Below are 137,235 nucleotides of genomic sequence, written 5' to 3'. Positions count from 1 at the left end.
ACTAAGTTAAAGACAGTTGTTAGAATGGACATACGGATGCTGGGAACTTGGGTTTTTTGTTTTTGTTTTTGTTTTTTTTGTTCTGTTTTTGTTTTTGTTTTTCGAGACAGGGTTTCTCTGTAGCTTGGAGGCTGTCCTGGAACTCGCTCTGTAGACCAGGCTGGTCTCGAACTCACAGAGATCCTCCTGCCTCTGCTTCCTGAGTCTTGGGTGCACAGGCTTTATCTCCAAGGCGGACGAAGTTGGAACTGAGCTGTGGAATTAGAGGACACCCAGCAGGTGCTGCTGAAGACCCACTTGCCGCGTGGGACAATCCTGTCACACCCGGAGTCACTGAGGTCTGCACTGCGAGTGCGGACAGGGCATATCTGTGTCTTCTGGTATCTACTGGGGGACCAGGGACACACAAAGGAGAGAGGGCTGGGTGTGTGACGCAGTGCACCAAGCCCTGGGCACCTCCGCAGCACCACGTCACCCAGGCCTGACGGCACATGTCATCACCAGCAGCCAGTGAGCCGCAGGCCAGCCACGACTGCACAGCGAGCTCCGTGTCCAAACAAAGACGGCATCTGTGTCCGCCTCGCTCTGTTGTGTCTGGCCCCTCTCCTTAACCTGGATTGTCTAAACTCTTTCTGAATTGTGCTTGGCAGGCCCTCTCCTGTCTTGTGGTTTGCGGGGTATTGATTTACATTCGCTGTGGGCGGACGCTGGTTTGGTTCATTTCAGCCCGTGAAAACTAAGACAGCAGTGAAGTCCTGCAATCTTTTTTTTTTCCTTTAAGACAGGGTTTCTCCATGTACCTCTGGCTGTTCTGGAACTCGCTCTGTAGACCAGGCTGGCCTCAAGCTCATAGAGATCCGCCTGCCTCTGCCTCCCTGAGTGTTGGAATTAAAGGTGTGCGCCACCATTGCCCTGCTGCATCCTAGAATCTTGATATGCACGTATGCACACTCTCGTGAGATCACAACTGCTGGTCGCCACACTCAGCTTTGCCAGCCAGCAGCTCCATCCCTCACTCACAGGCGTCAGAGGAGGAGGAGGAGGAGCAGGAGGAAGAGGAGGAGCAGGAGGAGGAGGAGGAGGAGGAGGAGCAGGAGGAGGAGGAGGAGCAGGAGGAGGAGGAGGAGCAGGAGGAGGAGGAGGAATAGGAGGAGCAGGAGGAGGAGGAGCAGAAGGGGGAGCAGGAGGAGGAGAAGAAGCAGGAGGAGGAGCAGGAGGAGGAGGAGGAGCAGGAGGAGGAGAAGAAGCAGGAGGAGGAGCAGGAGGAGGAGGAGGAGCAGGAGGAGGAGGAGGAGGAGGAGATCACACGTACCTTTTCATTGGCGATAAAGGACATTTGTTTGTTTTGACATCTGGAGCATGTGTAATAGTTTCAATTTGTGTCTTCCGGGCGATTAAGGAGGCCAGTCACCTTTTCATGTGTCTACTGAAATTGTCACACCAAATTTACAGGTGGCTGCTGACTGAGACCCGCCTCCTTCACCAGAACCAAAAAAGTCAAACCAACATTACGTCCCCTGTGCCGAAACATGAAATCAGCAAAGAGAAGGCCGGCCTTGCCAGATAGGCCAGACTGTGTGGGCACAGAGGACACCTTCTCCCTTACACTCTCTCTCTCTCTCTCTCTCTCTCTCACACACACACACACACACGCGCGCGCGCATGCGCGCGCTCGCGCACACACAGTTTTTCATTGTGTATGTGAGAGTTGTGAGTGTGCATGCATGTGTGTATATAAGTGTGTGAGGGAATGTGTGTATGTGTGAGTGTAAGTGCTCCTCATGAGTGTGCATGCATGTGTGTATATATAAGTGTGTGTGAGAATGTGTGAGTATTTGTGTATGTGAGTGTGGGGGGGGTGTATGTGTGTATATAAGTGTGTGTGAGAGACAATGTGTGTATGTATCTGTGTGTATGTGAGTGTGTGTGTGTGTGTGTGCGTGTGCATGTGCATATGAATGAGTGCCCACAGAGGCGGGGAGAGGGCATTAGACTCCCTGGAGACAGAGTAATATGTGCTTGTGAGCTGCCTGGCAGGGATGGGTTCTGGAGTCCTGGTTGTCTTAACTACTGAGCTGTTTAACCCGTCCTGTTTTTATTTTTTTTTTATTTTTATTTTTTTTTTTTTGGTTTTTTTTCGAGACAGGGTTTCTCTATATTGTTTTGGAGGCTGTCCTGGAACTCTCTCTGTAGACCAGCCCGGCCTCAAACTCACAGAGATCCGCCTGCCTCTGCCTCCCGAGTGCTGGGATTAAAGGCGAGCGCCACCACCGCCCGGCCCTGTTTTTATTTTTATATGTAAAGTAACTGTGAATTTGAACCCATTAATCTTTTTTGTCTGTGTCACACACACTCCCAAACAGGGTTTCTCTGTAAACCTGGCTGTCCTGGAACTCACTCTGTAGACCGGGCTGGCCTCGAACTCAGAGATCCGCCTGCCTCTGCCTCACCAGTGCTGGGACTAAAGGCGTGCGCCACCACCGCCCACCTCCCATCAATCTTTTTTTTACTAATTGCTATTATATTTTAAAATAATTTCTATTGTGTTTATTTACTCTTTAGGGTGTGGGTGTAGAGGGGTGTTATATGTATGGGTACACTTATGTCACCGCATACTGTGGAGGTCATAGGACAACTTTTTACCATGTGAGCCCCAAGGGGAGCCCAGGGATCATGAGGTCCTCGGGCTTGGCCGAAAGGTAGCCATCTTGCAGGCCTCAGATCTTCCTTTAGTTGTATTTTTCCTCAGCCTTTTCATGCCTATAAAGCCAGCCTCCCCAGCTCAGCCCGCGAGAACACGCACCCTGCCCAGCGCTACAACTTCCAGTTAAAGCCAGTGCGATGGGAAACGCTGTTTCCGTTGTTTGCATAGCAAAGCTGGAGCCAAGGGACTCCAGGAACCTGACCCTACCGGAATAAGGGTCACTAAGGCAAGATGTGGAGGGGGCGGGTCAGGGATGAGAAACCAACCGACGAGACAGAAAGCAGGGGCCCGAGGTCTGCCTGCACTGATGGCTCAACCAGCAAGTTTGCTAAGCAGTGCGGCACCTTATACTGTTGCCAGGGGAGAATTGTCCAGAGTCAGCAGAAAGCTATCACACAGTGGGAAGAAGTCAGCCGGAAGCTAATCGAGCAACGTTGCACAACAGGACCCAGGATGTCTCAAGTCATCGCAGACCAATCACACAGCGTCTCTGGGACTGATAATCACAGCCCAACAGGGGAAGAGTTGGGTTCCCAGGATTCAAAATTGCAGCTCCCCTAAGGGCCTGGCATCAGGCCATTCCTGGCCTTGCTACACGCGCTCCTGGTTCCCTTCTCCATACATCAGAGCCTCAGGAAAAACCTTGGATCAGCCTGGCTCTCACCACTCCAGCAGTCCCCAGCCCCTCACTGGGGAATTCTAGGCAGGGGCTCTACCACTGAGCCACACCCCAGCCCCTCACTAGGGGATTCTAGGCAGGGGCTCTACCACTGAGCCACACCCCAGCCCCTCACTGGGGAATTCTAGGCAGGGGCTCTACCACTGAGCCACACCCCAACCCCTCACTGGGGAATTCTAGGCAGGTTATATCCCCAGTCCTTAAGGCTAAATTTGCTGTAATTTTATCTTTCTACATCATGTGTGGTCTGTTTTATTTATTCTATTTTTTAAGATATTTTTAATTGCGTGTCTAGCTCTCTGTGTGTAACTACATGCATGTAAGTACAGTTGCTTTCAGAGGCCAGAAGATGACATCAGATCCCATGGAACTCGAGTTCCAGGAAGTTGTGAGCCACCTTATTATGAAGCCCAGACCAACTTCAAACACTCCATTTCCCTGCCTCCACTTCCAAGTAAGTGCCTGGATTAACGGGCAGGAACCATGAGATATATTTTGGTATTTTTATCTATTTTTACCAATGCCCTGCTGGCTTACCTTTATTTTTTATGTGTATGAGAGGTTTGTCTGCATGCATAAATGAGCTCATGTGCATGCCTGGTGCCTATGGAAGCCAGAAGAGGGCATCAGATCCCCTGGAACTGGAGTTACAGACAGCTGTGAGCCACCATGTGGGTGCCGGGAATTGAACCCTGGTCCTCTGGAAGAGCGGTCAGTGAACTTGACCACTGAGCCCTAAACATTGGGTTAAACATGCCACTTTCTCCCAAAATGCTTCCATATACACTTCTAAGAAGAGTCTCTCTTTTTAGAAACAATCACAAACCCACTGTCACGCCTGAGGAATTAGCGGTGTCTTGTAGTCTATAGAGTTACTTTTCAGTGGGTCCACCGTGAGTCAGCTCCGCCGAGCGGTCCCCCAGCCTGGCCTGTGGATGCTGTCTGGTGCTCTGTCTGGGACATTCCAAGTGGACCAGAGTCCTTTGGGCTGTGGAGAGGAGGGTTCCTTTGGGAGGAGCCTCCTACTGCCCTTGCTTCTTTTTTTAAGATTTACTTATTGTGTATATAGTGTTCTGCTTCTACACCAGACAGTTGAGAGCCTCCATGTGGGTGCTGGGAATTGAACTCAGGACCTCTGGAAGAGCAGCCAGGGCTCTTAACCTCTGAGCAATCTCTCCAACTCTGCCCTTGCTTCTTGGATGCCCCCAGTCCTCATTTCAAAAGGCACCCTGGGTGGCCCCTACTATTACTGTTGTCGTTGTTGTTGATACTGCAGTCCTGAGTGGAAACCTACCTTCAGCACACCAGGCGCACGCTCCACCTCTGAGGGGTCCCTTCAGCCCCGGCCAGCATTTTTATCTTTACAGTTTGTCTTGGGCCATGAGGCTGGTTCAGCATGGACAGACACTTGCTAACAAATCTGATGCGACCCGAGTTCCTTCCCTGGGGCCCCTAACATGGTGGAAGGAGAAAAACGAGTCCCCAAAACTGTCCTCTGACCTCCACACACACAACATAGTTCTCGAGCATTCTTGCCCACATGCACACACACACACACACATGCACACACACTCACACACATGCACACACTCACACACACATACACACACACCACACACATGCACACATTCACACACAACACACACTCACACACTCACATGCACACACTCACACACATACACACTCACACCACACACATGCACACTCACACACTCACCACACACACATACTCACACACCACACACACTCACACATAAGACACACTCACACACTCACATATACACACTCACACATACACACTCACACATGCACACACTCACATGCACACATTCACACACACACACATACACAAATTAAATGTAACTTAAAAATCAATAAGCTGGGCTGTGGCCACACACGCCTTTCATCCCAGCACTGGGGAGACAGAAGATCTCTGAGTTTGAGACCAGCCTAGTCTACATAGTCAGTTCCAGGCCAGCCAGAGCTACATAGTTAGTGAATCTCTTTCTCAAAAAACCTAAAATAATAAACAAACAAACAAACAAATAATAAAGCCAATCGTAGTTGTTTTAAGATGGGGGGTGTTGCTATGTAGCCCAGGCTAACCTCCAATTCTTCATGGTCCTGAGGGCTAGAATTGAGGTTCCTGCCCCATTCTATAAAATAGGGTCTGCGCCTGGAGAAGCGGCTCAGTGGTTATGGGAACTAACTCACTGCTCCTGCAGAGGACCTGGGTTTGTTTCCCAGAACCCACGTGGTTATGTCACAACTGCCTGCAGCTCCAAGGGAACCGTCGCCCTCTTCTGGCCACTGCCGGTACTGCATGCACAGGGTAAGCAAAAACACAGGAAAAGGACTCATATACAGAAATACACCTTTAAAGACGGACTCTTATGCAGTCCTGGAATGACTCTAACTCCCTAAGTAGTCAAAATTGTCCTAACATCTGATCCTTATCCCTCCACTTCTAAAATGTGATGGTGGGCCTCTTCCCTCTCTCTCTCCCTCTCTCCCTCCCTCTCTGTCTCTCTCTCTCTCTCTCCCCTCTCTCCCTCTCTGTCTCTCTCTCTCCCTCTCTCTCTTTCCCTCCCTCCCTCTCTCTCTCCCTCTCTCCCGCTCTCTCTCTCTCTCTCTCTCTCTCTCTCTCTCTCTCTCTCTCTCTCTCTCTCCCCCCACGCACGCGCGCACCAGCTGACTGCAGGATGTGCAGTGTTCTCCAGCACCTTCCCATCCTCTGTGAGCTGTCACTCATGCTGGGGTGGGCTTTGATGACGCAGCTGTCTTTGAGTCATTTCTGCTCCTGCCAATAACCCCAATAAAACTCACTGATTCACCAAGTCGGGCTTGGTTGGTCTCTTGTTTTGGTTTGTCATCGGTTCCCTGTCTGGGGTGAGTAGATGTTTGTCCCTGCCTCCCCAGGAACAGTGTTGTAACAGGCCCCCACGTCTGACTCCGTGAAGGAAATAGCATTCAGGCTGTAAAACTCAGCGCATTGACAGCACCGCCTGCCGAAACTAAGACACGGGTCTTATCCTGAGAAAGGCTCAAGGCTACACCGGAATCCTGGACATCCAGTGTAGTCGCCGGATGGCAAATAAACTTTCTGTTGGCTTAAACGCAGAGCCGAGCAGTCTTCTCTGGCGGAGACCCACAACAGTGTCACACAGCGGTGACAGCTCTAACCCTCCACTTCTTGATAAACCCTACTTTACTTCATTTTGGTACCCTTTGAAATTCTTTTCTGGCCGGGCGTTGGTGGCGCACACCTTTAATCCCAGCACTCGGGAGGCAGAGGCAGGAGGATCTCTGTGAGTTCGAGGCCAGCCTGGTCTACAGAGCGTGTTCCAGGACAGGCTCCAAAGCCACAGAGAAACCCTGTCTCGAAAAACCAAAAAAAAAAAAAAAAAAAAAAAAAAAGAAATTCTTTTCTGCGGCACCACCAAGAACCCCAGCCGCACTGGAGTAGAGTTCTTAAGCAATTCACACCGAGGCTGGCACAGCCCTTTCACGACACCTGCAAGGGCCCTCCCTCTGGACACGCTTCCCGGGGAAAACCTTTTCTGAGTCTCTGAGTCAAAGGATCTATTCGTCTGTTTTCTGTTACTATAACAGAATACACAAGGCTAGACGTTTTATAAAGAAAATATTTACGGGCCGGGCTGTGGTGACACACTCCTTTAGTCCCAGCACTCAGGAGGCAGAGGCAGGTGGATCTCAAGACCAGCCTGGTCTACAAGAGCTAGTTCCAGGGCAGGCTCCAAAGCTGCACAGAGAAACCCTGTCTCGAAAAAGAAAAAGAAAATATTTATGGTCTTGAGAGACGTCTCAGCGGTTAAGAGCACTGGCTGCTCTTCTAGAGGACCCGGGTTCAACTCCCAGCACCCACATGTATTTCACAAAGCTAGTTCCAGGACAGCTTCCAAAGCCACAGAGAAACCCTGTCGTGAAAAAAATAAATTTTTAGTTTAAAATATTTTCAACAATCTATTTGTCTTCTATGTGCACTGATGTTTTGCCTGCATGTATGTCTGTGTGAGCGTGGCTGATCCCCCAGAATTAGACGTGCAGACAGAGGTGACCTATCAGAAGCATTTTTTGTTTGCTTGTTTGGGTTTTTTGTTTGTGTTTTATGAAGTGGAGTTTCTCTGTGTAGCCTTGGCTGTCCTGGAACTCAGTCTGTAGACCAGGCTGACCTTGAACTCACAGAGATCTGCCTGCCTCTGCCTCCCGAGTGCTGGGATTAAAGGTGTGTACTGTCACCGCAGGCCAGAGACAAGCTTTAACCCAGGAACCAGACTGGAAAATCATACTAAGCTACTCCTCACGTGAAGGCCCGGGAAAGTCAAATCACTACCATTCGGGAGTTCCTGTCCCTAGAGCCCCAAAGCAGTCTTGAGATTCTCTCAGCCAGTTCAGTGACTTATGGGAGAGTCCTAAAGCTGTCCCACTATCGTGACCAAGAACATGAAAGCAGTCTTTCATCCAAACTCTCGACACATAGGCAAATTCCAGAACTGAACCTTTGAAATTGAGACTTACTAAAAGAGCCGACAATCCTAGGATTCATTCAGAACAAACAATTAGCAGTGTGCTGGGCTGCTTGTGATGTGTGTGTGCACAGATGAAGAACACGTGTGTTCTCACAGTGTAGACTATAAAATGCTTCTTCGGGGACAGCGGCTGGAGGGACAGCTACACAGTTAAGAGCACTGGCTGCTCTTGCAGAGGCTGCTAACTCCAGCTCCAAGGATCTGATGCCCTCTTCTGGCCGCCAAGAGCACTACATGCATGTGGTGCACATACACATACCGGCAAAACACTAGGACACCACTGACAACATAGGTTCTTATTAGTGTTTTAAGAAAGGAGTTTTGAGAGCTGGGCTTGGTGGCGCACGCCTTTAATCCCAGCACTGGGGAGGCAGATGCAGGTGGATCTCTCAGCCACCCCTCACCCCCCAACCCCCCCACCCCCGCGCACACACACACACACAACTGTTCTGGCAGGAATAAAAACATCCTAACCAGCCCCTTGTCTCCCTCCGTCTAACAGAGGACTGAAACCCTGGGCCAGAGCAATGAGCATCTCCTCCGGAATCCCCGCGGGAAGAACAGAAAGCCGCAGACAGAGGGGAGCTTTGTCTCCATGGAGGAGATTCCCCTCAGCTCTGACGCCTTGTCAGTCCACCACACGGGACGAGCCTGAAGCACGGGCAAAGGCGTGTTTGCAGTGGGCTGGACCACACTGTGACACGGACTGCTTGAATGTGAGCCCCCCTGACCTCTACTTAAATTTTAATCTCAGGACCCCAAAGGCAGACTCGGGATCTCCCCAACATGGTGGCATTGAATAAATCCCCCTTTTCTGCTTTCCACTAATAAAAAGAAAAACGGTGAAACGCTATCAGCTGGGGACTGAGGGACAGGGTCCCCAGGACCTGTTGTGGGGTATCTCCCAAGAAGACTGCTCAGACATGGGTCAAGCCAATAGAAAGTCTTTGTTAGCCGGCCAGCAAATACTCTGGGTGTTCAGGAGTCTGGTGTGGCCCCAAGCCTTTCCCAAGGTGAGCTTGTAAGCACAAAAACCATATCCCATGGTTCTGGGAAAGTCTCTAAATGTACTAACTTTGCTTTTTGGCTTCTGTAGTTTTTCTTCTGGAGGGAAAAGGGAGAGGATATAGTCACTATTTAACCCTGACTGGCCTGAAACTCACTATGTAGATCAGGCTGCCCCTGCCTCTATTTCTCAAGTGCTGGGATTATTTAATAATAAGAAAATATAATTAAATTTTGTTATTAAAAATACATTTTAAAGTGTACTTTAAAAGTTGAAAATAAAAAGTCATCACTGAAATTAACCAGACCCCAACATTTTTCAAGACAGACAGGGTTTTTCTGTGTAACAGCCCCAGCTGTCCTAGAGCTAGCTCTGTAGACCAGGTTGGCCTTCAACTCCTGCCTGCCTCTGCCTCCCAAATGTTGGGATTAAACGTGTGTGCTACCAAGCCCGTCTTGGGCTCAAATCTTTAAAGAAGTTTTCATTTTAACAAACATTGAGAAAATACTATGTCAGCTGTCAGTGATACAAACCTATCAATCATATTATAACTTCTATTTTGCCTAAACTCTTTCCTGATCTTGTTTTGTTTTTTGAGACAGGGTTTCTTCTGCAGCCTTGTCCTGCCTGAAATTCACTGGGTCTCAATCGTCCTGCTTTGCCTCCCTAGCTAGACACAAACATCTGCAGCCATACTCAGCTTGTTTCAGGGTGTGGAACCCCTCCACACCTGCCGACCATGGGCTGATACCACCGTGGTGGAGAGTTTAAAATGTGGCAAGTCCACCGGGCGGTGGTGGCGCACTCCTTTAATCCCAGCACTCGGGAGGCAGAGGCAGGAGGATCTCTGTGAGTTCAAAACCAGGCTGGTCCGACAGCCTCCAAAACAATACAGAGAAACCCTGTCTCGTAAAACCAAAAAAAAAAAAATGTGTCAAGTCCAGAGTCCAGTTATCTTGAGCCCATCTTAACCTCCACAGCCATTTATGGCCACCAAGTGTGTGTGACTAATGTCTGTGTGACTCTTGGTAAATATTTTGGAACGTGAAGTAGGGCACTAACTTCCACCAGCCCTAAGGCTGAGATCCATAGCTGACATTCTTACTTTCAGGGACTCAGCATGTCTATCAAGGTGTCTTGATTTATGATTTCTTTTATTCTCTCTCTCTCTCTCTCTCTCTCTCTCTCTCTCTCTCTCTCTCTCTCTCTCTCTCTCTCTCTCTCTCTCGTTTTTCCGAGACAGGATTTCTCTGTGTAGCCCTGGTTATCCTGGAACTGGCTCTGTAAACCGGGCTGGCCTTGAACTCACAAAGAATCAGCCTGCCTCTGCCTCCAGAATGCTGGCATTAAAGGTGTGTGCACCACCATCACCTGGCTTCTTTCTTCCCCCTCTTTTTATAAAACTTCATGGAAGATCCTGGGGTGGTGGTGCACACCTTTATCCCAGCATTGGGGAAGCAGAGGCAGGCAAATCTCTGAGTTCCAGGCCAGCCTGGTCTACAGGGCAAATTCCAGGAGAGCCTGGGCTACACTGAGAAACCCTATCTTGGAAAAAGAAAAAGAAAAAAAAACCAACAACCAACCAATCAACAAACAAAAATTTCATGAAACTGTCACAGCATCAGAACACAGCATTTATGAAAACTGGATCTGAATCTGTGTTCCCCCGGCCCCCCAGCTGTGCACACTCGTGTTTAGCTCCAGAATGAACTACCTTCTGTTCAGGTGAGAATTGTGTTTTTGTATTGACTAGATCTTTTTCTGGTTTGTTTTGTTTTTGAGACAGGGTCTCCCTGTCATCCAAGCTGACCTAGAACTCCCTCCACAGGCAAGGATAGTCTTGAACCTGGGATTCCATTACCCCGACCTTCCCAGAGCTGCGATTACAGGCACACACCACCATGCCCAGGGGTGCTGGAGAATAATCCCAGGTGTTCTCACATGCTAGGCAAGTACTCTACCATTCCCAGAACCCACATGACAGTTCACAACAGTCTAGATAAGCTCCCTGGTGGTCTAGTGGCTATGATTCGGCCCTCTCCTTGCCGCAGCCGGGGTTCAATTCCCGGTCAGGGAAGCACCCTCTTAGCTGGGCAGCGGTGGTGGTGCACGCCTTTAATCCCAGCACTCGGGAGGCAGAGGCAGGCGGATCTCTGTGAGTTCAAGGTCAGCCTGAGTCTACAGAGCGAGCTCCAGGACAGCCTCCAAAACAATACAGAGAAACCCTGTCTCAAAAAATACAAATAACAAACAACAAAAAAGTCTAGAACTCCAGTGTAAGGGGATCCAACACCTTCTTTAGACATCTGCGGATGCCTGGTATGCATACAGAGCACAGAGGTACATGCAGGCAAAACACTAAACACAGAATAAAAATAAATCCTAGCCCTCGGAGGCAGAGGCAGGGGATCTCTGAGTTAGAGGACAGCCTGGTCTACAAAGCCAGTTCCAGGACAGCTCCAAAGCCACACACACACACACACACACACACACACACACACACACACACACACAGAACCAAAACCTAGCTGCTGTGTCAGCTTTCTAGACGGGGTTCCTCCGGTGCATGGAAGGATAGAATAATCAATAAACCTTGTGCAGTTGCATCGGTGATTTGTCTCCCTGGTCTCTTTGGGGATCCTTGTGACTTGGGCACAACATTTGGGGGCTTGTCCCGGATCCCCAGAGACCCTCTGGACCCCAGACCCCCAGAGGTTTTCATCACCCAGCTGGATAAGTTAGATTGTTCTCTGTTAATTTTCCTTTTTCTTTCACTGGCATCTCTGATTCAAACTCTGTGCAGGTCACAAGTACCTAGGCGGACGTGCTATTAGGTAGACGTGGAGGAACCAGGAGATGTCCCTCTTCCTGGTCTGGACAGGGGCCCATCTGGGGCCATCCCGTCAGGATCCCTGGATCCCAACTGTTTTTCTGAAAGTTCTGAGGAGGATGAGCCCCTGGTGGGCCTTCGGCCAACTCGAACGGTTTTTGCCCTGCTAGAGCCTGACCAAAACCGACCCTCTGAATTCCGTGGGACTCTGGTACTCTGTCTTGGAACTCTGATGATCTGTCTCGGAACTCTGGTACTCTGACTCGGAACTCTGATGATCTGACTAGGACCCTTCTGTCTGACTGCTGTGTTTGTCTCTTTTCTGTTTGTTTTTCTGTTGATGGTTTCACCATCAGGACTAAAAGTGGGTGCAGCTCCATCCTCATCCCTTGACTTCACTTTGGCGACATTACAGCAACTACCTATAACAACAACGTTAACGTCAAAAAGGACACGTGGGTCACTTTCCGTTCCTCTTAGTGGCCTACGTTTAATGTCAGATGGCCATCTGGAGGGTCTTTTAATTTAGATCTCATTTTCAGGGTCAAAGAGATTGTTTTCGGGCCTCGAGCAGGATACACTGATCAAATCCCCTACATCGTCACTTGGGGACTCATTGATCGAACTGATGGGCCCCTCCCCTGGGTTAAGCCGTTTCTTCCCCATCTTTTCCCTCTGCCCCCCCCCAGCCTCACAGGCTTTCCCCATATGAGGGGGAATCTTGGGAGCTGTCCAAACACCCAAACAACCCACTCAAACTGCGCCTTCGCAACAAAGCAGCTCTCTCTCATGACATGCCTGATCCTGCTCACAGCGACTCCAATCCTCACCCCACGGAACCTGACCTGGCAACTCTACGATGTCTCAACGGAAAAGACTCTCAACCAGACCTCTATGATAACCCCACCCGGAACTTGGTACCCAGTATCTCTTTTGACCTCTGCCAGCTGCTCAAAGACCACTGTTGCCCTGGTCGTGTAGAAAACAGCCCAGAGTTATTCAGCTGGAGCCATTTCTATACGCCTCAGGAATCTACGGCCCATTTCTGCGTTTGCCTGGGGCACCTCTCAAACGTGGGGGCCTGTGGAGGGGCCCCTTACTACCATTGCAAAAGCTGGTCTTGTGTGTCCACCGGGCACACCTGGTGGACCCCTGCCCTGGCAGACGACCTTATCCAGGTCAGTGGAGGCTCAACCCTCCCCTCTTGCTCTAGTAGCAGAGCCACCTTGTACGGATGCCGCGTAACTAAGTGCAACCCCTTGGTGTTACACTACACCCCAGGGGGTAAACCAACACCGATGGGTGGGAGGCAGGTCGCCCCTGGGGATTAAGGCTATCTACCAAAGGCAGGATATTCAGCCGCCCAGATGATGGAGCCCTATTTGGGTTACGACTCAGAATCCAACAGCCAAACAACCAGGCTGAACCCATTGGCCCAAATCAGGTCTTAATAGACAAGCCCAGATCTGGCTCCGTTAGTTCCAGCCAGCGCACTCTCCACTGGAGAAACTTTAGAAACAGTACTCCAACAATCTACTTCTCAACGGTACTAACCCCGGTGTTACTAAACCCTGCTGGCTCTGCTATGATATAGCTCCATACTATGAGGGGGTAGCAGTCCCAGGAAGCTATTCATTTGAGAAAAAGTCTGACCAATGCCGCTGGTACTCAAAGCCCCTTTAACTTTACAGCCAGTGTCTGGACTAGAAACCTGTATAGGTTCCATCCTACCTACTCATTCTCACCTCGGTAACCAAACACACCCCACCATTAACTCGGAGGGATACTTGATTCCCCACAATGATACTTGGTGGATATGCTCCACAGGTCCTGATCCCTGCGCACACACAAAGATAATCAAAGAGATTAAGGGCTTCTGCATGCTAATCCGTTTGCTCCCCAGACTCGTCTATCATACGGAGAAGCAGCTGTCAGACCTCATAGAAAACCACAAAGCTAAAAGAGAGCCCGTAACTACAATCACCCTCAGCCTCTTAGTAGGCTCGGCCATAGCTACAGGTGTAGGCACAGGAACCACGGCTCTCATACAGCAGAAAGAACATTTATTCTACTTTAAGAACAAGTCTAGACAATGACCTTAAAAGAACAGAAGATTCCATCACTCACCTAGAAGACTCCCTTTCCTCCCTGGCTGAGGTAGCCTTATAAAACCGTAGGGTTTAGATTTACTCTTCCTCCAACAGAGTGGATTCTGTGCAGCCCTAAGGGAGGAAATCTGCTTTTACAGAGACCATTCGGGTCGTGTAAAAGACAACATGGCTAAAATCAGAGAAGGGCTAGAAAGACGGAAGAAAAGACACAAAGCTCAACAAACACGGTTTGAATCTTGTTTTAATAAAACTCACCCTGGCTCACCACGTTCATGTCCACGATGACAGGGCCCTGGTTGTCCTCTTGTTTTAATAACTCACCCTGGGGACTGAGGAAACTGGAGAACAGAACTGGGGACTGTTTGATCACAAAAGAAACTCCCCTGTAATCTCCAGGAAATTCAGTTCTGAAAAATATTAGTACAGTAGACCACCTGCAAGCCATAGAAACCACAGAATGTTCCCTCCCAGTACCAACCTATGAGAAAAATGGGTACACAGGTATTACAAGTCAAAAGCATGACTTTGAAAAATCTCTTGATTGTTCCCCAAATGTCAACCAATCAGAAACCAACAAGTACCTACTGATGTAATCCTGTAACTTTCATCTTTAGAACCTAGCAGTAGACAGGGAACTTCACTCCCTCTGCAGGCTGCTGGGTCAGCTTGCTAGACGGGGTCCCTCCCGAGCGGAAGGATAGAATAATCAATAAACCTTGTGTATTTATTTGCATCAGTGGTCTGTCTCCCTGGTCTCTTTGGGGATCCTTGTGACTTGGGCACACACACACACACACACACACACACACACACACACGCTGCTCTCTGAGCTCTGTAGTAGACTCTATGCACAAACCAAACGGGGGTCACTCAGGCTAAGGTTCTATGACACCAAGTTGCAAGCCACCTTCCTTAAGTCTGTTGAGGAACAACCGTTCAGCCATCTGGAGTGCAAAGAGAGCTTCAGGTCAACTTGGTCTCCAACCGTGTCTTTAAAAAGATGAAAAGAAACAAGAGCTAAAACAATGGCTTCCCTGGAAATGACCTACGCAGACCTGTTCTGTTCTCCAGTTTCCTCAATCCCTCTGCTCAGCCCCTTGGAACACCCTCCTGGTTGTCGACTGAGGTGCTCCTGGGCCCTAGAATTAGAAATAAAAGTCTGCCAGATGTGTCAGGATGGCGTCTCTTGTGGGAGTGAGAGAAACGGGGTGGGATGCTTAGCCAGGACCTTTTGTGTACGTGGGACTTCCCAAACTACACTCTCCCACCAAGTCCCCAAGGTCCCCAAATGGCCCTAGGCTGCTGCTGCTGTTTTCCACTCTCTGTTTTGAAATTCTCCTGCCTCATCCTCTGAATTTCTGAGATTACAGGTGTAAGCCACCATACCAGGCTCGACTCATTATATTCTGAAGTCTGTATGGATATTTCTTTTTTCCCAGAATATAGCCAAGGGTATAATTCCAGGGACTGACAAGGATTGTTTCTGGGAAGAGAACTGGGGAATTAAAAGGGGGAACTGATGAGTGTTTACGCTTTGTTTTATTTTATATAAAAAATTTAATATTTTCGCTGGGCGGTGGTGGCGCACGCCTTTAACCCCAGCACTTGGGAGGCAGAGGCAGGCGGATCTCTGTGAGTTCGAGGCCGGGCTGGACCGATAGCCTCCAAAACAATACAGAGAAACCCTGTCTCGTAAAAAAAAAAAAAAAAAAAAAAAAAAAAAAGATTTAGTTTGTTTTCCATTATGTGTACAGGTGCACGTGGGTGCAGTGCCAGAAGAGGCCAGAAGAGGGCGTCAGATCCTCACAGGTAGTTCTCTGCCCCTAGCGGTAGCTGAACTGCAGTCCTCTGTACACGTTCTCAGTCACCTAGCCAGCCCCATCCTCCTAATCTTTTAAGATGGGGTTTCATGGAGCCTGAGCTGGCCTTGAATTCATATGTGTAGCAGTGGATGAACTTGAACTTTTTTTTACTTGCTTTTATTGAGCTACACATTTTCCTCACTCCCCTCCCTCTCCTCCCCTCTCCCATTCCACCCTCCCCCTCCCCCCACACTCCCAGTTTACTCAGGAGATCTTGTCTTTCACCCCCTTCCTGGGCAGATCCATGTATCTCGGTCCTCTTTGTTGCCTAGGCTCCCTGGGGTTGTGGGCTGTGGGCTGGTTCTGATCCTCCCGCTTCGGCCTCCAAAGTGCTGAGATTTCGGAAGTACACCGCCACACTGAGTAATGACGTCACCTTCCCTTGTACGTGGCATTACAAGTACTGAATTGTTATGGACAGAAAAGTCTATGCCGGGGGCTGGAGAGGTGGCTCAGAGGTTAAGTGCACTGACTGCTCTTTCAGAGGTCCTGAGTTCAATTCCCAGCAACCACATGGTGGCTCACAAGCATCTACAGGTCAATCTGGCGCCCCCCTTCGGGACGAACATTGTATATATAATAAATAAATCTTTGAAAAAAAGAAAAGTCTATGCCTGGCCTTTGTCTCAAAACAACCCAGTGGGAAAGGAGAGAAAAAAAGAGCCTAGCAGGAGGTTAGCTCTTCAAACTGGTCTGTGCACTGACCTTCTAAACGCTCAAATGCGTCTCACTGGGAAAGCGTTTCCCGCCGGCGTGTGCACTGGTGGGTAAGGCGGCCTGCCGCCACGCCTAGTGGCCTGAGCACAAACCCAGGTCCCACACAACCATGGATGGAAAGAATCGGCTCGCACCAGCCGTCCTCTGGCCTCCGCCAGCTCGTGGTTGTAAGCGGGGGAGGGGGGTGGGAGGGGTGGGGGTGGGGCACAGTGAAGCCGGCAGACTAGACCACCCCATGGATGGAAAGAAAGGTTTACTGGAGTTCAGATTGCCAAGACTACCCCAATCCAGGGTGGGAAGAAGGAGCAAAATGATGTCACACAGCAGGGCGGGGTTTTTGAGGTGACACTGGCTGTTTGGGATGGTTAAAGGGGTCTCCTGGTAAACGGAAACCCACCGTTAGACACCTGTGTACCCAATACAAATCCTGTTTAGCCATTGCTATCAGCATTTTGGGACAGCACTGCCACTTTGGACCTAACAGTGTTGCCTTGATGAAAACACGCGCGCACACACAAGCGCGTGCACACACACACACACACACACACAGAAGATGCTTATTGTGTCTACTTATTTTGCTGGTCACGCGTCTCCCTCTATGAAACAAGGTCAGTGTGCACAAGAACCCTGCTCCAGTTTTATTTGTTAACGTATAATAGCCTACGATGCATTCATTTGCATTGGACAGAGCTGATACACTGGTTAAAATGAATGATTCTGTAAACAGGGAGGGTGACACTTGCCTGTAATCAGTACTCCAGAGGTAAAACTTCAGTGTCGAGACATAAATGCAGGCAAAACGCCCATACAGTAAAAATTGAAAAGCAATTTTTAAAAAGCTGGGCATAGCGGTGCGTGCCGTTAGTGCCCGCACTCCCGAAGCAGCAGGACTCTGTGAGTTTGCCTATGCGGTGAGTCCCAGGCCTGCAAAGGGAGACCCTGTCTCAAGGGAAAATAAAAAGTCTGGATCTAGACCTACCTGCATCCACTAGTTGTTCAGCCCCTTGGTGAGGTCACCGGGCCTCAGGTTTCTATCCTGTGATGCGGGGGCGGAGATGTCCTAACTTGGCAAAGTGAAACCGCGAACTTTAGCTGACTTTCGGTCAGGGGGATATTCCTGTGCTCTAGAGCCTGTCCTTTCCTGTAAATCACGGGTGACTGTGTCTGGCATTAAAGGCGACTGGTTCAAGGCGTTCAGGGGTGGAGCCTTCCGCCCGGATGCCCAGCCAAAGCAATAGTGGTTGCGGATGCCGGGCGTCTGCTGCGGATTTAGGGTCTTCCAAGTGTCGGATTGTTGCTGAATCGCTAGGACTGTCCCAGAGCCTGGCCTCGACTGTGTCCTCGGGTGGATTCTCACCGTGTCCTCAGCCGGAAGGAGGTGGGGTCTGGGACCAAAGGGTTGGGACGTTAGGAAAGGAGAGGCCGACCGACGAGTCTCAGAGGTCTCACCTGACAGCTCGGGCGTCAGGCAGGGTTAGAGCCCTGCGGAGGGGGAGCTGGCAGGGGTGCTGGTGAGCGCCAGCGGGTTCGGGTGGGGTGGCGGCCGCGCGGGGGAAGGGGAAGGGGTGAGGCTTGGGGACAGCGCGGCGGCGAGGGACGTGGGAGGCGGCTCTGGGGCCAACAGTCTTGGGGTGCGCGTTTGCAAAGCAGGCAACGGAGGCTGCGCGTCGCGGAGGCTTCCGGTCAGCGACATCCGACCCCTCCCCTCCCGCAGTCCCAACCAGACGGGGCGCGGGGACCATGGGGGCCTGGACCTCCAGGGCCCGGGTCCCCAAGCCGGAGCTCGGCCCGCAGGAGACGCTGGACCTGAGCCGCCTGCCCCCGGAGCTGCTGCTGCTGGTGCTGAGCCACGTGCCCCCGCGCTCGCTGCTGTCGCACTGCCGCCGGGTGTGCCGCGCCTGGCGCGCCGCGGTGGACGGCCAGGCCCTGTGGCTGCTGGTGCTGGCCCGGGACGGCAGCGCCGCGGGCCGCGCCTTGCTGACGCTGGCCCGCCGCTGCCTGCCCCCGGCCCGCGAGGGCGTGCCCTGCCCGCTGGGCCAGTTCTGTGCGCGGAGACCGATAGGACGCAACCTCATCAGCAACCCCTGCGGCCAAGGTGAGGCTGCGTCCCGGGAGCGCGGCGAGCGCGGGGCCGCGGGAGGACCGTTGCGCAAGGGGAAGGGCGGGGCCGCAAGCGAGGCGATGGGCGGGGCCGCGAGAGACGGGGCCGGAGGGGTGAAGGGCGGGGTCGCAGGGTAATCGATGAGGGTGGGCGGGGCCACGAGAAAAAGAACCTATGAGAGGAATGAGAGGCGGGGTCACGGGATAATTATTGACGCATAGGGTTGAGGCGTGGTCATGAGGGAGCCAATGGGAAGGGATGGGGGCGGGATCGCAATGGAGCTGGGCGAGCATGCGGCGGGGAAGGGCCCCCAGAAAACCTGTAGAAGGTGCTGAGGTCAGGCGCCACAAGGGCACCAGTGAGAAGGGACTGGGCGAAAGTCACGAGCTGTGTAATAGGCGGGGCCCAAGGGACAAGTCGATTGAGAAGCCTGCAGATGAAGCGGAGGGAGGGGCTACAAGTGGGATCCTGCTTGACCCAGTTAGAGTGACTGGAAGGACCTGACCAACCACCAGGGAGCTTGGGAGGGGATCGAACTCCATTCGTTCTACCTGAGAGACAGGGTGCTCTGAGAGCCACCCATGAGCAATTAAACTTGGTGCATAAGCATTTTGTGTTTGAGTAGCTTTTAAATATATATATGGTTTCTCTGGGTAGCTTTGTAGACCAGGCTGGCCTCGAACTCACAGAGATCCGCCTGCCTCCCCAGTGCTGGGATTAAAGGCATGTGCCACCACCGCCCGGCTTAAAATATATTTTTAATAATGTGTATGTGTGCTTGTTGGAGGTCAAAAGGACAGCCCCCCTGGAATTGCAGTCCCAGGAGACTGCGTGTCTCCTGGCTCCGGAGCTGGGCACTGAACTCAGGTCCTGGAAGGGCAGCTCCTAGCTTTTCAATTTTTTTAGTAGCTTTTTTAAAATTATTATTATTTGCAGATTAGGAAGGATCTGAATTCCGTTCCTAACACTCACATGGAGGCTCACAGCCATCTGTAACTCCAGTCCCGGGGAGTTCCACCTTCTCTTGTAGCCTCTGTTTGGCCTCCAGCATACACAGTGCACAGATACACACTTCTAACGTATTGTGTTTGCAAAAGGACTCTAGGGTCATGGCCCGGGTGGGGGGTGGTCATAGGCCAACTTTGTACGGTGGGTTCTCTCCTTTTATTTTTTACATGAATTCTTGATGCTTTTTCAGACTGTGACTAATGTGGGGGGGCACTTGACTTTGACAGAAATCCTAATGCCTCAGTTTCCCTGGTGCTGCGCGTACCCCCACGTGAGCCTTGTCTTTACTTCGCAGAAGGCCTGCGCAAGTGGATGGTGCAGCATGGTGGGGATGGCTGGGTGGTGGAGAAGAACATGAAAGCCGTGCCTGGCGCCCCCTCGCAGACCTGCTTCGTGACTTCCTTCAGGTGAGAGCCCCGCCCCCAACGGCCAGAGCCCCTGCCGAGGACGGCCTGCCTGTTCTCACCACGCCTCTCCCACCTTGTAGCTGGTGTCGCAAGAAGCAGGTCGTGGACCTGGAGGAGAAGGGTCTGTGGCCAGAGCTGCTGGACAGCGGTGGCGTGGAGATCGCAGTCTCTGACTGGTGAGTGTGTGGCCAGGAACGGTCACTGGCTGAACACTGGGGCCGAGGCACACTCCTGTAATCCCAGCAGTTGGGAGCCTGTGGCAAAATGATCGTGGTGAATCCCAGGATGGCATAGGTGAGCTTAAGACCTGCGTTGGCTGTATCTTATCCTAAAACAAAGAAACTGAAATAAAATGAGCTCACGTGAAACACAGCTAGGACTTTGTAAGTGCGGAAGTGTGGGCACATTTTTGGAACCTTGATCACATGCCTCCCTCCCGAGTCAAGTGTTACCAGCCTGATAGTAGTGTGTACCAGGATGTCTGGAACAGTACCAGCTCCCTGGAAGGTTTTTATTGGGGCTCCGTGGAATGCCTGACCGATTGGCTGCTTGCCCAGGTGGTTAGCCACAGCCTCCAGGTGAACTGGCGTTAACTCGCAGCCCTCAGTTGCATTAAGGATCTTTCTGAAGTGCCCAGCTCCCGTCTGAGCCTCTCTGTGGGCGTGGCCAGCCCTGTTCTCAGTCTATTTGGTATGACTGGCGGCTCCAACAAAGGCAGTGTCCTGGCAGACATGGCTCCCCAAAGGCCCGGAGATCATCTTCCCAAGATCATTGCGTTGGGGCAGAGACAGGAACAGAAGTGGGCTCAAACCCAGGGTCTCATGCATGCCAGGAAAAGCCTCCAAGGCTAAGCCACACGTGCCAGGTCTCTCTTTAGTTTTATTTTTATTTTATTCTTTTTATTTTTTGGTTTTTACGAGACAGGGTTTCTCTGTATTGTTTTGGAGGCTATCGGTCCAATCCGGCCTCGAACTCACAGAGATCTACCTGCCTCTGCCTCCCGAGTGCTGGGATTAAAGGTGTGCGCTACCACCGCCCAGCCCTCTCTTTAGTTTTATTTTGAGGTAGAATCTCACCAAGTTGCCCAGGCTGGCCTTGTCCTTGAGACATTCCCATGCCAGCCTCTGTAACAACTGGAGTTACTTGCCTGAGCTAGCAGGCCCATCTCATAAGATCTGGGGATGGGGCCGGTTCAGTGTGTGTGCCTGAGGTGCAGGGTTCAGTGTGTGTGCCTGTGGTGGTTCAGTGTGTGTGCCTGGTGGAGGGTTCAGTGTGTGCCTGTGGTGGACGAGGGTTCAGTGTGTGTGTCTGAGGTGGAGGGTTCAGTGTGTGTGCCTGTGGTGGTTCAGTGTGTGTCCTGTGGTGGACGAGGGTTCAGTGTGTGTGCCTGTGGTGGACGAGGGTTCAGTGTGTGTGCCTGTGGTGGTTCAGTGTGTGTCCTGTGGTGGACAAGGGTTCAGTGTGTGTCCTGTGGTGGACGAGGGTTCAGTGTGTGCCTGTGGTGGACGAGGGTTCAGTGTGTGTGTCTGAGGTGGAGGGTTCAGTGTGTGTGTCTGAGGTGGTTCAGTGTGTGTGTCTGAGGTGGAGGGTTAAGTGTGTGTGCCTGTGGTGGTTCAGTGTGTGTCCTGTGGTGGACGAGGGTTCAGTGTGTGTGCCTGTGGTGGTTCAGTGTGTGTCCTGTGGTGGACGAGGGTTCAGTGTGTGTGCCTGTGGTGGTTCAGTGTGTGCCTGTGGTGGACAACGGTTCAGTGTGTGCCTGAGGTGGACGGAGGGGAGAGGTCAGCCTGCTGTCTCCCTCAGGAAGAGTTCACTTGTCTTTGTCCTCCCAGTGATGGGGTTGTAAGCATGCATCACTCTCCCTGACTATAGGTGGAATTTTGTTTTTTTTTAAATCAGGACTGCCAGCCAGCTCCCAAATAACCACACAGAAACTTAATACTAATTGTAAATGCTCAGTCAATAGCTTAGGCTTGTTACTAACTAGCTCTTACAACCTAAATTAACCCATATTTCTGATCTAAGTTCTACCACGTGGCTCGTGGCTTGTTACCTCATTTTCTACACATCCTGCTTCCTCTGCATCTGGCGAGGACACCTGAGACTCCGCCCTTCCTCTCCCCAGTGTTCTCTCTGTCCCCACAATCCTGCCTAGCCATGGGCCAGTCAGTTCTTCATTAACCAATGAGAGTAATACATATTGAAAGACCCCAATAGGGATACTTTCACGGAAGTGAGACCCGTACCCAAGGAACAGCGAGACCACGAACTTGGATGCAACAGCAAGAGGCTTTATTGGTGACATACGGGTACCCGGGCGTCTCAGTCTCGGGGAACTGAGCGCGCCGAGCTGGGGACTCAGGGGTTCTTTTATAGCAAAAAGCGCAGTACAGAAGCGAGAAGCCTAGTAACAGGACCCTGATTGGGCAATTGAGGTTTTTCTTGGAACTCAAGTCTTGGCTTTGGCCCTATCTGAGGAACAATTAGTCTCTGTGTTTGCTCAATCCTGCTGAGCTGGCCGTCCGGCCACCTGCAGATACCCGGCAGCCTGTGTCCTTGGGACTGAGCTCCCTTCTGATAGGCAATGACTATGCAGCTGTGGGGGAACGGAATTCTCCATAAGCCTCAGCTGCCTGTTTAAACTGGGCCAGGGTCTTTCAATATTACAGTGAACAACAGGATTATTCCCCAGCACCTGGCTTTTCCGCTTTATTTTCTTCTGAGACTGTGTGTCCCTGACTGACATGGAACTCTCTGTAGGCCAGTCTGGCCTCAAACTCACAGAGATCCGCTTGCCTCTGCCTCCAGGGAGTTTAAAGGCGTGCGCCTGCACATCCGTCAAAACCTAGCTTTTTGTGGGGAGGGGATTCGAGACAGAGTTTCTCTGTGTAACCCTGGCTGTCCTAGAATTTGCTCTGCAGACCAGGCTGGCCTTGAACTTGGAGATCCACCTGCCTCTGCCTCCCAAGTGCTGAGATTGAGGGTGTATACCATTAACGCCTGGTTTAACACCCAGCTCTTACATGAGACCTGGGGTTCAAATCCAGGTCCTCATCCTCGTGTGGCAAGCACTTTACCGACTTAGCCGTCTTGCCAGCCCCAAAAGGCCCCTTTGAGCAACTCAATTAGTCCCCACAGGGAGGCCAGACACCCACAAAGGCAGGTGACACATTCAGACCTCCCCTTCCCGCAGGTGGGGAGCTCGGCACGACAGTGGCTGTAAGTACCGTCTCCTTGTCAAGCTTCTTGATGCTCACCAGAACGTCCTCGATAAGTTCTCAGCTGTGCCAGACCCCATTGAGCAGTGGAACAACAATATCTACCTGCAGGTGGGCCTCAGACCGAAGACTGTGCGTGTGTGTGCGTGGTGTGTGTGTGTGTGTGTGTGTGTGTGTGTGTGTGTGTGTGTGCCCCCGAGCGTGTGCATGGGGGGGGCTGTGCCTGTCCGTGTTTACATGGAAGGCGGAGTGATGGGTGTCACATGTTTTCTCTCACCCTCCACCTTGGTTTTTGAGACAGTATCTCTCACTGAACGAGGAGCTCATTGATTGGCCAGAGTGACGACCACGACCATGAGTTAGAAATGTGCCATCATGGCCAGCTTGTATTTGGGCGCTGGGGAACTGAACCTCACACTTGTATGCCAGGCCCTCTGTCAACTCGGCCACTTCCCTCACCTGCCCTGTGGCGCCTCCTGAGGCAGAACGTGGGGACGATGGGCTGGGCAGTGGCTGCAATCTCTCCTGCTCCATCAATAGCTCCCAGACAGCGGCACCAGCTGAAGGTAGTGGCGGGTGACCATGACAACTGGCAGTCTGCAGGCCCTGGGCTGACCACGAGGTGAAGAATCACTGTTGGTTTGTTTCAGATCTCCTCCATGAGGTCTCTGGGCCAATCTACACTGAAATCAATCACATGGTGGCCGCCCCAGGGCGGGCAGATTCTTCCGTAGCGGTGAGAGTGCCAGGAGACGTATAAGCTTCCGGTGTTCGGCCTGCTCTCACCTAGCTTGGGAAGTCTCTCCATAAGACTACTCAGGCTCACTTCTGGTCTCATTTAGCCCAGGCTGGTCTCAAGCTCACTAAATAGCTGAGGCTAACCTTGAGCTTCTTCCATCTCCCAAATGCTGGGAATAATTGCAGATGTATGCACAGCCACACCCAGAATTTCTGCCACATTCTTGCTGATAAAACCTCTTTTATTTGATTGGAGTTTTTATGTTTGTTTTTATCCTTTTGTGTGTGTGTGTGATAGTCCCAACTGTCCTGGACCCCACAGCCTGGGCTGTCCTCTAACTTTCCATCCTCCTGCCTGAGTCACCCAACCCCGTGATGACAGAGGCTTGTCACCACACCTGGCCTTAGATTCCACCCGTTAGTGACAACACGGCAAGATTTCAGAAGAAGACGGGGACTAGGCAGAGTGTCGTGGCTGCCGTCTGGGTGAGCTCTGCCTGCCAGGAAGGCTGTGACACGGACTGTCTCCTTCTACCTCCAGGTCACCCATGTGTTCTCCAGCATCAGGAGGGGCGTCCGTTTCGTGTCTTTTGAACACTGGGGCCAGGACACCCAGTTCTGGGCTGGCCATTATGGGGCCAGAGTGACCAACTCCAGCGTGATCGTGCAAATCTGTCAGTCCTAGTCAAACGCCACCACCTTTTGTCGGGATAGCCTGACTGTGCCTTCCAGGGGCTGGGGCTGCTGACTGGAATCCTTCACAAATCAAGCGCTCAGACCTTCCTGGCACGTGTAACTCTAGGATCCGGTGGAGGGTCCTGCTTGGCCTCGTTCAGGAGGCCTCCATCAGATCTGCCCGTTTCTGCTCCTTGGGTAGAGCGAGGGTGGGGGGCTGTCCAGGTGCCCAAGTGCATGCTCATCACAGGGAGGTCATAAGCTGCCTGTTTCATTTAGTCTCTCACGCCCTTTCCTCAGCATTGGCCCCACCCTTTTTTGAGACAGGCTCTCGAGTATCCCAGCTGGCTGAAAACTAAGGATAACTGTCGCTTCCTGCCTTTGCCTCTCAAGTGCTAGGATCACAGGCATGCGCCACCGACACCCAGGTCTGTGCGATGCTGGGGAGGAGCCCAGGGCTTGGTGCAAGCCAGGCATGCTCACCAGCTAAGCTGCATCCCCAGGACTGCCTTCTTGTCACCTCGGTTCTGCCTCAGGGACTCCCTTTGTCCCTCCACTCGTGTGAACTTACCGCTAGCAAAATTCCAACTCCCATGTGAACCCACACTCACACCGTTACACCCAGGGCTCCTCATTGAAGGGTATTATCTGCCCACAGATAGTCTCCAAACAATGAGGAAGTGCCTCGAGCCCCGGCCCTGATCCTCAGGGACCTCTATAATTGTGTAATATTTAAAGTTATTTATCATTTTCTCAAACAGTGAGAGAATAATAGTATACCGGCAATATCTGTCTGCCAATTGCACTGTAATAAATTGATTATTTTGCCTAAACTGGTTCATATCTTTTTCTGTGATTGTCTTGGTCATTTTTGTGCTTTGTTTATTGTCATTGCTGTTTTGTGACAGGATCTCACTATGTAGCCCTGGCTAACCTGGAACGCACTGTGTGCATCAGCCTGGCCTCAGCCGCCTCTCCCTGCCTCTGCTACATGTACCACCACAGCCAGCCGTGTGTGTGTGTGTGTGTGTGTGTGTGTGTGTGTGTGTGTGTGTGTGTGTGTACATGCATGAGTGGCACACACATTTTCTGTGTTTGGCGGAGGTACAGAGGTGCATATTTGCCACAGCAAGCATGTAGAGACCAGAAGACAGCTTGAAGGAATCAGTTCTTCCCACTGTGGAGACTCCAGGGGTCCAACTCGGACTGTCTGGCTTGGCGGCAAACACCTTCACCCACACGGAGCCATCTTGGCAGCCGGCATTTTGATCTTTTTATCACACAGGGCCTTGCTATGTTGTGGCTTGCCTGGAACTCATGACCATCCTCCATTCCGTGTTTCCCAAACTGTAGTATTACAGACAACACATGTCTAGCTTGCTTCAGGTCTTGGTTTAGTTTTTGAGGCAAGATCTTGTGTAGCCTAGACTGACCTCAAACCTCTGTCTGGCCAAGCATGACCTTGAAGTTCTGATCCTGCTACCTCCACCTCCCAAGTGCTAGGAACTGAATCCAAGTCCTCTGTAAGGACAACACTCCGTTTTAACCACTGAACCATCTCTGCTGCCACTAAAATTTCTTTCTGGGTGGGAGAATTTTTTTTGTTGGTTTTGAACCACTGCCTCCAGAGTGCTGGGATTAAAGGCATGTGCCACCACCTTACCAGAGAGATTTATTAATTTATAAATAATTATTTGCTTTTATTGTTTGTTTTTCAAGACAGGGTTTCCCTGTGTAGCTTTGAGGCCTGTCCTGGAACTCACTCTATAGACCAGGCTGGCCTCGAACTCAGAAATCCGCCTGCCTCTGCCTCCTAAGTGCTGGGATTAAAGGAGTGTGCCACCAACGCCTGGCTTGCATCACTTTTAATTGTATGTAAATGTGTACATGCTTGCATGCATGTGTGCGTGCATGTGTGTGTGTGTGTGTTTAGACCGCATGCATGTGGGTGCCCTTGGGGGCCAAAAGAGGGCATCTCCTGGAGCTGGGTACAGGCAGTTGTGAGCCACCTGGTGTGGGTGCTGGGAACTGAACCAGAGACCTTTGGAAGAGCAGTCAGTGCTCTTAACTGCTGCGCCATCTCTCCAGCCCCCATCTAATTGCCTTTTAATGTTGAAAGAATCCAGCATTTAGAAAGTGTGACAAATGCGTCCAGCATAAATTGTGTCATTGAATAATTCGTTGCTTTAGACCTGAAATTTTTCACTGGACTACGGGGCATGAAGGAGGGCTTCCATGCGAGTCTGCGGTACCGGAATGTTAAAGATCACACTGTGTTTACTCTATTACAAGCGCTAAGTGTTGGGGCTGGCCGTCCGTCTATTGAGCTGCTGAAGAAAATCGAACGGTTTAAATTTGTAAAAGCAGAATATTTAGAGAATTTAATTAACTTCCATTCTAAGCGGGCCATGAAGTTGTTGAAATTGGATTTGGCAGAACATTAATCAAACAAGCCTAGAAAGTGGTTGCTTCAATTTCCTAGGTTTATAGATAGAATTAATGTTTGTAAGTAGAAACCGGGTAACTAATTAAGACAGTGTTCCTTTTTCTTTCTTTAAGCTCTTGGGCTCTCCTGCCTCTGAGGACACCTGTATCCAAGTTTGCAGACCCACACACATATATTCATAAAATTTTAAAATTATTTTAGGTTTATTTTGTGTATGGGTATTTTGCCTAAATGTGTGTATGTGCACCTTGAGCATGTAGAACCCACTGTGCCCAGAAGAGGGTGTCAGATCTCTGGAACTGTACTTACAGGTAAGATTTTGGCAGCTGTGTGGATGCTGGGAATGGATTTTCTAGAAGAGCAACCAGTGCCATTAACTGTGGACCCATCTCTCCAGCCCCAGCATACACATACATTTAAGATTTAAAAAAAGGAAAAGCAGTAATCCACTTTTATTTTCTCAATACAAAGCCATGCATGGCTTTCCCCAGCCCCCAAAACAACCATAGGGGAATGAATAAAATTAAACAGAAAGCAAACACAAATTGCGTCTCATAATAGCATCTTTCTAATGCATTGTTTGTAGAAGAGAAGGGTTACTTAGAGAGCTGCAAACATGGCCTTTATCTGGGGCAGTACACCCAAGTTACAAGACCCTTCGCCAGTCACTTGTGGGATCCTGAAGATGAGTCAGTAATAAAACAAGGCTTGGCTCATCCAGAGGTGTCTGGGCTAGCATCTTCCTGACCCCTAGGGACAAGCTGGGAGTCTGATTGACTCGGAATCCACTGGCTGAAGGAAAGAACCAGCTTGTGAAAGTTGTCCTCTTATCTTCACAGGTACAGTGACTAAAGATGGAGGTCTGTCCCGCCTGATCCTGCAAGCCAACGAGCCCCAAATAAGCACACAGAGACTTATAATAATTTATAAACTGTTGGCCTATGGCTAGGGCTTCTTGCTGGCCAGCTCTGTCTTAATTATTAACCCATTTCTATTAATCTATGTATTGCCATGGGGCTGTGGCTTCCCTGTAACCCAGCAGGTCACTCCTTCAGCAGAGTGGCGTCTCTTGGCGGCCTCTCTCTGCCCCCTCTCCCTAGCCTTCTCTTGGTCTCGTAACCCCACCTATGCTTTCTGCCTGGCTACTGGCCAATTAGTGTTTTGTTCATCAACTGATAAGAGAAACATATACACAGATGGACTTTCCCCATCATCTCCTCTTGAAAGACCCCTACCCAGGACCCCCTAGGAAAAGAAAAGCAAGGCCAGGCCGTTGCCTAATGAAAAAACCCAGACCAGGTGCCTCGCCCAGCTGGCAGGATGTCAAACAGGATCTGTGGTCACCAGAGCAGTCATGGGACCCGGATAATAATTGCTGAAGCGTGCCGGGGTCTTTCATAAAGTAATACCAGGAAACTTAGTCCGTGGGAACTACCCCTGCCCCCAAGATGAGCCAATGAAATGCCTGTCACTTATGTAACCATTAAAACTCTATAAATATTGTGCTCCCTACAAGCCCGGTATGCTCTGCACCCGAGTTGCAGTAGCATCCGCAGGCGCCTGTGTACTCAATAAATCACCTCTTGCATTTGCAGCCAGTGGTCTGGCCCCGGTTCTTGGGCAAACGGTTCGGTTCAGTGCCCGGCGCTTTGATGCCGAGGTCTTTCACTCCTTTCTGACTAAATAAAAAGAAAGGTTTTGCCGGGCGTTGGTGGTGCACACCTTTAATCCCAGCACTCAGGAGGCGAAGCAGGCGGATCTCTGTGAGTTCGGGGCCAGCCTGGTATACCAAAGGAGTTCTAGGACAGCCTCCAAAACAATACAGAGAAACCCTGTCTCAAAAAGAACAACAAAAAAAAAAGGTTTAACTTTAACATAGTAGATATATATATATACATATGTATATGTATATATATAAAACAAAACAGCTATCAAGCAAGAACTATAGTTAACAATATTTAGTCTATTAACATTTGGCAAAATTTAAAGAAAATATTCTGTCATCTATCTTATCTTTGTGAGTCTAAAGTGTTATATGTAACTTATCTTTTATCATGACTAAGGAAAACCATAATCATAACTGCCTTCAACTCCATCAAAGACCTCAGAAGGATAGTATATAAACTCTAGAATTCATAGAGTCAACTCTCTGCCTATGTATGTATGCTTCTACATACACTTAAGATATTTGTGTAGTGATACAATTTGGGATATTTTTAAATGATTTATTTAACTTTATTTTATGTGCATTGGTGTGAAAGTATCAGATCTCTTGGAACTGGACTTGCAGACAGTTGTGAGCTGTCGTGTGGGTGCTGGGAATTGAACCCAGGTCCTCTTGAAGAGCAGCCAATGCTCTCAACCATTGAGCCATCTCTCCAGCCCCCAATTTGGGATATTTTATTCATGTTGCACTGTACAGTTCTACCACTGGTCAAGACATTTCTGTTCTACCTGTTTTAGAGATTTACATATATATGTATATAGTCACAAATTTAAGGTCATTGTCCTTATACTACACATCAGTTTTAAGATTGTTTAAATTATATTTGGGGAGCTTCAGTCACTGAGCAAACTATGTTTCTGAGAATTACAGATTACAGTTACCCATGCTTCTTATACCTAATGGTGTTAGTCAGGTTCTCTATGTGCTCAGAGATGTACCCAACATAGATGTTTACCTTCAAACAAGTGACACACGCACGTGCTTGTACTCACTCATACACAATAAATAAACGTACAAAATAAATAGGTGAGTAAACAGGCGGAAAGTATGCAGAAAAACACCCGAAAAGGCCGGAGAGGTGGCTCGGTGGTTAAGAGCACTGGCTGCTCTTACACAGGACCTGGATGATAGCTCAGGCCATCTCTAACTCCAGGGTTCGAGGCCCCCCCTTGCCGCCTCCGTGGGCACTGCATGCACGAAGCCACATGCACACAGAGAGGCAAACACTCATACGCATAAATAAAAATAAACAATAAATCCAAAGTAATAATAATAGCCGAGGGGTAATTGTGTCTGCCTTGGAGTCTATCACCCAAGGGGCAGAGGCAGGTGGATCTCTGTGAGTCCCAGGACAGCCTGATCTACACAGCGAGTTCCAGGACAGCCACGGACACCTAACGAGATGATGATGATGACGACGACGACAAATATATGCGTAATGGACTCGTGGTCACACAGCGCATCCAGGACGGCCGGGAGGATGCTGATCTTCACGGAGGGCAGTGGTTCGCTAGAGCTGAAGAGGAGACTGGAGGCGGCGGAGCCCTGGTGTTGGACGGTTCTGCTAAGGAGGGAGCGGGCTTCTGAGAACCGGGCTTTCATCCTCGGGTTTCAAATCTGGCAGAGGTCAGAGCCACAGCTGAGCCGTTTCCTAGCTGTTTCCTCCCTCCCTTCCTTTCTTTTGAGACCGGGTTTCTGTGTAGCTCTGGCTGTCCTGGAACTCACTCTGTAGATCAAGCTGCCCTTGAACTCACAGATCCACCTGGTTTTGCCTCCTGAGTACCAATATTTTATATTTTAAAATAGCATATGCCGGGCAGTGGTGGCACAAGCCTTTGATCCCAGCATTTGGAAGGCAGAGGCAAGCAGATTTCTGTGAGTTTGAAGTCAGCCTGGTTGGTGTACAGAGTGATTTCCAGGACAGCCAGGGCTGTTACACAGAGAAACCCTGTCTTGGGGAGAAAAATAAAAAATATATAAACAGGCAGAAAAGAGGAAGAAGCATACAAAGTAACAGGTTTCATTTCCCAAGTCTCACACATACTTCGTTTTTACAGAAATGGGTCTCCTGGCCAAAGTTTGGCTAAGCAGGTAAAAGTGCCTGGCACCAAGCCTAATGGTGACCCTCAAGACTTAGAGTTGAAAAGGAGAGAACCGAGTCCCACCTGTCCTGTGACCTCCACACCCCAACACACATACACATGAAACACACAGCCATAACACCTCATTTTTTATTTAAAAGAAATAAGAAACATCTCCCAACACCCATTCTTGCAGCTCTACCCATGCCATCCAGAAATATCCAGGGGGGGGCAGAATCCTGCCCAGCCCAGACCAGCAGTGCTCTCACAGCAGCCCCTGGAGGTGTCTGCATTATCCTGGCTGGCAGCTCCTCTGCAGAATTTGTGCTTCAGTCTCAACACTGTTTCTGGACTTAGCGACACGGTGCATTTCAGCTGTGGCGAGTCCTCCCGATTTAAAATGTGTTCCTTTGCGTTACTTTTGCAATGGTCAGGTTTTTTTGTTTCCCATTATTCAACTCTCTATACTGAAAAGCAAAAATACCACAAATCTGACTTTAAACACTGATTTTGTACTTGTTAGTTTTATGTCAAATTGACACAGGCTAAAGTCAACTGGGAAAAAGGGACCACAACTGAAAAAATGCCCCCACCACGCTGGGTGGTGGTGGCGCACACCTTTAGTCCCAGCGCTCAGGAGGCAGAGGCAGGAGAATCTCCATGAGTTCCAGAACAGCCTGGTCTACAGACTGAGTGCCAGGACAGGCTCCAAAGCCACACAAAGAAATCCTGTCTTGGAAAAACAAAAATGCCTTCACCAGTTTGGCTGGCAGTGCATTTTCTGAGTTAGTGATTAATGTTGGTTGTGCCTTGCCTAGGCTGCTGGTCCTGGGTTCTATAAGAAAGCAGGCTGAGCAAGCCCGTGGGCATAAGCCAGAAGCAGCACCCCTCCCTGGCCTCTGCATCAGCTCCTGCCTGCGGGTTCCTGCCCTGGATGAAGGACTATAAACCACAAGGTAAAAATAAGCCCTTTCCTCCCCAAATTGCTTTTGCTCATAGTGCTTCATTCCAGCTATAGAAATCCTGACTAAGATAAATTGTCCAAATATCCAGAGAGAACAAGCAATAAATAAACCAGTTGGACGGACAGAGTTGGTATGAAGACAAAGGGTTCTTCAAGGGAGCACCCACCTCCTAGGCAGCCAATTACAATTTCAATTAAGTTATTTTTAAAATATGGCTAAATGTCGGGCTTTGGTGGCATACGCCTTTAATCCCAGCACTCGGGAGGCAGAGGCAGGCGGATCTCTGTGAGTTCGAGACCAATCTTGTCTACAAAAACTAGTTCCAAAGCCACAGAGTTCTGTCTCAAAAAAAAAACAGAAAAAAAAAGATGGCTAATCGGTGCATCTGGGGAGGTGTCTGAATCCATAAAGCATTTGCCTAGCAAACCAAAGAACCTGAATTGATTCGGATCCCCAGCAGCCACAGAAAAAGTCAGAGCAAGCTGAGCATGCGTGTAATCCCCGCGCTGGGAAGGCTGGAAAAGGAGGGTCTCTGTCCCTTACCAACACTGCAGCCTGGTGGGATCCGAGACCTCCAAAACAAAAGTGGAGAGCACGATGAAGGAAGGTGCCTCACCTGGACTTCCGGACCCCCTCCCCCAATGCGTTGGGTTCTCCTTCCTTCCTTCCTTTGAGACAGGATTTCTCTGTGTAGCCCTGGCTGTCCCGGAACTCACTCTGTAGACCAGGCTGGCTTCAAACTCACAGAGACCCACCTGCCTCTGCCTCCCGAGTGCTGGGATTAAAGGCGTGTGCCACCGACGCCCAGCGCACAATGCATTTTAATAGGGAAAAAAGCAAGATTAAATATGAAACAACATGGAATGGGTCCAGTGGCAGAGACTTTGGAGACCCGAGCACCAGGTTTTGCATCCGAGCTGTTGACATAAAGAGAGACCTCTACTTAAAGTGCAGCCATGCATAAGCCGCCGAAAACAGGGGACGCTGCTAAATGACACATTCCTGAAACAGGTCCACCCGTCAGCATTAAAGTCCTCTCTCACCGGTGGTGGCACACAGTTTAATCCCGGCACTCAGGAGGCAGAGGCAGGCAGATCTCTGTGGGTTTGAGGACGGCCTGGTCTACAGAGCGAGCTCCAGGACAGCCAGGGCTACACAGTGAAAAACCCCATCTAGAAAAGCAAAAGAGAAAAGAAAAAAAGTCCTTTATTTCCTGCAGAAGGAAACCAGATGAAACTGGATTTTTTCCTTGTCAGCTTTTCTCCCCAATTTTATTTCTGATGGCTTCTTATGAAGCCTACCAAATACACACTATCTTGGTTTTAGAATCTGCCATCGAAACCCATCAGATCTGAGACCAGGTATGGTGGTGCATGCCTGTGATTTTAGCACTCTGGAGGTTAGGGAGGAGGGGTCACGAGTTCAAGGTCAGTCAGAGCTACACAGTAAGATCTCAAAATGAAAACAGAGCCCAGCTTGGTGGCAGGCACACGGTTTCAGTTGAAGCGCTCTGGAGACAGAGGCGCTCTGGAGGTAGAGACGCATGGATCTGTTGGAGGCCAGCCTGCTCTACATAGTGAGTTCCAGCGTGGCTCAGACTCATGACTCAGAGAGATGCTGTCTCCAAATAAACAAGAGTGAGAGAGCAAACCATCCATTCTATCTTGAGATTCCTGTGATTTGTGCTCCACCCTCCCGCTGCAGGTTACTTGCCTGAGGGAACCTGAGGATAGCTTCTACCTTCCTGAGCCTCAGTTTCCCTTGGTGGAAAACAGCATCTCCCTCTTGGGGGTGTCAGGCTCTGTGTGAGTTTCCAAATTCTTCCCAGGCACCTAGAGTTCGGCAGGAGCCATTAGCATTTGGTAAAGGATGGTCGCTGTGTTCTCTGGACATGGTGCTGCCCTGCGTGAGGACGTGTGTGTGTGTGTGTGTGTGTGTGTGTGTGTGTGTGTGTGTGTGTGTGTGTGACCATGTGCAATCATGTGTGCATGTGTGTGTGAAACATGGCTCCTCTTAATGAGGAAATATTTTTTTCTAAATTTATTTTTATTTTATGTGCATTGGTATTTTGCTTGCATTTGTGTCTGTGTGAGGGTGTAGGATCCCCTGGAGCTGGAGTTGCAGACAGGTATGAGACACCGTGTAGGTGCTGGAGATCGAACCCAGGTCCTCTGGAAGAGCAGCCAGTGACCTTAACCCTTAGCTACCTCTCTAGCCCCTAGGAAATTTTCCTAACTACTACAGCCTTTTCAGCTGTGAAGACTGTTAACTGTTCTTGGGCCCTGTGTGAGCTCTCTCTCTGTCTCTCTCTCTCTGTCTCTCTGTCTCTCTCTCTCTGTCTCTCTCTCTCTGTCTCTCTCTCTCTCTCTCTCTCTCTCTCTGGCCACAGGTAACGCATGGGAGGCAAACACTATTACGCTCCAGGCCAGCGACCCCCCCTTGTTTTCTAAATACAGCCTTGGTGTTGCCCACATTTGCTTTTAGCCAAGGATGACTTTGAACTTCTGACTCTCCTAACTCTGAGCGCTATGGTTACAGATGCGTACAGCCATATCTGCTTTAGGCAGTGCTGGGGATCGATCCCAGAGCTTTGAATGCTAGGTGAGCACTGTCAACCCTGCAGCTTCCCCTCCCTCCCTCCCTTCCTCCCTCCCTCCCTCCCTCCTTCCCTCCCTCTCTCCCTCCCTCCCTCCCTCCCTCTCTCCCTCCTTCCCTCCCTCCCTCCTTCCCTCCCTCCCTCTCTCCCTCTCTCCCTCCTTCCCTCCTTCCCTCCCTCCCTCCCTCCCTTCCTCTCTCCCTCCCTCCATCCCTCTCTTTCTTTTTTTTCCAGACACAGTCTCACTTGGTGGTCACTTGATAACCTAGATGTCTTTTTGAACTGAGCCTTCTCTGAATTCAGCCTGAAACTCAGTGGGGCCCGAAGACCTGCCCTGTGCCAGCTCTGTCCCGCACGCTGGTCCCCACCCACCCACGTTCCTCTTGTCCCGCATCAGGGCTGCCATATGGAGCCCACATTCTGGCCACAATCACAGTGAGACCCTAACAGCCGCCGCGAGCCATTTGTCAAGGGCTCCCCGAGTGCCTTTGCTTTCTCCACAGCTGCTAGGGTCGGCGACTATTAGACACCCACAGTCTGCAACACACACTCCTGGAGCCGGATGCTTTGGGAGTGCAGGCGTTTCTTTATTTTTAAAGTTTGCTCATTTTATGAGGCAGGCTGGCCTCTAGCTGTGTTACAAGGGTGACCTTGAATGCACGCCCCTCTTCCTTTCCGCTAGACTGTTGGCTGGCATTGCAAGTGTGAGCCGCCATGTCCCGCCCTAGTTTTATCTCTTGAATTAAATGTCTAGGTAAGAAATTGTGAGTGGGAACTAACAATGAGATGGCAGTCTAAAGACGTTCCTGTTTTACATTTTATTTATTTACTTGTTGTGGAGATGCACCATGACTAAGAGCAACTGAAGAGAAAAGGGAGTATTTTAGTTCAGGGTGCCAGAGGGAGAGATGTGTCGTGATGGGAGTGGGGTGGGGGGGTGGCATGGTGGCAGAGCAGGAAGCTGGCTGATGACATTTCATCCACACACAGGAAGCAGAGAGAACAGGGAGTGAGAGATGCTATGAAACCTCAAAGCCCACCCACAGTGAGGGACTTCCTCCCGCAAAGCTATACCTTCTAAAGGTTCCTTGGGGCTGGAGAAACTGCTTAGAGCACTGGCTGCTCTTCTAGAGGATCTGGGTTCAACTTCCAGCACCTACATAGTGGCTCACAACCGGCTATAACTCCAGTCTGGGGATACAGTGCCCTCTTGTGGTCTCCAAGGGCACTGCATGCAGTGATGCACAGATACACATGCAAAGACACCCATATACATAAAATTTTTTAAAACTTTAAAAATGTTATTTCCTGACACACGCCTTTAATCCCAGCACTGAGGAGGCAGCAGCAGGAGCATCTCTGAGGTGGAGGCCAGCCCGGTCCAGAGAGTGAGCTCCAGGACAGCCAGAGTCACACAAACAAGCCCTATCTTGAACCCACTCCCCTGCCAAAAAAGAATGCTGAAAAGAGCCAGAAAGGTAGGCCAGCAGGTAAAGGCTTGAGTTAGACCCCCAGAAGCCACGTGCTGCAAGGAGAGAACCAGCTCCCGCAGGTTGTCATACAGCCTCATCTCCTGCACCACAGCATGCACACTCACACGATAAACAATAAACAGTCTTCAATGCAGAATACTTTCCTGATGATTTGGCTTGCAGCTGTTAACTGATTAAATTTCCATACCTCTCCTCCCCTTCATTTCCTGGTCCTTGCAGATAAATTTACAGCCATCTTACTCTTCCCTTTATTACTAACAGCTTTAATCTCTTATTTATTTATTTATTATTTATCTATTTCCTTCTGGTGCTGTTCATGAATGCATGCTGTGGGTATGCTGGGCTAGTACTCTACCACTGAGCCACACCCCCAGCCCCTCACTGGGGGATTCCAGGCAGGGGCTCTACCACTGAGCCACACCCCCAGCCCCTCACTGGGGGATTCTAGGCAGGGGCTCTACCACTGAGCCACACCTCCAGTCTGCCACTGGTAGGCACACACACACACACACACACACACACACACAGACAGTTTATTTATTTATTTGGTTTTTTGAGACAGGATTTTTCTGAGTAGCCCTAGCTGTTCTGGAAATTGCTTTGTAGACCAGGCTGTGCTCAAACTCACAGAGATCTGCCTGCCTCTACCTCCTGAGTGCTGAGATTAAAGGCGTAAGCTACCATACCTGGCTCAGAGTTTAAGTTTTGTTTTTTTTTAATATTTTATTTATTATGTATACAATCTTCTGCCTGCATGCCTGGAGAGGGCACCAGATCTCATTCAAGATGGTTGTGAGCCACCATGTGTTTGCTGGGAATTGAACCTGTGAGTCATCTTTCCAGCCTGCTTATTTAAATTTAATTCATGTTAATTTTAAGTGTATGGATATTTAGCTTCATGGATGTACATGCATCACATGAGTATAGTACTTGTATAGGCCAGGAAAGGGTGTCAGATCCCCTGGAACTGGAGTTACAGACAGTTGTGAGCTACCATGTGGGTGCTGGGAATTGAACCCAGGTCCTCTGGGAGAGCAGCCGGTGCTCTTAACCACCGAGTCATCTCTCCAGGCCCCCCCCCTTTTTTTTTTTTTTTTGGTTTTACGAGACAGGGTTTCTCTGTATTGTTTTGGAGGCTATCAGTCCAGCCCGGCCTCGAACTCACAGAGATCCGCCTGCCTCTGTCTCCCGAGTGCTGGGATTAAAGGCGTGTGCCACCACCGCCCGGCTCTCTCCAGGCCCCTTTTGCACTGAATTGTACAAGGAAATGTGTATTTACCCTATGACCCAATAATCCCATTCCTAGGTATTTACTCAAGAGAAATGCAACCTATGTCCACACAGACCTTCATATATGAACACTCATAGCAACTTCATTCATGACAGCTACAAGTGGGAAACAACTTGGGCATCCATCATGGTACGTGGGTGAGCAGACTGCAGTTTACTTGGTAACTGGCATATTATTCAGCAATGAAAAAGGAATGAGGTACAGACGACGCATCCAGCCGTGTGGATGAGTCACATGGGAGCCGCTCTGAAGGAGGAAGTCAGGTCAGGAGGAAGTCAGGTCAGGGGAATATGCGTCAATCAGAGACTAAGCAGGAGCCTGGAACCTCGTAGTTACTGGAGACACAAACGTTGGTGACTCAGCTATTAAGTGTAACAGGGGCCAGGCGGTGGTGGCTCGCACATGAGCTGTGGCACAAGTCCATACACACACATACACACACGCACGCGCGCACGCACACGCACACACACGCATGCACGCACGCACGCACGCACTAAATAAACATTAAAAAATAAAACTTTCTGAGACGAATTTCTCTGTAGCTTTGGAGCCTATCCTGGAACTCGCTTTGTAGACCAAAGCCTTGAATCCGCCGAGATCAAGGATGAAAGCAATGGAAAGACAGCCGCCCCAGGCTGGGATGACATTTGCCAGAACTGCATGTCCTGTAGGATGCCAGACAGACCGCATACAGGGAAGTGTCGGGGTGAGGTGGTGCCGTCGGCCACATGTGGCAGGAGCCAGGTGCTGGAGAACCCTGGCGATGCCAGAGACCCTGCAGCCTGCAGGCACATGCCATGGAAAAGCCTGGAAGCTGCGAGGCCAACCCTGCCGCCTGCCACGCTCCTTCAGCGCCCCCTAGTGGACGCCCGTAGCATTGTGGCAGCCGGCAAAGGGAAAAGATTATTAAAGGGCCCACCTTCTATTCAGCGAATGGGTAATTGACGGGTTCTACAATAGTTTGCTGCTATAATCACAGCAAGGCTGAGGCGGGAGGCCCACCGCATATTTGAAGCCAGCTTGCACTACAGTGAGCCCCTGTATAACAACACCAACAAAAACAAGAACTACCGCCGAAATTCTAGAAAACTTGAGGGCCGGTGAGAAGACTCAGTGGATAATATGCATGACGACCTGAGTTCAGTCCCCCGAGATCCACATGGTGGAAGAAGAGAGCTGACCACAAAGTGTCTTCTGACCTGCGTGCGCAGCGGCGGAACACGCACACGTACACGCATGCACATATGCACACACGCATACGCACACCGCACACACAATCACACAGACACACATGCACACACACCACACAGACACACCACACACACACCACACACAACCACAGACACACATGTACACACACCACACAGACACACACACACAAACACTAATGTAATTTATTTTTTTAAAAAAATTTTGCCAGACTGTGGTAGCGCACACCTTTAATCCCAGCACTCGGGAGGCAGAGGCAGGCGGATCTCTGTGAGTTCGAGGCCAGCCTGGTCTAAGAGCGAGTTCCAGGACAGCCTCCAAACTACACAGAGAAACCCTGTCTCGAAAAAAAAACGAGAAAAAAGTTTAAAAAGTCATGCGTGGGGGACTGCAAGGATGCCTCAGCGGTTAAGAGGACTGGCAGCTCTTCCAGAGGACCCAGGTTCAATTCCCAGCACCCACATGGCAGCTCACAACTATTTGTAACTCCATTTTCAGGGTATCTGATGCTTTTACACCAATGCACATAAAATAAAGTTAAATAATAAATAAAAAAGCCAAGTGTGGTTGCGCACACCTTTGACCCCAGAACTCCCAAGGCTGCAACAGGCAGATCTCCGAGTTCAAGCAAAGCCTGGCTTATTTAGCAAGTACTAGTTCAGCCACGGTTATACAATGAGACACACACACCTGAGAGAGAGAGAGAGAGAGAGAGAGAGAGAGAGAGAGAGAGAGAGAGAGAGAGAGAGAGAGAGAGAGAATCCTTCGATTTAGAGTGGGAGAATGTGGTTGCCTGGTCTCAGAAGAGTGAGGATGGATGGTTGCATAAATGATTTTGCTTTTTTTCAGTGCTCTGGGAACTAACCGGGCTCGGCCAACTGGCTCACACTCAGGGGTCTCATGTCCCTGCTATCAGATGGAAGAGGAGGCCGGCTCACCGCCGGGCTTCTTCACCGGCGCCTACATTGGGAACACTAAGACAGCTGGGCTGGAACAGCTGGCCTGTCCAGTCCACGCCCCCCTGTGGTCTCTCCAGCCCACTGTCCTCCAAGCATCTGCCCTGTCAGCAGCTGACTCAGGCAGGGGTGTGGTAGAAGCGGCTTGCACCGGCTCTTCCCGATCTCACAGTTTGGGGACAGCACGTGGGCAGGGGAGACGTGTGTGATTCCCATCCCAGGCGGCAACCAAGGCTGTAAGCCTCAGTCTGCTCATTGCTAACCACTTAGGAACACTCTCAGGACTCCAGAGAAGGAATCCGGCAGCGACAGTTTTAGAATACCACCTGGAAAATCCCTCCGCAATGTCTCTTCTCCGGTAGCAGAGGCCTTATGACTAGCAGAATTATGGAGTCACTGTGGAATACCATTGCAGTCCTTTTTGGAATGTAGAGTCAGTCATTAAGTCCTTGCGGATGGAATGTTAGCAGCATTCCCGGTTACCATGCCAACGAGTGACAACCTCCCCGCAAACACACGATTCAGCCTCGCTCCCCAGTGACCAAGCAGCAGGCAGGCAGTATCTGATTTATCCACCCAAACTGGTCTCAGCCAGTGACTGACATGTAGCCTCTAGACTGTGGGAGAGGTCTCAAGTACGGTCCCAAAGAGAGGCTTGGGGTTCCCACATGTGGCAGGCAGGTTGCAAGCATTGTTTGACTTAACCTTGCCTTTTCTTCTCCATTTTCTTCCTTTCCATCCCTCCTTTTCCTGAGGCTCCAACCCAGGGCATCATGCAAACAAGGGAAAAGCATTATCACCAAGGCTCACTCACTCAGTCCCCCAGTCCAAGAGGTGACTTCGACCTTCATTTTCATTTTTATCTACTTGTTCTTTGCAGGGGTGAGGGGTGGGGGTGTTTTGAAACAGGGTTTCTCTATGTAACCCTAGCTGTCCTAGAACTCGATCTTGTAGACCAGGCTGGCCTTGAACTCACAGAGATCTGCCTGCCTCGGCCTCCCGAGTGCTGGATTAAAGGGGTGCCTGTACTTTTTTTTTTAACATCTTATTGTAGGGGTGCTCTGCCAGTGTGTATGCTTGTGTGCACCTGCACGCCTGGAGCCCTCAGAAGCTGGGAGAGGGCATCAGATCTCCTGAAACTGGAGTTACAGCCGTTGGGAGCTGCCACATGGGTGCCAGGGAACCCGACCGGTCCTCTGCAAGAGCAGCAAGTGCCCTTGGCCACTGGTCCATTGGTCCAGTCCTATTTGTCTGTCTTTCCTTCCTCTTCCTCCTCCTCTTCTTGAGACCAGATGTCTCTGTGTAGCCCTGGCTGGCCTGAAACTCACTATGTAGACCACGCTAGCTCAAACTCATGGAGATCTGTCTGCACTGAGGACTAAAGGCGTGCACCACCACACTTGGAAAAAAAATAAAATTTTGTTTTGATTTGCTTTTTGTTTTGTTTTTGGAGATAGGGTTTCTCTGTGTTGTTTTGGAGGCTGTCCTGGAACTCTCTGTAGACCAGGCTGGCCTCAAACTCACAGCGATCTGCCTGCCTCTGCCTCCCTAGTGCTGGGATTAAAGGCGTGCGCCACCAACGCCCGGCGAAAAATAAAATTTTTAAAGAGAAGAGTTTAAGTAAAGGGGTAGGGGGTTAGGTTTGGAGATGAGGCCCTAAAATTATAATGAAGGCAGACATGTGTGGTGACTTTTGAGCAAAGATCTGAAAAACGTAAGCATCAGGCTCCCAGTAGAGGGGACAGCCAGACCAAAGGCCTGAGGTGTTGGAGCCTGTGTAGCTGAAGCAGAGAGAGATGAGAACAGAAAACATGGGCAGACGGGGTGGGACCTTGTGGCAGCCGGGGAGGATTCTGACTTCAGCTGGAAAACACGGAGTTGTTGAGTGTTCTGACTGCGCGGGACGAGACCTGACCCAGGTGCTTCCCCTACCGACTGCGTTCCAGGAAGAGGGCACAGAGCCAGCAGCTGGGGCTGAGAGCCCCTGAGAATTTAGGTTCAAAGGTTGTCTCTGACAAGCTACCAGAGCAGCCAAGGGGGCTAACAAGGAACCCAGGTAGAAGCCTAGAATGGGTGAAGGTTCCTAGAAGCTAGGTGACAATAGGGAAATGGTGCCGACAGGGCTGGCAGAGTAGTAACTACCACAGCAGTCATTGATGACCTTGGCATTCCAGGGTGCTTAGAAAAAGTTCACCAGCTGGGCACGGTGACAAACACCTCTAATGCCAGCATGTGGGAGGTGAAGGCTGGAGGGTTAGGAGTTCAAGGTCAGCCTTGGCTACATAGCAAGTTGGAGACTAGCCTGGGCTACATGAAACCCTGTCTCAAAAAAAAGCAAAAGGAAAGAAGGATAGAGAAAGATTCAAGAGATACTGAGGGTAGAAACTCCCGAAGTAGTGCATACGGGTCTTTTGTTCATAGCCCTTGGCTTTTTGAGATTTTCACTACACAGTTCAGGCTGATCTAGAACTTAGAATGTCCTGCTCTCCCCTAGATGCTAAGTTCTGGGATCCCGGGCACGCACCTCTGTGCACAGCTAACTGTGGCTAAGGCGCGATTTTTACCATACAGAGGACCCAGGCATCGCCTGGCTCAATTGTAGCGTTGCTACCTAGGATTCACCAGTGGGGATCCCAGGTGCAGCTCAGTGACTGATCGAGTGATTGACTAGTGTACACGAGGCCTGGAATTACACCTTGGGCACGGGGAGTCGGGGGTGGGAAGAGAGGCAGGGAAAGGACCAAGGAAGAGGAGCAGTAAGAAGTAGTCTCAGAGAAAGAGGGAACCCAGCAGGTTTTCCCTTCGGCCTGCAGTCCGCCATAGCGATGGCTAACCCGTGAGAGTCAGTTAAAAATAGCCAGGTGATGCAAAAAAATTATCTCATGGGCAGCCATCAGGAGCGGAGTGGGTGTCAGTGGGGCAGCGAAGTCAAGGATCTAGAAAAACAGCCAGGCACAGTGGCACACAACTTCAATCCCAGCAGAGGCAGGTGGATCTCTGTGAGTTCAAGGCCAGTCTGGTCTACATGGGGAGTTCCAGGCCAGCCAGGGCTGGATAGTGAGAACCTGGCACAAAAAAAAAACAAAAACAAAAATAAAACAAAGCAAAACAAAAAAAAACACACACACACACAAAACACAAACAAGCAGAATTAGGGAAATAAGTCATTCTTGTTCTAGGGGTCATATTACTTCAGTTTGGGGAACAGCCATTGTTTAACCAAGATGGAGGGGCTATACAAAAACAGCATGGCCATCACTAACACTTGGGAGGTGGAGAAGGGTCCTGGGTTAAAGGACAACAGTCAGGGGCTCTGCGGGGAAGGGAAGAGGAAGGAGGAAGGAAGAGAGATGAATATGAGGATCTAATTCCCAGGCGGCGCTGGAAGAGTGAGGGGAGTCAGCCTCACGGAGAAGGGAGGCTGCCAAGTAAGATTGTATTGTTCCTATGGGTGCAGGGGACCCACTGGAGTTCAGACACTAGGGGTGAGAAGCCAAAGAGTGCATCTAAGACCTTCAGTGATCAGCCACAGAACTGAAGCTGGGTAAGGGAAGAGTGAGGAGCAGGAGGAGCAGGATGGGAGACCACGGTGGAACTCCACGACACTGACACTGGAGGTTGAGGGGGAATGGGGACGCTGGACCTGCTGCCCTGTGACTGCAGATGGGGACGACTTCAGGAGGGCCGTGCTCCAAGGAGCATGGACACCACTGGTTTGGGAAGAGCGTAAGAGGAGAACTGGATTCTAGACAAGACGTTCAGAAGAAAGTGGCTTTGCAGGAAATATACAGGGAATTCCAAAGCCCGAGCCGATGGCAACAAGGTGGTGTCTGGTTTCCCCCCATTGAGTTTGTTTGTTTTTCGAGACAGGGTTCCTTTGTGTAGCCTTGGCTGTCCTGGAACTAGTAGACCAGGCTGGCATAGAACTCACAGATCTGCCTGCCTCTGTCTCCTGAGTGCTAGCATTGATTAAAGGCGTGCACCACCACTGCCCAGCTGCTTTGTTTTTTCCTTGGTTTTTTTTTTTTCTTTCGGTTTTTCGAGACAGGGTTTCTCTGTATTGCTTTAGAGCCTCTCTTGGCATTCACTCTGTAGACCAGGCTGGCCTCGAACTCACAAAGATCCACCTTCCTCGGCCTCCCGAGTGCTGGGATTAAAGGCCTGCACCACCAACGCTCGGCTTTGGTTTGTTGTTTTTTTTAAAGGTTTCACTGTGTGGGACAGGCTGGCCTCGAATTCATGGTAATCCTCCTGCCTCAGCCTCCAAAGCGCTGTGATTACAGGCGTGCCCCACTACATCCCGCTGGGATTGGATTAGATTTGGAGGGGGTCTTTGGCCGCAGGGGAACGGATTTGCTCTATCTTGTCTGCAACCAGGCATCCTGCACCCGGTTGGTGACCCAGGGAGGCTGACCCGCCAACCCCTCTTCACCCGGAGGACGCCGGCGGCTGGACATGGGAGCCCGGCCCTCACGACAACGGACGGCCGAAGCTCCGCGCGTGGCTCTGGCCGCGCTGCCCCGGAGCTGCTGGTGCAGGTGCTGAGCTACCCGCCTCCCCGCGCGTTAGTGACGCAGTGCCGGCCGGTGTGCCGCGCCTGGCGCGACGTGGTGGACGGCCCGAGCGTGTGGCTGCTGCAGCTGGCCCGCGACTGCAGCGCGGAGGGCAGAGCCCTCGACGCTTCGGCCCAGCGCTGCCCCGCTGACGGCGACCGCCACGACGAGCTCGCGTTCCGTGCTCCTGCCCGCTTCTACCTGCGCGCGCCGCTCGGCCGGCCGCAACCTCATCTTCAACCCCAGCGGAGAGCCTGGGTCCCGGGGGCAGGGCCTAACGCGTGGAGGCGGGGCCTTCTGGCTGGTGGGAGGGGCGTAAGACGTGGAGAGCAGAATCTGTAGGAGCATGAGGTCTGTGGGCGGGGCCTACCTTAGGGGGCGGGGTCTAAGGCTTAGAAGGCGGGACCTAAAGCTCCGGAGCCCCTGGCCCGGGGACTGGACTGAGGGACAACTAGAGGAGCAAATCGGGATTAGAGGGAGAGGCCCAGGGCTAAGACAAAACGGACTGGGCGCGGGAGGGAGGAGGCGTTTGCATAAAACGCTGAGGGCGGCAGAGAGAGCCAACCTGAGAGGGTGGGCAGGGCTAGGCAGAAGGCTGGAGGCGTAGAAAGGTGGGGCCGAGGAGCGCTGAGATTCAGCGCTGAAAGCAAAGCTGGTTGGGTGACCCGGTCAGGATACAGGAACTTGGAAGATGGGTTCAGTAAAACGCCCCAGATTAAATGATGAGCAGGGCCAACTGCGAGGTCTCTACCCCTCCACGGGGCGAGCGAAAGCCTTATATTCTGCCACGTGGTTTTCTACAGAGGGTTTCAGAGGCTGGCAAGTGGAGCACGGAGGGAACGGCTGGGCTGTGGCAAAGAATTTGACAGTGGTGCCAGGGGCTCCTTCCCAGACCTGCTTCGTGACTTCTTTTGAGTGAGTGGTCCCTGATGCCTAGGGGGAGGGTCCAAAGAGGGGGAGGGGACCTGCTTCAGGGTGCTTATCGGGCTGTCACTTTCCCAGTCACTCCTCCCTTTGTTCAACAAGTATTTTAAATATACTTTAAATTATGTGTAAATGTGGAGAGGTGTATTGTGCTTGTGAGTGTTGGTGCCCAGAGAGACCAGAGAGGGCGCCAGAGTCCCTGGTGCTGGCGCTCTGGGGGTTTTATGTGGCTGTTGGAATGGAATTTAGGTCTTCATACTAGGCAAGCACTTTACCGACTGAGCCATCTCCCTAACCCTGGTTTAGAGATAAGACCTTATGTAGCCAGAATGGCATCTACCTTGACCTCCAGCATGCTAGGATTCCAATGACTCTTGTCATTGTTTTGGTTTTGGTGGTGGTGGTCTTTGTAGTAGTAGGAATGAGATCCAGGTCTTCAGGAATGGTAGGCAAAGCACTCTCCCATTGAACCATGCCCCTATTGTTATAATCTGTTAAATCTGTTGACATGGGTGTTTTTCTTTCCCCAGATTATTAGAAACTAAAACATAGAGGATAGCTAATATCTAATACATTGGTGGGCCTGGAAGAGTGACACACGCCCTTAATCCCAGCTCTCCGATCACAGAGGCAGGCAGATCTCTGTGAGTTTAAGGCCAGCCTGATCTACATAACAAGTTCTAGGATAGCCATATGCATATAGTGAGATCCTCTCAAAATAAAGAAATATATATAATAAATGGTAGAGTTAGAATTTGAGCCCAGATATTCTGGCTCCAGAATTCCTGACTTTTTTCTCCTGAGACAGGGTCTCATATCACCCAGGCTGACTTTGAACTCATGTGTAGGGGAGGCTGGCCTTGAATTCCTGATCCTCCTGCCTCCACTTTCCAAGTGTGTGCAGGACAGGCCCACACCACCATGCCCACTTCCTCTATCCTTTACGAAGTTCCCATGCACACCCAGGTTTGTCCTGACACAGCTCGTTCCACTAACAAGCTTCTGTGCTATCTTTTGGGCCCCCAGAATCTTAGGAGGCCCCAGAACTCCCTGCTCAGCTGTCTAGTGTGTGGCCCTATTTGTATACATACCCAGGTCCCCACCACCATCAGGAGTAAGGAGACTAGCATGACTATCAGCCTCCTTGGGGGCAGAGCAAGGCGGGAATGGGGCAGGGACAGTGTGACAGGAGACGCATCGTCTATTACACACCTTCCTGTCCTGAGAGGCAAACCCGAGCAGCTGCTTTAAGCAAGGTGATCAGGAGAGACTTCGTGGAGGGTGGTTTTAAGACTGTGTGTCTCGGCCCTGGCCTCTCTCTCCCACATGGTGCTTCAAGAGGCAGCTCGCAGACCTGGTGATGGAAGGAGTTGCGGCGGGAGCCGCTGGACAGCGCCAGGTTGAGATCTGCGTAGCTGACTGGTGAGCCAAGACAGCGATGGTGACTCGAGTGGGCTGCAGCCTCGCCCCCATCGGCCCGCTGGATTGGACTCCCTTCCCTGGGACATACAGCTGCAGAGCTGGGGAGCGGAGGAACCCTGTTGTGTCCCAAGCCCCTTCCCGCACTCCTCCCCACCCTCTTCCCAAGCAGGCAGCCATGGGTCGTGTACACGAGCCCACTGACTCAGCGCCCGCCCTAAAATCGTGTGGCTAGGCAAGGCTTCGGACCAGTTGGCAACACTAGCCTAAGAACCCTAGCTGGAGGCACAGGAGCCTTCCGGAAAGCATTTGGTCTCTTCTCTTGGCTTCTGGTTCCTTCTCCAGGTCAACTCCTCCTGCCTGGGCATGGCTCCTGCCTAGAGCACTGAGGTTCTACCCCTCAAAGTAGCGACTCTGTCTTCTGAGCCCTCCCTCAGGCTTGGCTCCGCCCCCATGACTTAGCTCCGCCCCAGCATTCGGGCCCTTCTTCTCATAAGTGCCCAGACGCACCAGATGCTGTGCAAGTGTTTAGGACCTTAGGAAAGCTCAGCGCTCAGCATCCCTCCTCCTAACTCAGAGAGCTGGCTGGGGGAGGGGGGCAGGGACCTGAAGACTCACTGCCACCTGGCAGGTGGGGCGCCCGCCGGAACTGCCCCTGCATCTACAGGCTTCGGGTCCGCCTGCTGGATGAATATGAAAACGAAGTCGTCAAGTTCTCGGCCTCGCCCAACCCAGTCCTTCAGTGGACTGAGAGCAGCTGCCGCCAAGTGAGTCCGGACTGCCCGCTCACCCCGGTCGGCTCCAAGGTGCCTGTATCCTCCAGTCCCGCTGTTGGGTTTCCCGTTTCACTGATGGGGTCTGTGATTTGTAGCTGCCAACTGTCATACTAGATCTAGACCCTGCTCTAGGTGGCTTACTGACTAATCATTTTATTGGAGCATTTATTGAGCACCTATTGTGTTCAAGGTGCTACTAAAAGTGTCGTAATGCATGAACCAAAGTCCTTGCCCCGTTCCTATCCTAGAGTTGAGAAACTGAGCCACAGGGATGGATGGTGACCAGCCTCAAGCCTCACAAAAGCGTGCAGGGGCCAGGTCTGATGGTGCACACTTCAAATAGCAGCATTTGGGAGGCTGAGGCAGGAGGATCAGGAGGTCAGGGTCTTCTTCAGGTTGAGTGAGTTCAAGGCCAACCTGGACTACCTGAAACCCTGACTCAAAATAATTAAGTGGTGGCGCACGCCTTTAATTCCAGCACTTGAGAGGCAGAAGTGGGTGGATCTCACGAGAGCTATATAGAACCTCTCTCAATCAATCAATAGCAAATGGGTGAAAATAAAATTGGGGGCGGGTACCAAAGTCTTGAGGTTCATTATGTCCCACAGAGCCCAGTGGTCTCACTACCTACCGGGGCCCACCTCCTACTTCTCCCCAGTCTGCTGCAGGCATCCTCACCTCAGGACCCTGACCACCTGAAGCACTTTCTCCAGAGACCCATGTGGCTCCCGGTCCTCTCTCCAACATCACCTCCAGGAGGCCTTTTCTGTTCATTTCACACCTCTCTGCCTCCCTCCTGGAGAGTCCCCCCCCCCACTCTCCCTGGCTTCTAGTCCCTTCTTTCGCTGCTGGGTCCCCAGCACCTGGAGTATGGCCCAGGTGCCATCTGGGCGCTCGGCGAATCTTCTAAGATGGAGGAAGAGGGGTCACCAGCCTCAGCCTGTCACTCTCTTTTCCCACAGGTCTCTCACGTCTTCGCTGACTTTGGCAAGGGCATCCGATACATGTCTTTTGAGCAGTATGGAAGAGACATGCGTTCCTGGGTGGGACACTACGGTGCCCTTGTGACCCACTCCAGTGTGCGGGTCAGGATCCGTCTGTTCTAGCTGATCAGCCCGTCAGGACTTCCAGGACACACTGCCTCCTCCTGGATGGTGTTAATGTCAAAGGTGGCTTTGCAGCCCTGCTGGACGATACCTGGGGACAAAGGGAGGCTCCTGTGTGGCTCCCTACACACCTGCACTTCAGCATCATGGCCCTTCTGCTGTGACAAACCAGGGACCTCACCAGCTTCTCTATAGTCCTCTCTCCAAGCAGGGACCACCACAAAGTGACACAGACATGTCTAAGCCTGGGAACTGCTTCATATATGGATGTCGGTGGGTAAACTGTGTCAAAACAAAAATCCAAACAAATAAGCAAAGACAGGCCAAGCCAGACCTGATGGCACACTTCTAATCCCAGCATTTTAGACAGAGGCAGGAGGGTCCATGTCATCCTCAGATGTATACCGAGTTCCAGGCCTGCCTGGGTTACAGTGAGACCCTGTCAGAAAACAAGACACCCAACAGGCCAAGCTCAGAACTGTAACAAAAGAAGGCAGCTTACAAGGAGGGTTTGTTAAAACCAGATTTATTTTAATTGTGTGTCAGTGTGTTGGTACGTGCATGTCAGTGCAGGAATCCGCAGAGGGTGCTGGGAACTGAACCTGAGTGCTTGGAAAGAGGCAGTCACAATGATCCTAGTTTCTGTAGACCAGTGGTTCTCAACCTTCTAATGCCGCAATCCTGTAATACCGTTCTTCATGTTGTGGTGACCCTGACCACAAAAGTGTTTCTTTGCCACTTCAGAACGTGTAATTTTGCTGTTATGAATCATAATGTAAACATCTGTGTTTTCCGGTGGACTTAGGAGACCTGTGAAAGGGGCATTCAGCCTCACCGGGGTCACAACCCACAGGCTGAGTGTCACTTGTGTAGACAACCATGTCACCGTACGTGTGGGGAGGTCAGAGCACAACTTGCAGGGTTCTCTCCTTTAGCCATGTGGGCCCGGGGACCGAGTTCAGGTCATCAGGCTTGTTGGCAGCCACCTCACTCACTGGGCCGCCTCTCCAGCCCTGGACACTGTCTCATCTGCACAGCTGGGGGATGGGCTGGTTGCTAGCAGGGAACAGAGGTCAGCTAGGGCATCTGTCCTTGAAACCGACACGTACCTTCAAGGAACCGCGCTGTTCAGAGAAGCCTCAGGTCCAGCTGTGGGGTCTCTGTACCTACCCACCTGGGGACAGTGCTCATCTTTACTGCCCTGCAGATCCTCACCCTTGCCAGGCTAGCGACATTCCTCATCCCCAGAGACTGCCTGCCTCTCAACTCTCTCCTGCAGTCTCCCCTCATTGCCTGGCCCTGGACACGCTATAGGGGAGGTTCCCCTAACACCTGCTCTAAACCCCCCAGCTGCCCAATAAACGAGTGTTAAGGGGCTAGAGAGGTGACTCAGTGGTTAGGAGCACTGCTGTTCTTCCAGAAGACCCAGGTTCAATTCCTGGCACCCACATGGCAGCTCATTACTGTCTATTACTCCAGAGGATCCAACGCCTTCATGCAGACATACATGCAGGCAAAACACCAATGCACATAAAATATAAAAATTCTTTTGTGTATCTGTGTGTGTTAAAGGGGTTGGCAGACGGCTCAGAGGTTAGGAGCAAACTGCTCTTACAGAAGACCCAAGTTTGGTTTTCAGCACCACAGCAGGCAGCTCACAACCATGTAACTCCAGCTCCTGGGGGATTTGACACATCTGGAGTCCAGGGACAGCCGCACTCACACACATACACACACACACACACACACACACACACACACACACACACACACTCATACACAATACCTAAAATGTTTTAATCTGTTTGTTTGTTTTGAGCCAGGGTTTATCTGTATTGTTTTGGAGACTGTCCTGCAACTCGCTCTGTAGATCAGGCTGGCCTCGAACTCACAGAAATCCGCCTGCCTCTGCCAAAATGTTTTAATCTTAAAGACAAAAGCGGGTGCTGAAGCAGAGGTCACAGCTCAGTGTCGGCGCAGTGTCCCAGCATGTGAGAGTGTCCATCCCCAGCACCACACACAAGGGCCTGGCGATTCATGCCTGGAACCCCAGCACTCAGGAGGTAGAGGAAGGAGATGGTTCAAGGCCATGCTCGGCTACACGGGGAGTTCCAAGCTGGCCTGGGACATATGAGGAGCCTGCAGGTTTCTGTCTGCAAGCCGTGCTCCTGTCTGCTTGCAGTCCTGATACGGGTGTTCATGCGGCCACATGTGTACAATCAGACCATCAAGAGGCTGGGTTCGAGCTAAGTATTGGAGGCAAGCTTCCAGGACCCCAGTGAGTTTAGGCTTTGTTGTGTTCCTTCTTCTTGAAAGACTCACTCCATAGCCCAGAACTGACGCTGGGGTTCAAGCTTCGAGCTGAAGATCAGAAGAGTGAAGTAGCAAGCCACTATTTCGTACCCTACCTCAGCCTGAAAGGGCTGTCCTGTCTCCACAAGCTCTCACCAAGCCCCAGACTGCTGCCTCTCCTCAGCGGGGCTGGAACATCAATCAATGCCTTCCTATCCTTAATGCAGCTGGAAAATGAATGCAGCTCCGAGACCCTGTTCCTGTCTTCAATATTGCTCATGAGTCCTGGGATTAAATGCATGAGCTCTGTTACTCTTTTAGACTGCTTCAATCTCGGGTAGCCCTCCTGAACTCAGAGAGCTCCATCTGCCGTTGTCTCCTGAGTCCCGGGATTAAATGCATGAGCTCTGTTACTCTTTTAGACTGCTTCAATCTCGGGTAGCCCTGAACTCAGAGAGTTCCATCTGCTGTTGTCTCCTGAGTCCTGGGATTAACTGTATGTGCCACCACTGCCTGGCTAGCTGGCATGGCTGCTAGGATTAAAGATGTGAGCCATGGAGTCCAGCTCTCATGCCATGTAGCCCGGGTTACATTTGAATGCCTTGCTTCAGGGTACCAGACAGGAACTGTGTGTGTGTGTGTGTGTGTGGTGTCAGACGTTTTTCTCCTGTCTGCCAACTCCCAAATAACCACTCAGAGGCTTAACTTAATATTAATTACAAATGCTCAGCCCATAGCTCAGGCTTGTTACTAGCTAACTCTTACACTTAAATTAACCTATATTTCTTATTTATGTTTTGCCACGGGGCTCATGGCTTGTACCTCATTTTCTCTATGTCCTGCTTCCTCAGTGGCTGGCTGGGGACTCCTCAGACTCTGCCCTTCCTCATCCCATCACTCTTAGTTTGGTTTTCCTGCAGAACTTTATCATGTTCAGCTATTGGCCAGTCAGCTCGTTTATTAAACCAATCACAGTAACATATATTCACATAGTGTACAGAAGGATTATTCTACAACACACACACACACACACACACACACACACACACACACACACACACACACACACACACGTACAGGGCTGGGATCAGTTGAACCCAGCAATGTGAGCTTATTTCCTACAGCTTAAAGTCATGTCCACACCTATGACCACGAAAGGCCACATCACAGTTGATGCCACTACTCAAGGCAGGAAACTGAAGGCCAGATGCAGGGGCTCCCAGGAGCTGGAGAGATGGCTCAGTGGTTAAGTGCATTTGTTACCCCTCCACCTCCAGAGGGTGAGTGTTTGACCCTGGGACCCACCCCAGTGGCTCACAATCTCTAGTAACCCCAGCTCTAGAAGGCCCCCACAAGCACCCACATTTGCCCAGACATATCCAGATCCATCAAAACAGAAGTCCCAGCAAACAGAGGCACATCCCCTTTGCCCTCCCTTTTGAGAAAGGGTCTCACAGGCCTGCACCACCATGCACTACCCATATAGCCATTCCAACAGCCTTCCAGTATCAACCTTACCATTATTTGGCAGTTGGCCACATTTGGGATGGGCCTTCACCGGGCCTGCACCCCTCTCAGTGCTGTAAGAACCCACACCATCACCGCCACCACACATAGACACATACACATGCGCTAAGCATGGAGAGCATCTGGCTAATAATCTTCAGCACCAAGAACAGTCCCTAACTCTGTCAGTGAACTCTGTTCTGTAGGAGGGACTGGAGTGCACAGAGATCAGCATCTGCAATCACAGCTGGGGACAGACACTTATGATGGGTGACACCACGACCTGCACATGTGTTTATTACAACTCCCACGCCAGCAATATGCCCCGCCTGTGGACCATCGGACATGGAAGCCAAGAGAATGGATAGAGGGGTGCTTGATTCCAGGTAACCCCCAGAACTCCTGCAGAGTCTTGAGGAGCTGGGATGAGACTTGAACCCAGGACTAGCTGCCCCTGGAGCAGACAGGGCTGGTGTCCGGGGACCCGGTGCCTGACCACTATGAGGCATGGTCATTTTTTCTTCTGCACGTGGCCACAGTCATACTTGCCCCTCACGATTTTGAGTTTAACCCCAGGCAGGTCTTGGGTGCGCCCACCCTCCACGAGGACCACGTGGTGCTCCTGGAGGGTGTGGCCCTCGCCAGGGATGAAGCAAACGGCCTCCTTGCCCGTACTGAGACGCACCCGGCAGCACTTGCGGTTGGCAGAGTTGGGCTTCTTTGGCTTTCTGATGAATGTGCGTAGCACCACACCCTTCAGCTGTGGCCGGCCTTCTGTAGGGCCCAAAGACTTAGGGGGTTCCTTCGGGCGGCCTAAGCGGTGCATCTGGTTCAGGGTGGCCATGGAACGTGTGGCCCAGAGCTGGGGGCCTAGGGCCAGGCCTGGAGAGACACAACGGGTCTACTTGGTTTCCATATTCTAGGGAGGGATCCAAGCCCTTTACTGCTGATGTCTAGAGGTACTCAGTGTGGACAGACAGATGACTCCGTGGTTGCCCTGTTGCTCCTGCAGAGGACGGGGTTTGACTCCCAGCACCCATGGTGGTAGCTCACAACCATTTGTAACTCTAGTTCCAGGGGATCTGACACATGCATGTAATACACTTACATACGTGCGAGCAAAACATTCATACTGGGGCTGAAAGATGCCTCAGTGGTGATGAGCATTGGTTGCTCTTTCAGAGGACCCAGGCTCGATGCTGAGCACCACACAGTGGCTAGCAACCATCTTTAACTACAGCTCTAGGGTCTGATGGCCTCTACTAGCCTCCCCGGACACTGCACATAGGTGATAAGACATTCACATACATAAAGAGGTAGAGGAATTTAGGAATAATACTATCAACAGCTAACCTTTAGTATCAGACCCATAATTAAATAGAACTATTCCTATACACTTGAAACATTTTACATAAGCTGAGCACGCTGGCAAAGCCAAGCCTTCTCGAAGACCCCACCCAACCCGCCAATACTTCCCACTCCCCATGGTTCCCTGTTCAAACTGCTCCAGCCTAGGTAGCTTAAAAAACAAAACAAAAACCCCAAACAGATCACCACAGCTGCAGTGTAACACAAAGGGAGGCAGACCAATAAGATGCATTTGTGGAGCTGGAGAGGTGGCTCTGTGGTTAAGACCACTGGCTGCTCTTCCAAAGGACCCAGGTTCAATCCCCAGCACCCACATGGCAGCTCACAACGGTCTGAAACCCCAGTTCCAGGGGATCTGACGGCCTGCACAGGCGAAACTTACACACACAATACTGAACACTTTGAAAAAACAAGACGGTGTCTCACTGTGTAGCTCTGCCTATCCTGGAACTCTCTATGTAGACCAGGCTGGATAGTAAATATCGGGGCGAATGAAATCCCCAATACCTCCCACGGGACATTGTGCACAACACCTGATTTCTGGGGAGTGTCTAAAAACATAAAAGTTCCTCTCCACTGGGAGGCACATCTTAGACTTAGAGAAAATAGCACCTGAATGGATGGCCAAAATTCCTGGCTTGGATTTCTCACCCGTTGAAGGCCATCAATAAACACTTGCTGAAGGAATAAGCACCTCACCAGGAAGACGAGCTGTTGGCATGACTGTTGCATGAACAACCTAAGACAGACTATCACTAGGCCATACAACCTCAGGGATTCACCACTACCTATGACTACGGCTGGCTTAAACTCTGCTGGGCACAGAGCTGGGGGTGGGGAGGGGGCTTGGGTAGAGAACGCCTGTAACGCTTGAAAACTTGAAGCGGGTGATCAGGAGGTCAAGGCCATCCTGTCCACCGTGGGACGCCGTCCGAGATCTGGCAAAAGCCATGCACGCCATAGCCAGCGAATAGCCCTCCTGCAGCCTCGACCCTGCGGCCCACGTTCACTTACCACGACTGAGGGACGTGGTGAGGCCGCGGAGAAGGCCGGGCCAGGACATCTCTGCTCCTGGTGCGTCCCTGCGTCAGGACAGAAGGGACTGAGACGGGAGGCTGGGACCAGACCCTTTGTGTTGTCAACAGAAAGTCCCCCGCAAACCCAGCCTCACTCGGGGTAGACTCCCTGGGACCCAATCGCCCTCACGCCGAGAAGGGAAGGAGGACAGAGACGTTTGGGGCGCGGGTGGCCGCTCTCCCCTCACCAACCCGGCTGTGCCGCAGACACGCTAACACCCGCCTCCAGCCCCTTCCGGGGGATCTCTGCAGCGATTGGCTACGCCGCGAAGGGGGCGGGACGACGGTGACAACTGGACGGTGACCTCTGTCTCCGCGTCCGATTGGCTCGTCCCCCGGCGAGTGACGCCTCGGTGCCCGTCCAAGATGGCCGCGTCCGTGGCGCGGTGCCTGTGGCCTTTTCTGGCTCGCCAGGGGCTCCGGCCGGGGGGACGCTGCTGCGTGCGCAGCCGGCACCCGAGGAGAGGGGTCGCCACGGAGAAACGAGCTCGGAACCTCCTGTACGAGCATGCTCGGGAGGGCTACAGCGAGCTCCCGTACTTGGACATGGAGTCGGTGTGCGCGTGCCCGGAGGCAACCGCGCGCGCTCTGGAGCTCCGCAAGGGGGAGCTGCGGCCGGACGACCTGCCCGCGATCGTGAGTGCGCCTGCGCCGGCGGCTGGGGGAGCGAGCTGGCGGCGTGGCTTTCCCGAACGGGGTTTGCCCGCTGCGTGCCAGCAGAGGGAGGAAATGCAGGAAATCTGGGTTCCTTCCCGAGCTAGGCAGCGTCTTGTGCGTGACGCCCGCTTGTGTGCCTCTGGCCCGCTGAGAACGAAGGCCCCACTGGACGTCCTGGATGCCTTCTTGTGGCCTGCGCGCCCTTTTGCGTGTATTTCGTTAATTGGACACTTGGCATCCACGCTCTACTCCTGGAGCTTAAGTACCGATGTCTTCTGTGCTCAGACTTCATGCCAGGCTGGCCCTAAGGCCGCAGAGAAAAAGTGAGGAGTGAAGTACGAGTCAGATGGGGGAGGGACTCTTGGAGACATCTCTGCACCCTGCTCTAATAGCAAACTGATCTATAGGCGTGAATGAATAAATAATACCCGACGGACAGATATTTAAGCAACACTTATGATCCAGATGTTGAGACTAGGTGCGAATAATAAAGTCTTTAGTGTTTCCGTAATGCAACCTTATAGGGAGCTAGAATGTCCGTAGTGAGTTCTGAATGTAATGGATCAGTCAGGTCTTCCTAACTCCAACTTGAGCCTTTCTGTATTAGTTATGTCTCTGTTGCTGTGCTAAGACACCACGACCAAACCAACTTAGGGAAGATGTTTATTTGGGGTGGGCAGGGACAGAGTGGCAGCCGGTGGCAGGGCAGTGAACTGAGAGCTCATGTCTTTAACCACCAGCGTGAGACAGAGCGACCTAGATGGAGGGCAAGGTTTTAAGCTCTCAAAGCCCACCTCCAGCCTGTAAGGACACTTGCTGCCAAGCTTGACAACCTGAGTTCAATTCCCAGGTGGTAGGAAAAAAACAACTCTTGAGAGTATTGTCTTCTGACCTCCATACAGGCACAAACACAAGAGATTAATGTAAATGTTTAGTGATGATGGTGATGATAATAAAAGAATCTGTTTGTGCATGGTGGTTCTCACTTTTAACCCCAGTACTCTGGAGGAGGCAGAGGCAGGCAGATCTGTCTGAGTCTGAGGCCAGCCTGGTCTACATAGCAAGTTCCAGGCTAGCCAGGGATACTCATGGAGACCTTGTGTTTGAAGAAGAAAAAGAACCAGGGGAGATGGCTCGGCAGGTAAAAGTACTTAACCGTCAAGCCGGCAGCCTGGGATCCACATGTGGAAGGAGAGAGCCAACTCCTATAAGTAAGGTATCTTCTGACTTCCATGCCATGGCCACGCACAAGATAAATAAGGAAGAGAAAAGAGGGGGCTGGAGAGATGGCTCAGAGGTTAAGAGCACAGACTGCTCTTCCAGAGGTCCTGAGTTCAATTCCCAGCAACCACATGGTGGCTCACAACCATCTGTAATGAGATCTGGCACCCTCTTCTGGCGTACAGACATAAATGGAGGCAGAATGTTATATTCATAATAAATAAATAAATCTTTAAAAAAAAGAAAGAGCCGGGTGGTGGTGGCGCACGCCTTTAATCCCAGCACTCGGGAGGCAGAGGCAGGCGGATCTCTGTGAGTTCGAGGCCAGCCTGGTCTACAAAGCGAGTTCCAGGACAGCCTCCAAAACAATACGGAGAGACCCTGTCTCAAAAAAAAAAAAGAGAAAAGAAAGTTTAGTCACCTATAAAGAGGTGACTTAGCCAGGTGTGCTGGTGCCTCTATAATTCCACCACTCAGAGAAGGGCAGGGTGATTACAAGTTCAAGGCCACTCTGGGCTGTGTTTCAAAGGAGAAGAAGAGTCACCCAGCCATGCTTGTCCCTCGGTTGGCTTTGGTCACACCGGCTGAAGAATGAGCTGGGAAATGCACTGGTCCCGGGCAGCTGGGCCTCTGGGTGTTTTAGCACTGATGGGAGGAGACGCTGAGCCTCACCTGCTGCCATTCAAGCGGCCACAGAGGAGGCTCCAGAGCAGTGGCCGTCGCACCCCCTCACTCGGGTCCTCCCACAGATCTCCACGTGGCAGGAGTTGAGGCAGCTGCGGGAGCAGATCCGGAGCCTGGAGGCAGAGAAGGAGGCTGTGACCCAGGCCGTGCAGGCCCTGCTGGTGAGCATCGGGAAGGGGAGGATGGGGGGCGGGGCTGCGTGGGCCAAGGCCGACTGGTGGTAAGCATACCTCTGGCTGGGAGTCACAGGGAATCGTGTAGAGAGTCTTCATGTAACAAAGCAAGCCGCCTAGGCCTACCGCTCCTGAATTAGCTCTCCTCAGCACCCCCAACCAGATTCTTTCCCTCTGTGTGCCCAACTTCAATGCAGACATCGGACCCCATCCCAGTTCCAAGTTGGCTACCATTGCCACAGAGACAAAAAGCAAGCTTTTCTGCCTCAAGGTCTTTTCCAGGAGCAAAGAGGCCATTCCCTAAGTAGAATCCCCTCTTGTTGCCAGGACTGAGACACCCACCCTCACAACAATCATCACGACAGTCCCAAACGAGCAACAGTTCCAGGCCTGACTGTCCTACATGATTCCTCAAAAAGTCATGCAAACAGCAACGAACACCTGAGCACCTGAGGCGGAGGTGTGGCCCAGCCGGTCTTGCAGAGGACCTGAGTTTGGTTCTTAGCACCCACGCCAGAGGGCTCACAACCACCTGTAACTCCTGACGCCTTCTTCTGGCCTCCAAGAGCACCCCACGCATGTAACATACTCGCAGACACACGCTCATAAATACAAATTAAAATAATGGAAAAGAATAGGGCCAGGAATATAGCTGAGCGGTAGAATGTTGTCTACCCTGGGCCAAGCCCTAGATTTAAGCCCAGATGCACAAAGAACTAGCTATGTGGAATGAAGAGGTAAGCTCATGTCAGAGCCTCGTCTAACCCCACAGAGCCTAGGAGGAGGAAGCAGTTAATCTCACAGCAGTGGGTGTCATTACTGTTGTGTTATGTTGCCACCTCATGGCTTTACAGGTAGAGAAACTGAGGCAGAGTGGTGGAGGGACCCAGCGAGTCATTGACAGAGTGGGAGATTCAGATGCCTCGGCCATGTTTGAACTTTGACCTCTCCTGCCTCTGCTCTGAACCCCCAAGTTTATTACCTAATCACGTTCCCGTTTGCTCTTCTCCACCAGGTAAACCAAGACAACGACCAAGTGCAGAAGGTAGGCTCTGACGTCCATGCCGTGACCTCCAGGGCAGGGAGGGTTCCATACCCTGACGTCCACGCCGTGACTGAGAGGGCAGGGAGGGTTCCGGGTTGGTCAGTTCTTCCACCGTCATGACCATCTAATTCAGACAGGATTAGGAGGAAAGATAAAAAGAACAACCCCTGTTGTGCTGGAGAGGTGGCTCTGTGGTTAAGAGCACTGGCTGCTCTTCCAGAGGCCCTGAGCTCAATTCCCAGCACCCACACGGTGGCTCACAGCCATCTGTAATAGGATCTGATGCCCTCTTCTTGCCTGCAGAGCACTCATAACAAAATCAAACAAAGAAGCTGGCGGTGGTGGCACACGCCTTTCATCCCAGCACTCGGGAGGCAGAGGCAGGTGGATCTCTGTGAGTTCGAGGCCAGCCTGGTCTACAAGAGCTAGTTCCAGGACAGCCTCCAAAGCCACAAAGAAACCCTGCCTCAAAAATCAAAAAAAAAAAAAAAAAAAAAAAAAAAGACAGTAGACACTAAAAACAAAAGCAGCCTGTCACTTTGTAAAATCAAACTGGCTTCAGGCACAGCTGAGCTCCGTTACTAGGTTTATTCTGAGCTTTCTTCCTTTCTGTCAGAGCCACACACATCGTCCTGATAGTTCCCTCTAGAACCCTCAGGCTGATCGAGGGTAGCTCAGCTTGGCTCCTGTCTTCTCACAGCCAAACGAGAAAGTCCCGGTGGGCCAGGTCCGAGCCTTGTCTGCGTGAACTTGTCAATTGAGCAGAGACTCAGATTGCTGGGTGGAAAGAGGGTGGCAAGTGTCTATTTGGTGTCCTCTCAGGATGAGTCAGGCTGGTGGAGGTTATCCCTGACCCTCCCCAAGGCTGACCCTCTCTGCCATGTCCAGGACCCTCAATATCAGGATCTGCGGGCCCGCGGCCGGGAAATCCGGAAACAGCTCACACCATTGTACCCCAGAGAGACCCAGCTGGAGGAGCAGTTTTACCTGCAGGCACTGAGGTTGCCCAACCAAACCCACCCAGACACGGTAAAGGCCATTCCAGCTGCCAGGGACCCCGGGCATCCGCGCTCCCGCTTTCCCTCTGACACGCTCCTCTTCCTGCAGCCTGCTGGGGACGAGAGCCAGGCTAGAGTGCTCCGTGTAGTGGGCGACAAGCCAGGTGAGTCGCACCCCAGGGCCCAAATCCTTCACTGGGTAGCCCACCCTGGCATGGGCACAGCATGGTTAACTTGGTCCTCACCCTCTGAGGCTTTTCTCCCAGATCCTGTGTGTCTTTCTGTCTGATCTCTCCTCTCTCTCTCATCTCTCCTTTTCCTTCTGTTTCTTTCTCTCCTCCTCCCTCTCATCTCCCCTTTCTCCATTTTCTCACCGTCCCTCCCTCCCTTCCCCCATGACCCACTCTCCCCTCCTTGCTCTCTAATCCCCCTCTCTCCAATTCACCTCTCTTCTTTCTTACCACATTGCTTTTTATATACACCCAGTATTCTCCTTCCGACCCCGAGGCCACCTGGAAATTGGCGAGAAACTGGACATTATCCGGCAGAAGTGAGCCCCCACCCCCCACTCCCTGAGTCTCACCCCCTCTTACCCCGTCACCCCACCCTAGCAGCTGGCAGCTAGCTCTGTCCTGAAGCCTTAGGCTACAGGGTGGAATGCCATGGCTGCACCTGCCCAAGATGAATATTTGATGTCAGGCCCGCTTAGCATCTGGGCCTCTGCCTCCTGGGTACTGGAGTCCTCTCCCCACCCACCCTGGCCCACAGGCACTGTTGGTTTGTCTGCCTGTCTGTCTGTCTGTCTCTAGGCGCCTGTCTCACGTGTCTGGACACCGGTCCTATTACCTGCGTGGGGCTGGGGCCCTCTTACAGCACGGCCTGGTCAACTTTACCCTCGGCAAGCTTCTCAGCAGGGTATGGCCTACCTGAGGACTGCCTGGACAGGGTGTCGTTGGCACCAAGCTTCGAGGGATTAGTATGGTCAAGGGGGCTAGGAATGTAGCTCAGCTAACCGGTAGAGCACTTGCCCGCCATGTAGAAGACCCTGGGTTCCATTCCCTGGAACACACACACACACACACACACACACACACACACACACACACACACACACAGATGGTACCATACTTTATCCAGCACTGGGGAAGCTGAGACAGGAGGGTCAAAGCTTCAAGACCGATGTGGGCAACATAGTGAAACTCTGTCTTAGAAAACACCACGAATGCAGTGAGCCGCAGTTCTCACATTGGTGTGTGTTATCAACACGTTAGTTTCTAAGCCATCAGTGCTAGGTGGGTGGGCCGTGGCCTGGAGCCTGGGCCTGTAAACACGCCCCTTCCTTCTGCTGCATAGTTAGGGGCACTTGGGCAGCGCAGTGTCCTCTGTGGCAAGGAGTCCACGGGCTGACAGCAGAGTTGCTGGCCATCACAGGCTTTCGGGTTTTCTTTCTTCCTTTTCTTCTGAGACAGGGTCTCACTATTCAGCCTTAGCTGGTGACCAGGAGCTCCATGTATAGACCAGTATGACCTCAAACTCAGAGATCTTCCTATCTCTGCCTCCTTCTAAGTTTTGGGATTAAAGGTTTTCTGAGGGCATTAGGGAGCCATGGGTGGCTTCTAGCAGGGAAGGGACGTATTAGATTGAGACTTTTCAGTAGCATCCCCAGCTGTCCTCTGTATGAACTGCAAGGAAAGCTGGGTGATTGCAGCAGGAGAGTCCCAATAACAGGGTCCCAGGGCTCAGGCCTCACCTCCGTCCTCCGTGAGGTGGACTATGAGATGCAGTCACGGTCTCCTCAGGTCTTAGGTTTATGTCTCTCTTACCCTCTCCTCTCCCCAGGGCTTCACCCCCATGACGGTTCCAGACCTTCTGCGAGGAGCTGTGTTTGTGAGTGAGGCCTGAGTGACAGGCCCTCTCTCCCTGAGCTGGGTCATGGAAGTCACCCATAATTTCAGGGAGGGGGGAAATTCCAGATGCTTCTAGAGGAATGGCTGGGGTCATGACCCCCAAACAGGGGAGGCCAGGGTCACCTGACCCCTGCAACCTTCCCCTAGGAAGGCTGTGGAATGACACCAAACGCCAGCCCATCCCAAATTTACAATATTGACCCCTCCCGCTTCAAAGATCTCAACCTGGCTGGCACAGCAGAGGTGGGATTGGCAGGTGAGCGTCTGTCTGGGTGGTAGGGGGACAGCTTCCTACAGGGGACAGGTCACAGCCCTGGCGCTAACACATACAGTTGTGTGGGTTGTTGACTACTCAAAACAGAGACTCTGACATGGGATTCTACTCTAAATCCCACTATGACTTCCTATGGGATATGGCAACCCTGGCTAACCCCATCCTGCTTCTTTCTCCTCCCAGGATACTTCATGGACCACTCCGTAGCTGCCAGAGACCTGCCAGTCAGGTGACGCTCAGCTTCCTGAATCCTAGGTCTTGTGGTAATATCTCCTGCCCTCCCTGACCCAACCTCACATGCTCCTGCTAGGATGGTCTGCGCCAGCACCTGCTACCGGGCCGAGACAGACACCGGGAAGGAGCCTCGGGGGCTGTACCGAGTTCATCACTTCACCAAAGTGAGTGGTACAGACCTCGCCGACCATGCACAGGTCACCGCCACTGCCCAGGACCTCCTGACCCGGTGTCCCTGCCCTGTCCCAGGTTGAGATGTTCGGGGTGACAGCCCCTGGGCTGGAGCAGAGCTCACAGCTGCTGGATGAGTTCCTGTCCCTGCAGATGGAGATCTTGACTGAGCTGGGCCTGCACTTCCGGTGCGGAGACGGGTGGGGCTGGCGGGGGTTGAGGAGGGAAGTGGGGTGGACTTGGCTCTCCTGTCACATGCTCCTTTGCCTCCTTTCCCCTGGGTGAGGCCCCTGCATGGTGGCATCTCTGTCTGCACCGTCTTGCTTTATAGGAGGTCCCCTATCCCTAGAGTGAGGTCCAGGGTGAGGCAGGGGTGCGAAAAGGGAGCACCAGGTATCGTAAGGCCCACTCAACCTGGACACAGCTTTCCAGAAGAAGGCCACCTCTTCCCCCAGATGACTCACTGTAAAAAGAAAACTGAGAGTATGCATCCCGGTGGGGCACACCTGTAATCTCCCACTTAAGAGGCTGCGGCAGGATTTCTATGAGTTCAAAACCAGCCTGAACTATGGAGTTCCGGCCTGTCTCAAAATAACTAAGTGAATAAAACCAAAAAGGCCTGATGTAGTGGCTCGTACTTATAATCCAAGCACTTGGGAGACTGAGGCAGGAGGACTGCTGTGAGTTTGAGGCCAGCCTGGACTACATGAGACTCTATTTCAAAGGAAACAGAGACAAAGCTCAGAAAAGTACCTACTGTGCAAACGAGAACCCCAGTTCTGGTCCCCAGCACCCATCTAACAGCTGGGGGTGATGGTACGCGTCTGTAACCCTAGTGCTGGAGAGTCAGGGGCAGGTGGATCCCTGGAGCTCGCCGTGTGGCCTAGAGATGCATACCTACAGTCCCAGCACCTGTGATCAGAATCCTGTCCAAGGCCATTGTCAGCTACAGAGTGAATTCTAGGCCAGTCTGAGCTACATGAGACCCTGCCTCCAAAAACCATACAAAAAGAAAAAGCCATTAGAACTCCCATACTGGGGATGCTGTTGTAGACTTTAAGAATGGTTGAGTGAGTGGCCCACAAACTGCTGTGTGGCTGTCCGTCCTTCCCACCCCGGCCCCCCTGGGTACCACCTCCCCAGCGCCTGGTTCTCTTCCCCTGTGTCCTCCCTTTCTTTTCCTCCTTTTTGGCCTCCACTTCCTCCTCCTTTTCCACTGACCATCCTTCACGCTTGCCCAATAAATTTTACCCTGTTTCTGTTGGCCTCAGGGTGCTGGACATGCCCACCCAGGAACTGGGCCTTCCTGCTTATCGCAAGTTCGACATTGAGGCCTGGATGCCTGGCCGAGGCCGATACGGAGAGGTGAAAGCCCTGGCCTAGTGGGGAACGTGTGGTAAGACACTGGAGGATGGGCCTGTCCCCCAGAACAGCCTCTCAACCCCCCTGTTCCAGGTCACCAGCGCCTCCAACTGCACAGACTTCCAGAGCCGCCGTCTGTATATCATGTGTGAGGCGGAGGCTGGGGAGCTGCAGTTCGCACACACGGTGAGGCCCACACTGCGTCTCCACCTTCCCATCCTCTGCAGCATCTCCCACCCCACCCCCCAGGGCCAGGACAAAGTCAGAGCCTGGTCCTGAGCACACCCTTCTCCCAGGTGAATGCCACGGCCTGTGCTGTTCCCCGAGTCCTCATTGCTCTTCTGGAGAGCAACCAGCAAAAGGTGAGAGATCTCCCAAGCCTGCAATCTCGGGTTTGACAGGAGGACTGCAGGTTCAAGGCCTGCCTGGGAATCTTTACTATCTCAAGTTTAAAAGTAAAAAAAAAAAAAGGCTGGGGGTGTGGCTCAGTGGTAGAGCTCCTGCCTAGAATCCCCCAGTGAGGGCCTGGGGGCGTGGCTCAGTGGTAGAGCCCCTGCCTAGAATCCCCCAGTGAGGGCCTGGGGGCGTGGCTCAGTGGTAGAGCTCCTGCCTAGAATCCCCCAGTGAGGGCCTGGGGGCGTGGCTCAGTGGTAGAGCTCCTGCCTAGAATCCCCCAGTGAGGGCCTGGGGGCGTGGCTCAGTGGTAGAGCTCCTGCCTAGAATCCCCCAGTGAGGGCCTGGGGGTGTGGCTCAGTGGTAGAGCCCCTGCCTAGAATCCCCCAGTGAGGGCCTGGGGGCGTGGCTCAGTGGTTAAGAGTTACCCAGCATGGGGGAGATCCTGGGTTCACCTGGCAGTACTGAGAAGCCTGAGTTTGGGACTTCCACCAGCAGCTGAGGGGAAAGTTGGAGGAAGGGTAGCCTCCTGATAACTGCTCTGTCCCCAGGGTGGTTCCGTCCTTGTGCCTGCTGTCCTCCAGCCCTACGTAGGCACTGACCGGATCACAGCCCCCACCCATGTGCCTCTCCAGTACATCGGCCCCAACCAGCCCCAGAAGCCCAGACTCCCTGGCCAGCCCACTGCCGGCTGACAGCTGACAGCTGTCAGCTCTAGAGGCCCCAGGCACTTAGAGCCTCTGCCCTGGAGCTGGCCCTGGTCTTTGTACTTGTCACCTCCCCTCCTGAACTCCTGGGTCTGTATCTCTTTCTTCCCGGCTACTGAATTATTGTCAGTGGCCCCTACTGTCGCTGGCTGTCAGCCAGAAGCGTGTCCCGGCCTGTGATATGAAGGGCACCTGAGAAGAGCCCCAGAACCCCATCCAATTTCACAATAAATGGTCACAAGACCAGTCTCCTGGGTCTGAGAGAGACGTGCTAGGTGGCTGCTTCCCAGCGGCATCGTTCAGGCACCTGTGGCAGCCCACAGGGCTCCAGCTGGGTGGCCTAAGGTCCCAGGGGAACCTAAAGGATGCCAAGGCCTCTCTTTCTGTGGGACAAGAAGGCCGTCATCCTCTGATGCCTCAAACTGAGCCATCTTTATCCTTATCCTTTGGCCAGTGGTCCCCAGCTCTCTATTTCCCATCCCAGAGCCGATCCCCAGACACCTTTGCACCTCACCCCTGCACAGGCTCTCCAAGCCCTTTGCCTACCCTAGCTCCTCCCCTGGTGATCTCCCTCAGTGCCTTAGGCAGCTCCAGCCAATCCTCGGGCTAGCCTCGGCGTTTTCCCACCACTCCAGTGGGTTAGCAAACCTGAGGCTTCACCTTCGAATGTTCCAGGGTCTGCCAGCTGCCCTCTTCCTCCTTCCTCGGCCCTCTTCGGCAATTGGCCACTTATCTTCCACCTGGCTAGTCACAGAAGACTTCCTTGTCTCTGCTCCCTGTGAGCATCCGAGTTGGGTGTGGCCCCGACTGTTCAGGGTGCTCTGGTGGCTCCAGCAGAGTAAAGGGCAGGAGTTGCCATGACTTCCTCCTCTGCCAGACTCACTGCTGACCTTTTCTACATGTATCTGCAAATGTGGACCGTCCGGTTTCTCAAACGTCCGCTCCAGCAGGGCTGGGACACTGGCCGGTTTACTCACTGATGTAGACCCAGGTCTACGGAGAAGAGTTGGCGTACAGTGTCTAGTGGAAGTTACTAGGGGAATCAGGTCCTGTCTCAAAAAATAAATTACTGGAGTCTGGTATGGTGGCATACATCTGTGGGGGGAGGGGGGCTGAGGCAGGAAAATCAAGAATTAAAGGTTTGCCAGGTGTGGTAGTGCAGACCTTTAGTTTTGGTACCTGGGAAGTAGAGGCAGGTGGATGGCTCTGAATCTGAGGCTAACCTGGTCTACATACCAAGTTCCAGGCCAACCAGAGCTACACGGTGAGACCCTGGCTTAAAGTGAACTGAGCCAGGTGGTGGCACAAACCTTTAATCAGGTGAGTCTCTGATTTGGAAGCCAGCATGGTCTACCGAGTGAGGTCCAGGACAGCCAGGGGTGTTACACAGAGAGATTCTGTCTTGGGAAAAAAGCTCGAGATGTCTCAGCAGTTAAGAGCACTCACCTGCTGCCTTTTCAGAGGACTCAAGTTCAGCTCCCAGTGCTGCATCTGGTAGCTCACAACAGCTTGTAACTCCAACTCCAGCTGCTTTGATGCCCTCCTCTGGACTCCACGACCGCTTGCAGTCACATGAGTACACACCCATGGCCACACACATGACAATCTAAAATTAAGGAGTTTCCAGCTAGTGCAGTCTCTCTAGCAAGACCCTGTCTCAGAAAAGCAAAACTAGCCGGGCATTGGTGGCACACACCTTTAATCCCAGCACTTGGGAGGTGGAGGTAGGCAGATCTCCGTGAGTTCGAGGCCAGCCTGGTCTACAGATCAAGTTCCAGGACAGCCTCCAAAGCAATACAGAGAAACCCTGTCTCAGAAAAAAAAAAGAAAAGAAAAGCAAAACTAGCTTACTGGATATTATTTATTTGTGCTGGTTCACACTTGGAACACCAGCACTTTGGAAGCTAAGGCGGGAGGATTGCCACAAATTTGAGGTCAGCCTGGGCTACATAGCAAGACCCTGCCTTCCCAAAACGAAAGAAAGAAAAGCAAGGGGAAAAGTTAAGGCTTTCTGTGAAAAGTACTATGCTAATCAACGACCTGAGCTCTGATCCTTGGAACCCAATAAGAGCCATGAGCTCTTGTAACCCAAGCACTAAATGGACAGTCAGTCGGATCCCAGGGGCTTCCTGGTCAACTGGTTTATCTAAAAAGTCTAGCTCCAGGTTCAATGAGAGACCCTGCCTCAAAAACTCAAGTGAAGAGCAACAGAGGAAGACAGCAGCCTCCACAGGTACACACGCGCACACGCGTGCGCGCGCACACACAGAGTACTGGGGTGGCATGCAGCCTTGTGAAGTTCCCAGTGCAGGGCACTGCCCAAGCACTCCTCATAGTTCACCCTCACCCAAAAGCTCTGGAGTGGGCTGTCACCAAAACTTTACAAACCATAAGAAAGCTTAAGCAATTGTCCCAGCACTGCCCAGCTAGTGGATGATGGACATGGACTTGGCCAGAAGGAGTTTGTACCACAGAGGAGATAGATTTAGAGGATCCACTTCCCAGATGAGAGTTGCTCAGTTCCCACGTGAGTCTCTGGAGACAGCTTTCTCCCAACCCCACCCCGTGCTCCTGGGCCAGAAGCCCGGAGGGGTGCATGCTTGAGTGTTGGTTCCCATGAATAATTGAGGGTCCTGCAGCGCCCCACAGCTGTCCCCACTCTCTGAGCCGGGGAGGGGTGACGTCATCTCCCCTGCCGGGCCCCTGCACCCGGGTTATAAGGCTGGGGCTATCCACTCAGTGGAGAGGTCCCTGTACGGACTCCCCACCATGCTGCGCCGTGCACACACCTCCGTGGCGCTGCTGCCCCTGCTGCTGGCCCTGCTGCTGGGGGCTGGTGAGTCCGGAGTCCGCAGGGCGATTAGGTGACAGGCAGTAGACCAGGGGTCGGGCTATAGACAGGCAGCTGAACTTACAGATTGGGGACAGCACACCTGGCAGGTGCCAGGCTGGTGGGCTGGGCTTCCGGGGGAGTTGGGATCAGTACCACGGACAGTGCCTGCTTCTTCCTCTGCAGTCTCCCCGGCTCCCCTGGCGCCCAGACCCTCCAAGGAGGAGGTGAGAGAGAAGCCCTTCTTTGCCCTCTCCACCCCGTTGGGTCCCTCTACCCAACCCTTCCCAGGACCCCCACCTCTTGGTTCTTTAGTCCTCGGTTTTCCCACTCCCTTGCTCTTGACCTCCCTCTGACTTTTCCTCTCAGCTAACCCGCTGCCTAGCAGAAGTCGTCATGGAGGTGCTGACCCTGGGCCAGGCCCAGAGGGGCCCCTGCACAGCTCTGCTCCACAGAGGTAGGGATGCCTTGGTTCCCCTCAGACTCCAACATCCTCTCTACCCTTGCACTGGCCCACAGCGCACGGTGGGAGAGTTAGTTCTCCGGCCTGGGTTAGTGTAGTACTCCTCACACCCCACACACTCCACCTGAACGTGCCTGGCTCCTGTCAAGCCCCCTGCAGCATAGGGACTGGGGCAGAGAGCATGCACAGCCCGTGACACCCCCTCCCAGTGCCAAGCAGTTCCCTTCATGAGCTGGGGCGGACCCAGGACTCTTCGGGACCTCCATTTCTCAGTTGGATGCACAAAGAGCACCCGATCTTTCCCTGCCAGAGATATTTGAGAGAGAGCCCCATGGCTGTGTGTCCCTTGAGGAGAAGAGGTTGCTGGGTGGGGACTTCACCAAGCAGGAGGCTGGAAAGGTGAGGGACGAGGAAGAGGAGGAGGAAGAAGAGAGGACCCACAAGTCTGAGGCACGGGAACAGGCCATCCGCACACAGCTCCACAGCCAGCTCCGCCAGGAGGAGGAGGAGGGGGAGGAGGAGGAGAGCCATCCAGCGAAGACCTTCGAGCGCATGTGGGAGCAGCATCTAGAGGGTGCCAGGGGCCCCCAGAAGCGGGTGGCCGAGAAGGCCAGCAATGAGGAGACAGCCCAGTTCCGGGCAGAGGAGAAGGGCGTGCAGCTGCTGGGCGGAGGCCGCCATCTGTGGCAGGATGCTGAGATGGTCGGGGGAGACAGGCATCAAGAGTCTTCTCACCATCGTCACCACCTGGAGCAGGCAGACACCAAGACCAAGCAGGAGGAAGAGGCAGAGGAGGTGACGGCTTCACAGCAGGTGAGTGGAGGGGCCACTCCAAGGCCACCCAAGGGGGTCTCTCCCAACACCTCCTAGTGAAACCACCATGAAATGAAACCACCATGAAATGAAACCACCATGAAATGAAACCACCATGAAATGGGTCAGAGGGAACAAGCATGCACCAGGATTAGGTAGCAACGCCCAAACAAGGACAGTAACCAGGGAGACACCACTAATTACCACTGATTACCCAGAAGCATCAGCACCAGCCACCACTGCCAGTCTGTACCAAGTCAGTCGGCTCCCACTGAAGCCAGCAGCCACTCTCCCGGTTCACTAGGCTGGTGACAGATACCATTGGCTAAGTCATGTAAAGTTAAGTATGTCCCACAAGCCAGCAAGGAGCCCAGCGACCTGAGTTCAATCCCATATGGCAGATGGAGAGGTCTGACTCCCACAGGGTGTCCTCTGACCTCTCCGCATATGCCGTGATACATATATGCAAATACACACCCACAATAAACAAGCATAAACTTTTTTTAAAAATTATGGGCTGCGAGATAATTTAATTCCCAGGGTCCATGTGGTGACTCCATTTAAGGGGACCCTCTCCTGGCCTGCAGGGGCACCAGGCAGATATGTGACATACAGACATAGATGCAAACAAAAACTCAAAGTTTCCTTTTAAATGAATTAAATATAACCTCTGTTGGGAGCAATCAAAATGGCCGTCACATCACAGATGCATCACACAGGGCGGATGTAGGTCCTAGGTAAAGTGTATGCCTAGCATGCTCGGGCCCTGGGTTCAATTCTAAGCACTACATAAACCAGTTGTGATGACACACATCTGTAATCCCAGCACTCAGGAAATGTGGACTTCCATGCTGGCTAGGTGGGCAAAAAAGGCAGTAGCCATCGCCGACCATGACAGACAGCTAGGGGGGGTTCAAGCCAGCAGTGTATGAAGTAGCAGGTTGGAGTCACAGTGGCCACAGAGTGGCGACCATGTTTCTGACCTCCCCCAGGAAGACGATGTGGAGCGGCTGGAGCGCATGAAGGAGCAGCTGAAGGAGGCCAGCGCCATGCTGGGGGAGGCCCTTGGGAGGGAGGGCGGAGCCCACTCCAAGCTCTCCCTTTCCCATACCCCCTAAGGCTCAGGACTGCTGACCTGAGCTCCCCTTCCATCCGCCAGGAACTGGGAAGCAAGAGTGTGCCTGAGAACCAAGCCCGAGAGTCGTCTGAATGGGGCAGGGGCTGAGTTCAGCCGACTCGGGACCCCGCCCCCGCCCTCCACCCCTGAATAAAGTGCAAAGCAAACCCCGTGGCTCAGCTCCCAGCTCTGGAGGAATGGGTCCTGAAATGAGCAGAAAGGCACCATCAGTGTAGCTCTGGCTTCAGGTCTAAACTTTATTAAACTGGAAACTATATTAATATTAGAACTTAAGTCAGGCGGGGCTGGAGTCATCAGGAAGAGGTTTGGGTGCCGGGGACGGAGGTGGCCGGTTTTGGCTCCTGCCACTGTGGACCACAATGTCATCATATTCATCCTGGGGACAGAGAGGGATAACACAGGGTCAGGTGGCAGCCACCTTGCCCACTGCCCAGGGCACAGCACTTCATGGGGTGTCACTGCGACGCCTGTGTCCCCTTGCCCCCATTACCATTCTCACTCTCAATGCACTGTTGGGTTCTTTGGTAATGTCCCCTCACCGCCGCCTGAGGTCTTTCTCTACCCTCAGGGTTCTGACCACTCTGACCAAGGTCACCTCCCTACAGCCCAAGTTCTGCATCTCCTGCTCCCAAAGTCACCTCCCATGCTGAGACCCTCCCTACCTGTGTTCCAACCACCTCAGGAGGAAGTCTAACTTGGCCTCAGACTCCCAGACATCCACCTGCCTCTGCCTCCTGAATACTGAGATTCAAGGCTAATGGCGTGCGCCACCATGACAGATGGTCTTAGCTCTTCAGCCACCACAGCCACCCTGGCCCAAGTCTATAAGTTTCCCCACATCTCATGTCCAAGTCCCTGACAGCATCCACCAAGATTTGCCCTGGCCCCTCCCGTTGGGACGCCCGCTCCTGACTCACGCCCTCATCTCTGCTGTCGCTGTCACTGTCACTGCTGCTGCTGCAGGGGCTAAGCTTATCATCCTCATCCTCAGGTTCAGCGGCTCCGTGTGCCCGGAGGAGGTGGGCAAGGATGGGGTTGGGCCGGAGCAGGGCGCTGCCCAGTGGGGTGCGGCCCCCATACATGCGGGCAGTAGGGTCAGCGCCAGCCTTCAGAAGGAGCTCCAGTACACTAGCTGTCTGCGCTTCCACCGCCAGGTGCAGAGGGGTCCGGCCACATGTGGGCTCCTGTGGGACACGCCAGATCAGTGAGGGAGTCGGAACAGGGGACAGCGCCTTCACCCACACTGGCCCACCATAGTGACTCACCGCTTTATTGAGGTCAGCTCCAGCATCCCTGAGCAGCCGGACCATCTCTGCATCTTTGTGGATGACAGCCACATGGAGTGGGGTGTGGCCTGGGGACAGAGCAACCGGTGTCAGATAAGCTAGGGAGCCTCAGCCCTGCCACACCCTAGAGAAAGGCCATCTTAGCTAAAGATGCCACATTTGGGGGCTGGCTCCTGAATTCCAGAACCAAGTCTTTGGTCTTCCTTCACAAAGAACAGGGAATGCCAGCCCCAGCATCATAAATAAAACAAACAAGGACAATAACAATAGAAGTCACACAAAGGGCCTGGGACACTGCCTACCAGATGACCTTAGTTCTTTTCCCATGAGGCCTGACTGAGGAGGGTAAGCTCCGCACCATCTGCCCAAGGCTGGGAGCGAGAGATGGGTCCTCCTACCCTGGACAGGCTGGGCTTATACTTGGGAACAGTTCTGGAACAAAGGCACCTTGCAGACGGGTAGCCTAGGCTCTACCACTGTCCCCTGGCATTTCTGGACCTGTGGGTGGCAGGTCTGGGCTACAAGTGGTTTGATGACAAGGTCTGGAGAAGAGAAGCCCTGTCTGTCCAATTCTTCACACTCCCGAGACTGAGTGGAGGTCCTCAGTCCCAATGCTGGATTCCTGGGACCTAGGGATGCTTTTGCTTTCGGGTTCTTTATGAAACAGGGCTCACTATGCAGCACAGCCCGAACCTGATCTCACGTTTCTGCTCCTGGGTTTTGTCACCCTGAGATGGGTGTTTGTCTGAGACGGGGTCTCCTGAACCTAGACTGACGTCAAACTAGAAAGCACCAAGGATAACTCTGAGCTCCTGACCCTCTTGCTTCCGCGTCCCAAGGGCACCGCCATGCCCAGTTTACGCTGGGGATCGAACCCAGGGCTCGACACATGCCGGATAAGCATCCATAGCCTGAGCTACATCCGAAGCCAGCGGCTAGGTTTCAAGTAGGGTGAGAGGAGCAGGTGGTTTGTTTCCCTGGCTCTAGCCAGAGGCTCTCGTCCTGCCCGGGCCCCTCACCCTCATAGTTTTCAGCTTCGAGCTGCAGCTTCCAGTCTTCATCACTTGGCTCCTCTTCCATCTCTGGGCTGGGTTGGGGGTTCACAGCATCAAGGGTATGGCCGGTGTCTGGGGAACTGTCCTGGCTCTCAGTGAGGTAGGTATCGGAGACATCCCTTGGGCGTCTGGGGCGGGGCTGGAGCAGCGCGCATGCGCACGTGTGTGCCCTCACCCGGCAAGCCAAGTGCAGAGCGGTGTGGCCCCCTCTCTCAGCCACCAACACTCCAGCTCCGGCTGCATACAACTTCTCTACCGTGGATGCCTCCCCCAGGATGGCCGCTAGGTGCAGGGCTGTCTACAGACACAGAGGGGAAGGGTTAGGGCCACACACACACAACCCTGGACCCGGCTGCCTACAGGCCCATTCCCCGGGGGCTCACTTGGCCTAGGTCATTCTGCAGATCCAGGTACTCAGTGCCGGCAGAGAAACCCAAGAGGAAGTCCAGGAAGGGCTCATGCTGATGGATCACCGCCAAGTGCAGGGCCCTGGGGGCAGAGGCAGAGGTCAATAAACACAGAGCGTCTACTGTGTGCTGCAAACTGTGGCCACAATTGGAAACACTTCAGTGTCCCGGAGAGCTAGGGACAGCAGTGAATACAGCAACTTTCTGTGTCTGCTGCTGGGCGTTCTGAGATAGGAGAAGGGTCTTCATAAATTCCCCAGGCTGATCCTGAGTTCAAGTTTCTGACAAGCTTGTGAAAGATGGCCCAGCTGCCAACTTTGTTTTCTCAGTGTTTATTAAAGAATTTAGCCAGCTGTAGTAGCTCAAATTCCAGCACCCGGGGAAGGTGAGGCAGGAGGATTGTGCTTCAGGCCAGACTGGGTTACACAGTGAGTTCTAGACCAGCAGGATCAAATACTAAATAGTGAAATTCTGTCACCAGAAAACAACAACAAACAGGCGTGGTGGCACACGTGAGAGGTAGAGGCTGCAGGATCTGTGAATTCCAGGCTAGTCTGTCTGCATGGAAAATTCCAGGTCAGCTAGGGCTACATTGTGAAACCTTGTCTCAAATGAAAACAAGTGAAGAGCAACTGAGGAAGACAGTGAACACCAATCAATGGCCTCCAAACTCATGCACGCGCGCGCGCGCGCGCACACACACACATATATACACACACACACACACACATACATAAACACACACAGACACACACACAAACACACACATACACACACACATATACACACAGACACACACACAGACACACATACATAAACACACACAGACACACACAGACACACACACAGACACACACATACACACACACAGACACACACACAGACACACACAGACACACATACATAAACACACACAGACACACACAGACACACACACAGACACACACATACACACACACAGACACACACACACAGACACACACAGACACACATACATAAACACACACACACACACACATATATACACACACAGACACACACACACAAACACACACATATACACACAGACACACACACATATACACACAGACACACACACAGACACACACATATACACACAGACACACAGACACACACACACAAACACACACACACAAACACACACATATACACACAGACACAGACACACACACATAAACACACACATAAACACACATACACACACAGACACACGCACATACACACACACACACAGACATACACACACAGACAGACACACACACACAGACAGACACACACACACTCAGACACACACACTCAGACACACACACTCAGACACAGACACACAAGACACTCACACTCAGACACACACACACTCAGAGACAGACATATAGACACACACACACTCAGATACAGAGAGACAGACACACACAGACAAACACAGACACATAAACACAGACACACATACATACACAGACACACACACATACACACATACACACACAGACATACACACTCAGACGCAGACACACAGACACACACACTCAGACACAGACACACACACATACTCAGACACAAACACACACACAAACACACACAATGGAACAGACCTTCAAATTACATGAAGCAGCCAGGTGTTCATAGTACGAGCCTTTAATCCCAATACTCAGGAGGCAGAGGCAGAGTTCGAGGCCAACCTGGTCTACAGAGAGAGTTTCAGGACAGAGAAACCCTGTCGCTAAAAACAAAAACAAAAACAAAAACAAAAAAAGCTGAGGCTGTCGGGCCAGCTGACCTCACCTATGCGTTGAGCGCTGGCCTAGTGAAAGACTCTCAAAAGGAAACAGCCCAAGGTTACCTCCCGACTACACACACACGCTGGGACAATGATGCACAGGTGGGAAGTCAGAGCAAGAGGACGAGAAACTCAGGGGTACCCTCAGCTACACAGCAAGCTCAAGGTCATCATGAGACTGCCCCCCCAAAAAAGGAAGAAAATCACAAAACTCAAGTCCAAAGCAATCAGAATAAATTAATAAAGGAACAAGGACCAGTTCACATAGAAAGTGAAAACTAAGAAAATTAAGGAAACTACACCTGGTTCTTTAAAATTGCTTATTATGTTCCCCTCATGGGTCAGGCACTGACTCATTGGACAAACGCAAAAATCACAAAGGACAAAAAGTCCCAGGTACAACCCCTTACATAGCCTTTCACCACAGCTGACCCTTCTCCCCCGTTTAGCTACCTATAAAAACTTCCCACTTTTTAAAATTATTTTTCAATCTCCCTCTCCTTTTCCTCTTTTTCTTTTCTTTTCTTTTTTTTTTTTTTTTTTTGTTGTTGTTGTTTCGACTTGTTTTTTGAGACAGGGTTTCTCTGTGTATCTTTGACTGTCCTGGAACTCGCTCTGTAAGCCAGGCTGGCCTTGAACTCACAGAGATCCGCCTGCCTCTGCCTCCCGGGTGCTGGAATTAAAGGCATGCGCCACCAACGCCTGGCTCTTTCCTCTTTTTTGATACCGGATCCTCCCAGGCGGTTCTCAAACTAGAGATACTCTTACCTCAACCCCTTGCGTGCTGAGATTACAAATGTGCAACATCATACTCAGCCCAACTGAATACAGGTGGTCGTTAGAGAGAACCGTTTGGAAATGAGATTCTTAATTTTACGTAGCTCTGGCTGGCTGGGAACCCACTTTGTAAATCAGGTGGCTTCAAACTCACAGAGATCCGCCTGCCTCTGCCTCCGCGGAGCTGGGATTAAAGGCGTGCGCCACCACGGCCCCGGCAACACCTCAATTTCTTAATTGCAAATCAGTGCTGGAAGTGTCAGAGTCAGAGACTCAGGGCCAAAGACTAATTTGGGGAATCAAAATCTGGCTTATACAAGAGTAGCTAGAGATCCAAAACCACATTTGGAAGCAAGAGGTCAGAAGGCGTGGGTTGGACAGGCTCAGACCCGGTATGGGGATCAGTGAGTAGGATGCGGATTCCAGGAGCACAGATTTACAGTTCCAAGAAAGGTGGACACTTGACTGCGGGTGAAATCGGTCTAGTCCTTCTCACAACTTAGTATTTGGGAGTTGCGGGTCAGGAAGTCTAGCATCGGAAGTCAGAGTTAGGAACCAGAAGATAATAAGCCACGGAACCATAAGCCAGTGCAGACTTGGGTAGGATCCTACGGCTCCGTTTGGTAATTTAAGGTTTACTCACGTGTCCCCATCCTCAGTGACGTAGCCAAAGACCAGGGGCGCCCACGACAACTCCGGGCCCAGCTCGGCGCCCAGCCCCGGTCCTCCGGGAGCCGCCGCGTCGGGACCTAGAGAGCCTAAGCCGCTGTCGTACCATTCATCGGCGTCCGCAGTTTTTCCCAGGCACGCGACCCCGGCCATGGCCCAGCCACCTCGGGTGGCCCCCTGTGGTCGCCCGCCTGACGCTGGGCTCCGCCGTGAGCTCCAGCGCTTCCGCCCTGCGGGGAATTCCCCAACACGCCCCCTCATCTACCCAATAAAACTGGGCTAAATAGCTACACTCCGCCCCTGTGCATCACCGGAACCAATCAGAATAACGAGGTGTCCGCCGGCCCGCTGAGTTTCCCCACTTTTTCCAGACGCCCTTTATCAATATGGCTTCAGGCACCGGGCCTTTTGGGATTTGTAGTTCTGTGCCATGAGAGGCGCATTGTACGCTAGGGTTCCCTGGACTGCGTTGGCTGCCGGGAGTTGTAGTCCTCTAGCCTTTCTCGGCCCCCTCTTGCTTCCGGTGCCGTCACGGGACAGAGCAGTCGGTGACAGCTCCGAGGGCCCCCACCCCGCTCCCATGGCCGAGCCGGACGGTGAGTCGGGGGCCCAGGTGGGAGGGTCGGGCCGCGCCGGGGCCTGGCTTCGGGCTGCAGGCCCCGGGGCCCGAGGGCAGGCTCGGTGGGGTGGGGGAAAGGAGCTGCGTGAAGGCAGGGAGTGGGATTTGGAGGGCCGTTGCTAAGCGGTCGGTATCGCTAGGTTGTTGGGATTCTGGGGTGTGGGATTTTAAGGGTCCGTTTGCCAAGTTCTTAAGGATCGCGTTTCTCGCACTTTGGTTGCTGAGAACCCTCGTTGCTAAGGACCAAAGTTGCTACGATCCCGGTTGCTAAGGTTATCTGGTGTTAGGGGCAACTGTAGGATGTTCGGGAACCCCTGCCGCCCCTTTCTGTCTCATTCCTTCCGTTCCTGTGCCTCTCCTAAGCCTCCTACCCTCACTGCATCTCCTCTCCCGCACTCAGCCGCGGCGTCCCCTCTTGAAAAACTTGGCCCTCCCTCATTCTCCTGGCTGGCACACGCTACCATGCCCTGCCTAACTCTGAAGTCTTCCTTCAGTCCTGTGTCTCCTGCTTTCTCCTCCTAAGCCTGCCCCTCCCCAGCCTTTCCGAAACCTCACATCCTCCACTCTCAAAAATGCCTTTCCCCATCCCCGACAGTTTTTCCACCATCCCTGACTCCAGGATAACTAGTTTGGTGGGTTCTCTTGTTGCCTCCGCTGCTGTAAACCCTTCATCCCTTTAACTATTCCCTGTGCTGTAACCACGTCTGCTCCCCCTCCTCCCCAGCCTCTGACCCTCTGGAGACCCAGGCAGGGAAGGTGCAGGAGGCTCAGGTGAGATGGGGAAAAGGGGTTGGAGGGAAGGAGAGAGATGGATTTGGCTCCACATCCCACGCTGGGGGGAGGTGGCAAGGGGAGGCTTTTACCCAAGGGCCCTTGGCTTATGGTTCTGGTCCCTAATTCCGTCTGGGGATTAGGACAGCCTCCTGGGGAATGGTGGCTTCTGGGGACCGTCAAGGAAAAATGTACAACCTCCACCTCTGGTTGACCTTCCATAATGTCTTCTTTTCTTACTGATGCCCACCCCTTCCTCAACCCCTTCTGAACCTCATTTGTGCTGGGCCTGGAAGAGACAGCTTTCTAGTTTGATCCCCAAACTCACAGATTCCATGGGGTGGGGGAAATGACCTTATAGGGTTGATTTTAAAAGTAGCACAGATGGGTGTGATGTCATACACCCATAATCCCAGCACACCAGGAGGGCACAGCAAACTTTGTGGGTTGGAGAAGATTATAGAAGGGTCTAGCCAAACTCTTCCTTGGAGGAGTTCACCAGCTGATCTAGGAACAAGACCAAGATATCGTCGCCGTGTCATAAGTGAAGTGATTTAGAATTTTCTTCAATAAGATCAGATGTGGTATTCCGTGCAGAGGGCGGACACCCGGGGAGGCGAGGAGGAGGAGTAAATGTTTTCAGTAGCTGTTGCTGGGACTGTCCTTTATTGACGCTCTACCTGTACTTTAGTGTGCATGACCTCATGTGATCTCTCTGGCGTCCCAGGGAGCATAAGACCCTTTTGTGGGCACTTTACAGCAGTGTCACTTGGGCAGAGGGAAAGAGAAGGACTTGAGACCTATAGGAAAATGGGCCCTAAAGATGATGTAAATTCAGTGGGGAAGTCGATGAATCATCTCAAAGATGCTTGAAGATACTTGCCGATGCCTCCAGAGCCCCCAGAGGCCAGCTACTAGAGCAGTGGGCTCAGCCTTCCTAAGGCTGTGGCCCTTTAATACAGCTCCTGATGCTGTGGTGACCCCCAACCATAAGATTATTTTGTTGCTACTTCATAACTGTCATTTTGTAAATATCTGATCTGTAGGATGTCTGATCTTTGACCCCTGTGAAAGGGTCATTCAAACCCCAAGGGCTCTCAGCCCATAGGTCGAGAGGCATTGTACTAGACAATGCCTACAAGCACTGAATGCCAGCATGCCCATTGCTGTGGTGTCACTCTTCAAAGGGAGGCAGGTACAGAAGCTATGGTCAGCAATGCCCATAAGTGCACAGCAGAGCTATTACAGCCTGCTGTGGGCATCTATATCTTACTCGTCTAGCTCCCAAAATAAGACAATGCCAGACCAAAGCGTTTCACAGTCAGAAGAGGTTCTCAGTGGCAAAGAAGATGTGGGGTGTCAATTGCAGCATTATCCAGGCCCCGTGGCTGTCAGGAGAGGGAGTCAATGAACTATGGTTCATCATACAATGTGCTACTATGGACCCACAATAAAGAATGGGGGGGTGCTGGAACGATGACTCTGTAGCTAAGAATGTATACTGCTATTCCAGAGGACCCAAGCTCCCTTCCAAGAACCCATATCAAGCAATTCACAAGTGACTGTAACTCCACTTCCAGGGGATCTGACTACATGGGCCCTGGCACACACATGCACGAACATGTACATATACACATAATTAAATCTAAAAGAGTGAGGTGGGTCTGTGAAACATTGTTAAGTAGCATCCTCTGGCAGGACCCACATCTGTAATATCAATGAGTAAAAACCCCTGCAGAGAAAACAGCTGGGGCTCTTGCTGTTTAACAGCCACTTGGCTTGGCTTTGCCACGTGTTCATTATGCAAAGGTTCAGAAGGCTGAAAAGGAGGATTGTGGGCCAGAAGCCAGCTTGGGTGAAACAGTAAGACCCTTCTCAACGAGAAAGAAAAGCTTGTATAATACATCTCTCAATTTCTAAACTTTGCTTGTTTGTTTGTTTTGTGGGCAGGAGGTGCATGCCACAGTGCATGTGTGGTGATCTGAGGACATCTGTTCTCTCCTTCCTCCACGAGGGCCCCGGGCTCAAACTCAGGTTGTCAGGCTTAGTGGCAAGCGCCTTCCCCTGGTAAGCCCTCTTGCCAGCTCCCGTAATTTTAAAAGTCGGGTAAAGAGTCATTTTTAGAGTCAGGCATGGTGGTGACACACCCCTGCAATTGCAGCACCTCAGGTGGGTCAGGAACCTGGGGTCACCCCCAGATACATAGGAAATTGGAGCCAACCTGGGCTATGTGGGACCTTGTCTCAAAACAGCAGGAATAACAAAAGAATGTTTTTAAAAATAATTTGAAAAGGAGGTTTGGAAGCGGAGCCGGGAAGGGGTCGTCTAGGGACTTTCGAGCAGTTAGTTGATTGAGTTGGTCAGACTATTTCTGACATTACTGCAAGGCCAGCCCTGACCTAGCACCCAGCTACATGCATTTAGATGGTTCTGGAAGTCCTGTTATCTAGGCTGGGCATTAAGTGGTGAACATAGGTTAAAACAAATATCCTGCCCTGTGTGGCCGATATTATGGCACTTGGTAGATGTTTGTGATTCAGGGGGTTTTAGAGGAGAGAGGGGTGGACTGCTCTAAACAGGCTACCATATGTGGGGAATAGGAGGATCAGAAACAGAAACTGAGTCAACAAAGCCAGAGCAGGACCCCAGGAGAGGGGCCACATGGAGGGATATCGGAGGCCAAGTGGGTACACTGGAAATTGGTGTTACGGACAGGGTGGAGTAGGGAAGCCAACTAAGGGACAGTGAGGCCACTTGGCACCCCCATGGGAGCAGGAGCTGGTTTTGGAGAGATGCTGAGGCCACCTAGAGAGGCTCCCATCCGGGGACAGAGGAGCAGCATTACCAGTGACGAGGCTGCAGCCAAGCCTCGGCAGGTGGCTCAGGGACCAGCCGAGAGGGAGGCCAAGGGACTCTGCTCAGCGTCACAGCAGCCTCTGAACTGCATGGACAAGTTGAGGCCCCCGGAGGTCAACTCTGATGGTGTGGCTGTCCAGTGTGCATGCAGCCCTGGCTGGTTTCACAGTCCCTAGCATCTTGTCGGGCTGTGATGGCCAGCTGGTTACAACATCGGACGTGATCTCCAATGTCATGCAAACTTAATAGCGAGTGTGAGGCCAGCCTGGGCTACATAAACCCTATCTCAAAAAAGCATGCTAGGCGTGGTGGCGCCTGCCTCTACTTCCAGCAGTCAGAAAGAGGCAGAAACATGTGGATCTCTGAGTTCAAGGGTGTCCTAGTCTATATAAGGAACTCTAGGTCAACTAGGGATATATAGTGAGACCCTGTCAAAAGAAAAAATGGGGGCAGACATAGTGGTACATGCCTTTAAGCCCAGGAGGCGGAAACACGTAGATCTCTGGAAGTTCTGGGTCAGCCTGGTCTACAGAGCCAGTCCTAGGCTAGCCAGGGAGATCCCATCTCAAAAAAGATAAGGCCTAACATGTGAGTCACATGAGCAGACCTGGGTCCCCTCCCTATAGGCAGCCTGTCCCAGAGCCCTCGTTCTGGCCCTGCACTTCTTCAGGCCGCCTCCCAGTCAGAGCCTGACTCTCTCTGCACCAGGTGTCACCCATCCCCCCCTTCCTCCCTCCCTAACCCTCTTCTTGGGCTTGGCCATCCCACCCGCCCCTTCCAGGATTCAGACTCGGACACTGAGGGAGGAGCGGCTGGCGGAGAGGCAGAGAGTAAGTGTCTTCCTGGAGGGGGGCTGGGAGGCCTCTGGCTCTGGGGTTGTAGGGCAGGGTTCTGGGGTTGCTCCCAAAGTGGGTAATAATGGACTTGGTACTGGAGGCTGCTGGCTGTGGGAGACGTTGGGGCTTCAGTGGTAGGAGGAAAAAAGATTGCCCGGTTGGGGTGAGGTCTTTGGGCCCAATGCCCACCTGGCACTGTCTCTCTTGTTGTTGGTCAGTGGACTTCCTGCGGAATCTGTTCTCCCAGACCCTGGGCCTGCGCTCCCAGAAGGAGCGGCTGCTGGATGACCTGAGCCTCGAAGGAGTGACCCGTTACATGCAGAGCGAGCGCTGTGAGTCCCCCATTGCCCGGCCACCTCTCCCACTCCTGGCCCCAAGTGACTTCAGGTCTGGGCAGCAAGAAACAGCTGCTGAGTATGGTACAGACCTGGAACTCTGAGCAGATGTAAAAGCACGCTTTCAGGGTTAGCCACAGCTGTATGGTGCATTTAGGGCTAACCTGAGCTCCATGAGAGCTTTTCTAAAATTAAAAAAATTGGAGGAAACCCAAGATGTACAGATGGCTTACTAGTTAAGACCACTGGCTGCTTTTCCAAAAGACCTGGGTTGGATTCTCAGGACCCACATGGTGGCTCACAACCTTCTGTAACTCCAGTCCCAGGAGAGTCTACTTATGGCCACTGTGGGTGTCAGTTATGTACCTAGAACACAAACATTCACTCAGACAAAGCCCCTGTACACTTAAAAAGACACTCAGCCAGCTCTTCAGGAAACTTAGGCAAGAGGATCATGAATTTGAGGGCAGCCTGGGCCGTATTAATAAGATTGTTGACTCAAAGAAAGAAAGAAAGGCAGGCAGACAGACAGACAGACAGACAGACAAGAAACCTAGCTCCAAAATGGAGCACACGAACCCTAAGCATTAGAGGTGATGGAGTGAGGTAACATTGTTCTCAAGCCCCAAGTCTGACAAAAGTGTGTGTGTGTGTGTGTGTGCGTGCGTGCGTGCGTGCGTGTGTGTGTGTGTGTGTGTGTGTGTGTGTGTGTGTGTGTGTGTGCGCGTGCGTGCGTGCTTGCATGCTCAGCTCCACACAGAAAACTAGCCAAGCTCCAACTCCAGGGGCACCTTTTACCAGGCACAGGGACCTAGACTGAGTCACGAGACCGCCCTGCCTTCTGCCTCCTCTGAGTTCCCTGTGTCTGATTGGCCAGACCTGAGTCACTGCTTAGTTTTTAAGGGGTGGAACAAGTGGGTGCTGAGGATGGAGCCCAGGGCCCCTCATACTAGGCAAGCACTCTACCATGGAGCTGCAGCCCCAACCCTCCTTCTGCTTTGTGTTCTGAATGGGTGTGAATCTTCTGTACAGTCCCCTGAGGTTGATCAGCCCTCCTCAGCCTCCCAAATAGCTGGGAATATGGACCAGCACCAACAGGCCCTAGCCTGTTAGTGGTAATACCTCTGGGGTGACTCAGGGTGAGGCTTAGGAAATTAACAGAGGTGTGATGTACCCCGTGTGCTGGCGCACCTGCAATCCCAGCTACTCTGGAAGCTGAGGCAGGAGGGTCTAATTCAAAGTCAGCCTGGGCTCCATTAAAAAAAAAAAGGAAATAGAGACTGAGGAAATATCTCAGTCTACAGAGCGCTGCCACCCCGGTATGTGGACCTGGGTTTAATTCCCCACACCCAATAAGAAGCTCAGTGCTTGTGAGCCCAGGGCTGGGGAGACAGAAGGAAGAGGATCCAAGCCGAGACCAGATCCCAGTGAGAGACCCCGTCTTAAAGATCATGATGGGGATCTGCAAGACATCTTAGCACGTAAAGGCACTTATCACCAAAGCGATGGCCTCAGCTGGGTGCCTGGACCCATGTGATAGAAGAGAGATGATTCTCAGAGCTTGTCCTCTGATCTCTACACCTTTGCTGGGGCACACACTCACAAAGAAAGGTGTAAAAACAAATCCAAACAGGTGAGTGGTTCCTGAGAAATATCACACACGCACGCACGCGCACACACACACACACACGCACACACGCACGCGCACACACACACGCACGCACACACACATACACACGCACGCGCACACACACACGCACGCGCACACACATACACACGCGCACGCACGCGCACGCACGCGCACGCACACAGACATACACGCACGCACACACGCACACACACACGCACGCACACACGCACGCACGCACGCTCGCTCACTCACTCAAAAGAGAACCCAATCCCTTGAGAGCTGTGGATGTGTTCTCTATGGTATTATTACAGGAAGCCTGTCTCAGATGTGCTCTTTAGAGACCAGCTAGCTGGGTCACCATGAAATTTATATTTCTTTTAAGATTGAGTCACCAAAGTCTGGGAAACCAGGCCCTCGAGGTCCTCGGTGGGAACAATGGAGCTTTGAGGGTCCTGAAGAGCCCTTTGTTGAGGCCACCATCTCCAGTTTCCCCTTCGCCCAGCTGCGGTCTCCCTCCCTGGCAGCCAGGCTCAGCAGCTGAGCCTCTCTCTCCTACCACAGGCTGGGCAGCCTCCTGCAGAGAGAGCCCCAGGAGTGGCAGGGTCCGTTTTCCTTCACCTTCTTACAATCAGGTCTTAGAGTCACTAACCTAACCTATCAGGTGAGGGACTTAGGATAAACAGTGATTAATCAGGCCCGTCTGTTTGCTAGGCTCTGGGCCAAGGACTTCCCAGGCATCCTGTACCTAATTATCACAGCAGAGCTTCGAAGTCTTTCTAGAAGTTAGCTGAACAAAAGAGGAAACTGAGGTACAGCAAGGTTGTGACTTGGTGTACACATCTGGCAAGTGGCACAGTCAGGATTTGACACCAGGGCCCTTGAAGCCAGGTCTTGCTCTGTAGCTGTGGCTAGCTTTGAACACAAGATTATTTTGCCTCAGTCTCCTAAATTTGGGTATTACAGACTACAGTCAGGAACATCCTAAAGAAGCTGGGTACCTAGGCTGTGGCTTTTTAATTTTTTAAAACATTTTTGTTTTGTTCTTTTTTGAGGTTTCTCTGTCCTGCAACTCACTCTGTAGACTAGGCTGACCTCGAACTCACAGAGATCCACCTGTCTCTGCCTCCCCAGCGCTGGGATTAAAGGCGTGCGCCACCATGCCCGGTTTAAACCTTATTTGTGTTTGCTGTGTGTGTTAGTGTGCGTGCATGTGTGCTGTTGTGTGCTTAGCAGAGGACAGCTTTCAGGCATCATCTTTCTCCTCCCCCATGAAGTTTCTCAGAATCAAACTCAGACATGGCAGCAAGTGAGTGCCTTTCCCGCTGAGTCATCTCACCAGCCCCTGGGGCAGCCTTTGACCTTTGTTCCTACTTGTTGTCCCCTAAGCAGAACACCCCAGGGGTGCCCAGTTCGTGGGACACCACACTTGTGTCTGTCCATCAGCTGACAGACAGATGCCAGAGCTCTGTTTGGCTGGGCTCCCTGCCAGCCAGCAGCTGAGGCAGCAAGGAGCCTGTTTCTGCCCAGTGTGTGCTTGCGAATGGGTTCAACTGTATCACTCCCATATTCCTTTTTTCTTCCTCTCTTTCTTTTTCCCGAGACAGGGTTTTTCTGTGTGGCCCTGGCCGTGTCTGTCTCCTGGGTGCCACCACTGCCTGGCACCCATCTTCTTTTCTAAGAACTGTTAAAAACCGGGAGCAAAGCCCACATAAGAATACAAACCCAGTCTCGAAAAAACAAAAACAAAGCAAGCAAGCAAACAAACAACCAACCAAAAGAATACAAGCCATGGGTCTGAAGAGATGTAACACAATTGAGGGTCTGCAGCTGTAGCTCAGTTGGTAGAGTGCTTGTTCAAACCTCAGCACCGAATACAAACTGGGCATGGCCAGACATGGTGGCATGCATCCTCCATCCCAATGCTCGGGAGGTAGAGGCAGGTAGATCACTGTGCGTTCGAGGACAGCCAGGCTCATCGTGGGACCCTGTCTCTATGAAAGAAAAGAAAAGCCAGGCATGCTAGTGCATGCCCGTAATCCCAGCACTTGGAGATGGGAGCAGGAGAATCAGGAGTTCAAGGTCATCGCTGGCTGCACAGTGAATTTAAAGCCCTCCTGAGACCCATGAGATCCTGTTAAGGGGGGGGTATTTAGTGCAGTTGGCTCAAAGGGGCAGGCTGTGTGGTGGCTTTCCTGTGAACAGAGCAGTCTGGTGCAGGGCTCTGCATAACTGAAGCCTGTGTCTCATCCCGTCGCCTGGGAGACTGAAGCAGGAGGCTCACAACCAAAAATAGCAGCAGGCATGCTGGTGTACACCATAACCTACACCCAAGAGTACAGGCACCTTCAAAGGCCAGAGGCTTTGGGTCCCATGGAGCTGGAGGTAACAGCTGGCTGTGCACCGTTATGACTGTGCCCTGCCTGACGTGGGTACCGGACTCTGAGCTCAGGTCCCCTGGAAAAGCAGCAAGTGCTCTTAACCTATCCAGCCCTCATCTTGCTGTTGTTGTCTTGTTTTTGGAGACAGGGCCTCCCTTCCTTGCACTGACTGACTGGAACTCACTATGTAAACCAGGCTCTCTCACAGAGATCTGCCTGCCTCTGTCTCCCCAGAGCTGGGATTGCAGGTGTGCGCCCACATGCTGGCTCCTTATCTCAGATGAGAGAGAGAGAGACAGAGACAGAGAGACAGAGAGACAGAGAGAGACAGAGACAGAGAGAGACAGAGAGAGAGAGGGACAGAGAGAGAGAGGGACAGAGAGAGAGACAGACAGAGAGAGAGACAGACAGAGAGACAGAGAGACAGAGAGACAGAGACAGAGAGAGACAGAGAGAGAGACAGAGAGAGAGAGAGACAGAGACAGAGAGACAGACAGACAGAGAGACAGACAGACAGAGAGAGAGAGAGAGAGAGAGAGAAATTTGATGTAAAGCCAGCCAGCTGTGGCACACAGTTTTAATGTCTACACTTGGGAGGCAGAGGCAGACAAATCTCTATGTACACCAACATAGTCAGTGCTAGGCCAGTCAGGGCTAGCAGTTTGTCTCAAAAAAAGAAAATTAGTTGTAAGTACTTTTTGAAAGTCATACAATATTGTATCCAGAAGGTAAGCTGTTGCCAGAACTTGGTTTGGGTTGATTTTCAAGGTTTTAGGGCTGAAACTCAAGCCCCCAAACTAGCTAGCTAGCTCTGTACTCCTGATTGGCCCGCAGCCTTCTCCCCTGAAGCCTCACCCACCCTTGGCCACTCCCCCTGCTGAGCCTTCTGGTCGGCTGTTTCCTCACCTGTAAAGTGGTGCTGCCGCACTGGCCTCCCTCAGTGAGCCACTTAATATGAACTCTCTCCTTCAGGTCGAAGAGTCATTTGTTTAGTGGGAGCCGGAATCTCCACGTGTAAGTGTCCCCTCCTTCAAGTCACTACTGCGGGTGTGGGGCCCTCCAAGGGTTCTTGCATACATGGAGCCTCTGACGAGATGAGTACTCCTTCCTAGCTGCGGGTATCCCTGACTTCCGCTCACCATCCACTGGCCTCTATGCGAACCTGGAGAAGTACAACCTCCCTTACCCGGAAGCCATCTTTGAGATCAGTTACTTCAAGGTACAAGCCGCTAAGATGAGGGCCGGGAGGGGTGGGCAGGCGGGGTTCCCACCCCAGGCCCTAGCTTACATGGCCCATGGCCTCTGCTTCTCCCTCCTACAGAAACATCCAGAACCCTTCTTTGCCCTTGCCAAGGAGCTCTATCCCGGGCAGTTCAAGGTGAGGTCTTTTTCCACGGGGGAAATCGGGAGGGACAGACATGGGAAGGAGGTTCCTTATATACCCTTCAGACAAGCATTCGTGATTATTAAGAATTCAGGTTCTGCTGGGCATTGGTGGCGCACGCCTTTAATTCCAGCACTCGGGAGGCAGAGGCAGAGGCAGGCGGATCTGTGAGTTCGAGGCCAGCCTGGTCTACAGAGAGTTCCAGGACAACCTCCAAAAAAATACAGAGAAACCCTGTCTCAAAAACAAACAAACAAAAAAAGAATTCAGGTTCTGGGACCAGCAAGATGGTTCAGTGGGTAAAGGGGCTTGCCACCAAACCTGAGGACCTGAGTTCAATCCCTGGAAACCACATGACTGAAGGAGAGAACTGGCTCCCACATGTTATTCTTGACTCACACCTATGCAAGCGCACCCCCCATATGAATATGTAAATAAATACTGTTTTAAGGGAGGAAAAAAAGCATAAATTCTGGCCAGATGTGGTAGTGCATGCCCATAATTGTAGCATTTGGGAGGCAGAGACAGGAAACTTTCATATGCGAGGTCAGTGTAGATCACGTAGACCTTGTCTCAAAAGTAAAAGGAAAAAAGATTAAAAGACTTAGAAGGTGGATGAGGTAAGTGTGTGGTTCTCTTGTAGAGCGCCACAGCTCAATCCCCAGCACCATGCCAGGTGCCCACAGGGGCTCTGATGCCTCTGCCTCAGCGGGCACTGGTCTACCATGGTGTCACATGCGTACACCCACACAGACCCATAACCATACACGTAATCTAAAAGGTATTTAAAAGAAAGGAAGGCCTGGTGTGGTAGTGCACACCCTTAATCCAAGCACTTGGTGGGCTGGAGCGGTAGCTCACCGGATAAGGGCACTGGCTGCTATTCCTGAGGACCCCGGATCAATTCCCAGCACCCATATAGCAGCTCACAACTGTCTATAATTCCAGTTCTGGAAAATCCACCACCTTCAAACAGATACACATGTAGGCAAAACACCAATCAATGCACATAAGGTAAGTAAGTCATTAAAAAAAATCCCTGCAGCCAGTTGGTGGTGGTGCACACCTGTAATCCCAGCACTCAGGAGGCAGAGGCAGGATCTCTGTGAGTTCGAAGCCAGCCTGGTCTACAGAGCTATTTCCAGGACCGCCAAGCCTATACAAAAAACAAACAAACAAGAACCCTGTCTGGTAAAACAAACAACAAAAAACAAAATCCAAGTAGATAATAAACATTTTTAAGAAAGTAAAAGAAGCCTGGAGGAGGAATGGGTTGCAGGTATGGCGGCCTGGCCTCCCTCCTGGCCCCTCTTTACCTTACGCTCCGAGCCTCAGTTTCCCAACTGTAAGACAAAGCTGCTGAGAGCCTTAACCAATTGGTGAAGCCAACACAGCACGCCCTTGCCTGGGTCCCCTGGTCTGTGGTGGGGGAGAACGCCACGCTCACCCTCACCGGGCAACTGTGGAGGGCCTTGGGGTGGGGTGGGCACTGGCCAGCATCACCCCTAGCCCACGGGGCTGCTGTAAACGTCAGCATTGTTATTCTCCTCGCAGCCAACCATCTGCCACTACTTCATCCGCCTGCTGAAGGAGAAGGGACTGCTTCTGCGCTGCTACACCCAGGTAGGGGGGCCGGGCGGCCCTGGGCAGTGGGCGGTGGGCCGGATGGGTCTTGGCACCCTCAGGCAGAGCTAGAGGTGACACAGGCAGGCACAGGGCCAGCCACCAGGGCTCAGCTGATTGTAGGGAGTGACTTGCAATGAGCCGCTTCCTCTTAACCTCAGACTCCCCTTTCTATAAATGGGGGCAGAAACTGGGTAAGTTGGTACTTCCGGGAGTGGAGACAGGAGGAGTACAAATTCAGGGTCACCCTTGGCTACAACAAAGGGAGTTTGAGGCCAGTCTTTGGGATGTGAGACCTTGTCTCTAATTAATTGATTAGTTGATCAATTTATTAAAATGTAAACTAATGCATTTAGAATGTATTTATTTTGGTTTTTTGAGGCAGGGTTTCTCTGTATTGTTTTGGAGCCTGTCCTGGAACTAGCTCTTGTAGATCAGGCTGGCCTCAAACTCACAGAGATCCGTCTGTTTTTGGGTTTTTTTTTTTTTTTTTGAGACAGGGTTTCTCTGTACTGTTTTGGAGGCTGTTCTGGAACTCGCTCTGAGAATTTCTTAAATAAATAGGAAGAGCTGAAGCAGTCTATGGTGAGGCGACAGTGTACTGTGTCAGGTCATCCCACAGACTGCAGAAGGCGTCTATCTGAGGGATGCCATCCAGCCATACCCCAGCCATCCCAAATCAGGGAAGGGGGCGGTTTCCTACCAGGTGACGTTCATCAGGAAGAAGGTGTGCGTTTTATGGCTTGCGCAGTTCTGCACCTGACCTTGGATACAGTAGCTAATAGGACACTATGGCCACACCAGAGTCTTCGGAAGGGTGTTTAGATTAGTAGCCAGAAAACGAAGTTTGTACCTCTGCCTCTGTTTTGTCAATGTGTTGAAGTTTAAGTGCTCTGCAGCAGTCTGCATGTGTGCTATAAATTACACCTCAGAACACAAGCTGGCCGAGCGTGGCAGCACACACTTGTAGCCCTAGCACTTGGGAGGCTGAGGAAGGAACATCATGAGTTCAAGTCCAACCTGGGCTACATAGTGAATTCAAGGCCAGGCTGGCTCCATAGCCACACCCTGCTCCCCCACAAAAAAAATTTAAAAAGGAAAAACAGAACTCCAAATCCTCAGGAAGCGTTCACGCTTGACTACAAATTGATGTTTTCTTCAGGCAACCCAGTGAGGCACCTGCAATGTCAGAAATGGCCACCAGGGGGAGGATGAATTCTTTTGGAGCCAGGTGGCTGGAGGCCCTAATTGGGGAAGGGACAGCTCAGTCCTTCAGCACTGCTCAAGTTCAGGACGTTCCTAACTCAAGAGAGTCAGCCTCATTCACAGAACATGGCCAGGCCTGATACTGACTACCTCCCCTCCCCCCCCGGCGCCCCACACTTCCTGCACGTGGTTGTATGTGCCTCTGGCACCCTTGATTACTGGCGTCTATGACAACAGACGTCCACCCAGTCCTGGGCGCTGCCGGAGTGAGCAGCGCAGACACCCTGCACTCATGGTGCTGGTATTGTCAAGTGTGATAGGGACGAGAGGGACGGAGTCACACACCGAGCATGTCAGGTGGTACAGGCCTCTGGATGGGAGGCGTTCTGTGGGGGCCACTGAGGAACGCCAGGCATCTCCTTGGAAGATGACGCCTGGATGGTGCCTTGGCTAAGTACCTCCTGTGCTATCCTGAGACTGTTGGGAGGGAAGGTGTCAGGAGATGGCAGTCTGCCTTGAGACCTTGGGAGAGGGCTGCGCAGAGGGTGAGGGGCAGCTGGACATGCAGCTGGGCTCAGCAGAATAGCAATGGTTGGAGAAGCAGCGTGCGGGTATTGACTCAGCAGACAGTGGAAAACTGAGGCCTCAGGCAAAGCCAGCTGCGAGGGGAGAGCGGCCAAGAGCCCTCCCTGACTGCTGGAAGGTTGAGATTTCACCAGAAGGCCAGCACAGGCATGTTCAGTGCGAAGTGTGCAGATATCTGACAACTACCTGCAGTATTTCTTTTTTTTTTTTTTTTTTTTGGTTTTTCGAGACAGGGTTTCTCTGTGTAGTTTTGGAGGCTGTCCTGGCACTTGCTCTGTAGACCAGGCTGGCCTCGAACTCACAGAGATCTGCCTGCCTCTGCCTCCCGAGTGCTGGGATTAAAGGCGTGCGCCACCAACACCCAGCCTACCTGCAGTATTTCTTTCTTTTCTTTTTTCTTTTTTGGTTTTTCAAGACAGGGTTTCTCTGTGTATCCCTGGCTGTCCTAGAACTCGCTCTTGTAGACCAGGCTGGTCTCGAACTCTCAGAGATCCGCCTGCCTCTGCCTCCCGAGTGCTGGGATTAAAGGCATGTACCACCACTGCCCAGCATCTGCAGTATTTCTTTTTTTTTTTTTAAAGATTTATTTATTACATATACAGCGTTCTGCCTACATGCCAGAAGAGGACACCAGATTGAATTGTAGATGGTTGTGAGCTACCATGTGGTTGCTGGGAATTGAACTCAGGACCCCTGGAAGAGGAGTCAGTGCTCTTAACCTCTGAGCCATCTCTCCAGCCCCTGCAGTATTTCTTAAACTTTAATTAATTTAGTTGATGTGTGTGTGTGTGTGTTTGCAAGTATGCACACACATGTGCACAAATGCCACATCAAAAGTTTGGAGGTCCCAGGACAATTTACAGGAGTCAAGTCTCTCCTTCTGTCACATAGGTTCCAGGATGAAAGTCGGATCATCAGGCTTGGCGGCAAACGCCGTTATCTGCTGAGTCATCTCACCGGCCCCACACATGAACTTTAAGAGGGGTTATTTTATGTGTGCGGGTGTTTTGCCTGCATGTATGACTATGGACCATGTGCACGCAGTGCCCACAGTGGCCAGGAGAGGGCGGTAATGGGTGATATGAGCTGCCCTGTGGGTGCTGGGAACCAAGTCTGGGTCTTCAGTGAGAATAGCCTGCTCCAGCCCCACACACACATTTTTGAAGGACTTAGGTAAAATAGCTAAAGGTGGAAACAGTGTTCCACTTGTCCACTTTGTGACCACTTTCTCCCTCTCCTCCTCCTCAGTCACTGTTTGAGTCACTGACGGGCTTTCTGGAACACACTGACTTGGCTTCTGAATTGTGTGGTGCTGTTTTCAGCCCAGGACACAGGAACACAGGAACCTGTTCACACAGCTGCCGTGATCACTAAGCCGCTGTAGTCCCCGCAGAAGGGCGGCTACAGATCTTTCCAATTGTGTATATGAAATTCACAACACGACACAAGGTTTTCTACGAGCTTTTTTCCACTCAGCCCCTTGTCTGGGGACCCTTCCGTACTCACTACACAGCAGCACCATGGTTTTTTTTGTTGTTGTTGTTGTTTTGTTTTTTTTTTGTTTTTGATTTTCGGGACAGGGTTTCTCTGTGGCTTTGGAGGCTGTCCTGGAACTCGCTCTGTAGACCAGGCTGGTCTCCAATCACAGAGATCCACCTGCCTCTGCCTCCCGAGTGCTGGGATTAAAGGCATGCGCCACCAACGCCCAGAGCTCACTTTACACTTACAGCAGTCCTCCTGCCTCAGTCTCCCAGTGCAGGGGTTACGAGCAGCCACCTTCACTCCTGGCTTGACTCGCTTTATTGTGTTAATGCTTGGCCACAGCTGTCCCATACAGGCTGAGATTGGGGCGGCCCAGGTATTGCTTCTTTAATAAACTCGTGGCAAATGGTGGGCAAGTGTGGCTCTCTAACAAAAGAACTCTGAACAATAGAAGCGGTGGCCCAAGTGTACAGAGGATGTCACAGCGCCATGGTGATGGCGGTGGGCCTGGCCTTGTGGACATTAGAGCCTGGGCAGCCTTGAAGCCGCCCTGACTGTTAACCCTTCAGTGGCCTCACTGGAAGAGTGGGCACTCCCCACATGTCCTCCCCCTCCCTCCCGCCCCTGCCCGCTGCAGCCCCACGTCGCAGACCCCCAGGGCCGGTTGTTTCCCTGACTTTCCCTGTGTCCCCATGCAGAACATTGACACTCTGGAGCGGGTGGCAGGATTGGAGCCCCAGGACCTGGTGGAGGCCCATGGCACCTTCTACACGTCACACTGCGTCAGCTCCTCCTGCCGGCAAGAGTACTCCCTGAGCTGGATGAAAGGTGAGGCGGGTATCCCAGATGAGGCCACGCCTCCCGCTCCTGGCCCTCGCCACAGCCAGGTCTCCAAGTGGTTTGGCACCATCGTGGTCTAGTCCAGTTCTGTAGCCAGTTAGCCAGTGAGCTGGTTGGTTTCTTCTGAGACTAGGTTTCCCTATGTAGCCCAGGCTAGCCTTGAGCTTGCACTTGTGCCTCAGTCTCCCCAGTGCTGAGGCGACAGGCATGCGCCGCCACAGTCAGGATCTTCTCTTTATAGTAGCTGTAGAAGCCCCAGAGATTCCAGGTGGTGTCAAGTCCCCTGGCTCCCTTGCCACCCCTCTGCCAGGCTGCCTACATTTGAACTACACAGCCAGGCCAGCCACACGTAGACTCGGTGTAGACTCTCAGTGGTCACAGAGCCGCTGAAGTCAGGAGCAGCTCTGTGGCCTCCAGGGTGTTTCACCATTTCTCATGAACGTCCTTACGTCAAGGGAAACACAGCTACGTACTCAGGTCGGCACTGAAATGATGGAGGCCATGTCTGCATCCACTATGCTGCTGCTGCTGTTTGTCTCCTGAGCACTAGGAACGAGCCTAGTGAACCAAAGAGTCAATTCTCAACTTCCACCATGCAGGTCCCAGAAACCGAACTCAAGCTGTCAGGCTTGAAAATGGCACCCTTACCTTCTGAACCATCTTGCCGGTCCAGAACATTAAAAAAAAATTCAAGACAGGGTCTCTAATTTTATCAAACTTCTGTTGATTTTTTTTTTTTTTTTTTTTTTTGGTTTTTCGAGACAGGGTTTCTCTGTGGCTTTGGAGGCTGTCCTGGAACTTGCTTGGTAATCCAGGCTGGCCTCGAACTCACAGAGATCCGCCTGCCTCTGCCTCCCGAGTGCTGGGATTAAAGGCGTGCGCCACCAATACCCGGCAAACTTCTGTTGATTTAAATTGGAGAAGTCACATCAGGAGCCATGGTATATGCCTGTTATCATTGCTTGGGAGACAGAGGCAGGAGGGTCAGGAGTTCAGGGCTAGCCTTGGCTACATAGCAAGTTCCTGGCCATGCTGGGCTATACGAGAAAAAATAAAATAAGAAATAACAATAAATTTTATAAGTTCCCTGTAGCTCAGGCTTCTATATTAGACAGAGCAAGAGGACTTTGTAGAGAGGTGAAATCCTGGGTAGAGATGCTGGAGGCACACATGACGTGGCTCACAACTGTCTCCACTGTCACTGTCCCGTTCATGTAAGGACAGCGCATCCAAGAGACACAGCCAGTCCCCTCGCCCTCGGTGCCAGCACCAGCCTGTTTCTGGCAGCCTTTGTGCTGAGTCTGAAGCTGCGGTGTCACTCTGGGAAGCTATATTCTTTATGCTGACTTCACAAAGCCCCTGGTGTCCCCTCCAGATCAGGATAGCTGCGGCCTTTGTGGCAGGACTGTGGAAGGTGGCCTGTCAGAATGCCAGCCGAGACTGAGGGTCCCTGAGCACTGTGCACAGCTGGGGTGACGGACAATGGACGTCACCCTCTTTATGGCCCTGGGCAATGGCATCTACCACCTGCAGAACAGCACGTGGCTTGTGTAGAAAGACCCTGAGTGGCGGTGGTTAAAGCCACACTCCAACAGACAGAGGAGTGGCTGAGTGACTGAGGTCCAGTCCTGCGGGCTGCAAGTGACAGATGGGCTTTCTAGCTTCCTGCTCCACAGGCAGTAAGGAGTGTGACTGTCATAAGGGTGCTATTGGAGGAGCCTGTCACAGGGACCCAGTCAGGAGGCGGATGGGCGTGAGGTTGGCTCCATCCCAAGATTCTCTGTACGTCCTTTCCTGGCCCAGGGGCAAATGGGACTGTCCTCAAGACCCATTGGTAGGGCTTGGCTCCCATTCCCCAGATGGGGGTCTGGTGGAGTCCAGGGGTGCCTGGCAGGGGCAGGTGGCTTTGTTCCTGTGTTTATCATCTCTCGTTCACTAGCTGTAGGTGGTGGTGCTTGGAGTCACCCCTGAATGCCTGGAGGAGGAGAGGAAGGCTCTCTAAGGAGGGAGCTCCTCTCTAATAAGCTAGAAGGACACCCCAGGAAATCCCTTAGTGGTGGGGTGTGCTGCGTGTTTTGTGCTGCTGGGGCTTGGGCATATAAAGTCAGATGCTCTACCACTGAGCCTCACCCCCAGCCCCTCCCTGGGGAATTCTAGGCAGGCACTCTACCACTGACCACGCCCCAGCCCCTCACTGGGGGATTCTAGGCAGGGGCTCTACCACTGACCACACCCCAGCCCCTCACTGGGGGATTCTAGGCAGGGGCTCTACCACTGACCATGTCCCAGCCCCTCCCTGGGGGATTCTAGGCAGGGGCTCTACCACTGACCATGTCCCAGCCCCTCCCTGGGGGATTCTAGGCAGGGGCTCTGCTAATGAATCATGTCCTAAGTCCCATAACGTTCCACCATTGAGCTACATCCTTAGCTCTTGGGTTTTTTATTGTTGTTGTTGTTTTTAAATTATTTTTCACATTTATTTATTTGTGTGTTTGCATGTGTATATGTGTGTGTGTATACATGCCACAGCATGCCTGACAATGTCAGACGACAGTCTGCGGAAGTTGTTTCTCTCCTCTTAGCATGTGGGTTCTTGGGATGGAACTTGGGTCATCAGGCTTTTGGCAGCAAATGCCTTTACACAGAGCCACGTCCCTGCCCCAGCTCTGGGTTTCTGGACGTGGTCTTGCTGTGTAGCCAAGGCTGACTGAGAACTCCTAGTCCTCCTGAATTCTCCCAGAAGCAGGTTTAGTGGCTCGCCCCACTGCTACTGCCTGGGTTGCATTCATGTTGAAAGCAGGGGAGGGCAGAAGAGGGCTGCTCCTGCCTTGGGAGGCCTCACCTCTGCTTCCTCCCTCTTTCCCACCCAGAGAAGATCTTCTCAGAAGCAACCCCCAAGTGCGAGAAATGTCAGAGCTTGGTGAAGCCTGGTAAGCCTCAGGGACTGGGGGACTGGAACTGGGCCCCCCCACGGTCCCCTCTCTCCACCTCTGCTGCCCGGGGTGGGGGACTGGAACCGGGGCCCCTCTCCCCCATGGTCCCCTCACTCCACCTCTGCTGCCCGGGATGGGGGACTGGAACCGGGGCCCCTCTCCCCCATGGCCCCCTCACTCCACCTCTGCTGCCCGGGGTGGGGAACTGGAACCGGGGCCCCCTCCCCCACGGTCCCCTCTCTCCACCTCTGCTGCATGGCCCATTTCCCACTGTCCTGCAGAGGGTGGGTATCTGTCCGCCCCCTCAGGCCTCAGTTGGCCCCAGACTTCTGCTCTAGCTCTGTGTCCTATGCCTCCTCTCTGTCCCTGTGTTCCTTTGTCTGTTTCTACTTAGACATCGTGTTTTTCGGTGAGAACCTCCCTCCACGCTTCTTCTCCTGCATGCAGTCAGTGAGTGTCCGCCCTGGGCTTGGCGGATGTGGGGTGCGGGGCTGGAGGGGAGGCAGGGCCCCAAGCCAGAGCAGTGGGGGCCACGTCCTTACTGGCTGCTCCCCGCAGGACTTCTCCAAGGTGGACCTCCTCATCATCATGGGCACCTCCCTGCAGGTGCAGCCCTTCGCCTCCCTCATCAGCAAGTAGGTCGAGGGGGGTGGGACTGCGGGTCACCTGGGGACAGGGTACCAGGGCAGACCCTGAATCCAGCTCCCCATTCCCAGGGCACCACTGTCTACCCCACGCCTGCTCATCAACAAGGAGAAGACGGGCCAGGTGAGTCTGCCTCAACTTCCCTCTCCCTGTTCCTCTGCTCACCGGGGGCCCTTTCACCCCCTTCTTCAGGAGGACGAGACAGGTCTCAGAGTCCTGGCTAGAGAGCATCAGCTGCCATTCAGGCTGGAATATGGAAGCTGGGCGCAGGGCTAACCTGACACTGCAGGCCTCTGGGTCACTCCGGACCCCTTTGAGCGGACGACAGAACCATCCCTGGAACCTGCTAAAGCCCACGTGCTTCCTGGGACCCAGGAGACCAGGGTGCCCCTGGTTTGCAACCGAGGCTGCCAAGGCCTGACTCACCCCTCCAGGGGAGGCCTTAGTCCTGGGTGGAGAGGATATATTCCAGGAAGGGAGGGGTGGTGCCTGCCTGTGACACAGGTGCCAGGAGACACAGTCACCGCATGTGCCACAGTGTCCCAGACCAGCCATTGCCAGTCCAGTACGGACTCATATGCGAAAATCCAGGGACTCTCAAGTCCCCTCCTATGCAGTGGTTTGTATGGAGCCCACACACCCTCCTGGGTGTGCTAAGCGATGTCACTGATGTGTGGTGACACAGTGTGAGCTCTGGAAATAGTTGTCAAGACAGACTCTCATTGCAGCCTGTCCTCTCAAACTCACCATGTAATTACCGGTGGCCTTGAACGCCTACTCTTCCTGCCTCTGCCTTCCAGGTTCTAGAACCTGGCTATGTTATCTATTTTTGCTATTGTGGTTTGTTTTTTTGTTTTGTTTTTTTCAAGACAGGGTTTCTCTGTGTAGCCCTGACTGGCCTGGAACTCTCTCTGTAGATGAGGCTGCCCTCAAACTCACAGAGATCCTCCTGCCTCTGCCTCCCAAGTGCTGGGATTAAAGGTGTGCACCACCAACACCTGGCTTTGTTTTGTTTCTTTCAAGACAGGGTTTCTCTGTGTTGGGAACTTGTTCTGTAGACAAGGCTGGCCTCAAACTCAGAGATCCACTTGCTTCTGCCTCCTGAGTGCTGGGATTAAAGGTGTGCTCCACCACCATCCACCAAATGTTTAGAAATTTATTTATCACCATGTCCCATCTCAACCAGCAACTGCTGACAATACAAAACGAGGGGTAGCCAGAGGGGATGTGTCTGGTGGATTGAAGGCTCTGGGGGAAAAAGCTCAAATAAAATGATGACACCCTCCAAAACAGATTCCGATTAAACGTCTGTGACAAGTCTCAGTTGACAGGAAACGCAGGGACAGAAGAACACATGAAGTCACACAAGAAGGCACGGTGGCATGTGTTTGCAGCCCCACACTGGAGAGGCAGATTGGTGGATCCCTGGGGCTCACTGGACAGCCAGTCTCACAAACTGCAAAGTTCCAGAACAACTGAGAAACCTTGTAGCAAAAGGAATATGTTTGGGCCGGGGATACAGCTCACTGGCAGAGTGTTTGCCTGGTATACACAGAGGCCTGGGTTCAAGCCTCTGCACTGCCAGAAAAAAAAATATAATGGTTTAGGACAGGAGAGATGGCTCAGAGGTTAAGAACACTTTCTGTTCTTCCAGAAACCCATGTGCAGTTCCCAGCACCAGTCAGGTGCTCACAACTACCTTAGCTCCAGCTCCTGGGGCCGGATGCCCTCTTCTGCCCTCTTTGAGCACCCACACACAAAGGGGACACACACAGAGACACACATAGAGACACACGCAACCACAAACACTTAGGAAATAAAAATAAACTGGGGCAGTGGTGGTGACACCTCTAATCCCAGCACTCGGGAGGCAGAGGCAGTCGGATCTCTGTGAGTTCGAGACCAGCCTGGTCTACAGAGAGAGTTCCAGGACAGCCAGGACTACACAGAGAAGCCTGTGTCGATAATAAATGTTAGGCAGGTCTGGTGGCTCCAGGCCGTGCCCTTAGCCGCCCTCTTCCCACAGACAGACCCCTTCCTGGGCATGATGATGGGCTTGGGCGGTGGCATGGATTTTGACTCCAAGAAAGCTTACAGGTGAGGCCTGGGCCCGGCCTGGGGGCGGGGGGGGGGTTGGGGGAGAAAGAGCTTGGGAAGGGCAGGCTGAGGCGGGAGAGAAGACGGAAGGCTGGCCAGGCCTTAGCGCATTTTCTAACTGCTGCTCACACGCAGGGATGTGGCCTGGCTAGGTGACTGTGACCAAGGCTGCCTGGCCCTGGCTGACCTCCTCGGATGGAAGGTGAGGAGCTGAGCCACCCCAGCCCACCCTGAGCCCAGCCCCGTGAGGGTGTATGTAACCTCTGACTTGTATGACCTTTGCCCCCGGCAGAAGGAGCTGGAAGACCTTGTCCGGAGGGAGCACGCCAGCATAGACGCCCAGTCGGGATCACAGGCCCCCAACCTCAGCACTACCACCTCCCCTAGGAAGTCCCCACCTCCAGCCGAGGAGGCGGCCAGGACCAAAGAGAGAGAGGAGCACCAGTGACCACTACCTCCCAGCAGGCCAGCGGAACCCCAGCCAGCACTGGTCCCTAACATGGAGCTGGTGTGGGGCTCAGGAGAGCCTTCATTCTCTTAACCACTTTCTTGAAACCAGGGTCCCCAACTCAATCCCAGAAAGTTCTAACATACCTGAGGCCTGAGGCCTGCAGCCTGCGCAGTAGCTCTCTTAACAGCTCACAGGCTCTAACCACCCAGGGCAAGCTCAACCTCCCCTAACTTCTAACTACTCCCAGAGATCAGGTTACCCCCAAACTCCTGACTGCCAGAGTGCTCTTAGGGGGTCTGTGGCTAAATCTAATTAACCCGCCCCACCTGGGGGCTGAACTTCTGTGATGAAATGTAACTCCACCCAGGGGGTGAGGCCTGTGGGATCGCTGAGCCTGGAGGCCTCCCAACTCTCGGCCTCCAACAGACAAAATGGGTGCTGGCCTCTCTTTCCTAGGGACCCACTTGCCAGCCAGTGGGGGACGAGCAGGAGACCTCGTTTATTGGAAACACATTAAAAACAAGGCAAATCAACTAACCATGAGCTGTGTGGCCTCCGCTTCTTTCAGTGGTGCCTGAAGCATCTGTGAGGAGAGGGAGGGGGCCATAAAGACGGAGAGCAGCCATCTATGGCTCCAGCACCTCAGGAGGGTGCCCTCTGGGGAGGGAGGCCTGGTGACTTTTCACCGTGGCTCTGGCCTGCCAGAGGTCCACTCCTCCAAAAGGGGAGCCCTTAAGCTGATCCCCGGAAAGGGAGAGGAAGGTGATAACAGATGCCCCCAGCCCCGCCTCTTCCCCTGGCCCTGCATTGGCTTCCTCTCTAGAGAACACTTTCGCTTCCTGCTGGGCAGGCTCCCCTCGGAACAGGTAGGGCCCCCAGGGACCCAGCATCTGGCTTCTGCACCCACAGCAGCCTCCATCCAACCCTGACCAGCACCACCCATGTCTGGATCTCCTCCCAAGGGTCCTGGAGGGGAGGAGCACCTGCCTTCCCCTCTCCTCCCCTCTTCCCTGCTTATCCCAGACATGTGCTTAGCCCCTGCCCCTGACACCGAAGCTGCCGGTCAGCAGCTAATTGATTTATATTGCTGTGAATTGTCTGGCTTGCACACAACACCCTAACAGAAGTGGAACCTTCTGGAAAGGGCTAGCCCACTTAGCAGCCTCCTCCCAGGCCAGTCACCTAATGCTGGGCCTAGGCTGAATAACTAGCTCATGTCGGGACGGGGGGGGGGGGAGGTGAGGGGATGGATGGAGGATGGAAAGACGGATGAATGGCCTCTCTCCAGAACCACATTCCCTACTCCAGACTGCTGGGGGGGAAACATTCAGAAGGGCTCACCCTGAGGTGAGAATCCCTTACAAGGCTCCATTCTTGGTGAAGAAGACAGGGTATAGTGTGAGCATGGTGACACATGCCTGTGATCCCAGAACATGGAAAATGGAAGGTCAAGAGTATGAGGCTAGCCTCTACTACAACACCCAGCAAGTATGAGGCAAACCTGGGCTATAGGAGGCCCTGTGTCAAAAAGAAGAAAGAAAAATTAAGGTTGGGACAGACAATAGTGGCGCACACCTTTAATCCCAACACTTGGGAGGCAGAGGCAGACAGATCTCTGTGAGTTCAAGGCCAGCATGGTCTACAGAGTGAGTTTTAGGACATCTAGGGCTACACAGAGAAACTGTCTTGAAAAACAAAAAGTTAAGGTTTGGCAGATAAATGAATAGCTCAGATGTGAGATGAGTAAAAGCAAGATTTTCACAGGAGAATCCAGATATTGGTCATATGGCAGGCTCTAGAATATTCTTTCAACTTTTCTATATGTTTAGAATTTCATAAAAATTTTTAATCAAGGCTGGGCATTGTGGTGCACACCTTTAACCCCAATACTTGGGAGGCAGAGGCAGGTGGATCTCTGGGAGTCTGAGGCCAGCCTGGTCTACATAGAGAGTTCTGGGACAGCCAGGACTACATAGTGAAACTCTGTCTCCAAAAAAGAAAAAAAAAAAATTAAAGCCGGGCGTTGGGGCCTTGGTGGCGCACGCCTTTAATCCCAGCACTCGGGAGGCAGAGGCAGGGGGATCTCTGTGAGTTCGAGGCCAGCCTGGTCTTCAGAGTGAGTTCCAGGACAGCCTCCAAAACAATACAGAGAAACCCTGTCTCGAAAAACCAAAAAAAAAAAAAAGAAAAGAAAAAGAAAAAAATTAAATGTGGGGGAGGGTTGCCGCAGTTCCTCTGAAGTCTAGGAAAGGAGGAAGTGGGTGTCACATTGCATCTGGATAGAGAACTCTATTGTGAGCCAAGAACTTTTCTAGGCTCTGGTTTAAATATGGCATTATCCTGCTGGCACACACGCACATGGTTGCAAATAACTATGAGAAGATCTTGCAATATCCCCTTCTGTCCTTCTGTAAGTTCCTGTTGGGAATGCTGCTCCCCCACCCCAAGATGCATAGGCCTTTCTGCTGGGGCCTCCAGAGCTGCCCCCCACTCAGCAACTAAACAATTGCGTGGCCACCCCAGCCAGGCATAGTGGCTCATGCCTATAATCTCAGCACTTGAGCGGTTGAAGTACAAGGATTACCATGAGTTTGGAGCAGAGAAAGAGAGAGAGAGAGAGAGAGAGAGATGGAGGGAGGGAGGGAGGGAGGGGAGGGAGCCACACCCCCTTTGGGCGTGGCTTCAGGTGCGGAGGGAAGCAAACAGGAGAAAAAAACTTGCTCTCTGGATCTCTGTTTCTTGGGTTGTGGATCAGATCAGAAGGGCAGAGAAAGGCCGCCACTGTTCTTTACTATTATCTCCTAAGCTGTTCCCCAGTAAAACATCCATTTATCATTTATCTCGGGTCTAGTGAACTTCAATTGGTACCCAATGTGGGACACTAACCCACAACCCTGAGATTAAGAATCTCATGCTCTACTGACTGAGAGAAAAGAAAAGGAAGGGAAACAAAAAAAGAAAACAAAAGAAAAAAGAATAGCTCCCTGGTTGGTGGTGGCGCACACCCTTAATCCCAGCACTTGGGAGGCAGAGGCAGGCGGATCTCTGTGAGTTCAAGGCCAGCCTGGTCTACAGAGCGAGTTCCAGGACAGCCAAGGCTACACAAAGAAACCCTGTCTTGAAAACAACAACAAAACCAAAGCACAAACAAAAAAAAGAATGGCTCTTGGCACAGCAGAGACTTTTGAGGTCCATTCTGATCAGGCAAGATCTCTGAGCAACCATTAAAACATTAGCCCTTGCCGGGCGTTGGTGGCACACGCCTTTAATCCCAGCACTCGGGAGGCAGAGGCAGGCGGATCTCTGTGAGTTCAAGGCCAGCCTGGTCTACAAAGTGAGTTCCAGGATAGCCTCCAAAGCTACAGAGAAACCCTGTCTCGAAAAAAACAAAAAACAAAAAACAAAACAAAACAACAACAACAAAAAAAACATTAGCCCTTGCTCTAGATGGAGTAGCCTTGATCTTGTCTTCGTCCATGCCAGAGGCCAGAGCATGGCTCGCCGGTGCCTGACAGCATGAGGCTCGCCCAAGCCGAGGACATGGTATCTGCAACCCCTACTGAGGGGGGCAGGTGAGATTACCCACGACACTCCCCCTCCATCTTTGATCTTTTGCCCCTGGGCTACCCCTGCCTCTTGTACCCCATGTCAATGGCCAGCCTCTACTATGACCCTTAACCTCCTGGCATCTGTGTCCCAGGCTGTCTCGGCCACTAGCAGATGGAGCCAGCAAGAGCCCACTAGGGGTCTTCACCACCCCAGAGCCACTTCTTCGACTGCAGAGGACACAGAGGGTGTGGCAGGTCCCAGAGCTGGATGCCCAGCATGCCAAGGCCTTTCTTGAGCTGTGGCCACTGGGGGTGAGTACTCACAGCTCGGGGTCACTTCTGATCTTCCTGTGTCAACCTGTGTCTGGTAGGTGACCGACACAGCGCAACAGGCTGGTCCCCAACTCTCTATGTAGCACTGGCTGACCCTGCATTTCTGATCCTCCTGCCTTCCCGTTCCCTGAATACTAAGATGACGTGTGTGTGTGTGTGTGTGTGTGTGTGTGTGTGTGTGTGTGTGTGTGTGTGTGTTCACACCGAGAATTTGCAGTGCTGGGAATTTAACCCAACACTTCTGGCATTCAAGTCAGGCACTCTACTGACCGATTTTAATCTCCTGGCCTGTACTATAGGCATCAGCAAACAGGTGTTTGTCTTCCCAGCAGCAAGGCGCCTGACGGCTGGTGTTTAGCATCCCTGTGACATCGGGGCTGGCTGTTCTGCAGTTCTCTGAGCGCATCCCTGTGACATCAGGGCTGGCTGTTCTGCAGTTCTCTGAGCTTTCCTTGTGTTACCCAGGGTGTGGCCTAGGGCCATGGCATGTGCATCCCAGGCAGGGAGAGGTGTCATGTGCCTTCCTGCTTTTGACCTGAGGCAGAACACACAGCATGGGCCAGGCAGCCAAGCTTTACAAGATCACCTGGGGGGGAGGGAGCTGGAGAGGTGGCTCAGAGCACTGGTTGCTCTTCCAGAGGTCCTGAATTCAATTCCCAGCAACCACATGGTGGCTCACAGCCATCTGCAATGAAATCTGGTGCCCTCTTCTGGCCTGCAGGTGTACATGCAGACTGAACACTGTATACACAGTAAATTAATAAATCTTTAAAAAAAATCACCTGGGGCTGGGCGGTGGTGGCACATGCCTTTAATCCCAGCACTCGGGAGGCAGAGGCAGGTGGATCTCTGTGAGTTCGAGGCCAGCCTGATCTTCAAAGAGAGTTCCAGCACAGTTCCAAACCTACAGAGAAACCCTGTCTTGAAAAACCAAAAAATTTTTTTAAAAAATCACTTGAGAATTATACAGTACTGAGTACCTCTATGTCACTATGTAACCAGGCTATTCTTGAACAACACCATCCTCCTGCCTCAGCCTCCAGAGTGCTGGAATTACAAGTGTGTGTCACCAAGCCCAGATATCAATCATCATTATTTCCATAGTTCAGCATAACAAGACCATCCACAGGGGTGTGCCAGGTGACACATATCTGTCATCTTACCATTAAGAAGTCTGATGAAGGAGAATCAGGAGTTCAAAGCCAGCCTGGACATTGAGACCTTGTCGAAATACATGTAAATGAATAAATAAATCTTATGGGAATGTGGGATAAATTTGGGGAACCAGAGCTGCCCCCTCTTGAGGGCACTATCCTTGTAATGCTAAGGATGACAGTCAGTGCTATGTCCCACCAACTTAAGAAGCCCTGGGTAAAGACGTTTGGAACCAGGGATGTGGCTCAGTACCAGGCGGCACTCTTGCAGAGTGAGCAAAAGTCCCTAGGGTTAAGTCCTCAGGCTTAGACAGGGCTGGCCTTTTCCAGAGAATTCCCTCCAGCTACGTGTATGGGATATGCCTGTAATCCTAGTACTCGGGAGACTGAAGGAGGGAATTATGAGTTTGAGGCTAATCTGGGTTACACAGATTTTGGAGGGGGAAAAAAGGAAAGCAAAGAAAATAGTACTGGGGATATAGTTCAGCAAACATCCTGGGTTCGATTCCCAGCAAAACACACACACACACACACACACACACACACACACACACACACACACACAGGGGAGGGGACGGACCACAAACCAATGGAACAAACAACAAAAATCAAAGATCTCCATCAAAAATTCCCTGTCAGCTGTCCATCCTTGAACCAAACCATGGTCAGAGAGTAGCTCATCCTACTGGCTAGTTGTAGTCCTGGACCCACCCCCAAGGGTCCTATCCACAGGAACTAGGAATAGAGTGTTCTGAACCTGCCTGCGGGTTGCAACTCCTTCAGAGGGACACATATCAGGTATTCTGCATGTCACATATTTATATTACAATTCATAACAGTAGCAAAATCACAGGTATGTGGTAGCAACAAAAATAATTTCACAATTGGGGGTCACCGCAAATGAGGACCTGTATTAAAGGGTCCCATCATCGTTAGGAAATGGAACCAAGCAGACAGAAAGAAACATCCTCACAGGCCTGCATCAAGCTGATTCTTGCCCTTGTCCCTCCTCTCTAGAGCTTCCTGGTCATAGGGCAGGATCCTAGCCCGGTCCTGATGCTGAAGACGGGACCCTCATCAGGAGACGTCAACACCTATCAAATTCACAAGTTTCCTGGAGGTGAGGTACCTACCCTAAGCTTCCGGTCCACGCTGCAAATGGGTCAAGCGCTGTCAGCTTTGATCCCAACATCTCCTGATCTCCCTAGCACCATCTCCATCCGTCACTTAGTCTGAAGTAACAGCCTCGAATACAGCTAGGGGGTCACCATGAGCCACGGAGCTGTGCTGCTCAGCTTGCTCTCTCTCACTCGCTTCTGGCCCTCACTCACGGCTCAGACAGGGGCTCTCCCCTCTCCTGCTACCCCGGGGGCGGCGCCGCGTTACTCTTGTGCTTAGTGCACCAGCCTCCTTCCCTGAGTGGCTGGTGACACGGTCTTCAGCCCTGAGAGCCTCTGGGAAAAAGGGAGTCAGGGACGCAGGGTCTGGGCCTGGAGCGATGGCTTCGGGGTGAAGAGGACTGGTTGCTCTTCTGGAGGTCCTCAGCGGGTTCCCAGCACTCATGTCAGACGGCTCAAACCCACCTGGCTCTCCAGTCCCAAGGAATCCAATGCCCTCTTCTGGCCTCTGTGGATACTGCATGCATGTATGCAAAACACCCACAAATAGAAATAAATTAAAAAAACAGAAATGAAAATGTAACGCAAAGGCCGGGCGTTGGTGGCGCACGCCTTTAATCCGAGCACTCGGGAGGCAGAGGCAGGCGGATCTCTGTGAGTTCGAGGCCAGCCTGGTCTACAGAGCGAGTTCCAGGACAGGCTTCAAAACAATACAGAGAAACCCTGTCTCGAAAAACCAAAAAAAAAAAAAAAAAAAAGAAAGAAAGAAAGAAAATGTAACGCAAGCCGGGCAGTGGTGGCGCACGCCTTTAATCCCAGCACTCTACAGAGTGAGTTCCAGGACAGGTTCCGAAGCTACAGGGAAACCCTGTTTCAAAAACAAAAACAAAACGAAAAATAATTAAAATGTTAAAAAGCAAAGTTGAAGTCTAGCCTGCGCTACATATAAAGGTCAAAGCTGTCTTGAGTTTACATAGCAAGACCCTGTCTCAAAACGAAAAAGAACAAGAATCAAAGAAGGAACTGGAAGCCTGGCATAAACTCAGGACTAGAAACTCAGGCAGAAAGATTGTTTACAAGTTTTGAGGCCAACCTGGCCTGGTCTTACATAGTGAGTTGCAGGCTAGCCAAAGTTACGATGAGAAGCTGTTCCAGCAAAACAGAAAACACTGAAGACATTTTTGATGCCTTCTCTTTGGTGTCAGAGCTGGGATGCTGACATCAGCTCCGGGGAATGGAATTCCCTTCTCTGGGGGTGGGGCATGAGAATGGAGAGATCCCCTGCCAAGAGGTAGGTGGGGAGGGTTCTGGGCCACAGGGTAGGATGGAAGTGGCCAATGGGCACCCTGCACCTTGTGTGGTCTCTCACCAGGTGTGTCCCTGGAATCCTCCAACCTCTGCATGCCAGACTGCCCCCATCTCCTGGCCTTCCTGTCAGCCAGCAGGTACAGGTGCCCCGGCAGGGTGGCAATGGGGCTCGTCCCTGAGGTCCCATCCACACTGAGTATCCCTTTATCCTCAGGGACGTCTTGCCAAGGACACTGCTCTTGCCCACTCCAACGATGGGTCCTGGAGACAAGGACGCAGGTGAGGCTGCCCCAGGGCAGACAGAGGGCAACTTGCTGGTCTCTGGGAACGGTCAGGACCGGATAACTGCGTTTCAGAGAGGGTGAAGCTGGGCTTGGGGCAGGAATGAAGAGAAGCTGGGGTGGGGCGGGCGTTGGTGGTGCACGCCTTTATTCCCAGCATTCGGGAGGCAGAGGCAGGCGGGTCTGTGAGTGCGAGGCCAGCCTGGTCTACATGAGTGAGTTCCAGGACAGCCAGGGCGACACAGAGAAACCCTGTCTCAAAAAAACCAAGAAGGAGGGGGAGGGAAAGGGGGAGGAGGGGGAGGAGGAGAATCAATAGTAGCTGTGGCAGGAGGGGATAAGACCACTTCTGGGTCTAAACAGGGTAGAGCTGGAGGCCCTGGGACCTGGAACTGCATTCTCGGTCCTGAGTGAGGAAGGCTAGGGGTGAAACCCCTGTTGCCCGCTCCACACCTGGATTTCTTGTCTCTTCTGCTGGTCCTCAGATCCTCTGCGACTTGGCTGCATCCAGGTCAACACCTCGGGGAGGGTACTGTCTGTGGTGAACCAGCTCTACCTGGAGACGCACGGAGGCTGGGGGGACGGTGCAGGCTCCGCAGCAAACAGAGCCAGCGGCTGCCCAGAAATTCAGCCTAGGTCAGCTGAGCGGGGCCTGGGTACCCGGAGGGACCAGGAAATGGCGAGAGGAGACCCAACCTGCTTCTCCCATGCAGCCCCTAGGAAGCCCACCCCACATCGGGTCTCCTGGGTGGAGGACCCCCTGAGACCGGAAGTGCATCATGCTGGACCAGACTCTCTTCACCTTGGCCGGGAAGCGCACCATCCTGGGCCTGCTCTAGCTGGTGTGGTGGAAGAGGAGGAGGATTCGAACAACGCTAATTGCAGAGACGAGGAGGAAAGCCGCGAAGACCTGCTCACTGCCCACATCCGTGCTCTGGCCAGGGCCCGGAGCAGCTATGTGGCCAGGCAGTACCGATGCCTTCGGGCGCGCCTCACCTCAAATTCTGGAAATCCCTACAGGCCCGGGGATCCGGCCACCGAGCTGCTTCAGGATGTGCGCCAGCTCCTCACGGATCTCCAGAATTACCTGGCGAAGGACCCCGACGTCAGAGCAGTCTTTGGGAACAGGGAACCTAGGGTCCCTCGGGACGAGGATCTTGGTAATGAGAACCGGAGGGAAACTTCCCAGGGGCTTGGGGAATGCCATGAATCGGGCCAGTGTGTGCTCACGTCCAGCCTCTCACCCCCATGGGCAAGCACGGCCTTACTTCATGTAGCTACCGCTTCGTAGCTCCACTTAGCACGTGCATGGCCGGCTGGACTCGTCCATCCTTGGAGTGTTCAGACACTCCCCATGCACAGGAGACGGGGTGAGTAGGGCGGGTCACCACCACAGCACTGTCCTCATATGCCACACGTCCCTCAGGCCCCGCGGTGGAGGTGGCCCTGTGTCGGGCAGTTCTGGAACCCCTGAAGCCCGCCCTGTGGACCAAACTCCGAACTCTCAGAGCCCAGGAGCTGCGGCTACTGCGCAGGCGCCAAATCGCCTTGCGGGTTGGGGCGGGGCCCGAGGGACAGAGCCCCGCCCCAGCCCTGCGGAGCCGCATCCACGCGCGTCTCGCGCACCTGCACGCCGCGTGCGCCCCGCGCCGCAAGGTGGCGCTGCTGCTGGCAGTGTGCAGCGACGTCTACGCGGGCCTGGCCCGTGGCGAGAATCAAGGTAAAGAAATTCCGGGCGCAGAGCGGTTTAGTGGCGGGTACCCATATCCGAGGGAAGGGTAACCGGTTCTGGTGGCAGATGCCCACTCAGGCCTGAGGACCGGAAGGAAGGCGTGTGTGTGTGTGTGTGTGTGTGTGTGTGTGTGTGTGTGTGTGTGTGTGTGTACACCTGCCAACCTCACGACCTGTCCTCGAACTTCCTTAGAACCCCTAGGGGCCGACGCCTTTTTGCCAGCCCTGACGGAGGAGCTGATCTGGAGCCCGCACATTGGGGAGACACAGCTGGATGTGGAGTTTCTTATGGAGCTCTTGGATCCAGAGGAGCTGCGGGGAGAAGGTGAGCTCTCACCTCCAGGATGCCCAGGGGGAGGAGCCACCCTCCACGAGGCCCAGCCTCCTGTGCCTCAGAAGGGGAGGTAGCCCTCCAGAGAAGCTCGGAGGGCCCTGATGATCTGACCTTCTCTCCCCCAGCTGGGTATTATCTTACCACGTGGTTTGGGGCCCTCTACCACATTGCTCACGACCAGCCCGATGCTGGTCGTGCACCCCAGGGTCTCAGCTCCGAGGCCCGGGCCTCCCTGCGCCAGTGGCACCGAAGGCGGACACTGCACCAGCAAGCCCAGCCTACAGCCCAGGTGACACCCGTGCGGGATCCAGGTCAAGGGGTGGGGGTAGGATCTGTTGCCCCGCTGACACAGCCTCCCATCTCTCCCCACAGGCTGACCTGCCCTTTGAGGAGCCATGGGCAATAGGGGACCAGTGATGGTTAGCGTCCTCAAACCCCAGTCACTTCTGAGCCTTTCGGCGCACTCCTCTGATAAGCTATATGCTAGCGGCATCTGGAACAGTGTGGAGGGTGGGCAGGAAGAGGGACACGCCTTCTGCACTGGCTGTCCCTACTTAATGTCAGCCCTTCTCCTCCCTCCCTTCCAACCCCGCCTGGCCTGGCCAGATGTTACCTCAATAAGGCCCTCCCCCAGCAAACACAACCCCCAACCAGTACTGAAACCAAACCCTCTCACAGAATAAAGGCACAGTCCCCCAAAGATGTCTGGATCCCATCTGTGACTATGACACTTGACCTGATCAAGAGATCTTCACAAAAATGACAGCACGTGTGGGCCTGAAGTGGGAGCTTTTCTGGGTTCTTCTGTGCCCTGAGTAGTTAAGAGAGTGGCAGAGGTATGGGGGTGTCACGAGCCTGTGCCCCCAGCTTCTCCAGAGAATGAGGTGGGGGAGTTACTTGAGGCCAAGACCACGAGGACACTGTGACATTGAAACGTATCAGATGGTCAGCACAGTGGCGTTGAAACATATTGGGGGTCAGGACAGTGGCACTGGAACTTAGTAGGTATTCAGGCGACAATGAGATAGGCCTTGAAAACATGACTGCCGTAGTCTGTGGCCCATTGATGTTACCTGATTTGGCAGAAGTATTTGTGTAGCTGTTATTTTATTATTACTATTATTATTACTATTATTATTATTATTGTGTTGTGTGTAGCCTGGCTGTCCTGAAAATTGCTCTGTAGATAAGACTGGCCTCAACTCACAGAGATCTGCTTTCCTCTGTCTCCTGAGTGCTGGGATTAAATGTGTGCGCCATCACCACAGATGGTAAAATGAGGGACAATGTCCTGGGGATTGTCTCTGGCTCCAGCAGCATTCATATAATACAGGAGATGAGGGGACTTTATTGGCACAAGAGAAAGAGATGTGAGGACATCAGAAAGAAATTAAGAATCCTAGCTTTGCCAGGTGGTGGTGGCGCACGCCTTTAATCCCAGCACTCGGGAGGCAGAGGCAGGCAGATCTCTCGAGTCTGAGACCAGCCTGGTCTATGAAGTGAGTTCCAGGACAGCCTCCGAAACCACAGAGAACCTCTGCCTCCAAAAACCAAATAAACAAAACAAAAACAAAAAAGAATCCTAGCTTTGAAGACAGGAACGTGACAAGGCCACAAAATGCAGAAATGCAGACGCCGCTACATGCTGGGCAATGCCAATGAAGGAGTCTCTCCTTAGAGCTCCAGAAGTCACATGGCCCTGCTGACACCCTGGCTTCTGGCTGAGATAGTGATGTCAGCGCTATGACCCCCAGAACTATGAACAAATAAATTCCTGATGTCTTAAGACACCAAGGTGAGCCCAGTGGTGGTGACACACACCTCTGATCCCAGCACTCGGGAGGCAGAGGCAGGCAGATCTCTGTGAGTTCGAGGCCAGCTTGGTCTACAGAGTGAGTTCCAGGACAGCCTCCAAAGCCACAGAGAAACCCTGTCTTGAACTGTTGGTGCAGGCCTGTAATCCCACCACTTGGGAGGGAGAAGTAGCAGGACCAGGAGACTGAGACCAGCCTGGGACACCTGAGGCCCTGCTGGACTCAGTAATAGTGTTCTTACCTAGAATTTGCCAGATCTCATGATAAATGGTTGTGAGCCACCATGTGGTTGCTGAGAATTGAACTCAGGACCTCTGGAAGAGCAGGCAGTGTGCTCTTAACCTCTGAGCCATCTCTCCAGCCCAAGCAGAGTTAACCCATCTCTCTAATTTCCACATTGTTTTTTATTATCACTTTTACTTAATGTATATGGTGTTTTTCCTGCATGTATGTCTGTGTGAGGGTACCATATCCCCTGAAACTGGAGTTACAGACAGTTGTGAGCTGCCACGTGTGAGCTGGGAATTGAACCTGGGTCTTTTGGAAGAACAGCCGATGCTCTTAACCACTGAGTCACCGCTCCAGGCCCCACACATTACTTTTTTTTTTTTTTTTTTTTTTTTTTTTTGGTTTTTCGAGACAGGGTTTCTCTGTGGCTTTGGAGGCTGTCCTGGAACTCGCTCTGTAGACCAGGCTGGTCTCGAACTCACAGAGATCCGCCTGCCTCTGCCTCCCGAGTGCTGGGATTAAAGGCGTGTGCCACCAACGCCTGGCCACACATTACTTTTTTTTTTTTTTTTTTGATTTTTGAGGCAGGGTTTCTCTGAGGCTTTTGAGGCTGTCCTGGAACTAGCTCTTGTAGACCAGGCTGGCCTCGAACTCACAGAGATCCGCCTGCCTCTGCCTCCCGAGTGCTGGGATTAAAGGCGTGTGCCACCAACGCCCGGCCACACATTACTTTTTTTTTTTTTTTGACTTTCTTTTTTTTTTGTTGTTTGATTTTTCTTTTTTTTTTTCTCCATATTTATTTTGGTAAAAAAAATCAGATATAACCTTTCAAAAATTACATTAATGTTTAACATGCATTCAAATAACTTTCTTTTTTTTTCCAGTTTAAATTTAGATAAGAAACGAGGTTGCTTCACAATTCAGTTCCAGGTCCCGCTCCCATTCCCTCCCCTCCTCCCATGCCATCCCCCCAACCCCCCCCATTATCCCCTCATTCCCCCAGGGAGGGTGAGGCCCTCCATGGGGGTGTCCATAGTCTCACGCATTACTTTTTAAGACAGAGTCCTCACTGAACCTGAAGCTTGCTGTGGCCAGTGACTGGCTCCACCCCACCCCCAGCCCCCATCCTCCTCACCCTCCCCACCCTCCCTCACTCCCCGCCACCCCCAGCCCCCCACCATCACATCTGTCTGTCTCTACCTCTGCACAGATATTACAGGCACCTGCTGCCATACCAGGGACCTGAACCCAGGACCTCACTGGGCCAACTCCCTAGTCTAGTTTGGTTTTGGAGTCATGGTCTTACTGTGTAGTCCAGGCTAGCTTAGAACTTGAGGGAATCCTCCTGCCTCAGCTTTCCAAATGCTGCAGTGCATGACAGACACACATCCTCAGACGTTTTAAAGATGGAGGCCCTGGTGGCTTGAATGAGAAATGTCCCCAAAGGCCCAGGTATGGGAACACTTGGCCCGTGTTTGGTTGGTGGCACGGGTGGGGGAGGTTTTGGGCCCTTCAGAAGGCAGAGCTTTCCTGGGGAAAGGACTGGAGCCTGTACAGCTGGACCCTACTTCCAGTTCTCTCTGCTCTCTGGAGGTGGGGTGGCTGATGTGTGAGCGCCCAGCTTCCTGCTCTGGCTGCCTGGTGCCACGCCTTCCCTGCCTTTCTGGACTCTTCCAGTGGCTTTTGGTGATGGTGTGTTATCACAGCAATCAGTCATGGGTGCAGATGTGGTCTGACTGATTTCCTCTGGCTGTCTTTTCTGCTACGGCATTTCAAACATCACTGTCCAATCTGTCTGCATGAAGATTTTCTCCTTTTCCTTTAAAACTTAAGAACCAGACATTTCAGCCAGGCGTTGGTGGCGCACGCCTTTAATCCCAGCACTTGGGAGGCAGAGGCAGGCGGATCTCTGTGAGTTCGAGGCCAGCCTGGTCTACAGAGCGAGTTCCAGGACAGCCTCTAAAGCCACAGAGAAACCCTGTCTCGAAAAACCAAAAAAAAAAAAAAAAGAACCAGACATTTCCCACTCCCACACAGTTCATACATACACTTTCTCACACCAGATGTATGGAGGCTTCCCACACATACATCAAGAAAGTCCGCAGTCAATAAAGACGGATGTCCTACAATTTAACCCCGCCCTGACCCGGAGATAGCCTCAGATCCCACAGGTAATGAATGGGCTTGGGTCTGCAGGACAGTACCCAGTCCTGCTGCTTCAGGACCAGTCTTGAGTTTCAGGTTATAACCTCTCCATCTGGCCCATGGGCTTCCCGATTCCTATGGGCTTTCCCTGGCGTTAATTAATTAGTTAGGAAGGTTCGCATAACTGAGGGAAACAAATGGATATGTTTACCAACTTAGTATGCACATTCTCCAACGCATGATGGTTTCACTTACATTTTAAAGAGTTAAAATGTGTATGTGTGTGGTGTTTTGCCTGCATGTATGTATGTATACCGCATGTGTGTCTGATACTAGTAGACCCAGAAGAGGGCCTTAGATCCCCTAGAACTGGAGTTACAGAGGATTTGGAGCGGCCACGTAGGCTCTGGGTATTGAACCCTGGTTCTCTGGGATAGTTGTCAGTGCTCAGACATCTCTCTAGTCCTTGTTCTCTCTCTCTCTCTCTCTCTCTCTCTCTCTCTCTCTCTCTCTCTCTCTCTCTCTGTGTGTGTGTGTATGTGTGTGTGTGTGTGTGTGTGTGTGTGTGTTGCTGACGATATATTCTAGAGCCTCAAACATGTAAGGCAAACACTTTGCCACCAGGCCATGGCCTAGCTCCACAATGGTGAGTTCTGGTGAGCCACACCTCTTCTGACCTCCACGGGCACCAGGCATATGCGGGGCACGTTTATACATGTAAGCAGAAGCACTTACGTAAAATAATTAACTAAGTGTGGTGCATGAAGGTGTCTTGCCACCAGGCCTGACGTGAATGTGAAGCCTGGAGCCCACATGGTGGTCGAGAATCAACTCTTGGTCCTCTTACCTTCACACCTGTGCCCACACATTAGGCCAGCGGTGAACTTACATAAGTCAGGCACAGATGTAAATAGTGCAGGGAAACTACTGAAGGGCGAACCAATGAGAACCTGCACGGCGTACATATGTGCACACAGACACACCAGAGAGAGGCAGATGGGAGACAGAGACCGCACATGTAAATGGACCTGGAGCCAGGGCGTCGGTAGCGCACACCTTTGATGCCAGCACTCGGGACGCAGAGGCAGGAGGATCTCTGTGAGTTCGAGACCAGCATGGTCTACAGAGCTAGTTCCAGGAGAGCTAGGACTGTTACACAGAGAAACCCCGTCTGGAAAAACAAAACAGCAGTTACAAAAGTGGACATGGTGGTCCAAACCTGTAATCCTAGACCTTGAAAAGCTGAGGCTGGGGGCCAGTTTGGGCCTTCATAGTAAAACCCTGACTCAATAAAACAAACAAAACCAAGAAATGTGTTTATGTTTTTGTCCACAATTTTTGAATCGTGACCCTGAACGCTCACTGACCTACTTCCTGGGTAGTAGGTGAAAGGTTCAGGCATCACGCTGGCCGGCCCTGTTACATGGCAGAATGCACTCAGGCAGCACTCTGGCCAGCCCAGGGTCCATGAGTGCAGTCTGCACGCCCCTTACCTCTTCTTCTCCTCCCTTCTCTGACCCCCCCCCTTCTGGTTTCTCATTCCTGTGACCCCGCATCCTTGCTCTCCCGCCGCTGTAATAAACTATGGTTAACGTGCTCTCCTTGGCTCCTGCTCCTTCGTGCCCTTTCGCGGCCTTTTTCTAATGTTTAAACTTTTACAAAATAACAGCAGGTCACAATGATACAGGAGAAACTGAGAGTAATGAGTTGACATTAACGAAGGATGCGCCAAGAAACTTGCTTAGGAAATTCCAAATTGCCCAAGGTCGGACTCACACGGTGCTGCCTCTCTGCTATGACTTGGAGATCAGTAGTAGACTAGCCAGACTTGTCAGACTGTAGGGAAAATGTTGTACCTTGAACATAATTGCAGTTTAGGCCTACTATGTTTCTGATTGCTGGGATTTGTCCACTAAGACTGTTAGGCTCCACTGCCATATCAAAGAACATGCCTCTACCTGGCAGTTCAAAGGGATGGCACTTGGCCGGCAGCCACCATTGAGTCCCAGTTCTCTTATCAGGATGAGATGATTCTACCAGGCAGGCAGGGCGGCCCTGGGTAGCGCCAACCCAAAAGGAATGATACCGGTATATTCCAAAAGTAATTGGGACCATAACTTTGCTGTGCAAATTTCCCAATTGCTGAAAACGGCCAGGTTTGCAGTCTCCTGTCTCTGTTTAACTGCCGGGCTTAACTTGGGGCTGCGACCTTAAGGAGATGTACAGACGGCAGCATATGTAGGAATCTTAAAGCCTAAATCCTGCGTAATCCCTTACTAACGTCCATTTGTGGCTGGTTTTAGACTACTAAAGAATTTTCCCCCCATTCCCAAGTGTTGGGAGTAAATTCTCACCGGGGGACCCTAACCTGTGCTTCAACAAGACCCTGCATCCCCACGCTCCTGTCCCTTGCCCTGGACTAAGGAATGTTGCAAGGAAGGCCAGGAGAATCTGAACCAACAGGTTTTCCTGGTTTCCCCACCCAGTCTGTTAACAATCCTGCCTGTGCAACCTTCATAAAACCTCAAAAGAACAGGGCTGGGAGTTTCCAAACAGCTGAACTTCCTGGGGGTGGAGGCCCACTTGCGTATCGAGTACCTTGGGTCAGGTTCAATCACTGGGAACACACACACACTCACACACTCCTAATAGCCAAATAAATATATCACACAGAGTGTGTGGAGGCTACAGGAGTCCATCCTCAAGGCTTGTCCTGAGTCCCATCAGTTGCTTAGCAAATTTTTTTTTTTTGAGACAGGGTTTCTCTGTGGCTTTGGAGGCTGTCCTGGAACTCACTCTGTAGACCAGGCTGGTCTGGAACTCACAGAGATCCTCCTGCCTCTGCCTCCCGAGTGCTGGGATTAAAGGCGTGCGCCACCACAATCCAGCTGCTTAGCAAATTTAATGAGCCTGGAAGGTGGTAGTGTACTGGCTAGCTTTAACTGTCAATTTGACACAGCCTGGAGTCCTCTGAGAAGGTAGCTTCAACTGAGAAATTGCCCAGATTAGGTGAGTCTGTGGGCATGACTACAGCGATTATCTTGTCAAGAGGGCACCATTCCCTAGGCAGGTGGTCCAGGGCTGTGTAAGGAAGCTGTGAGTTCAAGGCCTGCCTGGTCTACAGAGCGAGTCCCTGGACAACCAGGGCTACACAGAGAAACCCTGTGTTGAAAACAAAACAAGGAAGAAAGGGAGGGAGGGAGGGAAGGAAGAATGAGGGAAGGAAGGGAGGGAGGGAGGAAGGAAGGGAGGAAGGAAGCTAAGCCAACTGGCAGTACTCTTCCACGTTTCTGCTGGAGTCCCGCCCTAACTTCCCTCATGATGGACTATGACCTGTGAGGTAAAATGAACCCTTTCTGTCGCTTTACTGGAGAGTTTTATCGGAGCAACAGAGAGGAAAAGAGAGCAGCTGGGACCCCTGATTTCCAGCCCGATTCCCATCACTTTTGCATCACTAGAGCCAAAGCGTCCAACAGGAACCCCTTAGAGAAGGAAGGATTGATTCGGGCTCAGGATTGCAGAGCGGTCCGCCCTATGGTGGCCAGGAGGCATGGAGGAGCCACTCAGTTCTTGGAGGTGCAAGTGTGTAGTGCAGGCTCTTCACACGTCACGGGCCAGGGAGGCGGCAGCAAGATAGGAACCAGGGGCAAGGTCTGATTTTCAGAGGCTCACCCCCAATGACCCACCTCCCTCAGCTTCCACAGCTCCCCAGGAAACATCCGCCAGCCAGAGAACAAGGGCTCCACGGCAGGAGCTACTAGGGGACAATGCAGACTGGAGGGATGGATAGGCGGGCCACCAGAAGCACGGAAGCGCATGCCCGGCTTGTCACTGACTGGCATCTAACGTGGGGAGCAGAGTAGATCTGAGACAGGTAACATGACAAAGACAGTTCAACATGTAGCCTGTCGGTGTTGGTTCAAACTTTGAAAATCTGACCCCGAGCTACCTTTTAGGCATTTTTTGGAAAGATTTATTTAGTTTATGCATTAGTGCTCAATCTGCATGTACACCTTTATGCCAGAAGAGGGCATCAGATCCCATTATAGATGGCTGTGAGCCATCATGTGGTTGCGGGGACTTGAACTCAGGACCTCTGGAAGAGCAGCCAGTGCTCTGAACTGCTGAGTCATCTCTCTAGATCCCCTTTTAGGCATAATTAAGCACAGCACAATTTGGTGAAAAGTTTCCTGTGACAATAACTCAATCCCATGTGTACAATAAAGCTTAAGATGTGACTACAGGGGCTGGAGAGATGGCTCAGAGGTTAAGAGCCCTGGCTGCTCTTCCAGAGGACCTGGGTCCAATTCCCAGCAACCACATGGTGGCTCACAGCCATCTACAATTCAATCTGGTGCCCTCTTATGGCATGTAGGCAGAACACTATATATGTAACAAATAAATAAATCTTTTTAAAAAATGTGATGACATGGAAACGCTTTGTAAAGTACATGTGACATTTTTCAGTAGGGCTGGAGAGATGGCTCAGTGGCTAAAAACACTCGCTGGTCTTCCAGAGGTCCTGAGTTCAATTCCCAGCAACCACATGATGCTCACAACCATCTGTAATGAGATGTGGTGCCCTCTTCTGGCCTGCAGGGATACATGCAAGCAGAACACTGTATACATAATAAATAAATAAATAAATAATAAAAAAGAAAAAACAAACAAAAAAACCCCTGTCTTTTAAAGATGGGGTCAGTAGACTGTCTACATGTGACACCACAAAGATGGGTTCTACAGCTGGGCGGCGGCGGCGGCGGCGGCGGCGGTGGCGGCGGCGGCGGCGCACACACCTTTAATCCCAGCTCTCGGGAGGCAGAGGCAGGTGGATCTCTGTGAGTTTGAGGTCAGTCTGGTCTTCAATGAGAGTTCCAGGACAATCTCCAGAAACTACAGAAAAACCCTGTCTTGAAAAAACAAAAAAAGAAAAACAAACAAAAAAGGAAAGAAGGCCGGGCGTTGGTGGCGCACGCCTTTAATCCCAGCACTCGGGAGGCAGAGGCAGGCGGATCTCTGTGAGTTCGAGGCCAGCCTGGACTACCAAGTGAGTTCCAGAACAGCCTCCAAAGCCACAAAGAAACCCTGTCTCGAAAAACCAAAAAAAAAAAAAAAAAAAAAAAAGGAAAGAAAACAGATGGGTTCTACAGACTGACAAACTCATGACAAGGGCAGATTGGGGGGATTAGTGTGGTCTTGGGCACACAGACAGCTCAAGGGTCACATCTGTTCCCCACCTTCTGGGCTAAAAACAAGCATCTCTCCCTTTGAAGAGACAATGTGGTTTTTTTTTTTTTTTTTTTTTTTTTGGTTTTTCAAGACAGGGTTTCTCTGTGGCTTTTGGAGGCTGTCCTGGAACTCGCTTGGTAGTCCAGGCTGGTCTCGAATTTAAAGAGATCCGCCTGCCTCTGCCTCCCGAGTGCTGGGATTAAAGGCATGCGTCACCAACGCCCGGCTGACAATGTGTGTTTAACATTCCTGGTTACCCTAGTGCTTATCTGTGAGCACAGGAACCTCAGTGCCTTCCACACACATTCATATACATAATATATGCATATTCATGTTTCATTTTTAAATAAAACATTTTAGATGGATGGGTGTCTTGTTTGTTTGTATCTCTGTGTGCCTGGTGTCCATAAGAAAGTGTTGGATCCTCTAGTACTGAAGTTACAGATGGTTGTGGGTCCTAAAATCGAACCCGGGTCCTATGGAAAAGCAGCCAGTGCTCTTAACTGCTGAGCCACCTCCCCAACCTCTATTTGTGGTGGGAAATCCTGCAGAGCTCTTCAGCTGGTTTGATTCTGGACTAGAAGCACCTAGCTTTGATCTGCCTTTTGTGTCCGTTACCTTTTGTTTGAGGTATGTAAATTTATTTACTTATTTATTTAGAGGCAGGGTTTCTCTGTGTATCAGCATTGGCTGTCCTGGAACTCTGTAGACCAGGCTGGCCTGGGTTGCACCTGCTTATGCCTCCCAAATGCTGACATTAAAGGCTATCCCCAGCCTCCACCTCCCCGTTGAAATATGTAGATCTTATCTGAGAGTTTCCTAAAGGTTCAAAGCCTATGCAAAATGTGGTTGCGGGAGGACTCAGCAAACTGAGACGTCCCAGTGGCAGGGAATTTGCATTGGCATTGTCTCTTTGGGAAGTTTAGATAAGAGGTTTTGGTTTACAGGAATTGATTTGCTAAAGGTGTGATTTGTATAACAGTAACAAAGCCCTTTGCAAAGCTATGGTCAGTTAACCGGAGGCTGACTTCCCTGCAGCCACGGAAGGCTAGAATTCATCCTAGAGTAGCTCTTTCTTCTTTCCACGGACCCGCGTGAAATGAACACATTTACTTTTTTGTTTTTTTAGACCAGGTCTCACTGTGTAGCCCAGGGTTGCCTGGGACTCAAGACTGTCCTTCCTCAGCCTCCTCAGGGCTGGGATTCTATACAGATGTTCAACAACACAGCCATCTCTTCCCCAGGATTTAGTTTGAGTCCACGGGTTGTTCAATATTTGACCAGTGGACGTGCCTTTCAGGTATGCTTATATGCTGATCAGATGTTTTCTGAACACATCTATGTTTTCTGGTTCAACAAGTCATTTCAGGCAGTATAATCTTAGGGGGCCGTGGGGTTGTGTGCCATCCATGTGGGGCACGGGGTCCTTATACAATGCATGACTGCTCACCCAGCCCCTAAAGAGCCCAGGTTCTAGTCAGGGGTCCGAAATTAACGAATGGCTCCATGTGGAAGGAAATAAATATTTGTATGTTACTTGCTTTTCTCATGCTGAGAGAAAGTAATTTAGAGGAGGGTTTCTCTGGGCTAACAGTTTGAGGGGATCATCCATCGATTGGGAAAGGCCTGGCCAGCAGCAGCGGCAACAGAAGGCTGACTGGTCGCCTTGAGTCACCAATCAGGGAGCAGCCATGAAGGCTTTCTCCTTTTTTTTTTTTTTTTTTCTTTTGGTTTTTCGAGACAGGGTTTCTCTGTAGCTTTGGAGGCTGTCCTGGAACTCGCTTGGTAGTCCAGGCTGGCCTCGAACTCACAGAGATCCGCCTGCCTCTGCCTCCCGAGTGCTGGGATTAAAGGCGTGCGCTACCAATGCCCGGCTAGGCTTTCTCCTTTTTATTAAGTCTGAGACCCCCTGTCCATGGAATGGGGCCCCCGAAAACTAAAGTGGTTCTTTACACCTTAATTTACCTAATTTAAAAGATCCCTTCCAGGCACATCCAGAGGCTAACCTATCTAGATAATTAAGAACCAGCCTGCCTCCATTTTAGGCTTAGAAGCCATTTTATAGTAAAGACAAACCAGGTTCGTTCACGTTTATGATTAAATCTGTTTCTCAAGGATTGGGCTGTGCCCCATCTGTAACCTTAAACTACAAATGGTTCTGCACTGCCTGCTCCAGGAACGGCAATCATGTCCTTGTTTTAAAAAAAAAGTTAATAAGCAGCTTGCAGGCCCACGTCTGTTTCTGTATGACCTCCCATGACGACCTGCTATGACATGCCAACGCTTGTTTGCTGGGAAATTGTAGATCCAGTCAAGTTGGCAAATATTAACCAACACTGCAGGTGAGCAGGGGCTGTAATATCCTCAGGATAGCTGTCCCGGGGGGTATGTCTGTGGATTCCAGCAAAGCTGCTGCAACTGTAGGCTTGAATGCCATATTGGGGTTGCGTAACGGAACGTGAGGTTGGGGAAAAGTTGGCAACAATAGTTTCTCAACACGCAGTGGCTGCAACTCTCTCTCTCTCTCTCTCCTTTTTGGTTTTCTGAGAAAGGGTCTCTATCTCCCTGGCTGACTCTGTAGACCAGGTCCAGGAACAGAGATCAGTCTGCCTCTGCAGCCTGAATGCTGGTGTTGAAGGTGAGCACTGCCATGATTGTCATGGACACGTATTTTATATGCCCATTGTCTAGAGTTAGAGGAATAAAAATCTTCTAGGGAAAGCTAGGCATGGCTAGTGCCTGTAATCTCAACACTGAAGGAGGCAAGGTCAGGATTGTCAGGTGAGGCCCAGCCGGAGCTATACGGTAAGGCCCTGTCACAACCAGCTGTAACTCTAGTTCGGGGCATTCAACACCTTCGGGACTCTGAGGGCAGCTGCACAAGTGTGCTGTGCATAAACCATGAAGGTACATATGCATACAGCACATAAAAATAAAATACAAAAAAAAAGAACCACAAAGCCGGGCTGTGATGGCACCTTTAATCCCAGCACTGGGGAGGCAGAGGCAGGCGGAGCTCTGTAAGAAACCCTATCTTGAAAATCCAAAAAAAAAAAAAAAAAAAAAAAAAAAGGGCTGGAGAGATGGCTCAGAGGTTAAGAGCACTGACTGTTCTTCCGGAGTCGAGTTCAATTCCCGGCAACCACATGGTGGCTCACAATCACCTTGAATGAGATCTGGTGCCCTCCCCTGGCATGCAGGCATACACAATAAACAAACAAATAAATAAATAAATAAATAAATAAATAAATAAATAAATAAATAGAAGAAAAAAAGGGAACCACAATGAGCCCTGGCCTGTAGACCAATCGGATGTTTTACCCAAAGGCATTGTGCAAATAAAAGGGGAAGTTAGACATGGCAGCCCACAGCTTTAACCCACGTGGAAGGCGGGGAGATAAGATCTCTGAGTTTAGGCCATCCTAGTCCAATTACAGAGCTCCAGGCTATCCAGAACCCAAATGAGATCATTTCAAAAAGGAAGGTAGCTGGAGAGGTGACTCTCAAGTAAAGAGTACAAGCTGGGCATAGTAAGGCTCGCCTTTAATCCCAGCACTCGGGAGCCAGAGGCAGGCGGAGCTCTGTGAGTTCGAGGCCAGCCTGGTCTACAGAGCAAGAGCAAGTGCCAGGATAGGCTCCAAAGCTACACAGAGAAACCCTATCTGGAAAAACAAAACAAAACAAAAATCTCAGCACTGAGGAGGCAGAGGCAGGTGGATCTGAGTTTGAGGCCAGCCTGGTCTACAGAGTAAGTTCCAGTACATTGAGAGGTACATAGTGAGATCCTGTCTTCAAATAAACAAAGCAAACATATAAACAAACAAGCACTGGCTGCTAGCCCAGAGGACCCAGGTTTGATTCCCAGCTCCTACTATGAGCAGCTCCCCACTGTTTGTAATCTATTCAGTTCCTTCTTCTGGCCTCTGGGCACTTACACACTCATATGGTTTACAGACATGCAGGCAAAACACCCATATACATAAAAATAATTTAAAAAATCAACAGGGTAGCTGAGCATGGTGGCAAATGCCTTTACTTCCAGAAACCAGGAGGCAGAGGCAGTCAGTTCAAAACCAGCCTGTCTGCATAGAGAATTCTCTGTCAGCCAGAGCTACCTTGTGAGACACTCTTACACAAACAAAACAAGGAAATAACAGGGAAGACAAACTTGAGAGCAAGGTGGACTCTGTTTGGGGATGTCCTGTCCCTGTTACTGAAGGAAGAGGGATTTTAATATATTTCTAAGTATTGTATACATTGGGTGTTTCGCCTACACGAATGTCTGTATATGTCATGTGTGCCTGGGGCCTGGGGAGGTCAGAAGAGTGCACAGAATCCCCTGGAACTGGAGTTGTAGATGATTGTGAGTCACCACATACGTGTTGGGAGTTGTACCTGGGTCCTCTGGGAAAGCAGGCAGTGAGGGATCTTAGCTGCTAAGCCATCTTGCTGCATTCCTTGAGTTTTTATTGATTTGCTTAGCGCAGTACTATGTATGGAACCCACTGTGCTGTACGTGTTTGGCGAGAGCTCTGGCACTGAGGTGGGCTTCCCAGCCTCACTGGAGGAGTCCAGCAAGTGGTCACCACTGGGCTAAAGCCCCAGCCCTGAAAGAAGAGTTGTTTTTTTTTTAAAGATTTATTTATTTATTACATATACAGTGTTCTGCCTACATGCCAGAAGAGGACACCAGATTGAATTGTAGGTGGTTGTGAGCCACCATGTGGTTGCTGGGAATTGAACTCAGGACCTCTGGAAGAGCAGTCAGTGCTCTTAACCTCTGGACCATCTCTCCAGCCCTGGAAGAAGAGTTTGAATCATTACCTTTTTGCGGAGGAGGTTTTGAGGCAGGGTTTCTTTGTAGGTTTTGGAGGATGTCCTGGAACTCTTTGAAGACCAGTCTGACCTCGAACTCAGAGATCTGCCTGCCTCTGCCTCCCGAGTGCTGGGATTAAAGGCATGCGCCACCACCAGTGATTATTTTACTATTGTGTGTGCATGATGTGTGCGTCTGTGGGGCGGGGGTTGAGTGCCATGGTGTGTGTGGCAGTCAAGAGACAACTTTGTGGAGTTACTTCTGTCTTTCTACTTTTACTGGGTTCTGGGGACCCCGCTTGTGCACCAAAGCAGCTTCATCTCCCCAACTGGCTAGACGTTGGCTCTATTACTTTGATTTTTTAAAAAAAGTTCTTGTTTCTTGAGAAGATAGGCTTTCATGTAGCTCAGGTTTGTCCCCAATCCATTAGGAGCAGAGGATTACCTTGTACTCAGTTTCCCAGAACTGAGATTACAGGCAGGTAAGCAGGTGGGGTGCTGGCACCACTGAATTCTGGCTAGGAAGGTTGAGATTGGACTACATCAAGCAGTGACCTTATCAGCTTAGCTTGCTTTGTTCATGCCACCAGCAAGCAGGTTCACCTCATAACCCTTTCTACCCCAAGGTGGTCCCAGCGAGGGGAGCATCCGTGGTGCTCCAGTAGCCTTGCAGGGAGGTGTTCCCGTCTCCACCCATCAGGCACAGCACCATGGCTTCTTTCTGTGGCCGAGCCCTGGGAATAAAAACGGCGAGTTCTGAGACAGCACGGTTGCTGCCCACACCCAGTTTCTCTCAGGGATTATGCCTGAGCCACCACTAGAACTGCGTGTGGAGGCTTACTGGACTCAGGTAGGAGTCAAAGGCCCTTCGATGAAAAGAACACGACTGGAGAGTTGGCTCAGCCGTTAAGAGCACTGGCTGCTCTTGCAGAGGGCTGGGGTTCAAGTCCCAGCATCCACATGTCAGCTCACAGCTGCATCTAACTCCAGTCCCTGGGGATCCGAAGACAGTCCTCTTCTGACCTCCGCAGGCAGAGAGGATCAGCAGGTTTGGGTAGGTGGGGATTTTCAAGAGCTGCCAGAGTCCCATGACCTGCATGTATGTTGGCGTGGTCCAGCTGTATAGCCCAAGCTGTCCTGTCTCCGCTGGTTAGCTGAACCAGGCCATGGGGTCGAACCTGTGCTGTGCCCACCTTTCTTCAGTGCTCAGATAAGCACACAGACATCACCCTTCATTGGTTCTGATGTCTGACACTTAGCAGCCCTGGCACCTTGGGGCCTCTGAGCCTGCTTACTCATGTGTACAACATACATGTCTACATTTATCTCTAAAACACTCAGCAAATGGAGGAAACTGCCACGTGAGCCCCAAGCAACGGGGGGACATTTTACGTGGACCCCAGAACGATCGCAGCAGCTCAACCTTCTTCCCACTCCGTTCCAGCTTCGGTACCTCCTCGGTTCCCCCACTCCCCCAGTGAAAAGAGGTCGTGGTCCCTTTAAGGCCCGCCCCTCCCTCCCCCAAAACTTGCCAGTGTCTGCTCTTTTCGATCCCGGACGGCCGGCCAGGCTCGCCGCCGAGCTGGTAGGGGACAGGGCCGCGGGGTCGGGGAGGGCCGTGGGGGGACCGGCGGGACGCACGTCGCCGCGCCGGCGGGAGGGCGGGGGATTGGTTGCGGGAGCAGCCGGCACGGGCGCCAAGTCGCTGCCCCGGGCGGCGCGCGTGGCCCGCCAGCGGCCCGCACTGCACAGGGTCCCGCCGAGTGCCGCCCACGCTCCCGAGTGAGGGGCGTCCGGGCTGATCGCGGGGGCGGGGAGGGGACCGCCCGCTCCCCTCCCCCACCACCGCCTCTGACGTCGACGCGGGACCCGCCCTTCCGCGGGAGCGGCCCGCCCCACCGCTGCGCGTCACCTGCTGCGCCGTGGCGCCCCCCACGTTGGGAGTGCCGGCTTTGGAGTGGCTGTGTCCAGTGAATAGGGTGGAGGTTCGTTTAGATCACCAGACGCCTCCAAACTTTTTTTTTTATTAGAAGAATCCTTGTGTAGCGCAGGGTAGCCCTGAACTCAAGGCAATCCGGCCTCTGACTTCAGAGCACTGGAATCACAGGCTTGCAACCACCACACCATGCCCAAAACTTCTCGAAGCAAGCGGGCTTCCACCCCGTGTCCTTACATCTCAAACTTGTTCTCCCCGCTCTGGGCTCCCGCCGACCTGGGGGAAGGGCGCCCCAGCGCGTTTGGGGCGGCCTGCGACTCTTCCCTTTGTGTGTGGCGGTGGTGGCGGGTGTAAAGACGCGCCATGTCTGCGCGGCCAGCGCTGCACCGCTGAGCTGCCTCCCCCAGCCTGTTTGACCCTTTCTGGCCCCCACAACGCCTCTGGGCCGGACTGTGGTCGGGGTCCTCGGCTAGTACCTTTCCTGACCGCTCCCCGAAGGGCGCTGGGGGGCCGCGTCGCAGCTCTCGGTCTCCAAGGAGCCACAAAGCACTCCCAAGGACTCGGGGCGCCGTTGCCACGTGCGAACCGAGCTAAACGGAAAGGATCTGCCGTGGCTGAACGTCAAGCCAATGATGGCGACTGCAGGACAGGGTCCCAAGTCAGCTGGCAATGAGTGCTGCTCTTATATAACGAGAAGTGCTCAGATCTGGAGGATCTCTTTTCAAATACTAACCCTCCAGACTGGGTAAAGGTCAAGTGGACACGTATTTAGCGGGCTCATAGCTGCCAACTGCTGTGTTGATCTACATTTCCGGAGCTTGCAAACAGCAGGCACCGGGAAGGCCGTCCGGGCAGCCCATCGGTAGCTTAGAGTCACCTCCCGAGGCCCCGAAAAGTACGGTAGCGCATGCGTCCTTGGGGCCGTTCCTAGATTGCGCCAGAGAGCGCCTACGAGCTCCCTTTTTTACCAATCAGAGACTATCAGTCGTCCTATACCATCTGGCAAGAGGATTTTCTTTCCTCTCTCCATTGACCAATCGAGTGGTGACGTACAAGACGGGCACCTGCGGGAACCATTGCGGGGACCCAGAAGGGAAAGCCTTTCTTGTATCCCAGCGGAGTGGCGCGGGAAGGTGATCGTTGTGACGGGGGGGGGGGGACGAGAGTGACCGATAAGCGAGGAAACCAATGAGAGCGGGAAGGAGGCGGAGCTTCGGGGAGCCGCTGCCATTTGCTGTCTGCGGGAAGGCGGAGCGATGCCAAAAATCCGCCCTATCAAATCGGAGTTTATCTTGAGGAGGCGGAGCTTGACGGAATGACTGGCAGGAAACACTCACCTATACGGAGTGCGACAGACGAGCGAGGGTGGGCTTTCCAGGAGAAGGGCATGGGCTCTATCCAATAAGCGTGGCTCGTGTGGGGCCTTCCCCTCCCCCCATGGCAGGGCCAGTGGCTCCCCCTATCGGGTGGGGGCGGCGAGTGACGGGCGTGTCCCTCCCCCAATGAGAGGCGGGGGGGAGGCGGGTTCTGCGCCGCCATGTCGCGGAGGCTGCTGCCCCGGGCGGAGAAGCGGCGTCGGCGGCTCGAGCAGAGGCAGCAGCCGGACGAGCAGCTGAGGCGGGCGGGAGCGATGGTGAAGATGGCGGCGGCGGGCGGCGGAGGCGGCGGTGGTCGCTATTACGGCGGCGGTAACGAGGGCGGCCGAGCCCCTAAACGGATGAAGACTGAAAACGCCGGCGACCAGCACGGAGGCGGCGGCGGCGGAGGATCCGGGGCGGCGGGCGGCGGCGGCGGGGTACGGCCAGGGTTTTAGGCTCCCGGAAGGAAGGGCAAATTTCTTACTTTAAAAGCTATTTATTTTTTGCGGGGGACCTCTGCGCACGCGCTGCGGCCCTCGCGCTCCTGGCGGGGTGGGGGAGGGGCAGGCGTTGGGCAAACGGCGGGGTTTGCGCGAGGACAGGCGCTTGCGCGTGCGCGCAGCCCGTAGCGGGGCTTGCGGGGGCGGGGGGAGAGGCTGCCTCTGCGGGCGGCTCAGTGCGCAGGCGCCGCGGGCTGGCATGTGGGGGGCCCAGGCACGCGGCCGGGACTTTTTTTTTTCTTTCTCCCTTTATCTTTTTTTTTAAGTCCGTGTCCCGTGCGCAAGCGCGCTTCTGTAACTAGATTTTTGCGAGCGGGAACTGGGTGGGCGGCGGCTTGACGGGGTCGGCAATTCCGCCCCGTCGCGGTGGTAATCACGGTCGCATCTTTATAGAAGTTGACTTATTTCATCTGTTGTGTGCACTGTGAAACGGAAGAGAGTTTGTAAGAGGCAGATAATAGCTGGGCAGTTGAGCCAAGCCCTACGGTCTCCAGGAGAGGGGCACTATTATAAATTAGGATATGTATTCTGGGCCTGTGGCCCGTGCGCGGAGGCATCTGACCTACTCAGTCTTCCAAGAGTCGCAGATGTGGTTTCTGTGTTAAGGTGCAGTCTGCACTCCTTTAAAAAAGTGTTATAAAAGTCCTCCCTCCCGACATGGTGGTGCGGGCCTTTAATCTCAGTGCTCTGGAGGCGGAGGCGGGCGAATCTCTGGAGTTTGATGTCAGCCTGGTCTGCCTAGTGAGTTCCAGGCCAGACGAGGCTGGACAGCGAGACCCCTCTCAAACAATACCCACTTGTTCAGCTGCATCTCGTGCTGTAAGCATTTGCTAGCTTAGCCTCATTAGGATGGTAGATTTCCTCGGTGTGGTTTAAGAAAAGCGGCGGGAGAGAGAAAGATGGAAAGGAATCTTAGAGAAGGGCGAGGGAGACTGGCCTCCGGACAGGAGCTGCGGGATATGGTGGGGTGGGGCGATGGGAGGTGGGCAGGGCCGGTTTATTTATTTCCAAGGGAGGGGTGTTCCTCTGTGTATCTTTGGAGCCTATCCTGGCTCCTGTAGACCAGGCTGGCGTCAAACTCACAGAGATCGCCTGCCCCTGCTTCCTGAGTGCCGGGATTAAAGGCTTGGCCACCACTGCCCAGCCAGTGGGCCAGGGCCCTTTTAAGAGAGAACATGGTGAATATACACAAGGGGCGCTCTTAGTGGCAGCAGCAGGGAGCGTGTCCTGTCAGGACCCCACGGGCAGGCCAGTGCAGACGCCTGCATACTAACAGTGTGCCTTGCCCCCTCCCAATAATTTAAAATTGGCTGTTCCTCTGAGATGGAAAGAACAGGGAGGATTAATCAATTCAGAGCTGTGGGAGACAAGCCTAAGCCCAGGCTGGAAATTGCCAGGAAGTGCCCTGTGTGGTTCACTCCTGAAAAGAGCCCAGTAATATTCGTGGGCATCTGCCTAGTGCTCTTCGGGGAGGAGCCTGGGTCCGAGCCCCAGAGGCTTGTGTGCGCACATGTGGAGAGACAGACCCCTGAGGAGGAGCTGTGGTTGCTGTGACAGATTGGGTGGGGTAGCAGTTCTCTGTTCTCTGTAGTGTGGCCTAGTCAGTGTAAGACAGGAAGGGCGTGTTGTCCTGGAAGCCATGTGCCCTGATTGCAGCTGAAGGTGACTTGTGGGTAGCAGTCATTCCTCACTAGGTGACCACAGCTTGCCTACCCAGAGGAAGTGCACAGAAGCTAGAACACACAGTGTGTTCTTCAGGCCAGCTGGCCGCTGTTGGAGCTTTCCGTGGGTGTGGCCCCTTTCCAAGCCTCTCTTCCTGTTGTACCTTGATTGAGGAGAGAGACAGATTCCAGGAAGAATGCCAAATGTGAGCCTCTGGTTCTCCCTCCACTACAGTCAGCCTGCCTTAGAAACAAGCCAGTGGGCAGATGGCTGCCCACTCAAGCCTTTTCCCATCAGATGGCATTGGATCGGGTGCCTCTTAACTCACTGTGTCCGTCCTTTTTCAGGAGAACTACGATGACCCCCACAAAACCCCTGCCTCCCCAGTTGTCCACATCAGGGGCCTGATTGACGGTGTGGTAGAAGCTGACCTTGTGGAAGCCCTGCAAGAGTTTGGACCCATCAGGTGCGTCTTCTGGGGCCAGGCCTTAAGTCTCCTTAGCATTGTCGTGTCCTGGTGTCTGGCTCCGAGCAGTGTTCTACCATCCTGGTCCGGGTCCGATGGCTCCTCACAGAATTCACCCTTCAGTGTTTCAGGGTCAGCTTTGCTCCCTCCATCTCTGCCGCACACCTGTGGTCTCTAGTCAGAGACTTCATTCACCGGTGTGCTGGAGAAAAGTGTAGATTCCTTCTCCTGCGACGTTGCCCAGACAGTGATTGACTAGCGCTGTGATTGGCTCAGTCTGTGAAACAGGGCGGGGACCAGGGGGTGACTGGCTCACAGGAGCCTGAGCCCCGCCTTCCCTCTGCAGCTACGTGGTGGTGATGCCGAAGAAGCGGCAGGCGCTGGTGGAGTTTGAAGACGTGCTGGGGGCCTGTAATGCGGTGAACTACGCAGCCGACAACCAAATCTACATCGCTGGTCACCCTGCTTTTGTCAACTACTCCACCAGCCAGAAGATCTCCCGCCCCGGGGACTCAGATGACTCCCGGAGTGTCAACAGTGTGCTTCTGTTCACCATCCTGAACCCCATCTACTCCATAACCACGGTGTGTGCTGAAGGCATTCCTGCAGGCTGCTCTGTTGTCCCAGATCCAACCCCAAGCCAGCATGACATGCCCAGGCCCCTTAATCTTGCCTCTTGTTGCTTTTCTAGGATGTTCTCTATACTATCTGTAATCCTTGTGGCCCTGTCCAGAGAATTGTCATTTTTCGGAAGAATGGAGTCCAGGCTATGGTGGAATATCCTTTTCTGGGAAACTGGTGCTCTTTGGTCTGGGAGATCTCTCAGGACTTGGCATATACTAAATGCCTTTGCATAGACAATTAGTGGAAGGAAGACTGAACGGGGAGCCATATACCACGAGTCTTGCAGTCAGTCGTGAGGTGTGTGTTGCAGCAGGTGATCTGAAGAGGGTGCTGTTCTGTTCACATGCCTTGTCCCCCTTGAGGACGCAGTGCTCGTGCACCCGCACGCGTGAGAGCGCTCAGCCGTATCCACCTCATCTTCTGTGAGGTGGCCGCTTGGTATTCTGTGTAGAGGGGGCTTCGATAAGGAGAAATCTGAAGACTCTAGAACTGCAGGATGACTTAAAGGGGGAGGAGGAGAGGGTTTTGATAAAGGTGGCTTGTTGGGGCCTTCTTGGCTAGGGTGCAGGAGAAGCCATCTTTAAAAGCAGGCAGGGTGTAGATTTCAGAGATAAGATGAGGCAGCTGTCAGTGCCATGGCTCTGGTGGCTGGGGTACCCTGGCCAGTGACTGCTTCCCGGGGGCAGTCCCTGGTGTGTCACAAAGGCTTTTGCTTTTGCCTGAGGTTATAAATGGGTGGTACCACACTCACAATCTTTGGTGCTGTCTGGTCCTTGTTTTATGTAATTCCTTTGTCAAAGCTCCACGGTGATGGCTTCCTTAAGTTCTCCCACATTTGATTCTGTGCAAAGTGCCCAGCGGGCCAAGGCCTCACTTAACGGGGCTGATATCTATTCTGGCTGTTGCACTCTGAAGATCGAGTATGCGAAGGTGAGGCTGGGAAGTGACTGACTAACGTTAGGTGCCTGGTGAGATGAGGCATGGCCGGTCCTAACCTTTGTCCTGTCCTTGCAGCCTACCCGTTTAAATGTGTTCAAGAATGACCAAGATACTTGGGACTACACAAACCCCAACCTCAGTGGACAAGGTAATCCTGATGGCTACTATGTTCTAAACATACCGCCTGCCTCTTCACTCGACTACTGCACTTGATAGACCCGGGCTCAGGGTTATGTAATGCCATGGGCTCCCTGTGGGCACAGGAGGGCCTTGAGTTACTTCTGCCCCGAGTCTGCCGGAAGGGGCAGAGTTGAGACTGAGGCTTGGCAGGGTGGGAGCAGGACACCACTGAGGAGGCAGCATGACAAGTGGGCAGAAGTCGGGAGTAGCTCCCTAGGAGTTTGCTGCCTTCTTCATTCCCTGGGGGTGAGCAGTGGTCCTCTCTGCTGCACGAGGGGTGGAGGGGGGGTGTGAAACAGTCTCCAAGCAAACAGACCTTGGAGAGGTCAGACACTTGGATGAGACCAGGCTAGATATTAGTGACCTCATTTGTAGAGGAGACTCAATTTCTCTTCAGGGGTCCACAGAAACAACTCCCCTTTCTAGAATTGTCAAAAACGGTTTGCTTTTGGTAAGTAGGAGAGGTGAAGGATTATCTTTGAAAACAGCGTCGCCCCCTCTGAAAATCAACAAGATGGACCACCTCTTGGTCTGACCCGTCGAACTAGGCCTTGGGCTGTAGGAGGAGGCTGGTGGCTGACACCGTAGTCTCTGGGGGACCAGAGACTGACCTACACTTGTAGGTGGGCCTGTCTTGCTTGCTTTGCAGCTGACAACCAGTGGGCAGGGTGGGCTAGGCTCTCCCAAGGACCCTCAGAATTGGCCCTCTGGGCCTGGCTGCTCCCTCCAAAGGTCAAAGGCAAATTATGACCAAGTGAATGTACCAGAGCGGGCAATGGCATTACATGACTGCTGACAGAAACATGGCAACCAACCATTTCTTCTCCAAGGAACACAAATAGAAGATGTGCAGACCGGCAGGGGCTAGTAGCAGGGGCTGGCTGTACATTGCTTTTGATGCCTCTCAGCTTTTGCTGCCCCAAGCGGGGGCCCAAAAACAAAGGAGGGCTGATGAGGTAACCTGGAGTGAGGGCGGTGCTTCACCACCCCCTCAGGAACCACACTTCAGCGGCTCTGCCTCTGCACATTGCGCACCAACACACAGGGCACAAAACCACTAGTTCTTCCTGGAGAACAGAACATGCAGCCTCCACCACGTCCCCAGAAACAGCCGCAGATTGAGCTCACTACATCAAGAACACCACACCGCGCTCCAAGGAACAGCTACAAGCACAGAGACAGAGGCAGACAGAGACAAAGAAAGAGACGCAACATGGCAGCAGACACTGCTTTTTACTAAACATTAAAAGTCAAAATCCAAGCAAACTTGAACCCAAGAATGTACACAGAAGTAGGAAACACAGAACAGAGCTCGCCCAGCCAGCCAGCGGTGCTCTTTTCGGAGAACGATTCGATTCATAGACTGAAGTAGATTCCATGGGCCTCCAAGACAAAATAGGATCCTCTCTCCATTCCTCGCCACGTGGGTTTTGTTTTTTAAGTCCTTTGGTTTGGGGAGGGCCTTGTTTTTCCTTTGTGTTTTGATTTTTTTTCCTGCAGTCACCGGCTGCCAACACAGTCTGCACCAACTGGAGATCAGAAATAAAAAAAATTAACCACAACAACAAAAAAAAAATCAAAAAACCAAAACAGACCTAAAACCAAAACAGCTCAGAGGCACACAGTTACCTGCTGGTGGGTGACCGGGCGCGCTACCAAGGCCAAAGTGCAAGCATAGTGGGGCCATTGGCACACTTCATACCAGGAGACACGCACATGGAGCGCTACACAGCAGAAGCCCCCACTGCAGCACACAGTGAGGAGAGGACAACACGGAGGGACACTGCCCACTCCACACACCTTCATTTCATTTTCTGGTATCTTCAGAGGACAGAACATCTGTGAGCCAATTTTGATTTAACCAAAACAATTGACTTTTAAACGATTCTTTAAAGAAAAATGTAGCGGATGTATGCCGTGACTTGTATTTATGACTGTAAAACCATGTGATGCAGGGTCGCAGTGTATGTTTGATGGGACACGCCATCTTTCAGAACTGTGCTAACTCACTGTTGAAGCGTCCAATGGTAAGAGAAAAATACAGATGTGTTTTTTTGTCACAAATGGACATTGTACTCTGTACCTCTGCTGTAAGTAGCCCTTTTCCATCTTTGAAATGACTGTTAAAAACAAACAAACCCAGGCAGGGTGGCAGGAAAGGGCAGTGGTTTCAAGTTCTGGGTCTTGTGCCACCCAGACCTGGGCTGAGGTTCTGGCTCAGCCTCTGATTTGCAAGAGTGTCTTAAGTGCTCAGGGAAAAAGTAACTGCTCTGATGTCTTACCTGTAAGATGGGGCTAGGAAATGAGTACCTACCTCATCGGGTTGCTGCCAGGGGTTGGAGAAGCTGTGATGTCTGTAAAGTACTCACCAGTGTCTGTCACTTAAGCGCTGAGCTAATGGTTAGGAACTGCAGCTGGGGCCGGGAGGGGGCTCTGCGCCATTGTTGGGTCTGAGAATGTCGGTGCCGTGGACCTGACTGCTCTTTCAAACCGGTTCTGCTGTTGCCCTGCTTGGCAGCTGCTCCAGTCCCTCTCGGACTGCGTGGGGTGTGGAGGGTGGCTGGGCCCGGGGCTGATTAAAAATGGGGCCTGGAGTGAGGCCTTGTGCTCCCACATTCTAGAGGCTTCTGGGCTGTCTGACCTCATTCTGTCTATCTTGTGTTACTTATCTGTTGCCCTTACTTTTCCTCCCTTCATTGGGAATTACTTTGTAAAGACGTTCTTCCTCTGTAGTACACGCACGCTAGAGTTCCCTAGATGGCCTGGGAGCTGGGCTTGCCTCCACCTGTTCTGTACTAGCCAGGGCAAGGGAGATTGTTAAGTGAGTCCAGAAGCTGGCCTCCTTAGCAGGGAAAGGAAAGTGGCCCCTAAGTTGAAGGCCTGGGCTTCATGCCTTTACCCCCAGGTCATAGGAAGGAGGCCTCAGCAGCCCTTGTAAGAAAAGGGTTTGCAGTCATGCTCTCAGGAGCTCCTTGACCCTGAGGTGGGCGTCTAGTCAGGAGTGGGGGGTTCTTTCTTAGCTCTCTTCCTAACTCTTTTTTCGATCTACAGGTGACCCTGGCAGTAATCCCAACAAACGCCAGCGGCAGCCCCCTCTCCTAGGAGATCACCCCGCTGAATATGGTGAGGGCAGGGGGTTCCCCTCCGTGGACTCCCGTGGCTCATGTGCCCCTGCCCGTCGTCCGCCGCGAAAATTCTCACCCGTCCTCCCTCTCTTTCCTTCCCACCCCCCAGGAGGGCCCCATGGTGGGTACCACAGCCATTACCATGATGAGGGCTACGGGCCCCCCCCACCTCACTACGAAGGGAGAAGGATGGGCCCACCTGTGGGGGGTCACCGCCGGGGCCCAAGTCGCTATGGCCCCCAGTATGGTCATCCCCCACCCCCTCCCCCACCACCCGACTATGGCCCCCACGCTGACAGCCCTGTGCTCATGGTCTATGGCTTGGATCAATCTAAGATGAACTGTGATCGGGTCTTCAATGTCTTCTGCTTGTATGGCAATGTGGAGAAGGTGAGCTGCTTTCCTTGAAGCTGAAGGCGCTCCCCAGCCACAGATGGAGGGGAGCAGGGGGGCGGAGGACAGTGAGGTGCATCATGGGTAGTAGTGAGTGGCTCCTGGAGCTTCATGAGTTTGCTTCCCCACATTATAAGAGCCAGGTGCCTTGTCTATCTTAGTAGTGAGACTTTCTGCACAGGTGCAGAAACGAGTCAAGATGGCTGTCACAGTTGGCCTCTGACCACTCAAGGCCTTTCTGCTCTCTGCTGGAAAGTTGACTCCACCTGGTGGCTAGTGGTTTCTTACCAAACTCAGTCCTAGAGTGCAGCCCCGGGCTTGATGCAGCTAATGAGAGTCATGGCAGCCTGGTGTGATGGTGCCCACCTGGGATCCTAGCACTCAGGAGGCGGGGCCCGAGTGTGCCGTCTCAAGGAACACTTCCTATGTGGTTGGCTGTGCGGGCTTTCCCCACCCCCGCAGCAGTTGGGAAGCAGCACCGGGCTAGCTAGCCTGCTCCAGAGCCTTTCTTCTGCCCAGCATGTACTGCCCTGGTCTGTGAGGTGGTTTAGGGTCAGGGCTAGCGTGCTTAGGAGGCCCAGGCTTCCATCCCCAGCACAGGGATTTCTTTCTTTTGACTCTGAATGGATACATAGCATGCCTAGTGAGGACAGGCTTTCCCGCTCTGCACGCTGTATTTGCCCATAGGCAGCTCTCAGGTAGGAAAGGCACTGCCAGGGTCTGCTGCCGACTTTGGATTGAGCTCATACCTAGGCCAGACCTGCCTTGGGGGTGGTTCTCATCCCCATTCATGTGGGAGGAAAGGAAGGCTAGAGCCAGAGCAGGAGTTAGCTTCTGACTTGACGGGGAGAGGACCCTGGCAGCTGGACACTGGTAAATTGTACCTTTTCCCCCCAGGTGAAATTTATGAAAAGTAAGCCGGGGGCCGCCATGGTGGAGATGGCTGATGGCTATGCTGTGGACCGAGCCATTACTCACCTCAACAACAACTTCATGTTCGGGCAGAAGATGAATGTCTGGTAGGTGCTGTCATCCCAGGCAAGGGCAGGTTGAAGGGGAGCCATGGGCAGGGAGGGGTGTAGTCAAGTTCTGACTGAGATCAAGGTGCATAGGAGCCGTCCCCTCAGCTGTGCAGTCGTGTGAGCTAAAACTGCAGTGTCACAGATAGGGGACCAGCGGAGCCTCTGGCAGGCCCAGGAGGACAAAGACTTCCCTTTCTTTCCTCAGTGTGTCCAAGCAACCAGCCATTATGCCCGGCCAGTCATACGGGCTAGAAGATGGGTCCTGCAGTTACAAAGACTTCAGCGAGTCAAGGAACAATCGGTTCTCCACCCCAGAGCAGGCAGCTAAGAACCGCATCCAGCACCCTAGTAATGTGCTGCACTTCTTCAACGCTCCCCTGGAGGTGACTGAGGAGAACTTTTTTGAGGTAGGTGCTGTGGAAGCGCTCCATCATGGTGCTGTCCTTAAGTTAGGCTCGTTCTGTTCCATAAGTAATCTGTGGACTTCTAATGCCACTCACGGCCCAGGTTTGGGGACACAACGAAAGACCAGACAGACAGGTGCCCCTGCTCGCGCATAGCTGGGGCAGGTGACAGCGGCAGTGTGCAGGGTTCTGCCTGTCTGTCTACTGTGCTCTTGCCAATAGTGGAGTCAGAACAGGTCATCAGGCCTGGGGCATCTGATGACTCTAGGTGAAGTTTTGGGGGGCTTGGTAAGAGAGACAGTTGAGCCACTCATGTAATGTCACACCCACCAGACTCCCGGGGTGGGAGGTATTTTTAACTTCGTTACAAGATGATAGGGTGGGTGCCTTACATTTGTGGTCACAGCTGTCTTTAGAAAACAACACACTAGGCCTGGTCTGCCTGAAGGTCCTCGGGTTCTGAATTCCTGTATTATCTTTCTGCCCCAGATCTGCGATGAGCTGGGAGTGAAGCGGCCAACCTCTGTGAAAGTATTTTCAGGCAAAAGTGAGTCCCTGCATCATGCTCCCCCAGGCCTCTGCCTCTGTGGGTGGTTTCTGGGAGGAGACTCACCTTGTGCTGGCTCAGCCTAAGCCTGCTGCTGTCTCTTCTTCTTACTCAGGCGAGCGCAGCTCTTCTGGGCTGCTAGAGTGGGACTCTAAGAGCGATGCCCTGGAGACCCTGGGCTTCCTGAACCATTATCAGATGAAAAACCCAAGTGAGTGTCTGTGTGTCCTGCAGAGTCCCCCTAGTGGCCTGACGCTTGTCTGGCTGTGTGCCAGAGCCATCCTTCTGCCCGCAAGATAGGACCCTAGAGATTGCCTTTGTCGCAGACACAGGCAGATGGGACTTGGTCACCAGGAGAGCAGTCTGATGACATTCTCCGGGGAAGCCCGCCAGGCTGTTTGGTTCCACCCACCTGAGAGCTTGAGCGCCCTGGGTGGTGATGAGTTAGAGCCCTGTAATTGACCTGCAGAAGAGGGGGTGTGGGTGCGGATTGGGGTGACTGGGGCAGAGCTCCAGAGGCCGCCCAGCCTGAGCCCTGTCCTCTTGCTTGCAGATGGCCCGTACCCGTACACTCTGAAGCTGTGCTTCTCCACCGCCCAGCACGCCTCCTAATGAGATGCTGGGAGAGCTCATCCGAGCAGGAAAACGTCTCTCCTTTACGCTGTTGGTTTTCTTTGGTTTTGTTCTGTTTTGATTTATTTTTGCAGTTCTTGTTTCCTTTTTAAATGCTAGGTCAGTAGAGGCTTAACCACAACGGAAATGCTGGAACTCTGGAGGGGGGAGGGGAACTGGTATCTCCCAAGATTAACCTTCACTTTTTAAGATAACTGTATGTGTGATTTTTTTTCCCCTGTTCATATATTTGTGCTGTCCATGTATCTTGGCACATTTCAATAAAATGGTTTGGAAAATAAAACTCTTTGCTGGGGCTGCAGGGTGGGCTGTTTTCTGAAGAGTGGTGGGCTCAGGATGGACAAGCAGCTGTAGTAGCCTTCCTGAAGGCACTGCCCAAGCAGGTTCCTTTCAGTTCAGGTAGTCATTGAAAAAGTACAAGTAGCCACTAGTGGAAGAAGACTCGGTGACTAAAGGTCTTGCTGGCAAACCTCACTTGACTGAGTTCCCAGGTGGAAAGAGAAATCCAGTTCCACAAGTAGTGCTGGCTGTGTGCACAACATACATGTACCATGGATACAATTAAAAACATATCATTCATCCAAGGGAAGCTAACCTGGTCTTCAGGGTGAGTTCCAGGACAGCCAGGGATGCACAGAGAAACCCTGTCAGAGTTTGAGCACTTGCCCAGGGCTCAGGAATAGGGTGGCTTGAGGCTGGTCTGGACAGTGACACTGCACATGAGAAAAGTTGCAACACTTGTACAGGAAGACCCACAAAATGGACTTACGCACACCTAAACACCTGCATTTGGCTACAAGACAAAACTACATTAAGCAAAAGTCAACCTGTATTTCCCCTTCTCCAATAAGGAATTATTTTCCTTTTTTTCCCCAAGACCAGGGTTTCTGTATCTCTGGCTGTCATGGAACTCACCCTGTAGACTAGGCTGGCCTGGAATTCAGAGGTCGCCTACCTTGTCCTCCTGAGTGCTGGGATTAGAGGTGTGCGCCACTACACCTCTATAGTTCTGTTGTATGCTCAGATGACATCCATCAAATGGAGATTTGGGGTCAAAGTCATTGGAATTGGTGGGAAGCGTCTAAGTGTACTGAGCCATCTTGTGGCTGTGTGTGTTCAGGAAGGAAAGTTTGGAACAATGCCCTGTATGGTAAGTTACTACAGTACCTTGGCCCGTGCAGAGTGTCACTGTTAGATGATGCTTACCCTGGCCCTGAAAGTAGTTTCCAGGTCTTTCTTGCTAACCTGGTACCCTGAAGCAAATTTAACAGTGGAATTAAAGAATAGTCCTG

At 52.2% G+C, this 137,235-nt stretch overlaps 9 protein-coding genes and 2 long non-coding RNA genes across 25 annotated transcripts; 7 read left to right on the top strand and 4 right to left on the bottom strand.

Annotated features, from left to right (window-relative positions):
- Window positions 1-17,549: 17,549 nt before the first annotated feature.
- Window positions 17,550-28,297, top strand: Fbxo27 (F-box protein 27). 7 transcript variants are annotated; one of them, XR_005872629.1, is made up of 7 exons: window positions 17,550-17,837; window positions 18,110-18,554; window positions 19,796-19,975; window positions 20,056-20,151; window positions 23,166-23,301; window positions 23,492-23,756; window positions 23,841-24,178. XR_005872629.1 is itself a non-coding variant. In XM_040734425.1 (6 exons), the coding sequence occupies exons 1-6, from the start codon at window positions 17,678-17,680 to the stop codon at window positions 27,895-27,897; spliced, it is 1,026 nt and encodes a 341-aa protein (XP_040590359.1). In that variant the 5' UTR covers window positions 17,550-17,677; the 3' UTR covers window positions 27,898-28,297. The 7 variants fall into 7 exon arrangements, 6 of the variants coding, with proteins under 6 accessions (XP_040590359.1, XP_040590357.1, XP_040590358.1 ...); XM_040734425.1 differs by lacking the exons at window positions 23,492-23,756; window positions 23,841-24,178 and adding an exon at window positions 27,889-28,297; XM_040734423.1 differs by lacking the exon at window positions 23,492-23,756.
- A 15,280-nt stretch (window positions 28,298-43,577) lies between these two features.
- On the top strand, window positions 43,578-48,928 carry Fbxo17 (F-box protein 17). Its single transcript, XM_005086251.3, is given in 7 exon segments — window positions 43,578-43,882; window positions 43,885-44,138; window positions 44,140-44,200; window positions 44,723-44,834; window positions 46,170-46,265; window positions 46,894-47,029; window positions 48,001-48,928. Coding segments are annotated over 7 exon segments (864 nt in total). The 5' UTR covers window positions 43,578-43,821; the 3' UTR covers window positions 48,145-48,928.
- A 3,281-nt stretch (window positions 48,929-52,209) lies between these two features.
- Window positions 52,210-54,717, bottom strand: Mrps12 (mitochondrial ribosomal protein S12). Of its 3 annotated transcripts, none has more exons than XM_040734384.1 (3): window positions 54,579-54,717; window positions 54,325-54,392; window positions 52,210-52,824 (listed from the first exon to the last, which is right to left on the bottom strand). In XM_040734384.1, the coding sequence occupies exons 2-3, from the start codon at window positions 54,371-54,373 to the stop codon at window positions 52,454-52,456; spliced, it is 420 nt and encodes a 139-aa protein (XP_040590318.1). In that variant the 5' UTR covers window positions 54,374-54,392; window positions 54,579-54,717; the 3' UTR covers window positions 52,210-52,453. The 3 variants fall into 3 exon arrangements, with proteins under 3 accessions (XP_040590318.1, XP_040590317.1, XP_021078803.2); XM_040734383.1 differs by having other exon boundaries at window positions 54,482-54,618; XM_021223144.2 differs by having other exon boundaries at window positions 54,325-54,597.
- A 35-nt stretch (window positions 54,718-54,752) lies between these two features.
- Window positions 54,753-65,292, top strand: Sars2 (seryl-tRNA synthetase 2, mitochondrial). Of its 3 annotated transcripts, XM_040734377.1 has the most exons (17): window positions 55,063-55,366; window positions 56,042-56,259; window positions 57,014-57,109; window positions 58,137-58,166; window positions 59,055-59,195; window positions 59,274-59,328; window positions 59,651-59,714; window positions 59,974-60,079; window positions 61,004-61,051; window positions 61,219-61,327; window positions 61,529-61,574; window positions 61,656-61,743; window positions 61,829-61,938; window positions 63,022-63,115; window positions 63,206-63,298; window positions 63,409-63,474; window positions 64,057-65,292. In XM_040734377.1, exons 1-17 carry the CDS (start codon window positions 55,312-55,314, stop codon window positions 64,198-64,200), a joined length of 1,563 nt encoding a protein of 520 aa, XP_040590311.1. In that variant the 5' UTR covers window positions 55,063-55,311; the 3' UTR covers window positions 64,201-65,292. The 3 variants fall into 3 exon arrangements, with proteins under 3 accessions (XP_040590312.1, XP_040590311.1, XP_040590310.1); XM_040734378.1 differs by lacking the exons at window positions 55,063-55,366; window positions 56,042-56,259 and adding an exon at window positions 54,753-55,022; XM_040734376.1 differs by lacking the exon at window positions 55,063-55,366 and having other exon boundaries at window positions 55,535-56,259.
- Window positions 65,293-65,971: 679 nt separating this feature from the next.
- Ccer2 (coiled-coil glutamate rich protein 2) lies at window positions 65,972-69,602 on the top strand. Its single transcript, XM_040734382.1, has 4 exons — window positions 65,972-67,269; window positions 67,412-67,499; window positions 67,816-68,318; window positions 69,311-69,602. The coding sequence occupies exons 2-4, from the start codon at window positions 67,439-67,441 to the stop codon at window positions 69,434-69,436; spliced, it is 690 nt and encodes a 229-aa protein (XP_040590316.1). The 5' UTR covers window positions 65,972-67,269; window positions 67,412-67,438; the 3' UTR covers window positions 69,437-69,602.
- Window positions 69,603-69,672: 70 nt separating this feature from the next.
- Window positions 69,673-75,830, bottom strand: Nfkbib (NFKB inhibitor beta). The gene is made up of 6 exons (XM_005086205.4): window positions 75,420-75,830; window positions 72,181-72,286; window positions 71,762-72,095; window positions 70,722-70,810; window positions 70,374-70,640; window positions 69,673-69,832 (listed from the first exon to the last, which is right to left on the bottom strand). The coding sequence occupies exons 1-6, from the start codon at window positions 75,704-75,706 to the stop codon at window positions 69,731-69,733; spliced, it is 1,185 nt and encodes a 394-aa protein (XP_005086262.2). The 5' UTR covers window positions 75,707-75,830; the 3' UTR covers window positions 69,673-69,730.
- A 74-nt stretch (window positions 75,831-75,904) lies between these two features.
- Window positions 75,905-98,653, top strand: Sirt2 (sirtuin 2). Of its 3 annotated transcripts, XM_040734379.1 has the most exons (16): window positions 75,905-76,041; window positions 76,789-76,835; window positions 80,473-80,521; window positions 80,746-80,859; window positions 85,843-85,884; window positions 85,983-86,089; window positions 86,192-86,248; window positions 87,809-87,877; window positions 91,849-91,978; window positions 94,861-94,920; window positions 95,318-95,373; window positions 95,482-95,558; window positions 95,640-95,691; window positions 97,595-97,665; window positions 97,801-97,867; window positions 97,958-98,653. In XM_040734379.1, exons 1-16 carry the CDS (start codon window positions 76,026-76,028, stop codon window positions 98,111-98,113), a joined length of 1,170 nt encoding a protein of 389 aa, XP_040590313.1. In that variant the 5' UTR covers window positions 75,905-76,025; the 3' UTR covers window positions 98,114-98,653. The 3 variants fall into 3 exon arrangements, with proteins under 3 accessions (XP_040590313.1, XP_040590314.1, XP_040590315.1); XM_040734380.1 differs by lacking the exon at window positions 76,789-76,835; XM_040734381.1 differs by lacking the exons at window positions 75,905-76,041; window positions 76,789-76,835 and adding an exon at window positions 78,849-78,902.
- Window positions 98,654-98,963: 310 nt separating this feature from the next.
- On the top strand, window positions 98,964-108,623 carry Rinl (Ras and Rab interactor like). The gene is given in 13 exon segments (XM_040734375.1): window positions 98,964-98,982; window positions 101,600-101,688; window positions 101,817-101,976; window positions 104,169-104,271; window positions 105,642-105,714; window positions 105,792-105,856; window positions 106,344-106,441; window positions 106,443-106,494; window positions 106,572-107,018; window positions 107,285-107,578; window positions 107,783-107,914; window positions 108,049-108,212; window positions 108,296-108,623. Coding segments are annotated over 12 exon segments (1,689 nt in total). The 5' UTR covers window positions 98,964-98,982; window positions 101,600-101,632; the 3' UTR covers window positions 108,341-108,623.
- Window positions 105,951-107,374, bottom strand: LOC121135501. Its single transcript, XR_005872605.1, has 2 exons — window positions 107,127-107,374; window positions 105,951-106,945 (listed from the first exon to the last, which is right to left on the bottom strand). It is a non-coding gene; the product is annotated as an uncharacterized LOC121135501 (long non-coding RNA).
- A 12,731-nt stretch (window positions 108,624-121,354) lies between the features above and the next one.
- Window positions 121,355-123,639, bottom strand: LOC121135587. Its single transcript, XR_005872690.1, has 2 exons — window positions 122,996-123,639; window positions 121,355-122,888 (listed from the first exon to the last, which is right to left on the bottom strand). It is a non-coding gene; the product is annotated as an uncharacterized LOC121135587 (long non-coding RNA).
- A 33-nt stretch (window positions 123,640-123,672) lies between these two features.
- On the top strand, window positions 123,673-136,226 carry Hnrnpl (heterogeneous nuclear ribonucleoprotein L). 3 transcript variants are annotated; one of them, XM_005086203.4, is made up of 13 exons: window positions 125,613-125,885; window positions 127,958-128,076; window positions 128,423-128,660; window positions 128,768-128,853; window positions 129,534-129,630; window positions 129,715-129,787; window positions 132,871-132,942; window positions 133,054-133,334; window positions 134,235-134,356; window positions 134,565-134,766; window positions 135,253-135,310; window positions 135,426-135,521; window positions 135,864-136,226. In XM_005086203.4, the coding sequence occupies exons 1-13, from the start codon at window positions 125,628-125,630 to the stop codon at window positions 135,920-135,922; spliced, it is 1,761 nt and encodes a 586-aa protein (XP_005086260.1). In that variant the 5' UTR covers window positions 125,613-125,627; the 3' UTR covers window positions 135,923-136,226. The 3 variants fall into 3 exon arrangements, with proteins under 3 accessions (XP_040590601.1, XP_005086260.1, XP_012980832.1); XM_040734667.1 differs by lacking the exon at window positions 125,613-125,885 and adding an exon at window positions 123,673-123,739 and having other exon boundaries at window positions 132,871-133,334; XM_013125378.1 differs by having other exon boundaries at window positions 132,871-133,334.
- Window positions 136,227-137,235: the final 1,009 nt, after the last annotated feature.

The sequence above is a fragment of the Mesocricetus auratus genome, unplaced genomic scaffold (genome assembly GCF_017639785.1).
Source record: "Mesocricetus auratus isolate SY011 unplaced genomic scaffold, BCM_Maur_2.0 Super-Scaffold_100038, whole genome shotgun sequence".
NCBI classification, from domain to species: Eukaryota; Metazoa; Chordata; class Mammalia; order Rodentia; family Cricetidae; genus Mesocricetus; species Mesocricetus auratus.
This window is presented reverse-complemented; position numbering and strand designations above follow the sequence as displayed.

Bases quoted from the DNA above. Each gene is read 5' to 3' on its own strand.
- Fbxo27 (XM_021223123.2), top strand. From the start codon at position 17,678: ATGCCCAGCCAAAGCAATAGTGGTTGCGGATGCCGGGCGTCTGCTGCG. The intron at 20,152-23,165 runs GTGAGTGTGTGG...CCCTTCCCGCAG, and splicing joins GAGATCGCAGTCTCTGACTG to GTGGGGAGCTCGGCACGACA. The intron at 23,302-24,469 runs GTGGGCCTCAGA...TTCTACCTCCAG, and splicing joins ACAACAATATCTACCTGCAG to GTCACCCATGTGTTCTCCAG.
- Mrps12 (XM_040734384.1), bottom strand. From the start codon at position 54,373: ATGTCCTGGCCCGGCCTTCTCCGCGGCCTCACCACGTCCCTCAGTCGT. The intron at 52,825-54,324 runs GTAAGTGAACGT...GTGTCTCTCCAG, and splicing joins CACCACGTCCCTCAGTCGTG to GCCTGGCCCTAGGCCCCCAG.
- Sars2 (XM_040734376.1), top strand. From the start codon at position 55,981: ATGATGGTGATGATAATAAAAGAATCTGTTTGTGCATGGTGGTTCTCA. The intron at 56,260-57,013 runs GTATCTTCTGAC...GTCCTCCCACAG, and splicing joins AGCCAACTCCTATAAGTAAG to ATCTCCACGTGGCAGGAGTT. The intron at 59,715-59,973 runs GTGAGCCCCCAC...GTCTGTCTCTAG, and splicing joins CTGGACATTATCCGGCAGAA to GCGCCTGTCTCACGTGTCTG.
- Ccer2 (XM_040734382.1), top strand. From the start codon at position 67,439: ATGGAGGTGCTGACCCTGGGCCAGGCCCAGAGGGGCCCCTGCACAGCT. The intron at 67,500-67,815 runs GTAGGGATGCCT...TTTCCCTGCCAG, and splicing joins CACAGCTCTGCTCCACAGAG to AGATATTTGAGAGAGAGCCC. The intron at 68,319-69,310 runs GTGAGTGGAGGG...GACCTCCCCCAG, and splicing joins AGGTGACGGCTTCACAGCAG to GAAGACGATGTGGAGCGGCT.
- Nfkbib (XM_005086205.4), bottom strand. From the start codon at position 75,706: ATGAGGGGGCGTGTTGGGGAATTCCCCGCAGGGCGGAAGCGCTGGAGC. The intron at 72,096-72,180 runs GTGAGCCCCCGG...CTGTGTCTGTAG, and splicing joins TGCAGAATGACCTAGGCCAA to ACAGCCCTGCACCTAGCGGC. The intron at 70,811-71,761 runs GTGAGGGGCCCG...CTCTGTCCCCAG, and splicing joins CGAAGCTGAAAACTATGAGG to GCCACACCCCACTCCATGTG.
- Sirt2 (XM_040734379.1), top strand. The intron at 95,374-95,481 runs GTGAGTGTCCGC...TGCTCCCCGCAG, and splicing joins TCTTCTCCTGCATGCAGTCA to GACTTCTCCAAGGTGGACCT. The intron at 95,692-97,594 runs GTGAGTCTGCCT...CTCTTCCCACAG, and splicing joins ACAAGGAGAAGACGGGCCAG to ACAGACCCCTTCCTGGGCAT.
- Hnrnpl (XM_013125378.1), top strand. From the start codon at position 125,628: ATGTCGCGGAGGCTGCTGCCCCGGGCGGAGAAGCGGCGTCGGCGGCTC. The intron at 128,661-128,767 runs GTGTGTGCTGAA...TTGCTTTTCTAG, and splicing joins CCATCTACTCCATAACCACG to GATGTTCTCTATACTATCTG. The intron at 133,335-134,234 runs GTGAGCTGCTTT...TTTTCCCCCCAG, and splicing joins TGTATGGCAATGTGGAGAAG to GTGAAATTTATGAAAAGTAA.